The sequence below is a fragment of the Halichoerus grypus genome, chromosome 10, assembly GCF_964656455.1.
Source record: "Halichoerus grypus chromosome 10, mHalGry1.hap1.1, whole genome shotgun sequence".
NCBI lineage: Eukaryota > Metazoa > Chordata > Mammalia > Carnivora > Phocidae > Halichoerus > Halichoerus grypus.
Window position 1 is genome coordinate 22,683,297 of NC_135721.1, and position 115,819 is coordinate 22,799,115.

General features: G+C 37.8%; 3 protein-coding genes and 3 non-coding genes across 8 annotated transcripts; 5 read left to right on the top strand and 1 right to left on the bottom strand.

The window, feature by feature from the left end:
- Window positions 1-5,708: 5,708 nt before the first annotated feature.
- SPDYA (speedy/RINGO cell cycle regulator family member A) lies at window positions 5,709-39,760 on the top strand. The gene is made up of 7 exons (XM_078056128.1): window positions 5,709-6,314; window positions 11,559-11,811; window positions 14,143-14,201; window positions 16,369-16,454; window positions 21,508-21,679; window positions 31,586-31,880; window positions 39,609-39,760. Exons 2-7 carry the CDS (start codon window positions 11,577-11,579, stop codon window positions 39,695-39,697), a joined length of 936 nt encoding a protein of 311 aa, XP_077912254.1. The 5' UTR covers window positions 5,709-6,314; window positions 11,559-11,576; the 3' UTR covers window positions 39,698-39,760.
- TRMT61B (tRNA methyltransferase 61B) lies at window positions 39,577-55,000 on the bottom strand. Of its 3 annotated transcripts, none has more exons than XM_078056126.1 (7): window positions 54,173-54,998; window positions 49,387-49,489; window positions 46,020-46,210; window positions 41,555-41,646; window positions 40,892-41,091; window positions 40,086-40,163; window positions 39,577-40,004 (listed from the first exon to the last, which is right to left on the bottom strand). In XM_078056126.1, the coding sequence occupies exons 1-7, from the start codon at window positions 54,884-54,886 to the stop codon at window positions 39,961-39,963; spliced, it is 1,422 nt and encodes a 473-aa protein (XP_077912252.1). In that variant the 5' UTR covers window positions 54,887-54,998; the 3' UTR covers window positions 39,577-39,960. The 3 variants fall into 3 exon arrangements, with proteins under 3 accessions (XP_077912252.1, XP_035969135.2, XP_077912253.1); XM_036113242.2 differs by having other exon boundaries at window positions 40,865-41,091; window positions 54,173-54,990; XM_078056127.1 differs by lacking the exon at window positions 49,387-49,489 and having other exon boundaries at window positions 40,865-41,091; window positions 54,256-55,000.
- Window positions 55,001-66,365: 11,365 nt separating this feature from the next.
- Window positions 66,366-114,658, top strand: WDR43 (WD repeat domain 43). The gene is made up of 18 exons (XM_036113248.2): window positions 66,366-66,628; window positions 74,602-74,739; window positions 78,782-78,903; window positions 84,036-84,156; window positions 84,933-85,072; window positions 90,848-90,950; window positions 91,482-91,546; window positions 93,497-93,668; window positions 95,154-95,240; window positions 96,130-96,261; window positions 97,849-97,980; window positions 104,890-104,976; window positions 105,758-105,789; window positions 107,212-107,275; window positions 109,905-110,018; window positions 110,545-110,614; window positions 112,875-112,924; window positions 113,029-114,658. The coding sequence occupies exons 1-18, from the start codon at window positions 66,404-66,406 to the stop codon at window positions 113,218-113,220; spliced, it is 2,046 nt and encodes a 681-aa protein (XP_035969141.1). The 5' UTR covers window positions 66,366-66,403; the 3' UTR covers window positions 113,221-114,658.
- On the top strand, window positions 84,532-84,616 carry LOC118549101 (small nucleolar RNA SNORD53/SNORD92). The gene has a single exon (XR_004923897.1). It is a non-coding gene; the product is annotated as a small nucleolar RNA SNORD53/SNORD92 (small nucleolar RNA).
- LOC118549104 (small nucleolar RNA SNORD53/SNORD92) lies at window positions 95,716-95,795 on the top strand. The gene has a single exon (XR_004923901.1). It is a non-coding gene; the product is annotated as a small nucleolar RNA SNORD53/SNORD92 (small nucleolar RNA).
- On the top strand, window positions 96,553-96,628 carry LOC118549100 (small nucleolar RNA SNORD53/SNORD92). The gene has a single exon (XR_004923896.1). It is a non-coding gene; the product is annotated as a small nucleolar RNA SNORD53/SNORD92 (small nucleolar RNA).
- Window positions 114,659-115,819: the final 1,161 nt, after the last annotated feature.

Consider the following 115,819-nt stretch of genomic DNA (forward strand, 5'->3'; position numbering starts at 1 on the left):
GTGTTTTTATAATAATTCATCGAGCTCAGTATTGAATATGAAAAAATAGTCACTAAGCATATTAATATTGGTCACTAAATTTGAAGGATAGAAATTTATGTTTAAAAATTATTCAAGCAACGGGGCTCCTGGCTGGCTCAGTCGAGGAGCATTATGACTCTCGATCCTCAAGGTTGTGAGTTTGAGCCCCACATTGGGTATAGAGATTACTAAAAAATAATAATAGGGGCGCCTGGGTGGCTCAGATGGTTAACCTTCTGCCTTTGGCTCGGGTCCTGATCCCGGGGTCCTGGGATCGAGCCCCACATCGGGCTCCTGGCTCAGCGGGAAGCCTGCTTCTCCCTCTCCCTCTCCCTCTCCCCCGGCTCATGCTCTCTATCTCTGTGTCTCAAATGAATAAATAAAATCTTTAAAAATAATAATAATAAATAAAAATTACTCAGGCAGTCTTAAAACCACTTTAAAAGTTTCTATCATATAATGTGTTACAAATATTACTTAGTTGGTAACACTGCTACTTCAAATAAATAAAACTTCATTTCTTAGGAGAAAAATATCCTGTGATTCTAGTGTCACTAATTTATATCATTCTTCCTCTCTGATTTTTAATTTCTATATTCAAATTTATCTTTAATCCAAATGTCATGGCATTTAAAATTAAACATGCTAATGTGATGGATCACAGATTATTAGGTTACATTTTTGTTAGTTCCTAAATGGAAAAAAACAACTACAATGTGTGCTACCCCTTGTGTTTGAAACTTTAACATTCGTCATTTTAATTTTGCCTAGGGACAAATTTAATCATGATCGTCAAGACTGGTTTGTGCAAAATGTTGAGTCAGAATACCAGCAAGAAGAATTTAAAGCTTTAAAACATGGTCAGTTAATTGGAAGTGTTAAGAGTGTTCAAGGGATATATATGCCTTTCAAAAAAAATTCATCTGAGGGAAAGCCAGGAACATCTTGAGATGTGTCCCTTAAGAACATGAAAGTGTATTCATTGAGCCAAGGAACTGAAATAGTATCTTCATTTATAAGTTCAGGTATGTTCGTTCCTTTGTCTCCTTGGCAACCATAACTCTTGAACCAAAAGAACAATTATTTTCTTTCACATCTATATACTAAAAATGTGTTTAGAGAAGAAAAGTGGTCAGGTTTGCTCTGCTCTATGTACGTTGACCTAATCCACCTCCTCATTTCCTTATGATCCATCTCTGAATCAAAGCTGTGCCTGAGAATACACTAAATAGCCTGACTATACCAGTGGCATCCACTTAGAAATACTATGTCCTTTTTTGCTAATAGTTTTCAGTGTTTTATAATTTCCTTAAACAGCTAAGAAGTGGTTAAAGGGATTTTAAAGTGACAGCATACCTTGTGAAATGAACAGGAGTTAAATAAGGCATAAACTGATTCTGTGTAAGTACACACATAGAGCTTTATTATCTTTATTCTCTTTAAACTGTTCAACAAAAGTGAAATTTAGATTCAGTGTAATAATTTTGATCTGTTAAAATTGGATTTTACCTGTACATTTGAATTCCAGAATTCCTAAACAATTCCATAATTAGAAAATTATAAAAGTTAAAACTTACTTCCTCAGCTGCCACCTCCTACATTGGTTGACTTATAAACTTCTTTGTCACTGTAATTTACTTTCTCATTCAGGTCTCTCTAGCTCTCAGGCAGGTGTGAGGGGTGGAGTCACTTGAGAAATCATTTTTTGGTAGAACTCATGAAACTACTCAATTTGCCAAATTAAAATTAATAACCTACTTTATTATCTCAGAAAAAATGTGTGAAGCCCAGTACCCAACTTTCAACATGTAACTGTTGTATAGTATCTAACTAAAGAAAGGAGTTTTAAAAACAAGTCCCAGGGTACCTGGGTGGCTCAGTCAGTTAAGTGTCTGCCTTCCGCTCCAGTCATGATCCCAGGGTCCTGGGATCGAGTCCCACATCGGGCTTCCTGCTCAGCAGAGAGCCTGCTTCTCCCTCTCCCTCTGCCTGCCGCTCTGCCTACTTGTGCTCTCCTGTCTCTCTGTCAAATAAAGAGAGAAAATCTTAAAAAAAAAACAAGTCCCTATCTCCCAGAATAATTGCCTCAGGTTTTATAGCCTATGTCTGGTTGGGGCCTGATAACTCCATTGAGGTTAATTTGATAATATCACAGATCTAGGTTAAAAGCTTTCTGTTACTGTACTGTAACACCTGTTCTGAATGAGGTACCTAAATCTTTCATTCGCTGAGTTCCCTAAACTCTTTGGGTGTGCTCATTGACAGATTAACAGAAACTATGGTCTATTCCATTATTTAAAGAAAATCAATTATTCATTGTACAGATTGATTAGTATGTTGGGCATTCCTCCAAGACTTTGTATTTAGCCCTTAGAAGCCTTTGGGCTTCTCAGTTTATTTGTGACTAGAATGTAAGCTCGTATAGGCAAAGATTTTTGTCTTTTTTTTTTCCCACTGGTGTATCTCTAGCTTCTAGAGTGCTGCCTGGCATATAGTAGGCATGCAGATGTTTTTTTTTTTAATGAATGCAAGTGAGTTTCAAAACTTAACTGTTTTGACACCTTGACCTTTTGGAGAACATAGCCCAAAAAAATACAGTTCCAATTTTCATTTATCCTCAGTGTATTGTCAAAACTATAATCTTCATTTGGTAAAATACTGGTAAATATGAGAAGTTGTGGGACGCCTGGGTGGTTCAGTTAGTTGGGTGTCCAATTTGATTTCAGCTCAGGTCATGATCTCAGGGTCGTGAGATTGAGCCCCATGTCGGGCTCTGCACTGAACGTGGAGCCTGCTTAAGATTCTCTCTCTCCCTCACCTTCTTCCCCTCCTCACAACTCACTTTCTCTCTCAAAAATAATAATTAATTTTAAAAATATGAGTTGTGTCTAGTTACTTGAAGCAACATTTCCCAGCTAGCACCTGACAGGCATATTGGGGGAAATTGCTTCTTGTTCACAATCAAACTTGCCAAGATCTTTATGGTTCCTTTCTTGCCCCTCCCCCTTTCTGTAGTTTAGGTTCTCTGTTTAATTGACCTTAAAGTCACCTTTGTTGTGAACTACTTCAAATATTTTTTAAAAAGTGGTATAGTGTAACATTTTGTCTTTCAAAAGTCACCTAGTATTTATGAACACTTAAAATTAGGAATCTAAACTTGAAAGTGGAGAAGCTGTTGCCTCAATTTAACAAATAAGGATTATGTCATAGGCAGAAGCAAGTATGGGAAAAGATAGTTTCAGTAAGGAACAAAAAAACGAGGTACAGTGAAGAAAAGTATTCTAGAGAGAAATTTAATGCAATCCTTTTGTTTTATTGTTCCATCCTGATACTTCTCAGGAGTTTTTGTTGCTTCCAATATAAAAAAGTAGTCAGCCACACTGAAATCTGGGTCCTAGTGCAAAATTCCAGGAAGAGAATTTGGCCCAGCTTGGATGAAAGGCCTTTATGACTCCCAACAAGTGAAGAAGAGAAATGATATTGTATGAATATAGCTGCTATCCTTGCACCCAAGTGGTTTGGGAGGTTGAGTAGAATATTTCCAAAAAAAAGGGTGCTGAAAAAAAAAATCCAAAGGTGTTCTCTATGACATACTTTAATAAAAGATAATCTAGTCACAAAAAGTCTGAAAATACAAAGTTGGCAAGATGTAGACTAATGGGAGCTCTTAAAATTGGTACAACTAGGGGCTCCTGCTGGCTCAGTTGGTAGAGCATATGACTCTTGATCTCGGGGTCGGGAGTTTGAGCCTTATATTGGGCATATAGATTACTTATAAATAAAATAATAAAATGTGTACAGCTACCTGGGAAATGAGATTAGCATTTGTAATCTTGTAAATTGCATACCCTAAAACCCATCATTTTCCCTTTAAAGCATTTATAGGAAAACTACACGCATGCACCATGGGGCATATACAAGCAGTAGTAGTTGAATATTTAACATGGGCACCAACCAGTCAGACCACCCAACTGATCTGTGCCAGCTATAACTAACTAATATAGTCTTACAGAAGCACAGCCACTGATAACCAAGTCTGTGTAACAAGAAGGCTCATAGCTTTCAGAGTAGCAAAAAATGACCCAAATGGCCATTGACAGGAGCATGGTGATAATTACAGTATATATATAGAACAGAATTCTATACAACAATAAAAATGATTTACAATGTTCTGCGTTAGCATGTTAAAATCTCAAACTATGAAGAATACAAAGTATTAAATTTACAAACAAAATCTGTTGTTTATTTATTTTTAAAGATTTTATTTGACAGAGATAGGGAGAGCAGGAACACAAGCAGTGGGAGTAGGAGAGGGAGAAGCAGGCTTCCCCCCAAGGAGGGAGCCCGATGTGGGACTCAATCCCAGGACCCTGGGATCATGACCTGAGCCGAAGGAAGATGCTTAACGACTGAGCCACCCAGGCGCCCCAAAATCTGTGTTTAAAGGTACAGTAAATCTTAAGGGAATGGGAAAAACCAAAGTCACCTCTTCAGGGAAAGTAAGGGGAGGAGGAGAAACATACAGGATCTTATCAGTATTGTTTATGTTCTATTTCTTGGGTGTTAAGATTCATCCTTTTTTGGTGGGTAGTAGCTTCTCGAATTTTTGTTTTATTATGCTCTGCTGCCTGCATGTATGTTACTATATATATTCTTTTGTACCTATCAAACATTCCATTTTTTTTTTAAGATTTTATTTTTTTATTTATTTGTCAGAGAGAGCAAGCACAAGTAGGGGGAGTAGCAGGCAGAGGGAGAAGCAGGCTTTCTGCTGAGCAAGGAGCCCGACACGGGACTCGATCCCAGGATCCCGGGATCATAACCGGAGCCGAAGGCAGATGCTCAACCGACTTAGCCACCCAGGCGTCCCTCAAACATTCCATTTTTTAAAGTACGTATGCAACGCCATTTATGTAAAATTGTATCTGTATGTACACATAATAAAATAATTTTATCAAAAAGCTGGTTAATAAGATTGCAACAATCAAAACTTTTGAAAGTGCTGCAGGAATTCAAGAATGGCACAGTCTTGGGGCGCCTGGGTGGCTCAGTCGTTAAGCGTCTGCCTTCGGCTCAGGTCATGATCCCAGCATCCTGGGATCGAGCCCCGCATCGGGCTCTCTGCTCCGCGGGAAGCCTGCTTCTCCCTCTCCCTCTCCCCCTGCTTGTGTTCCCTCTCTCGCTGTGTCTCTCTCTGTCAAATAAATAAATAAAATCTTTAAAAAAAAAAAAAAAAAAGAATGGCACAGTCTTGCACTTACTAAGTACTCAGATGATGGGCTGATGACTTAAATTGGGTCTTAAAGGATGGATATCAGATAGAAAATTTAAATGAAGGTGAAAAAGAAAAAGCACATTATATGCCAGCTCAAAGAAGAAAGTTTAAGACCTTCTCTGTGAAAAGCAAGTATGTAAGCCTGGAGTAAAGAATCAATGGGTAATAGTGGGGAGATATATTTAGAAAGTAGAATGAGAACAAGCGTTTACTAAGCATCAATTACATCCCAGGCACCTGGCCAAGGGCTACGATGAGACCAAAATGAAAAGGTTCCTGTAGAAGAATTTACAGCTTAGAACAGTAGATTTAACGGAATAGTGTAACATAACCTCTGCCACGGTAGTCACACCTTTCTTTTTTAGTTTAAGTGGTCTCTTCCTCTGTCTATATAGTTATTTAACATAGCAGAAACTGTGGGCATTACAATTGCTGCTGCAAAGTTCACTTCTGATTCTCTGTCCTCCTACTATTGACGCCTGTCTTTATCAAGTATCTGCTAGTGCGTGTGTGCAAGGCGTCCTGCTTGGTGCTGTGAGGTAGAAGTGAGTTAGGGAAGACCTGAAGTCCCAGCCCCGCAGGGCCTCTCCATCTAACCGGAGGGAAGGTAAATGGCTCGAATACAAGCCTGGCTTTGATAAGCGTCCACGGGGAAGGGGCTAAATTAGGAGGCCAGAAGAGATCTGGGAGGGTGGTGGCGTTCTGCCAGGACCGGGCCCGGAGGGTCCGCAAGCCCAGGTAGGTTCAGGGGTTCCGCACGCAGCCGGCGCGCGGAAGCTGGAGCGCTCGAGCTGGAACTGGGGTCGCGGCGCGCGCAACCTCGGGCAGACCCCGCCCCCCGGCGGCGGCTCTGTGCGCTGATTGGCCCGCGCGAGCGTCGCTCCCGGTTGGCGGGAGGTCTCTTGAGTGGGTAGTGGCCCTGTGGAGCGAGTGGTGAGCAACCGCCTGAGGCCTCGGAGCGTTCGGGTGCGGCTGTCCGGCGGCCTGGCGCCCGCTCCCCATACCCAGGTTTTCGCAGGTATCTTCCTCTCGCGCCCCGGCTTCGGGCCTCGCCGGCCACCCTCCAGTTGCAGCTGCGCCTGGTCCTTCCATACCTCTCGCAGCGGGCCCCGCCGCCCACCGTGTGTGAGGATGGGGCGGCGTCACGGCCCCTTTCCTACACGCTTCCGCCCGTGAGTGGCTCCCTCGCCGCGACGGGAGCAAGCCCTCCCAGCGTCCGGGGCCTGGGCTCGGGAGAGGGGCGGGGGTTGTCGAGGTCGGAGTCGGCGGCGGGGGGAAGCGGCGAAGCGCGGTGGTGTTGGCGAGCCGGCGCAGCCCCCTCCGTCGCTCTGTGGGGGCTTCGCGGGCGCGGCGCCCTCGCGCCTTAGCCCGCGGGGCGGACTGTGGACCAGGGACCACGGAGGGACGACGCGCTCCCACGTGCCGGGCGGTGACCTCCGGCCGCGGGCCTGGACGGCTTGTCGCTGGCGGGCTCCCCTCGCGCGCCGGCCAGAGGAGAGGCCGGGGGGTTGGGGGGGCACGGCCCCGGCCCGCCGTTATCCTCCGGGCGGGCCAGTGGTATTTTGAGTGAGTCCGCCCCTTCTCCTTGGGTCCCCTTCATCACGTCTTCGTCCCCAGGCGCGACGGCACCAGAGTCGCGGATCTGAGCTGCTGCATGTCAGTGCTCTGCCCTGAGCCCTTCTCCCACAGTTTCCCGGTGCCCTTTCCTTACATGTCCAGCACGGCTGCAGGCCAGCTAGCTTCAATTTTTAGAAAAGAAACTTGTGAAGTAATTGAACACTTAAAGACCGAAAAACCCATGCTATGTTAAAATTGAGATCCTGCCTGTTAACAAATTTTATTCTCTAGCAAAAGCACATTTTAAAATACCTATGATCTCTGTTACCAATAAAATTTTAACATTTAAATTATATTTATTAGTGGAGATGAAATGTGGCTGTCTGTCATATCTGACTCTTCTTTCCTTGAAAGATACCCTTACCTGTAAAAAAGATACAATAATAGTGCTGCTGTATTTCGAGTTTTTGTGAAGGATTCAGCACTGTGCTAGGCATTATGCATATAGTTCCTTTGCTCGTTAACCCTACTAAATATGTATTATTAACAATATCTAATAATTAATTTTTATTGGATACTAATATGTACCAGGTTCTAAGAAAACCGGTGTTTCTATTATCTTAATATCATTAGTGAGGAAATGGGTGTTCCCAGGAGTTGAATAGCCTAAGGTCACATAGCTAGACAGAATCAGGTCTTAATAAGGGTCTGTTCTCCAGTATTTTAACATATACTCTCAACTGGCTCCTCCTTCCTTTCTGCCTTCAGGCAAACTTAAGAATCCTGTCTTTAAAAAGAAAAACAAATTCTCCGTTGACTGTTGTCCCTTCCAGCTGCTTTTCATTTTCTTCCTTCTCATGATTGCCACATTTAGAAAAAGGAGGGCGTGTGTTCACACCTCCTGCACTTCCTTTTGTAACACTCCTTTTGTAATCACTCCTATAATTCTATTCAATCTAGTTTCCATTTATTCCCACCACTTCATCGAAGGGTCTTGGTTTATTCACTAATGGGTTGGATTTCTTATCAGATATGAACTTCTTATTGAAACAGCCATGCTGTGTAATTTTACTAGTACTGTAGCACCTAGCACTCGGCCGAGTCTGAAAGTATTCTATAACCATTAGATGATAAATTAAATTAGAAAAAATATTTAAAACATCAAAATAATGGAGATTTGATAATAGCCCCAGCAAAGCTTCCAGCAATTTTGCCAGAATATTTTTCCTCAATTTGCTGTATTGTTTTTTAACAATTTAAATTTTGTGGTTATGATAAAGAAAAATGTTACAGTCATTTCAATAAGGATTATTTTTAAGAATTATTTTATTTTAGCAAAAAGGTGATAGGCCCATCTTTCTTCCCTAAAGCAATGGCTTATTTAACCACTAGGTCACAATGTAATGTGCACATTTACAATGCAAATGCTAGACTTAAATTTTTATAAAGCGAAAGCTCATAAGCTGGCTTTGTTTCCCTGGCAAGATGACAGTGAATAAAATATTACTTACCATGTGTCAAGTGTTTTACACATGACTTCATTTAATTTTTAGAACCGTGTTTTAGTGGTTAAAGTATATGGGACTTTGGTGTCAAACAGCCCCAGATTCAAGTCCTAGCTTTATCACTCACTAATTATGTGTCCGTGGGCAAATTTCTTCTTCCCTGAGCCTCAAATTTCTCATCTAGAAAATAAGGATAAAATAATGCCCATATAGAAATGTTCTGAGGATTAAGTGAGAAAATGCATGTAAAACTTTTAGCACATTGTCTGGCACATATTAAGTGCTTAGTGTGAGACTGTAATTATAGGGAAGTTAAGGTTTCCCTGCCTGCCCTGAATTGCCTTTGGATATTGCTATTAGATTTTTCATATAGGCACACCAGTCCCCAAATACTACTTCTGTTGTATGATTCTGTGAACTACCACCCCTAACACTCTTTATATTACCCCCAAATCCTACTTCTATTGTATGATTCTGTGAACCAGCACCCCTAACACTCTTATATTACCCCCAGAGAAAAGAAATTATTTCAGTTGCTTATAGATTAGCTGTGGTCTATTAAAAAAAAAAAAAAAATCCCAGACATCCTATTCAAGTGTGAATTCTGGTATGATTTTTTTTCATGTTGGTGGAGTCTGTGTAAAAACTCATTAAATGGTTTTGCCATATGAGCATAGTTTCTCCTAGCTCCCCCTTCTTCCTGTCTCTTACCTTTTTCTGAAATGGCTCATATTTTTAAAAAAGATTTTATTTATTTATTTGAGAGAGCACATGAGAGAGAGCACAAGTGAGGGGGTGGCAGAGGGAGAGGGAGAAGCAGGCTCCCCGCTGAGCAAGGAGCCTGACACAGCCTGATTCCAGGACCCTGGGATCATGACTTGAGCCAAAGGCAGACACTTAACTGACTGAGCCACCCAGATGCCCCCTGAAATGGCTCATATTTTTATTTGCCTTGCATTCTTTTCCTCTTGCTTGCCATGAGAACTCTATTCTCTCAGTATTTCTAAATAAAGAGCAAAATTTAAAACTATCTCAAGGTGGAATTTGACCAAGAATGTACCATTGATAGCTTCTCTCCTTAGGCTCCTCCATAACTTTCCTGCCAGTGTTTGCTGATTAACTTCAATGAATCTCTATTTGGGGAATTTCACAGTTCTTTATTTCCTCAAATTTTATTTGAAGTATCCCAACACAAACATAAGGGTTTAGTGGAATAGTGTAAAGCTATACTGTGAACATACTTATTCGGTTGACAGTATTTGCATTCTATTTCACAATATATCCATGGTTGTCCTAATATAATAACACTATTTTAAGTTATTTACTTAACATTGAGTAAAACTTACCTCCTGGGAGATATGCCATAGTTATTCTATATTCTGGTACATTACACCCCCAAGCCTGCCTAGCCCCTTCACCCCAGTTTGAAAAGCCTGACTAATTTTTTCCATCTAGTTGCAAGGCTGCTCTTACTTAAAAAAAAAAAAAAAAAAAATGCTGATGAGACCTCCAGCCGTCTCCCAGATGAGGTGGGTAGGAAAGAGCAGAAAGTTCTTAGGCAAGTCTCAAGGTTCAATTTATCACCCATTCCTTTTTCTTTGGAGTTTGTAGCACCCCCAACCCCAACTCCATAATTGCCTTCAATTTGGTTGGACCTTAGGATCTAAGAAGAAAGATGAGGTGAGGGGAGAAAAGTGAAACAGAGGGAGAAGAAGCAATTATAGAATCAATTGAATATAATTTCCTCTGCCTAGTTCTTCACTATCTAGCCCTCTGCTGTCTAATATGTAGCTACTAGCTATATGTGGCTGTTGAGCAGTTAAAATGTGGATGGTGCAACTGAAGAGTTTTTACTTTTATTTACTTTAAGTACTGAAGGAGTGTAAAATATTTTTTACTTACACACTATTGTTTTGGTAGGACTACATTTCACTCTGACTGTTGGAAATTTAGCAACTAAATTGAGATATACTGTAAGTGTAAATACACACACCAGATTTCAAAGACTTAGTCTGAAAAATAAAGTATGTAAAATATCTCATTTTTATATTGATTACATGTTAAAATGATATTTTAGATATACTAGATTACATAAAATATATTACTAAAATTCAGGTCATTTTTTATTTGTACTTCTGTAATGCAGCTTTAAAAATATAAAACTACATATGTGACTCACATTATATTGGACATTGCTGATCTAGCCCTACTATATCCAATCTTACTTTCCATTCCTTCCTTCAGCAGGGAAGTTTCTGTGGGTCAGGAAGGAGAATCTGTACCTAACTCCTTGAACACCAAGGGAGGCATGGCCGCCTGGGTCACTGTGAGTTATGGATTTAGAGGTTCTCATTAGGGTCTTAGAGTAGTTTCCTACTTTGCCTATGCTTACCTCCATTTCCTATCCTATAAATACTTTGACCACAAAAGTAATACTAACTGTAGTAATTATGTGAACTGATTACCACCAAACATAGTAGTGGTTATGCATATTGTTAAATATTGATGAATTAACTTTGTTTCTAATTTTATTGGATTATAACACTGTACATTCATGTACACTTATAATCAGTCACTCAAATAATTAAAAATTAGAGTGAAAAATTTATGAGACTCCCTCAATGTTTTTAACTTTTCAGTAAATACCAGTAAATGCTTGTTGAATAAGTGAATTGTGTAACATATCAAGGAATTAACCAGTAAGAAAATATTTTGTGTGTGGGGGGGGACTGTTTTCAATATAAGACTTGGTATGATAATAATTTAGTTCTGGAAATAGTTTGCCTTGTTCTATAAAAAATTTGAAGTGGCATATAATAACCATATGACAAAATTATGTCAATAGAAGCAGAATTTTAAAATACTAGGAAAAAATACCACAAATAGATTATAGACTCAGCATAGTTCCTATAATTAACTTCCAAATTTGGTTTTGGGATCCCTAGTCATCAAAGCAAAATGGTATACAGGATCTTATTATTGGGAAGAGGAGGTATATCAGTTACCCAAAGAAAGCATAGCATTTCTTAGCACTGAATTCTAAAAGCAATTTCTTCTGTGGGTCACTATCACAAATAACATTTTAGTAGCAAGTTCAGTAACATTTTATGTGAATGCATCTGGTAATGTCATCTGATTAGTTGTTTTTATATAGAAATGAACACGAGTGTGGTAAATAATTATATGTTTTATTTTTACAGGAATCTTGGGAAACCAAAATGAGACATAATCAGCTGTGTTGTGAGACACCACCTACTGTCACTGTTCATGTAAAATCAGGGTCAAATAGATCACATCAGCCTAAAAAACCCATTAATCTGAAGCGTCCTATTTTTAAAGATAATTGGCCAGCATCTGAAAAAAATGCACATAATAGCAACAAGTCTAAACGCCCCAAAGGACCCTGTCTAGTTATACAGCGTCAGGAAATGACTGCTTTCTTTAAATTATTTGGTAGGTTTAAAATATTTTAATAGCAGTAATTCTAAAGTACTTAAAAATGAGAGAATCTAAAGATCTACTTTATTGTTTTCATAATAATCAAAGAGGATGTTGTTATTTTCTATGTCAGATTTTCTGTCTCAGAAAATTTGTTTTTGTTTTACTTAGGTTGTTTTTGTTTTAATGTTGGGTTTTTTATTTTGGATTGCTTTTGGTTTAGAAATTCAGACTCATCTAGCTTCTGGACTACTTAAATCCAAGTGTCAAATGTGAATTCTGGGCAATTCAAGTTCATATCATGAGTTTTGGGTGACCTAAGTAAAATAACTACATAAAGTCTCAGATGAGCCAATTGACCCGGTTTGACTAGGCCTGAGGTGTTTCCCAGGATTTTCAGTGCTAAAACTGAGCAAAGTGGGAAGATTGGTCAACCTCGATAAGTTTCAGTATTACATATGGGGGATATATTTTTTTAATATTTTATTTTTATTTAAGTAATTTCTTCACCCAACGTGGGGCTCGAACTCATACCCTGAGATCAAGAGTTGCATGCTCTTCCAACTGAGCCAGCCAGGCACTTCACATAGGGGGGAATATTGTTAAAAATTATGTTTTATCATCATGCTCATATAATGAAATTGGGTTTAAATTTATTCAGATCACAAGACAATGCTACTTTGCTGACAAAGTTCTTAAAAAAGAAACTTCTTTATATTACTTCTATTAGCCAAGAAAGGGAAGATTCTTTTTTTTTTTTAAGGTAAGGTAGTAAGGTAGACAGATTAAAGAGTAGGATAGATGAATCTGGTAAATATCTGTAGGAATGAATCAAGTAGATACCATAGTCTGTTAGATCCAGGTGACAGGCAGAAGTGTCCCGTGTATAAGAGAGTTGGGGACAAGAGTGTTTGCCCTACTCAGAAGACAAAAATCTTAAGAAAGAGAGAGAGAGGGAGGGAGGGAGAAAAAAGGAGGGCAAGCTGGTTAAGATTTAAAGAAAAGCAAAAAAGAAGATGAGATGAATAAAAAATGTAAGTAATGTAAGTAGAAAAATGTTGAACTACCAGGATGTTCCCTGTCAGGATCTAGAATGCTGTTAATATAAGTTTCCCTTTCTCTTTAAGACTAGTGCAAAACTATTACGCACAAATGTTTTTATTATTCGTAACTGATCATGAGAAGTAAGAGAAAATACCTGGCTCTACCATAAGTAATTTAAGAAATAGTTGGGTGCCTGGCTGGCTCAGTCAGTAGAGCATGCGACTCACTCTTGATCTTGGGGTTGCGAGTTAGAGCCCCATATTGGGTGTAGAGTTGACTTTAACAAAAATGGAATTAAGGCAGAAATTAATTAGTCTAAGAAAATGAGTACTTACTGTCTACGGCCATACCACCCTGAACGCGCCCGATCTCGTCTGATCTCGGAAGCTAAGCAGGGTCGGGCCTGGTTAGTACTTGGATGGGAAAAAATGAGTACTTACTCTTGGAACTTTCCATATATTTGACTATATTGATATTTCTAGGATGTAAAAATTAGTATAAAGAAGTTATGTTTTGTTTGTTATTTAACTTAAAATGAAGGGGGGAATGGGAAAAAGCAGATTTTCTCAGAGTATATTCTGACAACTACTCATATATTTGGGGATTATATATTTTAGCCTTTTAAAATTGAGTAAGTGTTTTTGACCTACTTTTTGCATATTTTTAAAAGTATTTTTGTGGATCTTTTGTCATAATACTGTTTTTCCAAAATTAAATATTAATTATAAATAGCTAATAAATTATGAATCTTTATTTAGACATTTTCATTGGTATTTGGATAATAGATAATTGGACAGAGATAAATAGGAGATGAAAAGAAGAATTCAAAACTAAAAATACCCTGGGATCTAACAGGAGAAAGTAGTAGAAAGAGTAAAACATATTTAGAAAACAAGTAATATTCATTAAGTCATTATTTACTAAAGACTGAGTTATCCTTTATCAGATTCCATTTCCACCAGTAAAGATTGATTTTGGAAAGTAATAAAGAGCTGTTCTAGAGTTACCCAAGACATCTTTCTCAAAGAACTATTGGGATAGTCAAGAAACCAAACACTTCTAACACTTGCGCTCCAGTCTGAGCAAATCAGATGGGAAACCCAAAGTAAAGCAGTAGCTTTTTGTACAGTGCTTGCAATGGTAAATATACCAAAGAAATGCAGACTACATTTTAGATAACACTGGTCCAGCCATTTTTGTTTGCTTTCTAAGCATCATTTATAATCCTCTATCTAGAAGTTAATTCTTCAAAAGGAAACATTCTGTTTTTAAAAGACAAGTCATAGCTATCTTTTGTTGTAGATGACGATTTAATTCAAGATTTCTTGTGGATGGACTGCTGCTGTAAAATTGCAGACAAGGTAAATTTGGTAACAGTGTAATCAGTAACTGCATTATTATGTTACTAGACCATCAGAACTTTAAAAAACCTTATAAGAATTTTCAATCATATTAATTAAGGTTAGGAAAAGAACTAGCCTGCATTGCTTCTTCAAAGTGAAATCCTTACACATTAATTTTTGAAATTAGCATACGTCAGAGATTCACTTTATACTTGAGGAATTGTAGAATATTATTGATTAGATTTAAATGGCCTTAAGTCCATATTTGTTTGATTGAAAGCAAGAATCAGTATAGACTTAATGTTTTGATCAGAATTATTACCTTTTATCAGGCTGTGGAGAAAGAATATTCTGAATATTCTGACATTCATTCCACTAAGGAAGTCTGTTATACATTTTAATATTTTGTAGGTAACTTAGATAAACAAATCCCAATAATTTTGTAGAGTAAAATTAGTTTATTATGTTCTTTATTTAAGAATCAGTGTTTCATAAAAGATCATCATGGTGCTTACATACTAGGGACCATGATATTTCTATACTCTTTAGATTTAGCTGAACAGTTATGATTTTAGCTTTGTAAATGTCATCTTAGACCAGGTAGATATATCAGAAAATTCAGCAAGACTTCACATCACACTTAATTTTAATGTGCCAACCAATGGGAAAGGGATGAATGGAAGACTAGTTTATGATTAAATACTTGTTAATATTGATATGAACTTTTTTATTTCAAGCTTAAGGTAACAAAGATAAAGTTAGAGTTTGGTTTTTTTAATTTCTAATTTTGGAAATTTAATTCTGGAAAATTTCAAATATATATACCTTGAGGTAGAGAAAATAGAACAAAGACCCTCCATGTGCCTATCATGTAGCTACTATAATCATCAACTCATGGCTCTGCTTGTTTCTTCTAATCCTTCTTCCCCAAACTAGATTATTTTGAAGCAAATCTCAGACATCCTAATACTTTATCCATAAATTTTTCAAGATGATGTATTTCTAAAAGATGAAATCTTTTTAAACATATTCACAAAGTCACTAATATTTTAAAAAATTAACAGTAATGCCTTCATATAAAATATCTATGTAGATAGGTGCATGTGGAGTTATAGTTTTCAACTTGTAAGTGCATTACAGTAATTAAAATTGCTGGACAGCAGGGGGCAGTGTTTTTAAAGTAACTAACCAGCATACCATATCTTAACACTATTTCAAGAGTTCTCTACTGAAAGTTACCTTGAAAACTTGGAGTCACCTTTGTAGTCAGTCCTATGAAGAATAGGATAAATAGGCATTTTATGAGAGGGAATCTAATACATCAGTACTATAAGTTGTTTTTAATTTGGACAGATAGGACCTGGCATAGTGTCCTAATACCAGGCTAGATACTTCTTTCTAATAACACATTTAAAACACTGTTTTCCAATGAAAATAGTCATATAGTCTAATTTCTGGTTAGAAGTTATTTTTAAAAGGTTATTTTAAAAAGTAAGTATATGAAATTGCTAAGCGAGTAGATCCCAAGTGTTCTTAACAAAAAGGAAAGAAAAAGATAATATGTGAGATGATGGATGTGTTGATTAACTCTATTTTGGTATTCATTTCACAATGTACATCAAATCATCACATTGTAAACTTTAAATATATACAACTTTGTCAGTTATACCTCAATTTAAAAATTCGATCAGTAATGCCACCCTGACTGATTATTCAGTCAGTCAGTCAATAAATAAAAAGTGAGTATGGATGTCTGCAATTAAGGAGTCAGGAAAAAATTTTTGTATAGATACATGCATCAAGCCAATGTGGCAACATGCTAACAATTGGTGAATCTATGTGAAGGATGTATGGTTATTTGTTTTATTATTATTTCAACTTCTCTATGGATTTGAAATTTAAGGTAGAAAAAAATTGGATTTTGGTTCAAAATATATTGGCAATAATAAAATTTATTTTATTATTTATCTTAATCATGATAAATGGTTCAGAACTATTTCTCACCATTCACATGGATTACAGGAAGCCAAAAAGTAAGGACCCAAATAAATAGGTAATTCTGTAATAAAGATAAGTAATGCTTTATTGTTTTTAGCTTATTATTCATCTCAAAGATAACTATTTTAAAGCTGTTTTACTTATGAAAGCAAAACATTAATATTAACTTTTACTTTTTTCCCTATAGTATCTTTTGGCTATGACCTTTGTTTATTTCAAGAGAGCTAAATTTACTATAAATGAGCATACCAGGATAAATTTCTTTATTGCTCTGTAAGTATGCTTTCTACTAAGTGATTTTTGTGGTTCTTATTTGTAATATACATGATACCTTATTTAAAACAGGCTATTTCAGGGCACCTGGCTGGCTTGGTTGGTAGAGCATGCGACTCTTGATCTCTGGGTTGTCCTAAGTTTGGGTACCACATTGGGCATAGAGCCTACTTAAAGAAATAAGTAAATAAAGTTAACATTGTAACTCATAAAAAAATAAAACAGAGGCTTTTTAAAACCTGATATATATCTTTGAATAGGCCTTTATAGATAGAAGATATACTTTTTTACTTTAATAGGATATTTTTATGTTCTTTTCACTGATCTTATCCTGCTCTATGCCGAAGATTTGTTATTAAGTATCCCACTTAAGTTTGTATTATACATTTTACATTTTTCAGAGTGCTCCATATGAATTATCCCAAATTCTCCTCTTTTGGACTTAGATATGTTTTAAAAGCCAAAATATTCTCAATATTCTCATTGAAATTTCCAGTAAATTTATAGTTAAAATCATCATCATTGGGCGCCTGGGTGGCTCAGTTGGTTAAGCGACTGCCTTCGACTCAGGTCATGATCCTGGAGTCCTGGGATCGAGTCCCACATCGGGCTCCCTGCTCAGCAGGGAGTCTGCTTCTCCCTCTGACCTTACCCCCTCTCGTGTTCTCTCTCTCATTCTCTCTCTCATTCTCTCTCTCTCGCTCTCGCTCTCAAATAAATAAATAAAATCTTAAAAAAAAATCATCATCATTGCCCTTTTACATTAAACAGCTTGTGAAAACGCTGTAGACAAACTAATTGTAGATTTATGTCTATGACATAGAAGTTATTCATATCTGATACCTTTAGTAATGACTTAACTGTTTTACTTAACACACTGAACTTTAACCAAGGAATATAGTTTGTTTTCCAGTTCTTCCATTGACTTTGTATTAGACAGTTCATAACTGGCCTTGTGATCTATTAAATGGTTTTAATAACATGGCTTTCTGGATAGGTCAGAATTCTACTAGAAACAGTGTAGTTTAAGAAAATCTATCTCAATCTCAAAACGTTTTCTACCCACTACCTAGATATAATACTGCAGTTGGAAATGTGTGAATATAATTTTAAGGACTTAACTAGGGAACTACATATAAAAATACTTAAGGTGAATAGCACAACTGTTAGCACTGATGAGTAAGTTTTAACTCAAAGTCTTTAATTCAGACTCAAAGTGTGATTCAAGGAATAGGACTAGAAGAAACTGATCTCTTCTTGTGTTCAGAAGACATATTTCCCCATGCATGAGGAAAAATGAACTCTATAACATTTGGTGATGATTGCTAAATTGTGGGAATATAATAGTAACTAGCTAATACTGAATGTTATATGCAAGATACCACAAAAAATTTTTTATAAGCTCCTTGAATCTTCTCTATGAAATACATTATTTAATTATCTTCATTTTACAGATGGGGAAATTGAGACTTAGGAAGATAAGTACTTCCCAATCTCACAAAAGTTAGTAGTGGCAGAGCTGGGGTGCAAATTCAGATGTGACTTGCCAATGGCCAAATTCAGTGATTAGCAACTGTTTACATGTCTCTTTAGTATTATATTATATCTGTATGTTGATACAATATCTATTTTGTAGTTTTTCCCCACCTGAAAATTAAAAACAAACCAAGAAGCTTTAGTTTTAATTCTTACCAGATTCCTGAAATTGGATTTGTTTGACGTTGTAGTAATCTTACCAGTAAAGCACTGTGTCAGTGTACAATATGTAGAGTGTGTGCAGTTGCGTTGTATGTTGTATAATAAGTTCCATGTTAAAAATAACATGGATTATAATTTCCATTTTATATCTAATCGTACTTTTTATATAGCCTGACTCAACAGTTCTCAGTAAATATTTTCTCAGTTAGCCACAGTTCTAACTCAAGTTCTTTTCCCTTCTATATGCTCTTATAACACTCTGAACTTATATTGTCATGATTCCATATTCTCTTGTACAGTTATTTGTTTCATACTTAATTGCCTCTTCTACTTGACTATAGGCTTCTTAAAGGCAAGGAATGTGTATCTTAACTTTTATTTTGCATCCTTTAACATATGGATGTTCTTAATTCTTTATTTGGATAAACATAATTAACTGTTATACAAAAAAATGGACTCTGCTCCAAGAAAATCTATTTCAAATTAGAAAATCTATTTCAAATTAGAAAACAACTTACATGTGTACAATACAGATATTTTATCACATTGAGCCTGAAAAATTGTTAATCTAGAATAGAATCACAATGTAGTCCTGATTTCATAGTACCATAGTACATTATAGATTTTCTATGTTTTACTTAGTCAACAAGCATGAAAGGGGCCAACCTCTGGCTTCTATCTACCCTTTACTAAGAACTATCAGGGATACTAAAGTATGTAATTATGTAATTTCACAGAGGACATGATTTGACTCGTATAACTGAATGGGTTTAACCATGAGGTGCTTTATGTTAAGGTAATATTAAAATATGTACAGTTATTTTAAGGGAGGATAAAGTAATATGTAGGTGCTAATTCTATATTAATGTAATTAAATTGAATATGCATATAGTTTTTTTTAAAGGACATAAGTGCGTATACAATTAAAAGTAAGTCTTCCTCATAGCCCAAGATCTTAGCATTCTTTCTCAAGGACAACTAACATTTCATGTATATCTGTCTAGAAATAATTTTCTCTACATGAACCAGTGTATATATCACCTGAATAGAAGTGTACTATATACTTCTGTGCCTTTTGAAATCTCTAATGTGAAACATCTACAAAAGGAGTGTATGGAGTGTGTATATGTGTGTGCATTAAAGAAGAAGCGAAACAAATACTCATGTACCCATGACTCAAGAAGAGAACATTGCCAGAATCTTAGAAGCTCACAGTACACAATTTCCCAGATAGAGCCCCCTTCCTTCCACAGGTAGTAATTTTCTTGATTTTCTTTATTCTATGTATACACCTCTAAATAATACATTGTTTAGTTTTTCCTGTTTTTAAGCTATATGTAAAATAGTCATGTTCTCTGTTCTTCTGTAACTTCCTTCTTTTGCTTTATGATTTTAAGATCCATTAATATTGATATGAGTATCTCTGGTTCATTTTTGCTGCAGAATATTCTATTGTTGCTTATATATTTGATTTTTTTTTTACTATCTTGTCTTTATGTCCCACTTTTTCTGTTTCTTCTTTCCACTCCATTTTTATCTTCTTTCTGATCGAAATTTTTAAAATTTTTATTTTTTGATACTTTTTTTCCCTCTACTTGTTAGAAAATTATGCAGTCTATATCTGTTCCTTTAGCAGTTATCCCAGTTACTTATTTTTTTTAACTTACAAATTACCGGTTTATTATAAAAGGATGTAACTCAGGAAAAGCCAGATGGAAGAGATGCATAGGGCAGGATATGGAAAAAGGGCATGGAGCTTCCATACCCTCTCAGCACATCTGATCTCCACATGTTCATCCACCAGGAAGCTCTCTCCCAGTTATTTTTAATCAAGAACCTTAAGCATTTTAACTCCAGTCACCCCCTTCTCAACTTACATTCTCTTGTTTTACAATTCTGTAGTTCTACATGAAGCCCTCCAAAAACTTAGAGACATTATTATTGTCGTTTTATACACTGAATATTTGTTTAGATTAACCCACATACCTACATCTTTGCTTACTATTCCTTCTTGCATCTCAAACCTTCCACTTGGGATCATTTGCCTTACTTTCTTACTGCTTTTGAGACCTTTTTTCCTTTGGTGTTTGTTTATTTCAGCATCTTCACACTTCAGGATCGGTTTCTGTTTATGGTGCCTTGCTTTCTTACGTGTTTTGTAATTTTTTTTATTGTAAGTTGCCTATTTTTCTTGGAAAGTCGTCTGTGGGGTTTTCATTATTTCCATTGGGAAATCTCTGTCCTTATCTCTGTTTCTGTGTTATCTAACATGTCTTTTTTGTTTGTTTGCTTTGACTGCTTTTAAGATTTTCTCTTTATCACTGGTTCTGAACAATTTGATTATGATGTGCATTGGTGTAATTTTCTTTGAATTTTGTGCTTTGGGGTTCATTGAGCTTATTAGTATTTTTATAGTTTTCATCAAATTTCAAAATTTTTCAGCCATTATTTCTTCAAATATTTTTTGGGGGGCACCCAACACCCGTTAGGGACTCCAGTTTCACCTCTGTTATTTTTGTTTCTTTTTCTGTGTGTGTTTCATTTTGGATAGTTTATATTGCGGTCTTCAGTGCCCAAATCTTTTCTTCTGCAATATTTAATCTCTTAATCCCACTCTATGTATTTTTCATTGGATATGTAATTTTCATCTCTAGAAGTACAATTTGAATGTGTCTTCTTATCTTTTTGAACATCTGGAATTAATATATCTGTTTTAATGTCTGTTATTTCTAACATGTGTCAGTTTGATTGATGATTCTTTTTATTATGGGTCATGTTTTCCTGCTTCTGTGCATGCCTGATCCCCCTCAAGTATTTAAGAGGATACGGATTCCCATATGTATATAAGGAAACTACCTGGGTGTAGGGAAAAACTATAAGAAAGGATTAGAGGGAACCGTGCCTTACATTTACCCAGGGCTAGAAATAGTGCCTGTTCCCACCAGTCAGACTGAAAAAAACTCACAATTCACAGGATATTGAGTACTCAGGAATGTCTTGCCTCAGTAGTGGGGAATAATTAGCCCCAGTCTGAACATTGCTCCAGATCCACCTAACAAATCATAAAAGCAAGACCTGAAAGGATCAGACTGTTTCCAAGTAACTTAACTGCATCCCAGAACAAAGCTCAAGATTTATAGGAATACAAAACTATCCAGAACTCAACAAGGTAAAATTCATTGTATTTTTATTTTTGACCTACATTTCTTTAATTATGAGTAAGGTTGAATGTCTTTTATATGTTTATAAGTGATTGTGTGTGTGTGTGTGTGTGTGTGTGTGTGTGTGTGTGTATGAACTGCCTGTTCCTGTCCTTTTCCCATTTCTTTTTTGAGTTGTTGGTCTTTTTTGTTAGGTATCTGGCTAATACAGTTGAAGAAGATGAAGAAGAATCCAAATATGAAATTTTTCCATGGGCTTTAGGGAAAAACTGGAGAAAATTGTTCCCTAATTTCTTAAAGTTAAGGGACCAACTCTGGGATAGAATTGACTATAGGGCTATTGTAAGCAGGCGATGCTGTGAGGAGGTAAGATTTTTTAAGTACTTTATATACGTAGTCTCTGTTTTCTCTTTATGTAATTTCCCTTGTCTTGTTTTTTAATGTGCTTCTAATATTTAATTTTTTGTATATGTAAGGGTAGACTGTTAACCCTAATGGTTACCATGAGTACAACTTGTATATACAATGCTGATGTTTTAATTTTATACCACAATAATTAAAAATTGTCATTTCTGTTTTTCAGAGCAGCCTACTTCTGTAGTAAGTATTTTTGTTTGTGTTTATCTAGTCTAAAAGATCACAGATATATTGGGAAAGAATAGTATGCACATTCCAAAATATGTTAATAACATTTGGAGCTGAATAATAACTTCCATTAAATAAAGTTTGTGAAATTTCAAGTTCCCAAGATTGAAATGCAAACTGTATGGTCTAAAATTTAAATAAATTTAAATATGTTAAAAATCATACCTTTTTTCACATAGAATAATACATAAAGTAAGTTTCTATTAAGATAAAACAGACACTAAAAATTAAAAGATGGGTTATTTTGGGAAACAAAAGCAAAAATGAACTGTTGGGACTCCATCAAGATAAAAAGCTTTTGCACAACAAAGAAAATAGTCAACAAAACCAAAAGACAACCTACAGAATGGGAGAAGATATTTGCAAATGTCTTATCAGATAAAGGGCTAGTATCCAAAAATCTATAAAGAACTTATCAAACTCAACACCCAAAGAATAATCCAGTCAAGAAATGGGTAGAAGACATGAACAGACATTTCTCCAAAGAAGACATATAAATGGCCAACAGACACATGAAAAAATGCTCTCAACATCACCCGGCATCAGGGAAATACAAATCAAAACTATAATGAGATACCACCTCACACCAGTCAGAATGGCTAAAATTAACAAGTCAGGAAACAACAGATGTTGGCGAGGATGCAGGAAAAGGGGAGCCCTCTTATAGTGCTGGTGGGAATACAAGCTGGTGCAGCCACTCTGGCAAACAGTATAGAATGTCCTCAAAAAGTTAAAAATAGAGCTACCCTATGATCCAGCAATTGCACTACTAGGTATTTACCCAAAAGATACAAACATAGTGATCCGAGGGGGTACCTGCACCCCAATGTTTATAGCAGCAATGTCTACAATAGCCAAACTATGGAAAGAGCCCAGATATCCATCAATAGATGAATGGATAAAGAAGATGTGATATATATATACAATGGAATATTACTCAGCCATCAACAAGATGAAATCTTACCATTTACAACGACATGGATGAAACTAGAGGGTATTATGCTAAGTGAAATAGGTCAATCAGAGAAAGACAATTATCATGATTTCATTCATATGTGGAATTGAAGAAACAAAACAGAGGATCATAGGGGAAGGGAGGGAAAAATGAAACAAGATGAAACCAGAGAGGGAGACAAACCATAAGAGACTCTTAACTATAGGAACCAAACTGAGGGTTGCCAGAGGGGGGAGAGGAGGTAGACGTAACTGGGGGATGGGCATTAAGGAGGGCACATGATGTAATGAGCCCTGGGTGTTCTATATGACTGATGAATCACTGAACTCTACCTCTGAAACTAATAATACACTATATGTTAATTTAATTGAATTTAAATAAAATTTAAAGATAAATTAAAAAAACAAAAATGCGTTATTTTATCTAATGTTCTGGTTTTCAATAAAGAAAAGAGTTAATGTTTCAAACTAAAGAAATATTCTAGAGTAGAAAATTAATGGAAAGCAGTGATCATTGTAAGCCAGTACTGGTTCAGTAAAGTTTGGTAAATGTGAATTAGATAATGCTATAATTAAATGAAGTCATATCCAGTTAAATGATGATAGGCCAAAAGAGCCAATTAATGGATTAGTGTCAAACTTCAGGGAATACTTTGAAGATGTGTCATAGAACTCTGCCCAGAATTAACCTTCTTAATTATATTTATTAATGAGATGAAGATATTGGAAAGCATGCATAATTGTGGATTAAATTAAGAGGATTGTTGAATGTTGGAGGAAATGAAAGGATTCAAAAATAACTTAGAAGACTGAATAGGCCAAGTTTTTTCAGGATTGAATTCAATAGAAAAATATGAAAAATTGGGTGTGTATACATTCCCCAAATTAATGGAACAACTCATTCCAATTACAGAGCACTGAAAGAGTCCTGTATTGCTATTTCTTATCACTACCTCCCCAGTGGATAATTTGTGCACCTGTGCCATTCTTGGACATGATAGTAGGCCTTATTTGAACACTCTGATTTTTTCAAAGTAAACACTTCAAGCCCCATGACACTCACCTAAAAGCATGGAGCGGGTACCAGAGGCAAGAGGCCGGGATAGGTAATGTTCACCTCACGGCAGATTGCCCACCCACTCCTAAGAACAACTTGCATTATAACCGCAGCAACTTAATTTATACGATTGGAGCTGGGATTACTTCAGTGCTGGCATCAGACTATTAAACAGCCAGGGAATGGTATGGCTTAATGGTGTATGTGTAAAAGACTAAAAAGTTTTAGATAGCTGTAAACTCAGTTGTGTAATGGGATTGAAAGAAAAGTTTAGTCTCTCAAGCCTTCAACACTGACAACAGATCTCTCCCCTAAATCTAGATGTGCATATCAAATTTCCTATCCATATTTCATTATCTAGTAGATACCTTAGACTTAACATGCTGAAAATCCAGTTTCTGATTCCTCCACATAGACCTCCAAACTTACTCCTCCTATAATCTTCTACGTGTTAATAAATCGTAACTTGATCATTCTAGTTCAGGCCAAAAAAACTGTTCCCCTTCACTTCTCACATCCATACCTTAAGAAAATATCTAGCATCCTACCATTTCTCACCTCCTCTACCACTAAGCCCTACTTTGATTGTCCCCTCTTGCCTCAATTATTGCCATAACCTTCCAAGTAGTCGCTCTTATAATCTCTCTCCTGTAGTCTATTTTCACACACCAGCCAGACAAAATCTTTTAGAATAAGTCAAATCATGACTCCTCTACTCAAAAGCCTCCAGAGGCTTCCCATCTCACATAGAGGAAAAGGCAAAACCCTTATCATGGTTCTACCTGGTCCGCCAACTCTTACCTCTTTTACTTCATCTCACTTCCCTCCAACTACACTGGCCTCCTCGCCATTCTTCAAACACAACAAGGACATTCTCACCTCAGGATTTTTTTTAACTGGAATGCTTTTCCCCCAGATATCAGTGTGCTTCACTTCCTCCTTCATTCAGGACTCTACTTAAATATCAACTCAGAGAAACCTTTCCTTACCACCCTGTATCTAGTAGTATCTCCCAGAATTGAATAAAATTGAAGAGTCCAGAAATAAACCTTCATTTTTATGTTCAATTGAATTTTGACAAGGGTACCAAGAAAATTCAATGGGGAAAGAATAGTCTTCAACAAATGGTGCTGGGACAACTGGATATCCACATGCAAATGAATGCAGTTGGACCCCTATTTCATATCATATATAAAAGCTAACTCAAAATGGATCAAAGACCCAAATGTAAGAGCTAAAAATTATAAAGCTTTTAAAAGAAAGCATAGGGATAAATCTTCATTATCTTGAATTAGGTTTCTTAGAGATGATACCAAAAGCACAAGTAACAAAAGAAAATGAGATCATCATCAAAATTGAAAACTTTTGTCCTTCAAAGGACACCATAAAGAAAGTGAAGAGACAAACCACAAAGTGGGAGAAAATTTTTGCCGATTATCTGTCCAATAAGGGAATTGTATCTAGAATATATAAAGAGCTCTTACAACTCAACAATAGAAAGACAACTCAACTTTTAAAAGGGCAAGGATCCGAAAAGGCTTCTTGAAAGAAGGTAAACAAATGGGCAGAAAAGTACATGGAAAGATGCTCAACATCATTAACCATCAGGGAAATGCAAAATCAAAACCACAAGGAGATATCACTTCACAACCACTAGGATGGCTATCATGAAAAAGACAAATATAACAAGTGTTGGTAAGGATGTGGAGAAAAGGGAACCTTGATACACTTCTGGTGGGAATTTAAAATAGTGTGGTTGTTTTGGAAAACAGTGTGGTAGTTCCTCAAAAGGCTAAACAAAGGGTTATCATACAACCCAGCATTTCCAGTCCTCGTTATATACACAAAAGAAATGAAAGTTATGTCCACACAAAAACTTGTACGTGAATATTCATAGCAGCATTATTTGTAATAGTCAAAAAGTGAAAACCCAAATGTCCATCAACAAATGAATGGATAAACAATATTGTATAGCTATACAATGATACATTATTTGGCAATTAAAAGGAATGAAGTACTGATACCTGCTACAACATGGATGAACCCTGGAAATATTATGCTAAGTGAAAGAAGCCAGTCACGAAGGACCACATATTGTATGATTCCATTTAAATGAATGGTCTAAAATAGACAAATCCAAAGAGAAAGTAGATTAGAGGTTGCCAGAGGCTGAGGGGAGGGAGAAATGGGGTGTGATTTCCTTTTTTATGGAGTGATGAAAATATTCTAAAATTGACTGTGGTAATGGTTGTACAACTCTGAATATACTAAAAGCCATTGTATTCTTTAAGTGGGTGAATTGTATGGTATTTGAGTTATAGCTCAATAAAGCTGCTAAAATAACAAGTAGTACCTCCCACTATTCCTCTGTATTCCTTTTCCCAGTTTTCTTCATAGCACTTAACCATCATATAATATACTCTGTTTCACCTATCTTGCTAATGTCTATTTCCCCCTGCTAAAATATAAATTCCAAGAGGGCATGATCTTTATTTTCTCATTGTACCCCCCAATCCCTAGAACTATATGCCACACACATAGTAGGTAGTCAGTAAATACTGCTGACTGACAGAGTGAATGGAATTTAAAGTTTGCAATTCTTTTTCATACCTTTTTATCCGTGTAGTAAAAAAACAATAAACTATAAAATTTCTTCACCAGACTGAGCACTGCCTCTTACAACAGGGGCACATAGGTAGATAGGCTTTCTTATGGCTGTTCCAACCAGGTACGGTTGAATCATGGTGGTATATAGGAAAGGAAATTACCTAGACTTTATCCTGTTCTCTTAACTATTCATTTAACAGCTAACTTAGGAGTAAGACACTTAAGTTCAGTGTTGTGGGGGGTTGTTATAAAGAAGTACTATATCATCTTTGCCCTGAAGTTTGATGCATTTAAGTGGCAAGACATATTGTTAGAAATTTAGTTTAGTATTCTATGCATTTGTTATTGAGAGCCAGGTATTGACATTCTGCCAACCCATTTCTTTAGTCTCATCCTCAAGTAAGCCCAAGTTATGATAGTATTTACAAACTGGCTTACAATACTACTACTTTACATTTGCATTATGCTCTACAAATTCATAAATATTTTCATGTAAATTATCTTATCCTCACAAAAATACCTGTGAGGGTTGTAGCATTCTCATTTTACATCTGATGAGACTGAGGACTGAGGAGATTGAGGTTTACTCAAGATCAGACATCAACTAAGTGGTAAACGCAGAACTTCACATTTAATGACTTCCCAGTGTTCTGTTTTCTCTGACAGCTAGCTTCCCACTGTTTATATTGGTTAATTGGAAAACACATTTGTGTCTATTGTGTTATTTTCTCTCAGGAATTAAATAGCATTTAAAAAAAGGACTTAAATAGCGTAAGTATTCTCTCCATTTTTCTGACGAATAAACTGGGGCTTAGAAGGGTTGTAACTTGTCCATTGTCATTCATTTAAAAAGTGGCAGGGCCAGCTAGTACTTAAAGTTGGGAATCTTTCCATTATATACCACTATCAAAAAACTTATTCTCTCCTTTCAGATAGTATGAATTTTTAAATTTGTCTCTTTTTTTTAACGTTGGTTGCTGCAAAGAAGCTAAGAGCCAAGTTTTATCCCTAACTACATTAATTCTATCACCCTTTACTACCGGCATGTCTGCTTTTTCCCTTTAGCCAAAGTTTCCCTTTTGGGTCCTAGTTTAATGAATTTTTTTTTTTTTTTTTTTACTTTTTGTCAGCTGCCTCAAATCCTTTTTTGGAAAGAGATGAGGTATGATTATATTGAAAAATATATGTAGGGCTTCTCCAGAAAAGAGTAAAGACAATTTCCCTATTTATTCTGACCTTATTACCTTCTTACAATCAGTTTACCTTTTTGGATATCAGCTCCTCTGAGGTGGAATTTATTTAGATTGATGATAGCTTAATTTCTAGATTGGTTCACAGATTATGGAATATGCCAATCTGATGAGAAAGAGTTAGACTCCACTTCCAGTCCTTTTATGCTTGATGGAGGGTAGCAATTTTCTCAAGAGGAAGCTTTTCTCTGTTCTTATTATGTACTCTGGCCTAGACGGCACAGTATCATCCAAGCTGATTTGTCTGTCAGCTACTATTCGATTCCACATTAGAATTTAGAAAGCAGAGATGTGATATAAACAAGAGTGTTGAACAAAATAATCCAATGACCGTATGCAGCAGAGACCCAATATGGGGAAGGTACTGGAAACTGTTAAACTTGCTGTAGTTCAGGAAGGAAGGTATAAACCTAGTGCTGAAGATAGCGATGCCAAAGAAAAATCAATGTTATGAAATTATACTTGTCATTACTTGGTGACCAGTTGGATATAGGGCCCATGGGAGAGTGAGCTTTCAGAGTTTCAAATCTGTAGAACAGAAAGGGTGATGGATTCCATAATGGAAACAGGAATCACTAAAAAAACAAACTGGTTTATTGGGAAAATAAGGAATTTGGTATCAGACATATGAATTTAAGGTGATATTTGGATAAGTGAATAGTCAACATGTATGAGTTAAGTATGAGTCATCACATATAAGTGATGTTTAAAGCTTGGTAGAGTAATAAGAGATCAAGGTGAACATAATGTTAATACTTTGGGAGCATTTGTCAGGTACTGTTCTAGGTACTGCATATGTGTTAACTTTCACAACAATTCTTACAGCTAGCTAGCTAATCTCAGAAGAGGAAACTGAGGCACAGAGAGGCTAAATGACTTCTCTAAGGTCACACAATTAGTCAAGCAGCACACTAGTATTCACACCTAGGCAGTCTGATTCCAGAGTCAGTTTTGTGGGGTTTTTTAAAAGATTTTATTTATTTATTTGACAGAGAGAGAGAGCGGCAGGCAGAGGGAGAGTGAGAAGCAGGCTCCCCACGGAGCAGGGAGCCCAATGCGGGGACTCGATCCCAGGACCCTGGGATCATGACCTGAGCCGAAGGCAGATGCTTAACCGACTGAGCCACTTAGGCGCCCCAAGAGTCAGTGTTTTTTAACACACTATACTATCTCTTGAGATCAAAGAGAAGTAGGATATATAGAGAAATACAGGGCCAAGTATTAAGTTTTGGAACACCCATCAAGACACCAAAATAAACCACTAAAAATGAGAGAAGAGTAAAATAAAAACTAGGCTAACATTTGTAGTAGATCAAGTGCTATTAATGCTTCAAAGAAGTTACTTTCGGTGGCCCCTGGGTGGCTCAGTCGTTAAGCGTCTGCCTTCAGCTCAGGTCATGATCCCAGGGTCCTGGGATTGAGCCCACATCGGGCTCCCTGCTCCGCGGGAAGCCTGCTTCTCCCTCTCCCACTCCCCCCTGCTTGTGTTCCCTCTCTCAAAGTATCTCTCTTTGTCAAATAAATAAATAAAATCTTTAAAAAACAAAACAAAGAAGTTACTTTCATAAATCACAGAATTTGAGGACTGTAAGTGACCTGTTTTCTCATTATACAAAAGATACCTATAGCCCAGAAGATTATGTAATTTGCCCAAGGTCATAGAACTAATAGAATTAAGACCAAAATCCCACTTTCTTGACCCTCTTACAGTTTTCTTTGCAATTTGCTGTTATCACAATAATATTCTAATATTTGTATGTATAAAATATATGCAAACATATATTTAAAAGTATACAAGTATGTGTACATGCATTTTTCTAGCTGGGTTAGCATTTAGAGAGACTGATACCTAGTTTGTTATACAAAGAACGGTTTGCTAAACCTATTTTGTCCCCTTTGCTTCCTATTTTTCTCTGCTCTTCTCACTAGACTTTGCTACAGGATTCTTAAAAAAATCATGTTGTTGGAAGTTTATGTCAGTGGCCCCTAATTCTTAATTATTTTCATCTATCAATAAGAAATATACAATGACTACATAATATTGTGTGGAAGGCATTTGATAGAGAGGTGTTTAAGACTATTCCTGCCCAGAGGACTTTCAGTAGATTGGTTACATTCATAAAAAGATATATCTGAGTACTAGACACATGCTTAAGTCCTAATGTAGCATTAACAATAAAACAGTACAATCTAAAAACTGGAGTTTTTAGAAAGGTGGGACTTATGCTTGGCATTGAAGGAAAAGCAATACTAAGACAAAAGGGAGAGGACATTCCAGAAATGGGAAATAAAGATGTACAAGTGTTGAGGAAGAAATAGATAAATATGGAAGGAATAAGAAATTCTGACACTCTACTTCCTCACTTCAGGTAGCTCTGAACCTAGTTTTATATTATGGAAATATTTATTGTTAGAATTAATATCTTTACATCTACTTTCAAAAAATTATGTTACTTTTTTACATGTTTGTTGAAAATTTTTGTGAAGGATTTAAGAAGTGGATTATAAAATAAATTCAATCCTAAAATATACTTTAAAAAATTAGCATAGCTAGCATTCTTTATGCCATTTGGGGGGAGGCCACAGGTACCCTGTTTTCTAAGTGGGCTGGTCTCAATCTGGGGGTTTAAGGTTTTCATTTTTAACAACAAAAGCCTTCTTTCTTTCCAAGCGAAATTTTATACACAATCCCCTAAACTGAGGTTCTCTGCTTGATTGGTCTTCCCATAGTCCATCCTGGGACACCTGATATAGTCTATGAAAACTCAGAGCTCTTGAAACAAGTTGAAAATCACTGGTTTAGGCATTAATAAGGCACTGCCAATCTACAATTCTCATTTACTTTGATCATTGATAACGGCAACTAAACATTTTTGCTTAGAATAACATTCTAACACTCTGCTTAGAAATTTTAGACATCATGGGGTCAACATATGTAGGTGTATTTACCTACTTTGACTTCTTAAATGACTATCATTTGCCAGCTGCTTACTATGTGATAAGGATTTTACACATACATAACCCTCCTATGAGGCAGATAGTATCCCCATTTTAAATATGAAGAAATTGAGCCTCAGAAAAGCTAAGTAACTTGCCCAATATCCTACAGCTTAGCAAGTGGCAGAGCCACGTTAAGGAACTAAGGCTATCCTGACTCAAAAGGCAGTATTTTATCTAGCCCAACATGTAGCAATGAATCTTAAGTGTTTTATAATTAATTCCTCATCTAATTCTTGCAAAAACCCTCTAAAGGAGACTCTGTTATTCTCTCCATATTACAGATAAGGTAACTGAGGAACAGAGAAGTTAAGTAACTTACCCATGTTCTTATTCACCATTTCCCTTGACATAAGTGCAAACATGTTAAGATTAGCCTAACATACATAGTTAGAAACCTTAATGTTATTTTCAACCAAATATATTCCAAAGTTAAGAATTATGTGTTGTTTTGGACTAACTGTATTATCTATCCCAAACTTAAGAATATTCAGAACTGAAAAACCTGGAAGGTTGAAATATTTGAAATAACTTAAGTACTTTGTATTGTCTTAAGGATTCAAGCAGTGAATCACTTTACACACACACACACACACACACACACCTATACTGTCTTAACTGGAGATGTCTTTTTTTTTTTTTAACATCAGTAACTTAGGTTTTTAGATCTAGTTTTAGAGATAGCTGTGAATCATTTTTGTACTTAATTTTACCGAATTTTAAAATCTTATTAAAATTCTAAAAGAAAGCTTTCCCCCATAGGTTATGGCTATTGCTCCAACCCATTATATATGGCAACGGGAACGCTCTGTGCATCACAGTGGAGCCATTAGAAACTACAACAGAGATGAAGTTCAACTGCCCAGGGGACCTAGTGCCACACCAGTAGATTGTTCACTCTGTGGTAAAAAAGGAAGATATGTTAGACTGGGATTGTCTTCATCATCTTCATCCAGTGATACAGTAGAGGTGATGGAGAAACATTCTCAGGAATCACACAACTCCTTCTCAATGGACATGGTAGTCGATCCTTCTCAAGCTTATAGCTATTCTCAAGGTATGATTTAGTAATATGTCAGAATTAGATTTATGCAAGTTATTAACAAATCCAAATTATTTATTGACCTGTGGTCAGTCCTTACAGGCAGGGGTACATAATAATTTTATATACTAGAACAATATGAGTTAAATTAGTATTGAAAGTTTTCTCCTTTTCAGTTTTTGTCTTGTGTCAGTATCTGTTTTTGTGGTAGCTTATCTAAACTAAAAGATTTTTAGTGTGACTTATGTTAAATTGAAAACCTAATACACCATGGGTCTCAAGTATTTTAAAGTATTAAGTATTTGAAGACCCTGAATCATTTTCTTTGAAATGTTTCATTCAATAGAAGTTTCAAAAAGAAAATAAATTTGTAATCTTTATCAGTGATTAACTACTGGTTTTCTTCTATACACTTTTTAAAATTGAGATATAATTGATATATAATATTGTATTAGTTTTAGGTGTACAACATAATGATTTGATGTATTATGAAATGATTACCACAGTAAGTCCATCACCACACATAGTTTATTTTTTTGTGATGGGAAGTTACAACATATACTCTTAGTAACCTTCAAATATGCAATACAGTATTGTGGACTATAGTCACCATGTTGCTCTTTGCATCCAAGATTGATTTATAACTGGAAGTTTGTATCTTTTGACCACCTTCACCCATTTTGCCCAATGTGCATCCCCACCTCTGGCAAACAACAATTTGTTCTCTGTATCTGTGAGTTCATTTTCTTGTTTTTTTTTTTTTTTAATTTTTTAAAGATTTTATTTATTTATTTGAGAGAGAGAGAGAGCACAAGAGGGGGGAGTGGGAGAGGGAGAAGCAGACTCCCTGCTGAGCAGGTAGCCCGATGCAGGACTTGATCCCGGGACTCCAGGATCATGACCTGAGCCGAAGGCAGTCGCTTAACCAACTGAGCCACCCAGGCGCCCTCATTTTCTTGTTTTGTTTTTAGATTCCACATATGAAATCACACAGTATTTTTCTTTTTCTGTCCAAAGTATTTCACTTAGCATAATGCCCTCAAGGTCATCCATGTTGTCACAGCTGGCAGGACTTCCTTATTTTTTGCGGCTGAATGATATTCCATTCCAATATTATATGGCTGAGTGTTAGTCTACACACACACACACACACACACACGCACGCACGCACCCTACATTTTCTTTATCCATTCATCAGCGGATGAACACTTAGGTTGTTCCATGTTTTGACTATTGCTAAGTGCTACAGCGAACAAGGGGGTGCAGATAACTTTTTGAGATAGTGATTTTTTTCCCTTAGGATAGATACCCAGATATGGAATTGCTGGATCATATAGTTCTATTTTTAATTTTTTGAGGAACCTCTATACTGTTTTTCCATATTGGCTGTAGCAATTTACATTACCACCAAGAGTGTACATGGGTTCCCTTTTCTCCAAATCCTCACCAACACTTGTTATTTCTTATCTTTTTGATAATAGCCATTCTAATAAGTATGAAATATCTCATTGTGGTTTTGATTTGCATTTCCCTGATAATTGGTGCTGTTGAACCTTTTTGTGGAACTGTTGGCTATTTATATGTCTTCTTTGAAAAAATGTCAATTCATTTCCTCTGCCCATTTTTTAATTGGATTTTTTTTTCTCTTGAGTTGTAGGAGTTCTTTATATATTTTGGATATGAACCCCTTATCAGATACATGATTTGTAAATATTTTCTCCCATTCCATAGGTTGCCTTTTCATTTTGCTGATGGTTTTCTTTGCTGTACAGAAGCTTTTTAATTTGATGTAATCCTACTGTTTATTTTTGCTTTGTTACCTTTGCTTTTGGTGTCAAATCCAAAAAACCATTGGCAAGATGAATGTCCTCCCATTTTGTTCTAGTTTTATGGTTTAGGTCTTACATTCAACTCTTTAACCCATCGTGAGTTGACTTTTTGTGCATAGTATAACATAGTGGTCTTCATTTCTTTTGCATGTGACTGTCCAGTTTTTACAATACCATTTATTGAAGAGACTATCTGTTCCCACTTCTTGGTTCTTTTGTCATAAATTAATTAACCATATATGAGTTTATTTCTGGGCTCTCTATACTGTTCCATTTCTCTATGGGTCAGTTTTATGCAAATACCATCCTGTTTTGATCATTATAGTTCTGTAACACTATACACTTTTCTATCTTCTATTTTAAAAAAATTAGAAGTATACTATATCTAAGCCTACTTTTTTTCACTTTATCATAAAGCATTTCCCCATGTCATTAGTCTTAGGAAACCTGATTTTTAATCATGACATGGTGTAAGTATCATAATTTATTTGCACATTTCATTTTTGTTGGGATTTAAATGACTTCGAACAATGGTACCTTAATTAGAAAATAATCATATGAACTGGAAATACTTTGTCAATCACACCATAATTTTCATTCAAATTATATTTATAAAGGTATCACTCTACTAGCAGTGATCCTTTTTACTTCTTATAAAGCCCTTCTTCCAGATTTTCACCCATGTAAGATATAGGACTGACAGATTTCTTATGGTTCTTCTTAAATTCTATAATGAGACCTGTATTATTTCAGAAATCACATATTTATTTTTGCTCTATCCTTATGAGATTAACAGTGGCTACTGAAGTTTTATTAAAAGAGAAACTAAACTCTTAAGACTCTTCAAGGTAGGAATCACATCTCAGTCATTGTTCCATTCCCTGGCCTTAGTAATCACTAAACAAATTTGACTGACAGTTTAGTCTCTTCCCTTGCAACACCTCCAAGCATAATTTTTATTGGTTCACTTTTATCTGAAGGTAAGTAGGATCTACCATAGGCTAAATTATAAAATAAAAATTGCCTTTTAGCATCCTTCTCCTCTATCCCAGCAATTTTTACCTGCACTCTTTGATTCTTGTAAGATTTACTAGATGTTTAAAATGTTCCAGGCAGTATGTTAAACATTTTACATTGATAATCTCACTTAATGTTCACAGCCAACCCTATGATAAATACTATTATCTCTACTTTGCAGATAAGGAGACTGAGGCTTAGAGAGGTTAAATCATTTGCCCAAAGTGGCGGAGCGACATTTGAACCCAGGTCTGTCTGACTCTAGACTACAGCCTGAATTCCTAACTATTATGTTCTACTGCCTCCTTTGATGAAATCCTACCTTTGGTGGTGAAAATAAGCTGCCACATTAGTCTTTTGGTAGACTACTAAGGACTGAGGAGGTGGTGAAAGTATTAAGAACCAAGTTCCTGATGAAAAATTGTATGGAGTGAACTGGGAGACAATTCTAGCCACAATTTGAACAGATATTTATAGAAAGCAGAACACAAGTAGTTATGGTTTACTCTCAGACTGGCGCCTGTAGATATCAAGAGTAGTAACACTGTATTTTAGGCTTTGATATCTCAACAGGAAAGCACAGTGCACCCGGGGAGGAAGGGGCTCTGCCAGTCAGTTTGCTTTGAAAAAACGAGCATGACTTTGAGGGATTGTGGATAAGTGGAGCCCTTGACTTAAGGGAGTTGTAAATGGAACTGTGCTTTCATCCCATCCCTGGTTTAGGATATACACAGATCCTCTACAGGAAGGAACAAGTATTTATTCAGTCCTCTTGTATTCAGAGTATTAAAGTTAAATGTAAAACCTTTTGTTTCAGGATGACAGAGGGTAGACAAAATAGAGAAAAACAACTGATCATACATACACTTGACCAGTAAACATACACATCCATTTTCCCTCAGTAGGCTTAATTGGAAGTGAGCTTATTAGGGGTGTGGGGACATTTAAGGGTAACACAATGTTATTCAGGAGCAGTGGTCCGTCTCTTACTGCCTCAGCAGCTGCTGATTGCCAGTAGTGACCTCTGCTAGCAAAATTTTCTTCCTTCAGTCCACATAAGGTGGTTGGAATCACCTAATGGCTTATGGTTGCAGAAAACTCAATTCATCATTCTACAAGAGACACAAAGAGCTGATACTGTACTCCAGGCTTCTGTGCTAAAATATAGCAGTAGACGCTTATCAATGCTTCTATCTTCAGACACAAGCAAGCAACTTCTTGCTTTTCAGGTAAAAACCTGTTTTTCTACCTTTAAAAATTTCTTCTCAAAACATGTTCAGAAAACAAGTTTTACATAAACACGCTTATGACATTTATTAGGAACAAAATAGTTGTTATTTTGACAAGGTTGGGAGATAAATGAGGCATTCTTTTTTTTTTTTTTTAAGATTTTATTTATTTATTTGACAGAGAGAGAGTGAGAGAGCACAAGCAGGGGGAGCTGCAGAGAGAGGAGAAGCAGGCTCCCCGCTGAGTTGGGAGCCCTATGCGGGGCTCGATCCCAGGACCCTGGGGTCATGACCCAAGCCAAAGGCAGATGCTTAACTGACTAAGCCACCCAGGCGCCCCTAAATAAGGCATTCTTTACAAATTTATGTACCTCACAATCACCAATCTTGTACCAGGCATATTACAAAGGTAGTCTCATTTAACGCTGACCACCCCCCTCAAGAAATCTTTAAGTGGCATCATGACACACATTTTAGTGACAAACTCAGAAAAGTCACAGTTTCAAGGTAAAACAACAGCAACAACAAAAACAGGAAGATAGGACCCAGTTCTATCTGAATATATAGCCTATTTTTATACTAAATGACACTTTCTCTTTACCTTATGCTGTTTTAAGCCTTATGACACCTAAATTAATCTGAAACGTGAATATGCAGAGGACGCCTCAGATTTTAGAGTGAAGCCAAAGGAAAAAAGCAATATACCAAACCTTATTCCTGGATCACATAGGCAGGCATGGAACACTGCAACTGTTATATAATCTAAAACCAAATAATTTTTCCTCAAAAAAAAAAAAAAAATCCCTTTCTGAACTTATTTCAGTCACTACAACTGTTCTAGTCATGCAGATTTAAAATCCTAATACTTAAGGCATAATGAGGCTTATAAATTAATGATGTAAGAGGGCAATGCTAATTATATGATCAACATTTAGGAACACAAAGATCCAGAATTAATTTTGTAGGGTGAGAGACCTGTTGAAGACTTTTTAGAGGAAGTAATATATGAGCTGAGCATTGACTAAGTCCTGCTTTGCCTAGCAAAAGAAGGGAAAGGGCTCCTGATAAACAGATAAAACTTTGAAAATACATAGCTTCATTCTCTCTATATCCAATGAATCACCAGCTCATCTGGTTATTCCTTCACAATATTTTTTACATCTGCCCCTTTTCCTCACCTCATGGTTGTAGATTACTACCAATCAACTCATAAGGTATACTATGTGTCCTAATTTCTAATTCACTTGTTTTTTCCTTCCTTTAAATACTCATAGACTATAGACTTCTAGACTAACTTTTAAAAAATACCTCCTTTTACATGACCATAGAATCTTCAGGCGTCCCCACTGCCTCTGAAGTACGGAGTTCAAACTCCAATTCTCCCACAGTCCATGAGCTATATTCCTAAATTTCTCCCTAGAACCAAGTCAACAGATAAAACAATACATGATCAAGTATAGGCTTATAGCCATCAGCACACTTTTACTGACCATTTACTGGGTGGAAAAGGTAGGACCTCTGGAAGGTACTAGGAAGACAGTTGAGTCAGTCACAAATCTGGAGGAGTTTACAGTATGGTAGATGAAAGCCAGATGTGCATTTAGGAAGCTAATTTTAGAAGATCGCATCTGTCCCATAAGCAAGACTGTAAACATGCTTAATGTTCTAGTGGAGACATGGAGAAAGGGCTTAAGCTGAACTTTAACCATGTAAATAAATGCTTATTTGCTTATGTAGTTTGGTTTTCAATTTAGCTTAATATTAGAATGGACACTGTTAAAGAAGTCTTGTTCAATTCAACATCTATTGAGCACAGTGTACTGAACAGAAACTAATTATTCTACATGAAATAGGAGTAGAATGGGGCATCTGGGTGGCTCAGTTGGTTAAGTGTCTGACTTGATCTCAGCTCAGGTCTTGATCTCAGGGTCATGAGTTCAGGCTTCACGTTGGGTCCCATGCCCAGCATGGAGCCTACTTAAAAAAAAAAAAAAAGAAAGAAATAGAGGAGTAGAAGGTACAACTTCTCTTTGCTCTTAAGCCAGCCCCTTCTCCAAGTAGTACAATTAGAGCTTGCATTCAAAACAATACATGAAGGACAGAATTTTATTACTGGTTAAATAGAAGGGCAGAAGAAAGGGAAGTTTTTTTTTTTTTTTATTAGAGAGAGAGAGCACAAGCAGGGGGAGCATGAAAGGGAGAAGCAAGCTCCCCACTGAGCAAGGAGCCCAATGCGGGGCTCGATCCCAGGACCCTGGGATCACAACCTGAGCCAAAGGCAGACACTTAACCTACGAAGCCACTCAGGCACCCCAAAAGGGAAGTATTTCTTGACAGAACTTAAAATGTACTTCAGAGCTTCTAGATATCTGGTAATGTTATGAAAACTATAAAGCCATTATTACTGTATGAGTGTTCGGATAGTTACCATTTAGAAATATGACACCAGAAGACTACTCTGCTTATGATTCAATCAGTTCCTGAAATGCAGAGTGATTTTTTTTCAAAACACAGATCTAAACATGTTACCCGTCACTTCACTAAGTCTCACTCACCTTCAGTGAGACCCCATTTTTCTTAGCATGGACAAACTCCTTAAGAGATATACAAGATCCTGCATGGCCTGACCCCTACCTATTTTTCCAGTCTCTTTCACTCAACCCCAGCATCGCTGGCCTTTTTGTTCTCATTTTCCCTGCTATAATTAACTTGTACTTACCATTCGGGTCTCAGCTCAATTGTCACTTGCACAGGTAATTACTTAACCAGAGCAAAATCCCTATTATAGTACTCTGTACTTCTTTGGAGCATTTATAACAATTTTAATTTTATATTTGTGTGATTATTTAATGTCTAGACTTTTTTTAGACTATAGTCTAAAAAAGCAGAGATTTTATGTTAAAATTTTCCACATAATGAAAAATACGTAAAATGTTATTTAGAATATATATATTATTTTAAATAGCTCTAGCCTAAGGGATAAACCCAGGAATAGCAGCATTTATCTTCCCAGGCACTACCCTTTAAAACCTATAAAACATCTATATTTAAACAATAACCTAACCACTCTAAGTTTTTGTTTATCTGTAAAATATGGATAACCTTAAAGATGAGCTACACATAATAAATGAAAAAACTTTATAAAGTTCTTAAAACAATGTAGGGCACCTGGTAAATGCTAAATAACTGATGCCTATGAATAATAAACCCCTAATTAATTCTGATGTTCTTTCAAATGAGTTAAAATGATTCTGAGAAGGATAAAAGAGATTCAAGAATTGTTACATCTTTTGTTATAATTTTTTTTTTTTAAAGATTTTATTTATTTGAGAGAGAGAATGAGAGAGAGAGAGAGCACATGAGAGGGGGGAGGGTCAGAGGGGGGAGAAGCAGACTCCCTGCTGAGCAGGGAGCCCGATGTGGGACTCGATCCTGGGACTCCAGGATCATGACCTGAGCTGAAGGCAGTCGCTTAGCCAACTGAGCCACCCAGGCGCCCCCTTTTGTTATAATTTTTAAGATGGTTATATCATTATCAGTTTTCTTCCTATTATTTACTATAACCCAGATTTCTTTACTTTTTAAGATAGATACAAGCCATTAAAATATGTACTTAAAATACACAGATACATAAAATTTATCTTAAAATGCATATTTTATTTTGGTAGCCAATGACCATCAATCAAAGAAAGAAAAGAAAACTAATTTTATGAAGAAAGACCAATCTATGGAGTGGTTTACAGGAAGTGAAGAATGAGATGGCTCAACTAAACCAACTTGGAATCATTAACTACAAAATGTCAAACTAACTACAAGACAAGTGTCAAATGGGACATTTAAACAGTTTTGAAATGTTACACATCTTCCTTTAGCTTTTGTTATTTTTCAAAATTGTATGTAAAAGTTATACGATTCATAGTAATAGCTAACAATTCCAACCTATGAAAGTAGTGATTCACAATATAAAGTTCTATTTTGATACTTTTCCATCTTCTAATCAGTTGCTGTCATCTGAGGTACTCAGTTATGTGGTGGTTTAAACTTCCTCAGCTTGACAAGAAAAGCTAATTTAAGGAGACAAAAAAGTAAGGTCATTACAAAATTAGAAGAAAACAACATTTAATATGGCTGAAAACATCACTCACCTGTATGACCAGTTTGCCAGTGTACAGGTCTAGCAATATAGGGAAATGATCCATATGGAAAATCAGAATGTGACTCTTCTGTTGTAGAACAAAATATATATTATAAGCTATATAAAATATTTTATAATTTGTTCATAAAACTGTTAAAATACAAACTACTGCCCCTTTAAGTTTTTTCTCTCAAACATTTTTTTTTCAGCATTTGTTTTGGAGCTACTCTGCTAGTTATCTTACAGAAACAATTTGTCAAGGATTAAATGATAAACTTATATATGGTTTTATAACCAAATGGATAAGCCTATATATCATCAATCAATGGATATTTGAAAACTTGTTCATGGCCTAAATAATGACCATAATGGTCATACAACAAGGACCTAAATTTAGCTCTTTGAGGAATTCCAGTAGCATCTTGGAATTTGCTTTTTGGAATATTAGCTATTTGCATATCAGGTCCTATTAAATTCTTTCCCTTCAGTAATAATCACTGACCTAAATTAAAAACATCCTTTAATATATTTAAAGTATTTCATAAGCCAACCTCCTTGATACAAAAATATCAATTCTTCAGAGGTATCAGAATTTTACATAAAAGGCAAGAAAAGTCATTTTTCTGCCCCTTAGAGATTTTAATTTAACAGAATAAATACCACATTTCAATTTCTCTAGGGAAAAAGAACAAATCCCTCAGAAATAGTTTTATAATCATTGGTCAGTACACTCAGGAACCTATCCTCCATTTATTATTACAAACATGATGAAATAAAATCGAACCTCACCATGGTCATCCTCTTGAAACATCTCACCTTCAATTCTAATTTTCTTTTGAGAATGTAATTGTAAATCTGTGTTGATTTTAGGTTCTATTTTTTGAGCTAAAGTTCCATTTTTCTGTTTTGCAAGGCAAACCAACCAATCTCTGACAATGACTTCACTTATCTTTTCACATGAGAGAGCAAGTTCACAGATGCGAATTCCATCTAAAAGTTCAATAACCTGTGTGATACTTTTAGAAAAGTGAAAAAAAGTACTTTAAATTTCTATTACAATAATAACTTGATACTTATTTTAAGTTCACTATACCTCTTAACCCAAATTTAAATGCTATAGTTAAACCAAGGGGGAAATATAAACATGCAAGTTAGATCACATAACATGCAATTTCATAGACTACTAAGTAAAAAAATATATATATACAGAGACTGTGATTTAACATTATTGTTCACATTACACTTTTAAAAACTTTTCTTCTAAATTGTAAGAAATATGCATCTTATTTTACCATTCAGGTAAAGGGTGATTTAAACAGCAATATAAATTAATTGGGACATACCTCGTTTCATAACAGTTTTACAAGATGACATATATACCTAATTCGGTTACAAAATGAACATTGTAATCAACTACTTGAGACAAAACAAAAGTGTGTTTAAAATCACATTACAAAGAAGAAAAGCCACATTACTCACTTCGCTAGATATACAGCACACACACCACCCTGTTTAAGATTTGGATATAAAACAGGCAAAGCAACTTGAGGATTCAACATGTCCAAAGCTACCTGTCAGGGGGAAAGCAAATCAGACTGAGTTTTGTTTAAACAAAGCACAGAGGTCTTCTTTCTTACTGCGGTAAAATGATACACTTTTGGAAAGCAATTACCCAGTTAAAGTCTTCATTTTTTTAAACTCTAGTACTATTAGCTGTCATTTTGCTGTTCTCAAAAAGGCATATTTATTATTATACAATGTGTCACAATACTTGACTACATGAAAATCATAATGGCATGTCTTGCAATTGACAATATCAATAATACAGGAATCTTTCTTCAGCTATATCTCATATACACATATATACATATAAATGCATACATATATATAAAAGTTTTAATGCTTTATTTCAGATTTTGGCAGCAAATTCACATGATCTCAAATACGTATTTCTATGTGCAAAAGGTAAGTTATGAGTATTAATTTTAGAGATTCTAAAATGCAAGAATCCTGACTTAGTTCTTTATTCCTCATCCATTTGCAGAATACAGAACTGTACTCATAAAAGATGTCAAATGAATACAATGAGTAAATGAAATTTAAAAAACGAAGTCATTTACAACAAAACAAATATGGTCAAAATAGAAAACAAAGTGGCTTTTATTGATGAAGAACTCTGGAAAGCTAAGAGTAGTTGGCACATCAACATATTTACTAAATTAGAGATTATTCCATTATTTGTTTTTTTAAATAGTATTAATGGGTCATCATTCATTATTAATTCATTCACCAAATATTTATTGAGCACCTTCCATGTGCCAAGCATTTTGCTAAGTAGTAAGGATATATAACAGGAGCTTATATTCTATTTTGTTTCAAGGGACCATATATTCTAATAAAGGGACAGACATTAAACAAAAATCCAATAAATATGTAAGTCAGAGGAGGATAAGTGACATGATGAACTTCAGAATTATAAAGCAGAATATAAGGGGCAGAGAGTAATGGAAAGGAAGTGCTATTTTATACGCAGGCTGGTCGGTGGAGAGACCTGAAGAAAATGATTAAGCTTACCCTGTGGAAATTTAGGGTGGAAGTGTGCTCCAGATGGACAGACAGCAAGTACAAATGCTCTGAGACTGTAAGACACTTGGTGAGTGTGAGAAGGCCACTGTTGCAGTGGAGACAAAAGGGGGAAAACGCTAAGAGACGAACTGTGAGTGTACAATTCAGGGGCATAAGTACATTCTGACTTATTCGTTCAATCTACACATAGAAAAGACTGGGAGAAGGCAAGGAAGGATGACGATGACTTGCAATAGTAAATAGCACTAGATATGATAACAAGTGGTATATATTTTGAAAAGATAGAGTCAATTAGAATTAGGATTGGTTGTAGGATAGGAGAGTAAGAGGAGTCAGGATGAATCCAGTGTTTTTAGCCTATGCCACTGAAAGGACGGAGACATCATTTTCTAGTAAGGAAAATGGTGAAGACTATGAGAAGGGCAGGCTTGGCAGAAATAATCAAGAATTCAAGTTTGGACAGGAGTTTAAAATGCCTATTTGATTTCAAGGAAAGATCTCAATGACTGAATCAAAGGGTCAACATGATAAATATAAATGGGCTTCTTTGGCTATAGTTTGTCTGTTACTGACAAGGACCAAAAATCAGATAACCAAGAAACTTGCCAATCCTCTTGAATACTCTATTTTCAATTAACATTTCCATTCATCCAGTCACTCAAACCAGAAACTTGTTGAGAGTCATCATTTTCTTTACCTTGAATTCTCTTTTGAGAATCTGTGGGGTTTAGTTGTTTCCGTTTGGATTAAAATTATCCAGCCCCACAAACCTACCTATTAAGTATTTCTCAAATTCATCCTGCTGCTAATGCCTTAGATCAGGACCTTATTGTATCTTATTGTAACATTACAATAGCTCTCTACATAGACTCACAGCCTTATTCTTCCACCAGAATTACTCTAAAATGGAAGAGTATACTTATCTTGATGAGTACTGAGTAATACATGGAATTGCTGAATCACTATATTGTACACTTGAAATGAATCGCTGTACGTTAACTATACTGGAATTTTAAAAAAAATGAATTACTTTAAAATAGGAATCTGGACATTCCGCTCCCCACTTAGGAACTCATCAGTAGTTCCCATTATCTGTATGAAAATGTCTCTATGCCCTAGCTTAATATACATACAAGTGTTCTTCATTATCTAGCCCCTTAAGACTGCATTTGCAGCTTCACCTCATGATACCCAATTTCTACAGCCATGGTGTTCAATGCTTCTGAGTCTTTCCAGTAATTGTTTATTTGTCTATCTTCTGGACTGAAAGCTCCTTTAAATGTGTAATTCACTTTTGTCTTAGCATAGTACATGGCACATAGCAGGTCTTTAATAAATGCTTATTGAATCAAGAAACAGTGGTTCAATAATTCAGAAGATGATGATAATCCCCCAGTTAATGAGTAAGGTACATTCCATGAAAGAGGTGACCTTTGATCTAAACTTTGAGGGGAAAATAGAATTTAAACAAGTAGAGAAAAGGAAAGAAATAATAATGATGAAAGTCATAGCTAATAATTCTTTAATGCTTACTATACACCAGGTACTGTTCTATGCACTTTATATGAAGTATCTTATTTAATCCTCAACAACTCTATGAAATATGAACTATTATTATCATTCCTGTTTAATATGTGAGAGAACTGAGGCACAGAAAGATTAAGTAACTTATCCAAGATCATCTTGGCTATTACGGGAGCCCAAGAGTGAACCAGGCTGAATGGACGCCAAAACTTAGTTCCCTCTTCCCCTCTCCCTTTCTCTCCTCAGGTAATCACTGTCCTGAAGTTGGTAATGTTCCCAAATAATTTATACTTTTACAACATATGTATATAGCTATAAACAGTACATGGTACTGTTTTGTGTAGTTTTAAATTTTACCTATGTGTGGCCATTCCATACATATTCTTTTATAATGATTTTTTTCACTAAGCACCATGTCTTTGAGATTTACTGATGTAGATATAGTACATTTATTTCACTATGTTAAATAATACTATTTTTAGTATTCCATTGTGTCCATTCATCTTCTGATGGTTAGGCTTTTTAAAATTTGTTAAAAATATTTTACTAGACATTTTTTTCTCCTTTTGTTCTCTGTCTTTGTAGTTTAACACCTTATTTGTTCAATTTACCATCATTTTGGATGGCAGGAGTATGGCTCCTCCTCCTACATTTTCTCATACTGGCAATCATCTGACACTATTACTCAAGAGAGTCCATCGAATAAATCTAGTAAGGAATATTCTTTCATTTAGATCAGGGATGGTTCAACAGGTTTCTACAAAGCTTCAATGATATCATTAAAGTCCTTTGTTGTTTCATGATCATCAAGCAAACTTCTGATGACCAATTAACCTTCCAGGTATCTGTAACATTCTTATGGATGGCCTATGTAGAGAAACTCCTTTTTTCTGGCCCTTACTGAGGTGTAATATGCAAGCCAAACAAGGATGAGGAAAAAGAACTGTGGTCTTTGTGTCCAGGAATCTGAGTCACCAAAACCACAGACTTTATTAACATTAGAGATAGGAACCAGTCCTGATAAAAAAATCTTTTTGAACTTCATCTTTCAACTAGTTTTCCTCAGAAAATGATAAAATAATCCAACTTTCCAACAGCCAATTAAAAAAAGCAAAGATGACCTAGACCTCAGTCTGTAGTGCCAAGCTATGAAATGATAATGGAATCATCAAGGATAAGCAACTTACACTAGAATTCTGAAACTCTGAAGCCGACTAATACCTCCATGTCCCACATTTCTACCATCACTGGTCACAGCCTAAAATATCCCCTCATCATCTATCCTTTTATCTTCATACTACTCTGTTTCTTCTCCCTAACTCAACCTCTCACTGTTCCTCCTCCTCACAAATCCATCCACTCCACTTTCTGGAGGTATGCTCATAATAAATGCCCCCAAACTCAGTATCTTTAATGAACACTCATCTACATCCTCATGTTAACTGTCTAAAGATGCCTCTTGCCTGTTCCCCGACAGATGAGGGCTATTCCCCCAAATCTCACAACATGAGGTCAGGCACTGGGATCAATATGCTCCCAAAGCTGCTCCTAAATTATTATTCCTCTATCCTAGAAATGCTGAGGTTCATGATGCTCAACTACTCCTCTTACTATCTGGTCATTACCCCACATTCATTAACAGCTTTGGCACCTGATTCAGTATGTCTCTCTGCTCTAAATCCTACATGATATTAAAGGAAAATATTCCTCCTACTCCTACAGACAGAAATGGGGCAAATAATGAAGAGTCTTTTCCATACAAAAGAAGTGTGATCCTTGTTTTCTATGTAGTCAGTATTAGATAATATCATAGGACCTGCTTTAGAAAACTTACCGCATCAAATGTTAAAGTTTTTATGTCTTCAGTTGCTCCTAAAATATCCTTATGAATAAAATTCACATTGTCTGGCCACTCTTCTACATGACTCATTTTCCATGAATCACACCACTTTTTATAATTCTTCTTAGCCAATTCATGGTGGTCTTTTCGTATTTCAAAACTTATGACTCGTCCTTGTGATCCAACTTAATTAAAAAAAAAGAACTTATGATATTTCATTGTATTGTATCATTTCATAAAAGAATATAAAGAATTATTCTGCAAAGGTATTACACTGATGTGAAAAAATAATTCAAATAGTTCAGGGTTAGAAAACTCTCTATCCCATCCCAGATCCTTAATCAATTTTCCTCTCCAGAGGCAACCATATTACCAGTTATTTACCCTTCACAAGATAGCTGGTGCCAACTGTCTTTCCCTGTTTTTAACACACACTAAAACATACAGGTATTATATATACTGTTCTATACTTTCCTTCTACTTACCAATGTTATTTCAGTGATTAATAATCTACTATATTCCTTTTAAGAGCTATTATGTTCCATTGTATGGCTATGCCATAGTTTATTTAAATCGTCATCTACTGATGAACATTTAGCTTATTTCTAGTCTTATGCTATAACAATATTGCAATGAAAATTGTTGCCTAAACCTTTGCATCCATGAAAAGACAAAGTCCTCAAAATGAAATTACTAGCTCAAGAGGTATGTGAATTTTTTATTTTGAAAATTATTACCAAATTATCCTCCAAAAAAATACCAATTTACACTCTACCAACAATGTAGTAGAGTGCCTATTTCTCCATACTTTCTCCAACAAAGAGTTTTCAAATTTTTATCTGTGTCAATCTAAAAACTGAATAGAGGGGCAGCTGGGTGGCTCAGTTGGTTGAGTGTCTGTCTTTGGCTCGGGTCATGATCCCGGGGTCCTGGGATCGCGTCCCGCATGGGGCTCCCTGCTCAGCAGGGAGCCTGCTTCTCCCTCTCTCTCTCCCTCTGTGCTCTCTCTCTCTCTAATAAATAAATAAAATCTTTAAAAAAAATAAAAAAATAAAAACTGAACATAGTTTATCATTGTAGTTGTAATTTACATTTCTTTTGTAATGGATGAAGTTAGGCATTTCATATATTTAAAAGATATTTGTATTTTTATGTGTGTCTGAAGAACTTTTAAACTGTCTAGCATAGTAATAGTGCAGCTTCTGCAGAAGACTATTTGCATTTTAATTAAAGGCAATTAATTTCCCACCCACCTCTATTTGAAGTGATTTGGTATCATTTGGGAGTTGTCCTAGATCAGTAAGTCTATAGTTTACTAATGAAAAGTTTAAATTCTAGAATGTCTTTTGAAATATAACTCCAGCTGCAGTTCATCATGTTCTCAAGGGACAGAATTTAATGTTAACATTAGCATAAGCTAAACAATTGGAAAGTAAAATTATGGAGAAAAAATCCATCACAAAGGTAAATAGCAATAATTTCTTGATCACTCATAGTTTGGGATTATTCATACATTCATACATTCATACATTCATACATGCCTCTGATACTACAGATATTAGAAATATGGGCACTCCTCCTCTCTCACAAATTTTTATAAATTCACTCTGTCAAATGCACTTAGGATTTAGTTACTAATTGCGAAGAAATGACTGCCTTTAACTACGTACAGAAAAGAATCAAAAAAAGATTTGAGGAGGCCAGCATGAATTTCCTGACCTAGCATAAACTGGATTATGTTTGTATGTGATGGCATTAGGTGAAAGAACAAAGGGTTTAAGTTTAATTCAGTATATTTTTATCTGTTTCTTTATAAAATCTACCCACATATACCTATGACAGCTCTAACAAAGTTTATTATTGAAAAAAGAATACACTAATAAAGAACATGAAAAGGCTGCAGTTGCTGTTCAGCAGTCTATCATTAACTGAGGAAGGACAACTGCACAAGCAGCCAGAAGAGCCAAAGCAACCCTGACACTCTGAGGAATTAAACAGTCAACAGGAGCAATAATCAATTAAAATAACAGTAACCAGAAATCAAGTGATGGGAACATGAACAGATATTTATGTTTACTGTATACCTCTTGATTTTTGATCAGGTGCTACCCTCATCAAGCAGTACTTTTACCAACTGACAATTTTTAGAGACTTTGCAGCTGACCGCCCTCTACATTCTATATTCTCTCATACTGATTATTCATCTGGAATTGTTATTAACAAAAAACATGTACACATATGAACCAAAAGACAAATACAAGAATGTTCAGAGCAGCACTATTCATAATATTCACCTCAAATGCCCACTGACAGAATGGATAAGCTGTAATTTGTTTATAAAATGGAGTAACTATACAGCCACTAAAATGGAAGAACTACTGCTACATGCAATGGCTGACTCTCACAAACAATGTTGAAAAGGAGCCACATTCAAGAGTACATTCTGTATGATTCCTTTTATACAAGGTTCAAAACAGGCAAAACTAATCAATGATGATAAAAGGCAGAACAGTGGTTACCTTTAGGGAGAATCGATTATGACTAAGAGGAAACATGAGGAAGTTTCTGTGATGCAGCAACATTCCGTCTTGATCTGAGTGATAACTACTTGAGTATTAAAAATTCTTTGAGGGGGGCACCTGGGTGGCTCAGTCATTAAGCATCTGCCTTCGGCTCAGGTCATGATGCCGGGGTCCTGGGATCGAGCCCGCATCGGGCTCCCTGCTCCGCGGGGAGCCTGCTTCTCCCTCTCCCACTCCCCCGCTTGTGTTCCCTCTCTCGCTGTGTCTCTCTGTCAAATAAATAAATAAATCTTTAATAAATAAATAAATAAATAAAAATTCTTTGAGGGTCTACACACTTATGATCTGTGCACTATAGCTATGTTATGTCCCAATAAAAAGTTTAGTTTAAAAAAAAGGAAGAAGCCTTAAAACACATGGAGGGTGCAAGAGAAAGCACAGAAAATGGAGAGAGGGCTGGAGGGAGAATGACTAGAATAAATGTACAAGGTGGAAAGAAAAATAGTTGCTTGCATTTGGTTTCATCACAAAGTTATGTGAATATTTTCTTTTTTTTTTTTAAGATTTTATTTATTTATTCATGAGACACAGAGAGACAGAGACAGAGAGAGAGAGAGAGAGAGAGGCTCCCCACAGAGCAGGGAGCCCAATGCGGGACTTGATCCCAGAACCCCAGGATCACAACCTGAGCCGAAGGCAGCCGCTTAACCGACTGAGCCACCCAGCCACCCTGTGAATATTTTCTAAGACATCTTTATCCACTTAACTTTCTGTTATTATGAAAGATTGAATATTTTCTTTGCCCATCTAAATTCAGCTCATTTCTCCCAATCTCTTACCTGCTTTGGATAAAAATAAGCTCATTCCACCAGAGCCTGAGCCAGCTTCCAAAACAGTATCACCTGGGTGGATATCCATCATCAACAGTATCATACTCATATCCTATGATTGAAGCATAGTATGGGTGACTCAGTGACCAATAAATATGTACTAAGCACAGACTCTTATCAAACACTATGTTGGACTTGGAAAGAAAGGAGTGAAAAAAGAGTATTAAAATCTGGCCCGGCCTACCAAGAGTTGATATTTTACTTGATGAAATAAGAGATTCAAGAATCAACTAGCAAATAAAGCAGCACTTCAGCATAATACCAAAATTATAGACAATAAGTAGCAATAGGAGCTCAGAGAACGGAGATATCAGAAGAAGGTCCTAGCTTAAAGACACAGAGAGTTTAAGGAAACAATCACAAAGTAGAAACAGTATTAAAGAAAACAGAGGTAGAATAAACACAGTTTGCTCATCTCAGAAGAAGAGAAAAAGAGAGAACTGAATGCCAGGCTAAAGCACTTGAACTTGACCTGGTCAGTAACTGGGGCATGTCACCAAGGTAATATAAATGGCATTTTATGAAGATTAATCTGACAGGGAAATGCAGAATATACTAGAGAAGAGAGAAATTAGAAGCAGTAAGACCAGTTAGGAAGTATTACATAATCTCTGCATGCAACGAAACGAACTTCTCATTTAGCATTAGGATACCAGTAATAGATAGGACCTATTTCACAAACGCTATAATTGAAGAATCGTTAACAGGAATATCATGGATGATAGTAATAAGGGCTATTTATTGAAACTTTACCATGTGCCAGGCTTCTTTAAGTATGCAAATTGCTTTCATAATCTTATTAATCAAGATAATAATATGAGAAAAGTATCATCATCCCCATTACAAAGACAAATCAATGACGTTAAGTAATTTCCCCAAAGTCACACAGCCAGGAATTAAGTGCGGAAGTCAGGAGTAGAATGGATGTTGAACTCACAAAGACCACGCCGTTGATCATTACACTACACCACATGTTATATAGAAAATTTTAAACATTAGCATTTATTTCAACACTCCCCCATCTGAACCTTCAAAGTTGCTAATAAATAAGCAGCACATCTGGTAAGTTTTTACTAGCTTTTCCTTCTCTGGAAAAAGCTGCTGTGAAAATTCTTAAAGAGGAGGTTTCTAGGATCCTGTTGAGTAAAAAAAAAATTGTATATTAAATATATGTTTGGTTGCATAAGAAAATGTTTAACAGGTACAGTTGTCTAATTAAAAGCCAAAATGTATTTTCTAAAATGCAGGGCTAAGGCTTGGACCAAATGATATACAGACACGTAATTTTTAAGATGTATTAGTCCAAAAGTTTCATTCACAAATGCTGAGTCTTTCAGACATACGTATCTCCTCCCACATGCCAGGCACCCACAGAAGTGGGAGCAGTTTAGGTAGTCGTATCAATGGAATGTCCTGCAGAAGGCAGTTCAATTTTTTTGGATCATTTATATAAGATAAAGAACCCTACTATTATGAAATAAAAAACGAGCACACTTTAGCTTTTGCTTCCTGCTATTCAGGTTACATGGTATCAATGGGATGAGTTTTCTTTTTTTTTTTTTTTTTTAAAGATTTTATTTATTTATTCATGAGAGACAGAGAGAGAGAGGCAGAGGGAGAAGCAGGCTCCCAAGGAGCAGGGAGCCCGATGCAGGACTCAATCCCAGGACCCTGGGATCATGACCCAAGCCGAAGGCAGACGCTTAAGCATCTGAGCCACCCAGGCACCCTGTGATGAGTTTTCTAGACTTTATTTCACTATATACATCCTAGCAATTTCAATTCAAAACTTGGGTGGGACATTTGCATTTATTAATTTCCCTGCCTCTTCCCAAAAGGGATTTAAAGCTATTGGGAGAGTCCTTCAAAGTTACAAACGATCATTCTTCTATTGAGTTTTCTGCACATTTTAGAACTTCAGGTAACAACAACCCTTTCAAACTTCCATTTTTTTTCTCAACATGAATTCCAATCTCCTGATTAATTCAGTAATATAAATCTAATCCTCAGCCTAAAGTTTTATTTATTTATTTTTTTTAAAGATTTTATTTATTTATTTAATTGACAGAGACAGAGAGACAGCGAGAGAGGGAACACAAGCAGGGGGAGTGGGAGAGGGAGAAGTAGGCTTCCCGCGGAGCAGGGAGCCCGATGCGGGGCTCGATCCCAGGACCCTGGGATCATGACCTGAGCCGAAGGCAGTCGCTTAACTGACTGAGCCACCCAGGCGCCCCAGCCTAAAGTTTTAATAAGTAGGCTGCACTTTAGGGTTCATTAAGTTGCAAAAATTTCTACTCCCCAGTTGTTCTTCTGTAAGTGCTACAATCATGCACATCAGCAGAAAAGTTTAATTTAAAAATTTGGGGAGTGGGGGCACCTGGGTGGCTCTGTCGGTTAAGCGTCTGACTCTTGATCTCAGGTTCATGAGATCAAGCCCGTGTCAGGCTCCACACTCAGCACAGAGTCTGCTTGAGAGTCTCTCCCTCTCCCTCCGCCTTCCCCACACACACGCGTGCTCTCTCTCAAATAAAATAAACATCTTTTAAAATATAAAAAAATAAAAAATAAAATTTGGGGAGTGTTTCCATTTATATTTCTACTCCAAACCTAAAAGTGCTTAATACTGACCAATGTGAAATTTTGACATTTCCGAAGTATCTGTTAGGAAGTTTATTTAAAATTACTCCCACAAAAAGAATGAAATTACTCCCACAGACCTACTTTTACTATTAAGGCAAAACTATGTAATTCTAACACGGAGACCAGCTTTCAAGACAACTGAGATACTCTCTTAAAAAGCATTTCAAAGTTATAAAGGTTGAAGTCAAATTTCCTGCAGCCACCTCTTGGGAAATAAAAAGAGAAGTCAACACCTAGCATATCCAGTATTTAAATTCCTCCTTAGGATAGAGGGGCACCTGGGGTGGCTGTCGGTTAGCATCTGCCTTCAGCTCAGGTCGAGCCCCGCATCAGGCTCCCTGCTTCTCCCTCTCCTCCCCACTTGTGCTCTCTCAAATAAATAAATAAAATCTTTTAAATAAATAAATAAATAAATAAATAAGTAAGTAAATACCTCCTTAGGGTGGAGGACCGTGACTTTTATCTGTTACAAATGGAAACGCAGAAAGTGCACTAAAGATTCTTATAACTGTGTAAAATACAACTATTCTCTCAGTTTTGTCTAATGGGGAGGAAAAAAGATGTGGGGAAGCAACATGAAATTACAAAAGTCTTTTTTTGGTAGCTAGATTGGAACAGTCAAAAGAGGAAAGACAAAGTAATGGGGCACCTGGGTGGCTCAGGTGTTAAGCGTCTGCCTTCGGCTCAGGTCATGATCCCAGGGTCCTGGGATCCAGCCCCCGATCGAGCCCCACATCGGGCTTGCTGCTAGGCGGGAAGCCTGCTTCTCCCTCTCCCACTCCCCCTGTTTGTGTTCCCTCTCTTGCTGTGTCTCTCTCTGTCAAATAAATAAATAAAATCTTTTAAAAAAAAAAAAAAAGGAAAGACAAAAAGACAAAGTTTCCGTCAAGAGTTTATGATACCCCACTTGCCTAAAGCCTCCTAAAAGGTTTTCTTTGTCCCTTGGTAGACCCTTTAAAACATAAATTGGATTCCTACTTAGAACATTCCAGTGGTACCCAATGTACATGGAATAACCACATCTCATACCACTTTCTCCCTCACCTAACTCACTCAAGCCATAATAGCATCTCTGCACTACTCTTCCCTTTGCAAGAACACTGGGCTCCTAGATCTCTGCACGGCTGGCTTTTCCTTATATTAGGTTTCTTATCAAACGTACCTCTTTTGAGACCTTCCTTAACCATCTGACATAAAGCATTCTCCTCCCCCAGGTCACCCCAGCATGTCACTGTTAATCTATTTGTCTTCGTGGCACTTAGCACTACCTGAAATTATCCTATCCTTTCATTTACTTGTGTGTTCTCTGTCACTTCCTCTAGGATGTAACGTCTAGGTTGAGAGCAAGGACTGGGGCTCATCACCTATAATAGTGCCTATAATAGTGCCCTGAATATAGAAGATAGGCAATTATTTGCTGAATAATGACGAAGGACTCCTCATCTGGGGATAGGAGGAGTTGTTACAAAGGAACATTCTACTCAAGGACTGTGACTATGATTAAGAACTGAAATAAACCACTAGCAGTGGGTGATTAGTATAAAGTTGTAACAAGAAACTAAGCAGTTAATTTATTATAAAGAATATTTTTCGTATGTTTGGTGTTAGCTGTTTTAATACAAAACACTATTTTTTCCCTAAAGAGAAAAGCACAGTAACATATCTATCATTGATAAAACATACCCCTAGTAACATGCTTTATTTAATTAAATGATGATTAAAATATCTCCATAATGGTACCAAGAGAGTTCAACATTCTCGAGTCCTGAACTTGCAAACTTAAGGGTTATGGGGAACAAATATAAGTACTTATTATGTGCCTGATTAGTTCACATAACTCTACATAGTAGGTCAATATTCTTTTCACTTTACAGATGAATGAACACTCCCAAATTAAAATGAAAAGGTGGCTGTTTCCTCCTAAAATTCGCAATCATAAAATATGTAAAAGTCACATCCATTATTTTTTGTTTTGTTTTTTAAGTCCGAGAACATAAAAACTTTACACGTTCTGAGATGTGCTTTAAGTACATGAATCAGGACTGTAGTTCTGCTCTTTCTGGAACCAATACGCACCCAACTCCCACCGCATTACCTTAGGATACGTTATGGCAGGCCCTCTTTTCATCAGTAATACATAGTCTTCCAATGCCGGCCTCCTCAGCATGAGGTGCTTACCAGAAGAACTCCTCAGTATCTGGCCGGGAAACTTTCCCACGATCTCGCTGAACGGGACAGTCCCCCAGCTACTATTCAAGTGTCCGGCGTTACTCAACCTAAATAATTTTTTAAATTGTGTTTCTCTCTTCCCAGTCTCAGCTAAGATCAGCTCCCCAACGCGAAAGGGCCCCTCCCTGGAAGCTGGCCAGGAAGAGGAGCCAGGAAGCTCTTCTACCTCGGTCACAGACTGGGCCAAGGAGGGAGGCAAGGGACCCCTGGATCCCTGGTGGGCGGGACCGGGCTGGTCCTGGTCTCCGCTCGAGTCCTCGCGCTCTCGAGAGGGTGACTCCTCTTCTGGCGTCGGCAGTCTGAGGACTTCCAGTGACGAAAGACATCCGATCCCAGTGCCTCGGACGCGCAGAGGGAGAGATGGAGGCGACTCTGTGCTGGGGGCTTTGCTCCGTGACGCTTCGCGCCATCCCTCTCCGTCTCGTGCGTCCCTAGGCGAGGATTCGCAACACAGTGACCGGGCTGTCTCCAAGGGCTCTCGCCCAAGGCCCCGCAGGAACGAAGAAGTTCCGAGCCCTAGCCACCTCCTGAGGCGCCGCAGCCGTAGGAACACCAGACCTCGCCGCTGGGCTGATAGCATGGTGTCCGGCGCAGGCGCCGTCGCACACTAGTGACGTAGAGCCGGGCGAGACCCTCTCGCTGCCGGACTGACGAGTCTGCCTAGGGTATCCGCAGCTCTTTCGCCGGAAGAGCTCCGCAACTGCGCATGCGTCCAGAGGGCGGGGTAGTCTAAATTGGGGGCGCAAGGGCTACGGGGTGTCGCTGAGTAACTGTCCCAGGAGCGAGTCACACTCCCGGACAGGGGCACATTTTGCTCTTTGGAATGTTGGCAGAGTAAACAATTGGCCGCTGACAAATCTCCACCAGCCTCACCCCCCGGGGACAGGAGGCTTAAGAGAGACAAAGCCTGTCAAAGTGCTGTGTAAACTGAAGTCCCGTAGCAGGGTCGGCTCGCTGGTCATCAGGAACACGAACGTCACGTGGTCACCCCCAAGATGTATGAGTTAAAAAGCCCAGAGATGCTTTTGACTGTCGCCGTTTGTATGGGTCACCCGCTGACCCGCGTTTCTTTCCAACTGACTGCGAAGTTCTTCCCCCGCCAGCCCTATCAAGTCCCTTCGACTGGGCTCTGACTGCCTGTGTTCTTATTTAGCAGAATTGTTTCTAATAATTAAAATATAGCAGCTAGTTATTTTACTACCCCTAAAACTAAATAGAATCATCTTTAAGGGGGAAAGGCCACTGCTAACACAGGGTTGTAGGGCAGAGGGGTATTGCAGGCTGCATTTAATCCCGTCAAAATTCATGCACTGAAGTCCCAAACTCCAGTATCTCAGAATATGACTGTTATGGGGAATAGGGTTAAAGAGGTAATTAAGTTAAAATGAAGTCATTAATGTGGGACCTAATTGACTATGAGTGGTGTCCTTATAAGAAAAGGAGATAGAACACAGGCACACAGGGAAGACCGGCTAAAGACAGGCAGCAGGTGTCCATCTACAAGCCAAGGAGAGAGGCCTCAGAAGAAACCAAACCCGCGGACAACTTGATGTTGGACTTATATGCTCCAGAACTGTGAGAAAATAAATTTGTTGTGTAAGAAAGAAAAAAAAAAAGCATTATCTGTATTTTCTGATTCTTTTTTTTTATTGGATCTCTTTAAAAATCATTTATTCCAGGGGTGCGTGGGTGGCTCAGTGGGTGAAGCATCTGACTCTTGGTTTTGACTTAGGTTGTGATCTCAGGGTCTTGGGATTGAGCCCCTTGTCAATCTCCCTCTGCTCCCCTTCCCTCTCCCTCTGCTCCATTCCAGGACCCTGAGATCATGACCTGAGCCGAAGGCAGAGAGAGAGTGAGCACACACAAGCAAGGTGGAGGGGCAGAGGAAAGAGCTATCTCTCTCTCTTTATAAAATAAATAAATACAATATTTTTTTTAAAAGTCATTTATTCCGGGATTTCGAACCACACCCCAAAAGAATTAAAAATAAATTTATTTAATCCTAAAAACAAAACAAAACTAGAAAAAGGTTATCTTTGGAGTCCAAAGTCTAATTGGACATTAAATATCACTAACCTGTTTAATATTAATTCACTTGGCAAAAGTGTATTGAGGGTTTGACAATACCAAGCACGGGAGATATTTATTTAATTTAAGTTTACAACAACCCTGTGTTAGAAATAAGTATTCCTGCTTTATGCATAAGAAAACTGACCCAGGGAGATTAAATGATTCTGGCAACATCCCACAGCTGACAAGCGGCATGACAGGGTTTCTGATCTAGGTAGTCTGGTTCAGCAGGCCATGCTCTTTGTACTGTAACACCCTTTCTCAAAGGCCAGTCAACAGTACAATTGAATGTAGAGTTAAATTTAAAATATGCTCAAAGGGCTATGGATTCAGTTTAAATTGTACAAAATAAGTCTTGTTATTACTTTTGAAGACATAAATTAGTACTCTCTAAACTGTGCTTTCTAAAACGTCAGCCACCACAAACTCCATTATCAGGATTTCTCTCTTTCAGGCCTAAAAATGAATAAAGAAACTGCTCTCCCTCCACCCCAACTGTAAGTCTCACTTCTGGTTTTGATTTGTTTTTTTTTAAGAAAGTTTTTATGACCAATCTTTTTATTATTACTGCCAAATAAGGGCCTGAGTTGAACTTTCTGAATCCTAAGCCTTACTAATGGTTTTAAAATGTATCATTCCTACTTCATTATCTCTTAAAGATGATTAAATGATATTTGGCTGTTATTTCAGAAGGAGTAGGACTTGGAAAGAAGAAGATCTATTGACGGAATATGGGAAATAAATTTACATCTCTTTGATTTCTAAGATAAACTATAAAAAGTAAATGGCATCCCATTTTATTGTTTGAATAAGACATAATATTTTATCCTATACACATCTAATGAAATACATTAACATATGTTGAAAAATATAATTATTCCTTATTTATTCATGATCTTTCAGAGCATTTAAGCTCTAAAAAAAGATCACTATGTGTGCTTTTCTATTTTTTTTCTATTTTCTATTTTTGGCTATACTTTTCCCTTTTCCTTCTGTCTTCCCTATGAAACTGTCAGCCTGCACTCTGAAACTATTATCTGACAATATAAGGCATCATCAACTCATCATGTTTATGGTATAAGGTCAGAAAGACACTGTCTTCTAGTGGCATTTAGTCAAGCAATTACTTTAAAGTCCAAATAGCTGTCAAGAAGTACTATGGCTAATGGCTGACATTTTAAAATCTCCAGTCAAATTAGATCACTAGTTCTAATTCCACAGATGTTCTCCTCTACCTCTTTGTGTGTGCTTCTTTCCTCTGTTTTGTATAATTTTCCCTCATCCTTCAGGTATCAGCCTCACCAGAATGGTGGCTTATAATGAGTCCAAAACACTGGGAGAAGTGCCTCTCCTTTGTGTTCCTCTATCTCCTGTCTTCAGACCAACCCTCCACGGTGCATGTCAGGTTAAATGAAATCACAGTTTATTTACCATTTCCCAGTTTGGAGGATAAGATTGTGCAGAGGGCTGTGTCTAATTCATCATTATAATTCCATTGCCTGTCATAGTGCCTGGAACAAAATGTGCCCTCAATAAATATTTGCTTAATAAATGAATGAATAAAGTAGGAAATGAGAAAACCAGTAGTCCTGATACCTAGGTGACTACTAAATGATACAGCATGCAAATATGGTCCAAATACATTTAATACTTGTGTATTTTATTGTGTATCTTTACATGTATCTAGATTTTATTTTATTTTTTCACTTTTTTAAAGATTTTATTTATTTATTTGACAGACAGAGAGAGACAGTGAGAGAGGGAACACAAACAGGGGGAGTGGGAGAGGGAGAAGCAGGATCCCCGCCAAGCAGGGAGCCCGATGCAGGGCTCTATCCCAGGACCCTGGGACCATGACCTGAGCCGAAGGCAGATGCTTAATGACTGAGCCACCCAGGCGCCCTTTATTTTATTTTTTTAAAGATTTTATTTATTTGAAAGAGAGAGAGAGTGAGCACACACAAGCAGGGTGGAGGGGCAGAGGAAAGAGGAAGAAGCAGACTCCCTGATGAGCAGGGAGCCCAATGAGATGCGGGGCTCCGTTCCAGGACCCTGAGATCATGACCTGAGCCGAAGGCAGATGCTTAACCAACTGAGCTACCCAGGTGCCCCATGTATTTAGATTTTAATAGAACTGTTGAAGTTCATAATTTTTTTAAACTTTTAGTGAAAGAAAAAGTATTTAAATCTGAGAATGTAATTGCTTTTCTCTTGCTTTGTCATTTGTTTCCCCAGTTGCTGCTGAGCTTGAATCTGGATTCTGTAGAATTCCTCCAGGATTTACTGTTATGTATTAGAAATTGAAGGAGTCTATTGAAGGTGGTCAAAAGGTACAAATTTCTGGTGACACTAGTTAATAGTATTTTTTTAAAGATTATTTATTTGAGAGAGAGAGAGAATGAGAGGGGTGGGGGGGGCAGAGGGAGAGGAAGAAGCAGACTCCCTGCTGAGCAGGGAGCCTGACAAGGGGCTCATTCCCAGGACTCGGGGATCATGACCTGAGCTGAAGGCAGATGCTTAACCAACTAAATCACCCAAGCACCTCAATAGTTATTAATATTGTGTTGCATATTTGAAAGTTGCTAGGAGAGTGCATCTTAAAAGTTCTTACACTGCCTTGATACTGTAGCTTTATTGTTAGTTTTGAAATCAGGTAATATGATGACACCAACTTTGTTCTTCTTTTAGATGATTGTTTCACTTCACATAAGGATTAATTTACCAATTTCTACAAAAAGTCCTGCTAAGATTCTGATAGGGATTGTATAAATTTATAGAACAAATTGAGTAGAATTGCTGTCTTGACAATATTGAGTTTATCAATTCATGAACATGCAATGTCATTTCATTTATTTAGGTCTCCTTTAAGTTCTCTCAGCAGTGTTTTATACTTTTTAGAATACAAGTCTTGAACATTTGTTAATTTTTTTTCCCAAGTATTTTATTCTTTCTGGTGCTGTTGTAAATGGAGTCATTCTCAATTTAATTTTGATTGTCCACCAATAGAATGAAGAAATACCGTTGGTTTTATATATTAATCTTGTATCTTGAGACCTTGGTACATTAATTTATTAGTTTTAGAATTTTTTGTGAATTTCTTGAAATTTTCTATAAGTCATCTGTGAATAAAAATACTTTTATTCCTTTCTCTCCAATTTGGATGCTATTATTATAATTATTATTATCATTATTTACTTTATTGCACTAGCTGGAACCTTCAGTAAAATATTGAATAGAATTGATGAGAGTGGACAGCATTAATTTATTTTCAATCTTAGGAGGAAGGCATCAATCTTTCACCATGAAGTATGAAGTGAGCTCTGGGTTTTTGTAGATTCCCTTTATCAGGTTGAGGATATTCCCTTCTGTCCCTACTTTGTTAAAAGTTTGTTTGTTTGTTTGTTTTATTTATCTGAGAGAGAGAGAGAGTGGGAGTGGGGGAGGAGCAGAAGGAGAGGAGGAGTGGGGGGAAAGAATCTCAAGTATACTCTGTGCTGAGCCTGGAACCTGGCATGGGGCTTGAGCTCAGACACTGAGATCATGACCTGAGGCACCCGGGTGCCCCAAAAGTTTGTTTGTTTGTTTGTTTTTAATTATGAATGGGTGTTGGATTTTGTTAAAATCTTTTTCTTTATCTTTCAAGATTATCATGCATTTTTAGTCCTTTATTCCATTAACATGGTATGTTACAATTTTTGAATTTTGAATGTTAAACCAAACTTGCATTCCTGGGATAAATCCCATTTGATCATGGTATTGAATCTTTTTTTATATATTGCTGATTTGATTTGCAAATGTTTTGTTAAGGATTAAAGATTGTAGGATCTATCACTTTTTAGGATAAAAAGAATTAGTTAAAAGTTGAATTGTTACCCAACTTTTACATCAACATGAATGGGACTGGAGGAGATTATGCTAAGTGAAATGAGTCAAGCAGAGAAAGTCAATTATCATATGGTTTCACTTATTTGTGGAACATAAGGAATAGCATGGAGGACATTAGGAGAAGGAAGGGAAAAATGGGGGGCGGAATTGGAGGGAGAGATGAACCATGAGAGACTATGGACTCTGAGAAACAAACAGGGTTTTAGAGGGGAGGGAGTAGGGGGGATTGGTTAGCCCGGTGATGGGTATTAAGGAGGGCACATACTGCATGGAGCACTGGGTGTTATATGAAAACAATGGATCGTGGATCACCACATCAAAAACCAATGATGTATTGTATGGTGACTAACATAACATAATAAAATTTAAAAAAAAAGTTGAATTGTTAGTAAGGTTTTTTTTTTTTAAAGATTTTATTTATTTATTTGACAGAGAGATAGAGAGCACAAGTAGGTAGAGCGGCAGGCAAAGGGAGAGGAAGAAGCAGGCTCTCCACTGAGCAGGGAGCCCGATGCAGAGCTTGATCCCTGGACCCTGGGATCATGACCTGAGCCGAAGTCAGCCGCTTAACCGACTGAGCCACCCAGGTGCCCCGAATTGTTGGTAAGTTTGATGAAGAGCTGGAATTGGGGCAGAGAGAGGACTGGATGAGCCTAAATTATAGGCAGAGCAAAAGAGCAGGACCCATAACAAGGATGATAAGGGCAGGAAACCAGAAGCAGATGAGGGTCTAATGAGTGATGTTGCTGGGGAGGCTGACAGGGACCAGATTACAGATTGTTTTGTAATATATTAAACAGCATAGCATTTCTTCTATAGGTGCTAGCAGGCTTTGTGAAGGTGTTTTTTTTATTTTATTTTATTTTATTTTTTTAAAGATTTTATTTATTTGACAGCAAGAGACATAGTGAGAGAGGGAACACAAGCAGGGGGAGTGGGAGAGGGAGAAGCAGGCTTCCTGCCGAGCAGGGAGCCCGATGCGGGGCTCGATCCCAGGACCCTGGGATCATGACCTGAGCCGAAGGCAGACGCTTAATGACTGAGCCACCCAGGCGCCCCTGTTTTTTTTTTTTTTTTAAAGATTTCTTTATTTATTTTAGAGAGAGACTGAGAGCATGGTGGGGAGGGGCAGAGGGAGAGAGAGTCTTAAGCAGACTCCTCGCTGAGTGTGGAGTCCAATGTGGGACATGATCTCAGGACCCTGAAATCAGGACCTGAGCTAAAGCCAAGAGTCATACACTTAACCGACTGTGCCACCCAGGCGCCCCTGTGAAGGATTTTAAGTAGAGAAGTGGCGTGGTCAGATTAATAATTTACAAAGATCATACCACCAGACCAGCATGGAGAAAGGGAATCCAATACAAGTATTGGTGGCAGTTCCAGTGAGAGAGATAAGGCTCAAATAAGAAGAGAGGTGGTAGACAGAATGAAGAGACAGAGGAATATGTCCCAAATGAAAGAACAAAATCAGAGCAGGAGACCTAAGCGAAATGGAGATAAGTAATATGTCTGATAGCGAATTTAAAGTAATGCTCATAAAGAGACTTGCTAGAATTGAGAAAGGAGTGCAGGCCCTCCATGAGACCCTCTACCAAGAGATAGGAGACATAAAAAAGAACCAACTAGAGCTATTGGACTCACTAAATGGAAATAAAAATAGACCACCTGGAATAAATAGCAAACAAGAGGAAGTTGAATGGATCTGCTGTCTGGAGGACAGAGTCATGGAAAGTAATCAAGCTGAGCAGATGAGAAGGGGAAAAAATACGCAAAATGAGAATAGACCCAGGGAACTCAGCAACATTGTCAAGCATAACAGTCGCACGACAGGGATCCCAGAAGGAGAAGAGCGAGAAAAGAGGGCTGAAGATTTGTCTGAAGAAATAATAGCTAAAAACTTCCTGAATCTGGGGAAGGAAAGAGAAATCTAGATCCAGGAGGCACAGAGAGCCCCCAACAAAACCAACCCAAAGAGTTCTGCACCAAGACACAAAGTAAATAAGATGGCCAAAAGTAGTGATAAAGAGAGACTTTTAAAAGCAGTAAGAGAAAGGAAAGCAGTGACATACAAGGGAAACCCCATACAGCTATCAGTGGGTTTTTCAGTAGAAACTCTGCAGGCCAGAAGGAACTGGCATGATCAATTCCAACTGCTAAAAGGAAAAAAAATCTACAGCCAAGAATATCCAGCAAGGCTTTCATTTAGAATAGAAGGAGAGATCGAGTTTCCCAGAAAAACAAAATTTAAAAGCAAAACCAGCCACGTCCCCATCACACACAATGCCATCAGCCTGTGGGTCCCAAATTCACAGTCCAGCCACCCTTCTGCCCGAGTCAGCATGCATGGCCTGCCACCTGCTCAATGCCAAGTCAACATGCCTTCACCTCAGATTGCCAAGGGCTCAAACTGGCACTCTTCCCCTCAAATTCCAGCCCCTGTGCTCAAGTTTGTGCACAAAAGTGGGCATAATTATAACAGCAGAACGAAGCAACCCAAACAGTGACACTATTTCTGTGGAATTTAGAATGGATAAAAGGAGTGTGCTAGTCTGAGAACATCTCCAACAAGCACATCAAAGAACAATACATACAGCATGATTCTGGTTAGTAAAAAAAAAACAAACCTGGGAAGAATAAAACAAGATGAAATCAGAGAGGGAGAAAAACAATAAGAGACTCTTAAGCATAGGAAAGAAACTGAGGGTTGTTGGAGGGGAGTTGTGGGGGCTGGGATAACTGGGTGATGGGCACGAAGGAGGGCACGTGATGGAATGAGCACTGGGTGTTGTATGCAACTGATGAATCACTGAACTCTACCTCTGAAACTAATAATACACTATATGTTAATTAATTGAATTTAAATAAAAAAGGACCCCCCCCAAAGAAAAAAGAACAGAGGTGGTAAAATTGGATGGAGGTGAGGAAATTGAATAGAGAATTATTTAAGAGATAAAACAGAATCTGATGATTGATCAGGTGTGCCTATATGTTTGGGCAGAAGTGAGATGTGGGATTGGTTAATAAACAGGCCTGATTTCTGGCTTTCTCCAGGGGCTAACTGGATGGCTGGTGGTATCACCAACTGAGGCAAAGGATATAAAAAAATGAGCACAGTTTGGTTTAGCTGCATGTAACATAACCCAAAATACTGTAGTTTAAACAAGAGGGAAGTTTATTTTCTCTTGTATAAAAGAGGTCCAAGGCGTTGGTCCAGGACGTATATGATGCTTCAGAGTCTCTAGTTCCTTCTATCTTGCTGCTCTGCTATTCTCAGCATGTTTTCTCCTCAAGGTCCGTCATGGATGTTCTAGCTTTTGGCCATCACATTTGAGTTCCAGGAATTAAGAAGAAAAAAGCAATGACGAATAGCATACCCTGTCACTTTAAGGACATTTTTGTACTGGCTCGTAGTCATATGGCCTCACAGTTTGCAAAGAAAGCTGGAAAATGTAATCTTTATTCTGGAAAGTCACATGCCCAGGTAAAGAAGTGCCCTAAGGCACCCTGATGTTAGAGAGTGAGAGATAAGATCCAAGAGAGAAGACTGAGAAGAGGAGGCAGAGAAGTAAGAGGGAAGCCAGGAGGGTGTGATGGCATGGAAGACAAGCATGCTAATGACAGGTCACATGAGATGCAGACTTAGAATGGACACATATTTAGCAATATGGAGGTAACTGGTGGCCTTACTGAGAATTTTGGTGTAGTGGTGGATTGGGATGAAAGTCCCATTGGAGGAGAGAAATTAGAGGAGAGAGATTAAGAAAATTAGACTACCTTTTTTTTTTAAGGAAAGAAAAGATTGGGACAGTGACCGTAGGGGGAAGTAAGGTAAGGGAAATTTTATTTTTTAGGAAGAAAGAAATAACAGTATGTTTATGTGTTGATGAGAAGGATTAAGCTGAGAAGTAAAATTGATGCTAGTAGAGAGAGGAAAGACTTTTTTGAATAATGGGATCTAGAACTTATGTGGAGGGGTGGCCTCTTCTAGGAGCATGGGCAATCCATCCGTAGTGCCAGGAGTGATGGAGCACAGGTTGGTTAGAGTTCATGGTACTGGAAGCTTGTGGAAGTTCTCTTATGATTCCTTCTATTTTCTCAAGAAATAGGAAGCAAAGTCATTCACTGAGAGCAAGTAGGGAGGGATAGGTTTGAAGTGGTAGGAAAAGAAAGAGATGAATCAGTATCTAGGAGAAGAATGGAAGTATGAATGGACCAGGGAACAACCGATAACTTGGCAGCATTGACTTCCCACGTGAAGTTTGCGACCATGAATTTAAAGTGGATAAGAGTCATAATAGGTAGCTGTGACTTTTCACAGGACTAAATGGATTAATGTACATAAAACACTGAGAACAGTACCAGACATACAGTGAGTGCACAATAAGCTTGTATTATTTGTATATTTATGACTAATTTATAACTCTAGCTCAGACTTTTCTTCAGACTCATATATGCTCCTTTATAACAAAAATCCTTGAAAACTTTTCTGAAAATCCCTTTTCTGTACTTTCTCACATCCCTTTTTCTCTTTTGCTCTCTATAGTAGGTCCCCCACCCCAAATGCTTTTGTTTTGCTTTTTGTGTGCGTGTGTGTTTTTAAGATTTTATTTTTAAATAATCTCCATACCCAGCGTGGGACTTGAACTCATAACCCTGGGATCAAGAGTTGCATGCTCTATCTTCTGAGCCAGTCAGGTGCCCCTGAAATGCTTTTCAAGAGTCACCTATGACCTTGATCTTGCCAAATCCTGGTTCATGCTCAGTCTTCATCTTCCAGCATTTGACATGGCTTTGATCAAGTCTTGCTTCCTAAATCCTTATAAAGATTTGGTTTCAAGGACATCTCAGTCTCCTGGGCTTTCATCTTACCCATTCTTAATCTTCTTTGCTGGATCTTCCTCCTCCTCCTGACCTCTAAAGATTGCACAGTTTGGGGCTAAGTTTTCTTTTCTATCCATACTTGCACCCAACATGATCTGACTAGTCCCGCAGTTTCAAATAGCATCTGTATGCTAGTGCATCCAAACTTATATCTGTGTGATCTTCTCCTGTAGCCAACTCCCAGTGAACAACTCTATTTGGAAGTACAGTAGACATATCATACTTAACTGTCCAAAACAGAATTCTTGATTTCCACTCCAACCAAACCCATTTACCCAATCTAGTTGATGGAATTACCATTCACTAGTTTGCTCAGACCCTGGAGGTCCTTCACTTGTTTTTTTCTCACCCTTTGCAATCATTTAGCAAGCCCTGTTGACTCTAACTTCAGATTCTATCCGAAATCTGGGCACTTCTCCCCACCTTTACTGTTTTCATCTGAGTCTGACCCAGCACTGTCCTATATTGTGTCGGTTTTCCTTCTTGCCCCTTTACCACCATCTCCATGGAGTCCAGGAGGCCTTTAAAAAATGTAGATGGTTGTCATTACAAATAATTTAAAACGCAAATGTTACCGTGGCACCCCCTTGCTGTAAAAGCTTCAGTCTCCCCATATCCCCGAGGGTGTTTTTTGTCTTTCCTGCTGGGCAATAAACTGTGGGCTGAATAATATTAATCTGGCATTTCTTGAATCACAATGCATAGATTTGGTGAAATACTATGCCGTCATTACGAATTGTCTATTTGATGTAGTAACATGGGATTAATCCTGACGAAATAAGGGAGCGGATAGCAGATCCCACCGTTACTTTCACACTATGACTGAATAAATTGTTATATGTATACGTGATTATAGCCTGCAAGTGGATAAGAAAAAATGAAAACAGTTACTACAGTCATGGAGTTATAAGTGATTATGTCTTTTAAACATTCAGTTCAATCATGTTATTAAAAAAAAACAAAAAAACAAACCCAAACCTTTTTCTTCCTTTTTTTTTTTTTTTTTAAAGGAACGGGCCTCCTCTCCAGTAGGCAGTCACATCACTCCACATGTCCCCTCCCCCAACCAGTACAAATTAGCATTGGGCCCTCCGGGCCACCGTCCACAGGCTGGGCCCGCCCAACGCTTGCTAGAGACGCGACGAGCCACTCCCTCGGCTCTCTGCTCTCCCTCCGCCCCACTTCCTCCCTCCAGGCCCCGCCCCACGCCGGTGCGCATGCGCACAGGCGAACACGTGGCTGCCGCGGAGCCAGGGCAGCAATGGCGGCGGGTGGCGGTGGTGTTGCGGACCCCCTGTCCCCGGCAGGGGTTCCTTGCGCCTTCTCTCCGCTGAACCAGGCATACTTCGCTTTGGCGTCTGCCGACGGTCAGTTGCGAGTGTGGGAGACAGCCAACAATAGGCTGCACCAAGAGTACGTGCCTTCCGCGCACCTCAGCGGTACCTGCACCTGCCTGGCCTGGGCGCCAGCGCGGCTGCAGGCCAAGGTAAAGCAGGCGGGACGGCGGGGGGCGGGCGTCCGCCCGGGCTCGGCCTTAGCGCACCCGCCGTCCGACGGCGCGTGGCCGGGCATCTCGCGCGGCCCTCCGAGGCCCGGGGTGAGGAGGCACGGAGTGCGGCGGCGGCGCGGACTCGGTCCACTTCGCCAGTCCCGCGTGCGGCCTGCCCGCAGAGTAGCGAAAGAGGGCGCGGCCCGATTGGACGGGCCGTAGACTGGAGCGCTACCGACTGGCTCCATGCGGTCTGCGCCCCGCGCCCGGCTGTCGCCGGGGCCGCCATGTTCGCGTAGGCCCCCAGTTCCCCGGGGCGGCTTCCTTCTGCCAAGCCTCGCGCAGCAACATGTGCTCTTCAACGTCCTGGATTTTGACAGAGCCCCTCCTTGGGGCTGTAGTACTCTTTTCCGATTTCTCTAGCTCATCGGCTTTGCCTTAGGAGATTGGAATGAGTAAGTCTATTTCCTTGCTTCCGGACAACCCCCCCCACCCCCGAACCCTTGGGTGCAGCAGGCTCACCACGTGTTCTCTTCCACGTCCAGTGTGTGGTACTCTCACTCTTCAAACTCTTAACTTTCCCAGGCTCGTTTCCATTCTCAGTCATTTGAAACTTCATGCCTTTTTTTTTTTTTCTTTTTTAAAACATCTGCTCAGTTCCCGTTTATACACCCTCTTTTAACCAAGTCTGAAGTCTGCATTAGGTTGTGGAGGTAAAGTGAAGTAGCCGGCTTAATGTAATGAATGTGAATCCAGGTGAAGTATTTCTTAGAGGGGACATTGCCGAGTTAGGGAAGGCTTTTCTGTTAGGGCCTCATCTCAGGTAAGATGTCATTCACTGTTGAGTCTTCCCACCACGTCTGTCCCAACTCACGTGCATGTGGGTACTGCAGGTATACCGTAGTCAAATCGAATCAGTCTAATGTGGTTTGGAAGCGTCAGGTATCGTGAGTGTTTAGATGACACTGTGTGTAAAACTTCAAAAGCTAGTATTTAAGACAGATTTTTAACTCCATCATGACTACCGTGGGGGGACTCTCTGCTAAATTTTTAAGTTGAAAGTAGGGGTACATCTAACTATGCTTTGGGGGAGTATGTTTAGGTATTTTTCAGATCTTAAAATAGAGTCTCTTAGTTTCTAGATGAAGTGACTTTAGTTGATAAATAAAAGAAACCTTTATCCGGGCTCTTAAGTCAAGGCGAACTTGGACTTTAAAAAAAATCATAGTTGTCATTGTTAAAGTTACAGCAGTCTGCATATTTTCCCTTTTTAAAGTTGTTCTCTGTTTCTATTTAACAGTTGTGTAAAGAGATGATAATAGTGATGCTGAGGGAAAACGTGGAGCAATGATTAGATGCATGGATCCAAGCTCTCCTGCTTACGTTTGAATCTAGGTTTGGCTTCATAGTGGTGATTGTGCTTCTCGTTCCTCGTTTGTAAAACAGGGGTAATAGTACCCACCTCAGAGTGGTTGTGAAGGTGAACATGTTTAGTAATGCAGAAACATTTAGATTAGTGTATGTAAGTGCTGCAAGTATTGTTATTAATATCTTGGATTTGTATGGTTAGTCCTGGAAGGTAGATAAAGACTAACTTTTTGCCTTGTTTGTGAAAAAGAAACTAAGACTCTGGAAAATTAGGCAGCTTGCATAAAAACCAAAAATAGAACCAGGACTAGAACTCAGGTATTTAGAGCTTTGTTGTCCATTATCTACAACAAATAATAGTTAATAATAGGCTAGCAAAAATTTGTTGCCCCCCTCCCCTTTGCTTTTCTGTTGACTTAAGTCACATTATATGCCTCAAGAATAAAACTTTGGCCTGATCTTAAATTTCCTGTTGAAAATCATAGTTTTGGATTATGTATACCAGTCTGAAATAGTAGAAAAATATCTAGATTTGGTTTCATATCCAGGACTCAACTCAAATTGCTTTTGTCACATTGAGCAAGTCACTAATTTGGAGGGCCTCATTGAAAAGTGAGAGTTTGGCTACTTAAAAAAAGTTTGTATAGGTTTCAGTATCTTTTTATCTGTGTGTTTTCATTTTAGCCACACAGCTCTATGAAGTGTCCTGAAATAAAATTTTTTTAAAAACTGAGAATCAGAACTAAGGAAGTTCCAAGTGACTTCACCAAAGCTTTAGTAACCAATAAAGAGACTGTGACCATTAGAATCGAGGTCCTCTGACTCCTGGTCCGCTGTTCTTACACTGTAACCCTAGATCTTGAGTCACAGAATTGAGAGCCGGGAGGAATGTAAGGAGGACATTCGGTCCTCATACTGGCGATGTGTCCACCTAGAGCATCAATTTTACTTGAAGATTAGAGGGAGAAGTGGTTCTCTTAAATGTGCACATATATTACGGGATAAAATTATAAAGTCATGTTATTTTTTTAAAGCTAGAAGATGAAGAGTGATATGTAGTAGCTGCTCAGTCTCTGCTCCCAGGTCCCTGGGTTAGGATCCTTGCCACTGAAGTTTTAAGATGCTCTGATTTTATTAAACCTTTTTATTTTACATCTTTGAGGATTAGAGTATGAGTCTTAGAAAGGATATTATTATGAAGCGTGTGTTCCCAACACCTTAAGATTTTTGTTACTCAAACATGAAGTAGAGCTTATGCTACCCACCTTTCAGGGTCCTCAGAGAATTAAATGAGGCAGTGTATATGACTGGTGTAGTAAGTGCTCAGTAAATATTAGTTGTTATTATTGAGTGATTCAGTGAGCATTCTCTGTGGGCTCATTTTATCATTTACTGCTACATTGCTCAGTGTAAATCATTTTGTAAGAGTATCCTGTATCTGGTTCAGTAATTGGCAATTTGCCACCCAAGGACAAAGTTTGGTGATATTACTCCTGTGAGTGGAGAAAAATGAGTTGGTGCTGGGTTACTTGGGTAATAAGCGTTAAAATAGTAGTTCCTAAATGTTTAGAAAAATCATATTGCTGTTTGTTGTTCTTGGTCAAGAACGATTATAATACTTCACATTTATGCCACAGTAGTTTTTGGAAGGTTTTTGAATATATTATATAGCGAGCATTTCAGTTGGTTAATGGAACCTGGGGCAAGAGGACCTGTAATGATAAGAAAAGTGCAAGGAGACACATTGATGGACTATAGGTGGATGCTGTTTTTAAAGCTCATCATGTTTGTGTGTGTAAACTGAGGCTGAGCTGTTAAATGATATGCCAAAACTGCAAAGTAAGTACCTGAGCCCCACCTTGTAACTGACCCTGCTATTTCATTGCCCCCTAAAATCTCTCTCAACTTTTCTATTTTTCCTTCCCTAGCTGGTGTACAGCCCTGAAGAAACAGACCTTGTCTACCATCAGCTACCACAGTTCATGTATTTATGCTGCTTTGCTGTTACTGCAGTTAAACTGACCTCACACAGCTTAGTTCTTGTTAAACGAAGCACATGGTGCTTCAGCCATAAGACAGGGCAAGCACAGTAGCATTAAGAATGTTTCTAGGAAGGGGCGACCCTGTCGGGACCCCTCTCATTCTTGAGAGCTTTTTCTGTGTCTTCACTTAATAAACTGCTATCACTTTACTCAAAAAAAAAAAAAAAATGTTTCTAGGAAGAAACTGAGTTGAGTTCCCCATTCCCATCCCTTGGAGATGTGGTACGGTCTGGTTGTGTTCCTGAATGTATGATGCTGTATCTTAGGGTCTCTCCAGTATTTAAACTTCAAAACAAGGAAAAGTTTGCAGATTAGATCCTGCTGGCAGGAATAGAAGTTCCTGGTTATTAAAATTTGATTGTTTTTGATATAAATATGTAAATGACATGTAAAATGCACACATTTTGTTCATTGTTATCCGTGAAACTTAAACGTTTGCCAAAGAGGTGACAGTAAGGTAGGCGAAGAAAAGGCATATGAGACTAATTGCAGAATGAAACTTGAAACTTTGGCATAATTTTCAGTGTCTAGAGGTCAGGATTTTTCAAAAGTAGGTTTTGATCCATTAGTGGATTATGAAACCGCTTTAGTGGGTTGTGATAGAGTTAAAAAAATGAGTGTATTTTGCATGGGAAAGGATAAGTTTTTTGTGGAGCTTGTTTCAATTATATATACATATATTTTTATGATTGTGTGTACTAGCTCTCCACGTAAACTTTCCTTACTCTGGGATCTCAGTCTAAAAAGTCATTGCTTAATTGATCAAATTCAGACTTCTCATCACTTGGATGCCCTTTTTTTCCTCTCTCTCTTCACCACATCTGCCCTGTGTCTTGCTTTTGTAAATCATGCACTTAGCCCCTTGAGACTGTCAATCAGCCTTCTGATTGCCTTCTGGATCAAATGCTGATAAACTTTTTCAGACTGGTGCTACTCTTTATTGCTTAGCCTAGTCAGACTTTCACACTGAAAAAGACTCTTCAAGAAATCACATTTTTTTGTGTCTTCACTCCTGGTACCTCTAGAAACTCCAGTTTTTCAGTCACAGATATGAACTCAAGTTTTAGCCTACCCTTTTCATTATTTTATGTACTTATGTGTATAGTGAGTATGCACTTGATCTTGTGCTAGGTACTTCAGAGGAAGTAAAACTGAGTATGACTGAGACACATCAAGGAAGAAGTGGATAATTCAGGGGGCGCCTGGGTGGCTCAGATGGTTAAACGTCTGCCTTCAGCTCAGGTCATGATCCCAGGGCCCTGGGATCGAGTCCCGCATCGGGCTCCCTGCTAGGCGGGGAGCCTGCTTCTCCCTCTGCCTCTGCCTCTCCCTCTCTCTCTCTGACTCTCATGAATAAATAAAAAAAAAAAAAAAAAAAAAGAAGTGGATAATTCAGATATACCGTGTCTGTAATGCAGAGTGCAGTATGATGTGTGCCTTAAGAGAAAGAAGAGGGGGCGCCTGGGTGGCTCAGTCGGTTGAGCGTCTGCCTTCAGCTCAGGTCATGATCCCAGGGTCCTGGGATAGAGCCCTGCACTGGGCTCCCTGCTAAGTGGGGGTCTGCTTCTCCCTGTGCCAACACGGCCCCCCCGCCCAATGCGCTGTCTCTCAAATAAATAAATAAAGTCTTTAAATAAAAAGAGAAGAGGTTTTTGTTGGGAGATGAGAGTTGGGGTGGACCCTGAAGCATGGATAGATTTTTAACCAAAAGAAAATTGAGGTGAGCAGGAAAAGACCCCTCCAAGTTGAGGGAAAAGCAGAAGCAAAATGGGAAAGTGTTAGTGATTAGAGTGTAATATAAAGATGGAATTGGAAATAAGGTTGGAAAAGGGTGGTCTGGACGCAAATTGCAGATGCTTTTGAATACCAGAGAGTTGCTTGTATTGATTTAGTCTTCTCTGGGGAGTCATTGAAGTTTCTGATCACAGGAGCAACAGGTTCAGAAAGAAAATGCTGACAAAGGTCTGTCAAAATCTATAATCATCAGCACTAAATTCTTGGTTTCAGAACTATTTGGTGACGGGGTAATATTTAAAATAGATTTTACTAAAATGCACATTGCTTATATAAACTTATCTGGTTGACCTGTTCAGACATGCTCATCCTGCTAACTGGGAAGTGATTTTTAAAAAAGGTCGTCCAGCTCTGAGAAAATATGCATGAGTCAGTAGTTCTTTGAGATGCATTAATTGTGTTATTATTTAGGCTTAGACCACTGATCCTCAAAATTGGGCATAAGTTCTGTGGATGCTCCTCCACTTGCCTCTGCTTGCTTCTCCCGAAATACACAGATTTTGTTGATAGGGAAATTAGGGTTTGAATATGTTAAGGATTAATATCTAAAATTTCTTGGTGCTTTTTATTTTTTAATTTTTTTAAATTTTGTTAAGAAATTTCTACACCCAGTGTGGGTCTTGGACTCATAACCCAAGATCAAGAGTTGCATGCTTTCCTGACTCAGCCAGCCAAGCACCCCTTTTTGTGCTTTTTAATGCAAATTCATATCTGCAGAAAAACATACACATATTTGGACCAGCCTGTGTTTCACACATTAGAAACCTCAGTGTGAGATGATTTTAACTTGATTTGGGAAAACCAAGAGTTGGAGAAATAATTTCTAGGATCTTTGAGAGAAGAGTTTTCTGATGAGGTGTAGTAGGGGGTTGGTATACTTTCCCCAACTGCTCTTGCCTGAAATAGGTGTTTGTGTTCATAACCTTGTGCTGAAGCCACATCTGCCTTGTGGGATCATTTAGAGGTGGCTTTAGATAGTCACTGAACTGAAGGTGGGATCTAGGACATTGCTTGTGCTAAGGTTTCAGTGTTTCAAGCAAATTAAATGTTACTGATAAGACCATCATATTTTCTTATACTTTGGCTTTTAATTGTAACTTCTCTTTGGGGTTTATTTTATTTATTTTTTTTTTTAAAGATTTTATTTATTTATTTGAGAGAGAGAGAATGAGAGACAGAGAGCATGAGAGGGAGGAGGGTCAGAGGGAGAAGCAGACTCCCTGCTGAGCAGGGAGCCCGATGCAGGACTCGATCCCAGGACTCCAGGATCATGACCTGAGCCGAAGGCAGTCGCTTAACCAACTGAGCCACCCAGGCGCCCCTCTTTGGGGTTTATTAATGTAGATATATTTCTTAGAACTTACAAAATGTGTATTTTTTTCTCTATATAAAAAGATACTATTTTTTGTTAAATCTTTTTAGTTTTTGTTGAACTAAGTGTGTCAAGTGAATAAAATTCTTCAAATGTAACATCTCCATAAGATTAACTAAACGAAAACAAAACGGAAAATGCTTTATAAATCTACTCCTTGATACTCTTTTTTTTAATAGGTTTTATTTTTTTTTTAAGATTTTATTTGTCAGAGAGAGACAGCACAAGCAGGGGGAGCGGCCGGCAGAGGGAGAAGCAGGCTCCCCACTGAGCAGGGAGCCCAGCCAGTGGGGGGCTTAATCCCAGGACCCTGGGATCACGAACGGAGCCGAAGGCAGACGCTTAACCGACTGAGCCACCCAGGCGCCCCTACTCCTTGATATTCTTTATACACTTGTAACATCATAGTTTTCATTGGTGGTTTTCGGGTTGGGCACATTTTTATGTATCTTGGCCTGCTGCTTTGTGCTGTAGAGCAAAGGTCTTGCACTATTGGGAAGCTGTTCTTTTTCCTGTGGTAGTGAGTGGTCTGTTTTATGTTAAAAGAATGGGTATCTCAGCTTTCTGCTAAAGCACAGGCTGGCACACTTTAATTAAAAAAAAAAAACATCATATGGAAGAGAAGTTCTGAAATTACACATTTTCAGCATTGTAAACTTTGATGAAATACTCTGAAGTCGTCATCATTGATTGTCTTTGGACTAACAGCTGTTAGTTCTGTTTTTGAAGTAAATCAAAGCAGTCTTGTGGCATTTGACACTGGGTTGGAACTTGTGCCTCTTGTCATGAGGATCACCAAGACTGCATGGAACTTTCAGACTAACCCTTAATTCTCACACACTAGAGCAGCTTCTAGTATGCTCTACTAGTTACAACTATGTTTTGACTGAGACTGAAATAAATGTGTGTTTATAAAAACATGTGAGTCCCCTTTCCTGAGAATGAAGCTAGAGCACAAGGGAAGATGAAGAGGGAAAAAGGGGAAGTGTTGGTTGCTTGGCTGTGGATCTGTAGTCTCTGCTTGGGAGTGGAGGCTTCACTTGGACCTTTCACGAGTGGTTCATTTCTGAGAAGTGGAAGCAGCAGTGAGGCTGCTTGGACCTTTTAAGAGAATACTGGGAGCATGTCCTATTTGTCGCCTTCCTTCCAGAGAGGTAGGGGACAGGGACGGAGAATTATAAGCTCTTCTTTCCATTGGAGTGATTTTTTTTTTTCCCCAAATAGCGAGAAAGAAAGCATTTGAGAGTGAGTCATCTGCCCTCCTTCCCCCAATCTTTAAGTGTCTTTTGGTAGCGGTCACATTTCATTTGTGGGTTAGTGGGCATTTGCATTTATGCATTAATGATGTCTTGTGTTTGAAATACAAAATGAACCTTTTTTTTTTCCCCCCCCAGGAAAGTCCCCAGAGGAAAAAAAGGAAATCAGAAGCTATAGGAACGAGTAACCAGATTGACTTGTTGGCTCTTGGTACAGCAGTTGGTAGTATTTTATTATACAGTACAGTAAAAGGAGAATTACACAGTAAATTGATAGTAAGTACAGATAAGTGTGTGTGTGTGTGTGTGTGTGTGTGTATGGATGTATATTGTATATAAAAGAAATGGGAAACTGATTATTAGAGATTTATTAAAAACAAAACCGAATAATGCTATAGGATCTGTATTATAGGGGCATTTTTCTGCCCCCACATTTAAAATTGTGAACAGTAATATTGTTAATAGCTATAATAGGTAATGTAATCTTTGTTGTAGGTTAGAATATGAAGAACTGTTGACTAGATTTAAAATAAAAGGTAGAAAGAGTTCTAGGTACCTCAAATTGTGACTGCAGGAAAGAGCTCACCACCTTTAGGGCTAGGGAACAAAGGAGGCAGTTGGGATAACTGCTGAAACTCAAACCTTTGAGGAGCTGGTGTTGCTCTCTTTGCTGCTGTCTCTGGTGGAAGAGTGGCCCCATGGGCTTGCGGTCCAGACCTCTGAGGACAGAGCTCGTAACTGACTGCTGGTGTCCTTGAAGGGAGGGGAGGAGCCTAGTTCCTCAGGTGTTGGAACAATTGCGTATTGGGTTCAGCTGCTACCAAAAGGAGCACAGTAGGAGCCAGGCTAGAACAAATTCCTCTTCCAGCCTTGTCTCTCTCTAGCAGCCCTTTTTGGTGGAGCCTACTGGCCATCTGGCTGGCAAAGCAGGGATGTGGTCTGTGGAGTCCCAGCCCTGGCATCACAGAGCAAAGTGAGAGTTTGGCACTACAGGGCAGTGATTTAACTTAGCATAGTTTGTTTAGGACACTGTCTATTACATTATGTGTTTGGTGTTCACTGAACGTCTGTCTTTATATAGGAATGCTTTCTGTATATATGAATCAAACAGTGTTTTCTATTTTAAGTAACATTCTCCATAGATAATTTGGAACTACATAATGTTGAAAAGGGAAAAAAATTATTCTTACATCTATCACCAAGAGATGTTTAATAAGATTGTGTATTTCTTTATGTACATGTTTAAGAAATACAGTTGAGTTCTGTCCATCTATTTTGTATCCTGATATTTTCCATTACGTTACAACATGAGTAATTTTCATGTTTGTCAGGAACTAGTTACAAACATTTTCAATGACTCCCTAAAATCCCACTAAATTGGGTAGTCCCTTGGTGATTTAACTATTACTGACCATTAAGGTGCTTTCTAATTTTTTGTTGTTACACATTTTGTTTGCTGTTTACATGGATTCCCAAAATTACTGACCTGTAATTAATGAGTGAAAGGGTTTTAATGTTAAGGCTTTTTATGTATAGTATACAAATAGTTTCTGGAAGAGTTTTCTTGATTTTCTGTATCAGCAATGGAAAGAGTACCTGTATTCCAATAGCATTATTTCCACCATTGGATATGCCCATTAAAACAGCAAAAACATTAACAAAAGCTCAGCTGATTTGATAGATGAAAAATTCTGATTTTAAATCTGCATTTCAAAGTATGTTACTTATTTTCCTGTTAAAGAGTATAAAAATACAACTGTAAAACAAATTAAAGCATTTAGATGTATAGATAGTAAGAAGGGAATTTCTCTTACTTCCTCCCTCCCCTCCAAGTCGAGTATTGTCCTCATGTAGGCTTTTACCCTACTGTGGTTGGGAGCCCATCCTTTGATTTGATCAGTCTTTTGTGATGAGCAAGTACCTACAATCCAAGCAGTGTGATAGCTGCTTTATTCAGCTACTGTGGCAGTGGACATAATGCTAATGAAACCTAGAACTCCTTTTTAGATAATTTTGGTACTTCATGGGATTATACATTAATCTTTAACAGGGAATGAATGTATTAAAAGAATAACTAAGAAGGTCAGAGTAAGGAGTGTTGGGATGATTGGTGAAGTGGAAAGGGATCAGGCTTTGGAACTATTCTGTCCTGAGGTTGAGTCCTTTTAGTTATGTGGTCATGGGTAAGTAGTTGAACTTCTCATTTCTTAAATGGGTATTCTGTAACCTACCTTGCATGCTTTTTTGGGATTTAGATGTAATAGTATATTGTAAGTGCCTAGTGCAGTGCCTGACATGTAATTGGTATTGTGCAGATGTTTGTTGAGTAAGTGAATGAGTGAATGGACAGTTGGTAGATTGTTTTTCAAATGGGTATAATAGCTCCTAGCAATGTATGATAGTGCCATTTTTTTCTGTAACCTTCCCAGTGTGGGTATTATAATGCTGATAAGCAAAATGCTAGATGGACAGACTGAAAATGTTACTTTGTTTTGCTTTAATCTCTTGGATTACTAACTTTGAAAATTTTATTTTCTTACTGAATTTTTTCTATGGAATTTATGTTTATATCCTTTATTCAGTTCTTGTGTATGTGTCAATGATATAGGACTTAGTTCTTTGAATGGATAGCTCATACTAGTGAAAGGAAGTAGCTGAACTTAATATTTAGAAGTATTTTTCTTGGGATGCCTCGGGGGCTCAGTTGGTTAAGCGTCTTCCTTCAGCTCAGGTCATGATCCCAGTGTCCTGGGATCGAGTCCTGCATTGGGCTCCTTGCTCATTGGGAAGCCTGCTTCTCCCTTTGCCACTCCCCCTGCTTGTGCGCTCTCTGTCTCTCTGACAAATAAAATCTTAAAGAAAAAGTGAGCAATCTATATAATAGAGTAGTGATTTTGAGTTTTATCCTTAGTTTACATATATACATGATGGTGATTCATGTATTCATTTAATTGTACTGTGAATTCAAGTAGAGAGAGTGAAAATCACAATTGCTCACAGTGTAAATTATTTTAGGACCTTATTCTGCTGAATGAGTTTGTCCCGGAATGTGTGTGTGGTGGGTGGGAGAGTTGAACTTGCCCTTTCCCAGTTGATGTCTCCATTCCTGTTTGCTGCTGAGTGAGCAAGCATCTTGCTATGTTGAATATGTTTAAAGTATTGTTCATATGGTATCTTCCATAACACAAGGAAATACTTAGTGTTTACCTGAAGAAATAGTGGTTTCTTTCTTTTTTTTTCTTTTTAAGATTTTATTTATTTATTTGACAGAGAGCACAAGCAGGCAAAGCAGCAGGCAGAGGGAGAGGGAGAAGCAGGCTCTCTGCTGAGCAGGGAGCCAGACGCGGGGCTTGATCCCAGGACCCTGGGATCATGACCTGAGCCGAAGGCAGACGCTTAACGACTGAGCCACCCAGGCACCCCGAAACAGTGGTTTCTTTATTGAGAGATAGTTTTGGTAGTTTGTTTTTTAAAGGTTTTATTTATTTATTTGAGAGAGACAGAGAGAGAGTATGCACGGGGGGAGGGGCAGAGGCAGAGGGCAAAGCAGACTCCCTGCTGAGCAGGGAGCCTGATTCAGGGCTCCATCCCAGGACCCTGAGATCATGGCCTGAGCCGAAGGCAGATGCTTAACCGACTGAGCCACCCAGGTGCCCCAGTTTTGGTAGTTTTTTTTAAAAGTGACTGTGATTTTCAAAGATAGTTTTGACTAGACATGATTTTTATCTTAATACTTTAAACTCCAAGATTTGACTTTATTAGTTCACTCAAGTGTCATAAGCTTTTGCCACTGTACATGAAGTATTCTGTCTTGTCTTAGTGCTGGCATTCCTTATTTATTTATTTATTTATTTGACAGAGAGAGAGAGACACAGTGAGAGAGGGAACACAAGCAGGGGGAGTGGGAGAGGGAGAAGCAGGCTTCCCGTGGAGCAGGGAGCCCGATGCAGGGGCTCCATCCCAGGACCCTGGGACCATGACCTGAGCGGAAGGCAGACGCTTAACGACTGAGCCACCCAGGCGCCCCAGTGCTGGCATTCCTGTCAAAAGCAAGTGGTATTTAGAACTAGCATCCTTTGACTTACGATGTGGAAGTATATTTTTTCAACAGAGAAGGGAAAGTTAACATTTGATGAATTTATAGATGATTTATCTCATTTTTGATGTTGGAAATAGATAGCTATAGGTTAGGGTGTTTTAAGTTAGGTTAAAGCCTATCTTTTTTGTTAACTGTTAGTAATGATTCTAGGATGCGTAATTATGTTATATCAGGCGTGGTTTTTTTTCTTTTAATCTTTTTTTTTTTTTTAATCTGTAGAGTGGTGGACATGACAACAAGGTTAATTGCATACAGTGGCATCAAGACAATGGCTGTTTGTATAGTTGTTCAGATGATAAACATATTGTGGAATGGAATACACAGACATGCAAAGTAAAGTGGTGAGTAATGTTGATGGTTCCATAGTACTGGAGGGGTAACTTGTTATTGTTGGAAACGCATTAGAGTTGGACAAATCAAGACTGTGTTCTTGGCTGTAGGTCAAGTTTGATACTGGACACAGAGAGGAATGTAGATACTAAACTAGACTTTTCAAGGAATTTTAATCAAATCAGGCATGCAAGATTTTAATACATAAACGTTAAATAATGATACAAGAGTAAAATAATTGCACAAGAGATACCATAAGATACCATGCAATTACTGGTCAAATGAGTTGGATAGTGTTGGCAAGGCCTGGCGGAAGAGAAGAGATTTCAGTTGGGCCTTCTAGGAGAGGTTAGATTTGGATAGAAGAGGGTGGGGGAAGGGAGGTGGGCAGATGACAAGACCAAAGGCTAGGAGAAGGGGCAGTGAAAGATTTAGAGGATTTACATACTAGGGAATAATGGCTGATAGAGGATATGGGCCAAAGTATCTTAAGAGTCTGGCCTTAACTGTCATACATAAAAATCTCAGACAACTCTACTAGTTCAAGTGCCTAATCCTATGATAAGCTTTGTAGTAGATGTTCAGTAAATGTTGAATTGATTCAACTTAGGCAGATGAGGACCCTAGGAAGGATGATGATGCTCATGGTCTTACAGCTAATGAGTGGCAGGGAAGTTCTTACACTGTCGTGAATTCTGGTACAGTGGTTTTTTTTTTTTTTTTTTTTTAAGATTTATTTATTTGAGAGAGAATGAGAGAGAGAGCACATGAGAGGGGGGAGGGTCAGAGGGAGAAGCAGACTCCCTGCTGAACAGGGAGCCCGATGCGGGACTCGATCCTGGGACTCCAGGATCATGACCTGAGCTGAAGGCAATCGCTTAACCAAATGAGCCATCCAGGCGCCCTCTGGTACAGTGTTTTTCTACGGTATTAAAACTATTTTCTTGGAGTTTTAGATTCTATGTCGTAAGCAGGAGAGCGCCACTAAAGGTAATGTCTTGGGAATAAAGTCACCAAGATAATGCTTTAGGAAAAGGTCATCTGCCAGCATTGTGTAGAGTAAATGGAAAGGAGCTGGTTCAAAGGCAGAGAAGCCATTAAAAAACAAAACAAAACAGAACAAGGCAGAGAAGCTAGATTCCAGGTGGTTGTAGTAGATCAAGTGTGGGATGGTAAGAGTGGGAAGTGAGAATGGAAAAGATACCAACTAAGAACATTTGGGTAGCATGGAAGGGGGTATTAAGTAACAGCAATAAGTTAAATGTTAACTCTTCAGTTTTCAGCTTTGTGAACTTACTGGTGAGTAGAGGTGAGGTACAGTTCGTAGGAATTATGGTCAGAAGAGGGAAATGGTTTTGCGTTTTCAGACAAGTTGAATTTGAAATAATACATGAAAGGCAAGACTCAGCAGATGAGGTGGTGATAGAGGCTTAGAATTTGAAGGAGGGTTTGGGGCACCAAGTATAGATGAATAGGTCATCTGGCTAGAGGTTCGGTAGGTGTCTTCATTTACATGTGGCAGTAGTTTTCTCCACTGATGACTGTCAGAAACACCTGTGGAGATTCTCACCCACTAGGTCTGGGGTGGGGACCATGCCAGTCTATTTTTAAAATACTGTCTGGATGAGAGTTCATAATGTCAAGTACTTCATGTAGGGGCTACTAATGTTTAAGGCTCTGTTCACATTCTACACAGTGTTGGATTTTTTTTTTTTTTAACAATGTGAGGTAGGCTCTACAGTTGAGAAATAGGTTGGATCCGAGCCTGAGCTCATCCACACTATAGTCCCATAGGATATTGTTCCCAACTTCATTCTTGGCATCCTTATGCTGCTGTTAAGATACTTTGGCCCATATCCTCTATCAGCCATTATTCCCTTGTATGTTAAATCCTCTAAATCTTTCACTGCCCTTTCTCCTAGCCTTTGGTCTTGTCATCTGCCCACCTCCCTTCCCCCACCCTCTTCTGTCCAAATCTAACCTTTCCTAGAAGGCCCAACTGAAATCTCTTCTCTTCCGCCAGGCCTTGCCAACACTATCCAACTCATTTGACCAGTAATTGCATGGTATCTTATGGTATCTCTTGTGCAATTATTTTACTCTTGTATCATTATTTAACGTTTATGTATTAAAATCTTGCATGCCTGATTTGATTAAAAATTCCTTGAAAAGTCTAGTATCTACATTCCTCTCCATTTTAGGTACTATGTGTTGACTTCCTACTATGGAAGATGAGGATTTAGCTCTCGGCCTCTAGCCTCTCCCCTCTCCATTCTCCCAGTATTGGTACATCACAGTTTTTGATGAAGGACTATTCATTGTTTGCATTAAATATTATTACAGATGAGCCTTGTACTCTACCAGGTTTTTATTATTTCTTGGCATAAAACTGATTTTCTTGGGGTGTGTAATTGCCTTTTTGTTCATTTGCTTAGTTTTGTATATACCTATCATTAGCTCATTTTCACCCTCATGGTAGCATGTTATTTTGGGGCACATCAGTTAATCAGTTGTATTTATTTCTTGAAGGCTTTCCTCCAATTTCGTCTATTTATTGGAGGATTTCTGAGCTTTCTTCCAGGATCTGCTGAACAGCAATGATCCTGGGATTTTCTTTCATTATCATTTTGAAAATTCTCTTGTCAGATGGAGCCTCTGTGTCTTGGATCCCATTTGTCTCTTTGTTGGGTTACTCTCTTCTTTTTTGTGAAACACACCAATCGGTAGCTTCCTAAGAAAAGTATGAGGATGGTAAATTTAGTGAGATTTTGCTTGTCTATTAGCACCTTTATTGTATCCTCACAGTTGATTTATAGTTTGAAGATAATTTTAGGTTGGAAATAATTCTCCCTCAGATTTTGAAGCATTGGTTTATTAGTTTATTTATTTATTTGTTTTTGTTTCATTGGTTCTTAGCTTTCAGTACTAATTAACCTTATGTTCTAAAATATCCAGTGCATTTTTTATTGAGTCAGTGAATTACATTGGCGCACAGGGGACCGTTTAGCCCGGGAGTTCTGTGTTCTTCATTTTTCTTTTAGTGTGTATTTGACAATTTCATCCCTCTGTTGTCTTTGACCTTTCTCTAAGGACAACCTATTATTACTTAGATGTTGTATCTCGTGGACTAATCCCTTAAATTTATTCTCTCTTATTTTCCCTTTTGTCCTTTTCTTTTGTTACTGGGGAGATTGTCTCAGTTTCATCTTCCACATCGTCTAGTGAATTTTTAAATTTCTCTAACCATTTTTTTAACTTCTGGGAGCTTTGTTTTTGTTCTCTTAATTTTCTTTTTGTTGCACCATGTTTCTTTCATGGATATAATATTTTCTAACTCTCTGAAGATAATTAAAGGATTTAAAGTATTTTTCTTTTATTTCTTACATCATCTCCCTCTTGAGGATGTGTTTTGATTTTTGTTTGATTTTAGCCTCTTTTATGTTAAAGGCATTCTTCGAATGACTGAGGATTCTTGGGTGCCTGTCACTATTTGAAAATGAAACATTAAAAAGCTGATTGGAAGGCCGGTGTGGGTGGGTGGCTCAGTTGCTGGGTTTCATTTGTAGAGTGATGGGGAAGCCTTCAAATGTCAGTATGTGTGGGTTACTACTTTGGCACCAGTTACATTTCCTAGAGAGGAATCTTTTAATCTAGTGCTTTTCAAGCTCTGATGTGCATGTGAATTACTTGTGCAGACAGAGCTGTTTTAATAGGTCCAGCTGGGGTTTGGGAATCAAAGTCTAATCAGTCTCCAGGTGATGCCGGTGTAGGAGGTTACAGTGTGAGTTGCACAGCTCTTACTGGGGGGTGGGAGGGAGCTGTGGTAGTGGTGTTAGTTCTCTGCTGGCGTGTTATTGCTGAGTGGCGAGGTGGACGCAGGGAAGCTTGTCAGGTGGTGATGCTGTCTTTTTTATATATGTTAAGTGAATAGGTGTGGAATAAGGAATATAAAATGTCAAAGCTCTTGGACAATTTGAAAAATTGTCAGAAGTATTAGGAGCTGAAAAGGGTAAAGGAAAAGGTCGTCTCCTACATTATTGTTGCATCTCCTTGATTACTTGAATCAAGTAATCGTTTTCATGTTTATTGACAATTTGAATTTCTTGTATGAATTGCCTGTTTATATCTTTTGTGTATTTTTATTTAGAGTTCATTTTTTTTTTGAACTTGAGCTATTTCTTGAATATAGAGTGTTTATGTATTCTGAATATTAATCCTTTTCTTACATATTTTTGGTATTTTCTAGCCTTTTGCGTTTATTTTTTGTTTTTATTTATTTATTTTTAAAGATTTTATTTATTTATTTGAGATAGAGAGCTCGAAGGGGTGGAGGAGGAGGGGGAGAGGGAGAGAGAGAAGCATATTCCCCGCTGAGCAGGGAACCTGATGTGGGGCTTGATCCTAGGACCCTGAGATCGTGACCTGAGCCGAAGGCAGATGCTTAACTGACTGAGCCACCCAGGTGCCTTAGCCTTTTGCCTTTAAGTTTGTGACTTATTTTGTGGTACAGAAGTTTTATTTATTTAAATCAGGTTATTTTGCTGTTATGATTTCTGGTTTGTAACTGCTTTGGAAGGCCTTTCCAAAGGGATAGAATGGACTTGTGGTGGTCTTGGTATCCAGTCTGGTAGTTTCCTGGGCATTAACAAAATCTACTTCGTAGATCACAAGATACACAACTACCCATTTTACATTCTTTTTTTTTTTTTTTTAAAGATTTTATTTATTTACCTGAGAGAGAGAATGGGAGACAGAGAGCATGAGAGGGGAAGGGTCAGAGGGAGAAGCAGACCCCCTGCTGAGCAGGGAGCCCGATGTGGGACTCGATCCCGGGACTCCAGAATCATGACCTGAGCCGAAGGCAGTTGCTTAACCAACTGAGCCACCCAGGCGCCCCCATTTTACATTTTTAAAACTCTTACTCTTCCATTTTCTGGAACCTCTTGAGAATGTTTTATTGGGCAGGCAGGTTTTACCTTAGTGTCCAAGGTTAGTCACCTGATACAGGCTTTTAAGGAATGTAATGTGGCATAGAACCTTAAGTGATATTTTTAATGCCTGATTTGCTTTTTGCTATCTTTTTGCTCTGAGTAAAGTTTTCTCCCTATTCACTGAGGCATTTTTGTTTCTCTTCACAATACAGCAAATGGAAAGGCGACAATAGCAGTGTCAGCTCCCTGTGTATCAGCCCAGATGGAAAGATGTTGCTTTCAGCTGGTCGAACAATCAAACTGTGGGTTTTGGAGACCAAAGAAATCTACAGAGTGAGTGAATCAAATTAGTTGTAAGCCTAACAGTCATCTAGAGTAAGTATGGAGAAGGGCAGAAAGTCTGAGCCGTAGCATATTATTTTAAGAATACAGATTTGTTATTTTCAGGCATATCAAATAGTGGAATCAGTAGACAAAAGTTAGCCTCCAAACCTGGTTTGTTGATATTAAATAGGTTAGATGTGTTCATTTCACATGCATTTGAAAAACGAATAGAACAAATAAGTAGAATTTGAATTAAAAATCTTTTCTGCTGTGGAATGATAGTAGTTTTGATTTCTAGCTTATATCCAGCATTTAGTACATTTACAGTATTTGACTATGGAGACGTAGTATTACGTTTTGAGTGTGCTCAGGGGTGTACTTTTGGTGCTGTGATGATGCCCTAAAATTGTGGTTTCGACTCACTGAGAGTAAAATGAGGACCTACAATTCCTTGGCTGTGTCTGAGCACCCAGGCACCCCTTTAAACACGGATAGAATTAAGTGGATCTTTAATGCAAAAAATGGAAGAAAGAAAGATTGTGGGTAGGGCCCTGGGAGTTAGAAGGACGTCCTGATTTTTCAGTATTTTCAGATGGGAGTTTTAGTGAGAGGAATATATATAGCACAAATAGCCTCAGTTGCTTAGAATTAAATTTAGCTGTTACCTTTAGTCTGGAGTTCTGATTTCAGATGTGGCTCATATGTATTGCTTATGGTCCAGATGGACTCTTTAATTTTTGTTACTGCTCTGTTCCCTCTCCTAAATGAGATTTAACTTTCTCTAGCACTTCACAGGCCATGCAACGCCAGTTTCGTCACTCATCTTCACTACTATCAGACCTCCTAATGAGAGCCAACCCTTTGATGGAATCACTGGTCTTTATTTCTTGTCTGGAGCAGTACATGACCGGTTACTCAATGTCTGGTATGTAGTCTTTTGGATCTGGAGGTAGCATTGCCTTGAAAGAATGTGTCACAACTTGTATGGTTAATATAGATGGTGAATGTGAGACTTAACTATTGTATTTAGTATTAGATTTACTTTGACTTGTAATGAAGAATTGAGCCTGCCTAAAAAACAGATCTTTATGAGAAAAATTTAAGAGCATTATATAATAGAACCTCCTTTTTGCTTGTTCAGAGGTAGAGCAGTCTGAGTATTTTTGTGATTGGGCAAATGATAAATAACCTTCTTAAAAATATTGGGATAATCTCTGATTTTATTGAAATAGATAGGACTTCTGGGTTAGTGCAGTAATGTCTATTTACCGATCTTTTACTGAAGACATTTAATTCCTTGGCTTTGTATGAAAATTCCCAATTAGGCACCCCCACTCCCCCCATTTTTTTGTTTTGTTTTGTTTTGTTTTTCTTCTGCTTTTTGCAATAGTTGCTGTTACTAATTTTCCTTGGAACTCCCTTTTTTTTCCCCCCAAGATTTTAAGTAGTTGACAACCAGTGTGGGGCTTGAACTTAACCCCAAAATCAAGAGTCACGTGCTCTGTTGACTGAGTCAGCCAGGCGCCCCGGCTTGCTAGCTTTATTCATTCATTTATTTATTTATTTATTTAAATTCAGTTAGCCAACTATAGTACGTCATTAGTTTTGATGTAATGTTCAGTGATTCATTAGTTGCATATTAACACCCAGTGCTCATCACATCACCCAGTCGGCCCCCCCCCCCCACAACGTTTGTTTCCCGGTGTCAAGAGTCTCTTATGTTTTTTCTCCCTCTCTGATTTCTTCCCATTCAGTTTTCCCTCCCTTCCCCTATGTCCTCTGCACTATTCCTTATATTCCACATATGAGTGAAACCTGGCACTACATTTATTTATTTATTTATTTATTTATTTATTAATTAATCATTTTTAAAGATTTTATTTATTTGATAAAGAGACAGTGAGAGAGGGAACACAAGCAGGGGGAGTGGGAGAGGGAGAAGCATGCTCCCCTTGGAGCAGGGAGCCCCGAGACACGGGGCTCTATCCCAGGACCCTGGGATCATGACCTGAGCCAAAGGCAGACGCTTAACAGCTGAGCCACCCAGGCGCCCCCGGCCCTACTTTTAAAAGTAAAAATTAATTTGGTATTAAATGGCTGTTGGAAAGTTTTTAATTTTTAGAAAACAAGAGTTTTCTTAGATTTTATGAGATCTGATGGTGAAGCTTTTTTTTTTTTTAAACGTGCTATTAATGGACAGAATAAATGGAGATTTAAAAAACAAGTAGTGGGGCGCCTGGGTGGCTCAGATGGTTAAGTGTCTGCCTTCGGCTCAGGTCATGATCCCGGGGTCCTGGGATCGAGTTCCACATATGGCTCCTTGCTCAGCAGGAAGCCGGCTTCTCCCTCTCCCACTCTCCCTGCTTGTGTTCCCTCTCTCGCTGTCTCTCTCTCTGTCAAATAAATAAATAAAATCTTTTAAAAAAAAAATAAATAAATAAAAAACAAGTAGTTTCCCATCCTAGTAATCAATTAGTTGAGCTTGTTCTTGACCATATAAGGTTACTATGAATTTACACCAAATAATACTCATAAGAAGTAGGCCTCATCAAATACGTAATCTTGACATAGTTGGGTGGGGACAGGTTCATGAGGCCTAGTGTGGACCTCTGTTCACCTTCAAACTAGCAGCTGAGTCATAGTTCCTAATTATGCCTCTGTTAATCACATCGTGTTGGTTTTCTGTCCTGTGTTTGGTTTTTGAGGTGTGCCTATTGGGATAATTCCTCTTAGTTCTATGTATTAGTAAAGCTAGAAAGTTAAAATATACCACCAGAGCCTCCTGATATTACTCAGATGTTTCAATCTTTTCTGTTTTTCTTTTAAATTTTATTTTTCATTTATTAGAGTGCGTGTGTGCATGTGCACAAGTGGGGGGGGGGCAAAGGGAGAGGGAGAAGCAAACTCCCCGGTGAGCAGCATTGTGGGGCTCGATCCCTGGACCTTGAGATCATGACCTGAGCCGAAGGCAGACACTTAACAGACTGAGCCACCCAGGCACCCACAGGTGTCGGTCTTAAAAATGCTTCAACTCTTTGGCTCCCTAGACCTAGGGGTCTCCAACTACAAAATTTTTTCTATAAAAGAAACGTTGATTTCTGTTGTCTTAACATCCCTCAAATAGTATGTGTATGCCTGAGGGCTTCCTAGTTACAGAGGAGTAAACTTGAAAAATTACAAAACCGTATTAAAAGGCTGCCCCAGAGGGCCATTTATGGAAAACTTTGTGTTTTGGTAGGTAGAACAAGCCTAAGGTTGCCTGATAATTACCTTTGAAAGACATATTTCTTTTAGGAAATAACATTTAAGGTTTCTTGCTGCTGAATGAAAAAATTCAACAAAAAAAGACTTTGATATTACTGTAAGGACAGTACTATCTCCTACTGAGGAACTAAGATAACAGTTTCTTCTGTATAAAGTAGTCTGTTGGCAGTGATTTTGAACATGTATAAAAGGCTTCGAGTTAGAATTAGTGTTTTATGAAGAATTTATAAATGGAAATACTTAGAATTGATCAGATAAGCTCTTAATTTTCTTCTAGACACAAAAATATTGAAAGATTGTTTACTGGTGAATGCATAAAGTCTCACTAGTTGATAAAACTGATTTTGAATTGGGTTTGCAAATCATTTTTGTTACTGCTACTCAGTCATTTTTTAGTTACTGTGCCTTAAATTTTTAAAATGCCTTTATTGAGGTATAATTGATGTATAATTGCATGTTTTCTTCCTCTTTTTTAACAGTATTATCCTAATTTTTTTCCAGCTTTATTGAGATATAATTGACATAAAACATTGTGTAAGTTTCAGGTGTACAGTGTGATGATTTGATACACATGTATATTGCAAAGTGATTACCAGGGTTAGTTACTATCTCCATCACCTCACTAATTACCATTTCTTTTTTGTGGCAAGAATGTTTTAAGATCTATTTTCTTAGTAAGTTTGAAGTATATAATACAGTATTGTTAACTATAACCACCATGTTGTACATTAGATCTCCAGACCTTATTCATCTTATAGTTGAAAGTTTGTACCGTTTCACCAACATCCTCTCTCCATTTCTCCTGCTCTCCAGGACCTGGGGACCACCATTCTCCTGTTTTTATATATTATGAATAAATTGCACATATTCGAAGTATACAATTTGATAAAGTTTTAACATATGTATACATCCATGAAATCAATTACCACAATTGACAGTGACCATGTGCATTGCTCCTAAGAGTTTCTTCATATCCCTTTATAATCCGCATCCCCACTCTATAGTCACCAGGCTTGTTGACATATTTGGGACATTACAAATAAAGCTATTATGGACATTTGGGTATAATCTTTCTACGGACATATGATTCATTTCTCTTGGGTAAATAAATACCTAGGAGTGTAGTGGGGGGATCATAATGATAGGTGTATATTTAACTTTTTAAGAAATTGCCAAATTTGGGCGCCTGGCTGGCTCAGTCAGAACATGTGACTCTTGATTTCAGGGTTGTGACTTCAAGTCCCACTTTGGGCTTAGAGCCTATGAGGAAAAGAGAAAAAAAAAGAAATTGTCAAGTTTTTTCAAAGTGGTTGTACCATTTTACGTTCTAACTAGCTGTGTATAAAGAGTGTGAATTCATATTTTCACCAGTGCTTGATATATCATTTAATTTTAGCCATTTTAATAGGTATGTAGTGGTACCCCACTGTGGTTTTAATTTGCATTTCCCTAATCGCCACTGATGTTGAGAATCTTTTATGTGCCTGTTTGCTATCTGGATATGTTTCTTGATGAGTGTCAAATATTTTGGCCTATTTTTTATTGGGTTTGTTTTGTTACTGAGTTTTGAGAATTCTGTGTATATTCTGAATATAAACCCATTAATCAGGTATATGCTTTGCAAATATTTTCTCCTACTATGTGCCTTGTCTTTTTGAAGAGATGTTTTTAATTTTGATGAAGTCCAGATCATGTTTAGAGATCTTTGCTTAATCCAAGGTCACAAAGATTTTCTCCTGAAAGTTTTAGTTTTAAGTCTTACATTTGATTCTGTGGTCTGTTTGAGTTAATTTCTGTATATGGTGCAAAGATATATGGCATTTTTTTTTTTTTAAGTTTTTATTTAAATTCCAGTTAATATAAAGTGTAATACTAGTTTCTGGTGTACAATATACTGACTCACACTTCCATATAGCACCTGGTGCTCATCACAAGTGTACTCTTTTTTTTTTTTTCCTGAGAGAGAGCAGGGTGTGGTGGGGGCGGGAGGGGGGGCACGGGGCAGAGAGAATCTTAAGCAGGCTCCACCCATGTCATTGCAAATGGCAAGATTTCATTCTTTTTTATGGCTTGAGTAATACTCCATAGTGTGTGTGTGTGTGTGTGTGTTTGTGTGTGTATGTGTGTGTCACATCTTTATCCATTCATCAATCAGTGGACACTTGGGCTGTTTCTGTAATTTGGCTACTGGAGATATTATTGTAGAAACATCAGGGTGCATGTATCCCTTTGAATTAGTATTTTTGTATTCTTTGGGTAAATACCTAGTATGCGATTCCTGGATCACTTTTTGAGGAACCTGCATGCTTTTTTCCAGGATGGCCGCACAAAAGTTTGCATTCCCAAAGAATGGATGGAAATGTATATTTTGGTATTGGGAATATCCACTGGTCCCAGTACCGTTTGTTGAAAAGACTATTTACAATGAACTGGTTTTGCATATATACATGGGTATATACATACAGTCAGTTCTCGATATTTGCAGTTGTATAGTTGTATAAAGTCCTCATGAGCACTGAGTTGGTGATACTGAGCTATTATCCCTCTGGGAAATACAGGGTTAGATTTCTGTAAGCCTCGTTGGTCACATCTTTGTCATCTAATCAATACATAACCTTGTTTTATGTGTTTCTGTTTTTTTTTTTTTTTTAAGATTTTATTCATTTATTTGACAGTGAGAGAGAGAGCACAGCAGGGGGAGCAGGAGAGGGAGAAGCAGGCTTCCCGCGGAGCTAGGGAGCCTGATGCGGGGCTCGATCCCAGGACCCCGGGATCATGACCTGAGCCGAAGGCAGACGCTTAACGACTGAGCCACCCAGGCGCCCCTATGTGTTTCTGTTTAAAAATACTTTGTTTTATATATATACACACACACACACACACACACACGTATATATAACAAGTTGTGTGTAACTATATACACACTCTGACATTAATTAATCAGCTGTATAATATAGTTGATTAATTCATGTCAGAACAGAGTTTACTTAGCACAAATACTTGTTTTCCATAAGGAATATCAGCTTTTTCCTCTTAGGTACACTAGACAGCACTTCAGCACTATACTTAGGGGACATTTTAAACAGTGAAATCAACAAAAAGCATAAAAGCAAAAAAAGTGGCACTACAAAGAATCTTTTTAGTATTCTAAATAATACTAATAATACTTACTAGTATATAGTATGAGAGCTGAAATAAGTCCGAGCATATAGCCTTGTTTAACATTGTTGGCAACTCTTAAATTTCACTGCTCTGAGCATAGCTGTTAAAGACCATGGAAGTTCCACAAATACTGAGATTGATCTGTAGTCCCCTTATTTAGCTTTCAGGATGCAAAAGCTATGGCGAATCTAATGCCGTGACTCCCCATAGGTGCTCATCTTTTTTTTTCTTTTTTTTAATTTCTTTTTATCTAATCATTGGTTTTGTTATCTAGGCAGGTCCGGTCAGAAAACAAAGAAAAGAATGCAGTGATGTCTTTTACAGTCACAGATGAACCTGTCTATATTGATTTGACTTTGTCAGAAAATAAGGAAGAGGTAAATGGCTTGATTTTTGAGAATTTGTTTTTGGATTTCACAAATTGTATTTTTAAAATTAGTGTTTTGATGATTTAATGATTTGGGAAAGAAGGGGACACCAGGGAGGGAGAACAAAATATAACAAAAATCTTAGGCTCTCCGGGATGAGCGTTCAGTCACTGTGATGCACTTTCGAGGGGAGGGGTCAGCGTGCAGAGGCATTTGCAGCGATCCCAACCAACTGCTCTGCCGTGCAGGGCCTGCCAGGTCCCTTTTGTCAGTCTCTGCACTTGGTAGTAGTGACTTTGCTTCTCTAACTTGCAGGCTGCATTTTCCTTACTATTCTCTTCTTCCCCTACGCTTTTATTTCTAAGCTTCACAACAACCACTCCAGTTGTCATTTTGATGACAGTAAGGATTTTTAAATGCAGGAGTTTTGCAACCTTGGTGTTCTAACTTTTTCTCTGGTTATTTCAAGGGCAGGGGAGGGGGGAGAATAGTTGGTTTGGTATTGACTCATTAGAGTAATCAGTTAAATTTTTCTCTTAGCCTGTCAAGTTAGCTGTTGTTTGCAGAGATGGTCAAGTTCATCTTTTTGAACACATATTAAATGGGTAAGAAATTTCTCGTTTATTTTCTTTCCCTGATTTGTTACTCTTTTTTATTCCCACCTCAATATTCTTTGCATTATATTCCTTTTCAGTTAGATTATTTTGAAAGCATTATTCTTTATCCACATGACTACATACATTCCCAGTAAGAACTCAAGTTTTTGGAGTCATGGACCATTTTTTCATATTTGTGCTTATTAGTAAAGTAGTTTTACAATATGTGCTTAGTAAATGTTGGCAGTTCTAATAATACATTTTAAAAGAAAGTGGTTCAGTTGGAAAACTTTGCTTGTGAGCTTGGTAAAACCTTAATTTCTAACTTTGACAATACATATGTGGTGGATCAGTGCAGCATGGCAATGCTAGTGTTTTGGTGAATAGAGGGGAGTATTGCTGTTGTGATGTGTAGTAGTCCTAGACTAAGGGTCACTAAATTATGATCTGTTGGTCAAATCAATATGTGGTCCCCCAAAACTAAAATACTGTCTGCTCTTTATAGAAAAGTTTGCCAATCTCTGCCATACTCTATAAACATGGTCTAAGACTAAGTCATGTAAACTTTAAAATGGTTTCAACTTTTTGTCAGTTGGTATCCTTCCTTTTACAATCGTAGTGTAGCAACTTATTTAAATATAAAATAGTTATGAAAGTATAAAACATTATTTTAAAACATTTAGGAAGCATAGACAGTTGATTATAAAGCCTAATTCTCCCTCCATTGAGTTCTACTCCCTAGAGGTTACTGTTAACATTTTGTGTGTTAACACTTGAGGCTTTTATTTACATAGTCATATGTGTACGTGGAATATATAACTTGAGGGCCCAGAAGTAGTGGGCTGGAGTGAGGACTTGGTCCCCTCTCCTTGGTCAGTAGTAAGCCTTTGCTTTTTTGCAGAAGACTGATGAGGTTTGACCTAAGTGTTAAGGCATTAAGCTTTAAGTCGTTTTGTCTGATGTGTTGACAATAGATTACAGAGGGGTCAGAGGCCAAAGCAGAGGCCAGAAGTCCTGGATAGAGATGGTTGTGGAGTCCAGATAACTAAGGGGAGTGAGCTGGAAAGATAGGGATAGTGGGGTGCACTTTTTGGTGATAAGATGTCTGTGGTGTGAGTGGCTGAGACACGGTAAAGGCCAGGGTTGTTGGAGGTGGGAAGGGTTCGGACCTGGGAGGACAGTGTGTCAGAAAGATCATCAGCCTGTGTGGCGAATACAGAGACCACTTGAGACAGTGTTGGCCAGAATGACAGTGGAGCCACTAGAATCTTGAAGAAATAAGGGGGAGTGACCCAGAAATCATTGGATGGCAGCAGGAGAGGGAGGTAGCTGGTATTGGGTGACAGCATTTCCCAAGGTTACAGAGATGAAAGAGGGAGAGACACTTGTCTTGAAATGTTTGTGAAGAACAAAGAGCACACTTAAATGATGTCCAAGGCTTCTGACACAAAGAGTGTGGAGAGAAAACAGCTACAACTTGGGAGATCTGCCCTGATGAGCCAGTGTAGAGCAAGAAGGTGAAGAAAACCCTTAGAGGAGAAATTGAGGATGGGATTCTGTTGATTACATTTTGCTAATAATTTTGCTCCTGGAACTGTGTTGCAGAGATCATAGTGAGGCTTTTGGGGGTTGGAAACAATTGGGGATAGTGCTGATTGGAACAGATGTAGAGAGTCATCTGGGGTTGAAGCTCAAGGCAGCAAGAGAGCACTTGGAGCGTGGGCCTCTTGTGGGGCTTGACAGTGGGTTAGAAGGGCACATGGTCTCCAGGCAGATTTTGATGGTGAGGTCTTGCTAGATGAGGTCTTGACAGCAGCACTGGTGCTGTGGGGACCCTGGTCACTGTGGACGTAGTGGGGAGGCCACAGGGGGGTTGCATTTCCTGACTTGAGGCCAACTTTCAAGCATTCCTATGAGATGTTACTTTGAATTTTCTAATTAATTTTTTTTCACTTCTAGATACTGCAAAAAGCCTTTGACTTCAAACTGCACAATTCAGATAGCGACACCTGGGAAAGGCAAGAAATCAACACCAAAACCCATCCCTATTCTAGCAGCTGGTTTTTGCTCAGACAAAATGTCATTATTGCTTGTATATGGCAATTGGTTTCAGCCCATCATTGAGCGAGTGGTACGTAGATGCTACTCTGGAGTAGAACAATACATCATCAACAAGGCCATGGAAAAAAATGATTTCGAAATGACTCATTGGTCTGCTTATTGGAATACTTAGAAAGAAGTCATGTATTTTCCCTTAACTGAAGGACCTTTCACTCGGTGGTTTATTTTAGTTTGTGAGAGCTATGTATTTAATTTTACTTAACCCAGCATATCCAGAATATTTTAATCCTTGGTATGAAAAATTATTTGAGATATTTTATTCCCCTCCTTTATTTGGTATTATGTCTTTGATATTTGATTATATTTTCACTTACAAGCACATCTCAGTTTGGAATAGCCACATTTCAAGTGCTCAGTAGCCCCACATCCCTAGTGGCTAATGTTCTGGTCAGCACATGTATGAGTGAATTTTACCCAATTACTCAAAAGCTGAATCTTAATAAAAGAGCCCTTAGTAACATTATCCATTGAATTTTCTCAGTGGAAATGTAATGGGTGGTTCAGTCACTTAACTTTTTTGATGGCAGAAGTTTCTTTGGAGACTTTTGGAGAGTTATAAGCATGTCCAATAGGTGATTTCTTCAGCTTGTATTTATACTGCTTTTATTCAGTAAGGCCCTCTGGGAGATGATGAGTGGAATATTACATGCCCAAGCAAACTCCTGTTGAGTTTATTTTAATTTAAACTCACATTTAATTAAAACTTAAGTTTAAGCTCTTGAGTTTATTAAACTCTTTGCTTTTTCTAAAAATTTAACACATGGATATGGTTTAATAAAAAAAGGAGAAAGGCGTTAAGCTGTAAACCTAAGTCTTCTTGCCATAAGTGGACGACCCCCCACCCCCAACCCTCCTCTGCCCATAAAGCCATTGTTTCCTGCTTGTTTTATGTCCTTCCGGGTATTGATTCATTATATGGTTATAGAGAATTACATATAACCTTAAAGCCTTATGGTTATGGGTAACATGTACTTTGCTACATCTGATTGTCCCCCCTATTTAGTACCACATCAGGGTGTAGAGGTCCACCCAAGAGCATTATTGTTCATCAGCAGTGCTGTCTTTGACCTGCTTGTGGAAAGTAGAGCAGTAGGAAGTTTTAGGGTAGGACCATTCTTTTTTAGCCTAGACTATTCTATTTACAAGGGTGACAGACTAGAATGTTTTCTTTAAAATGTGTTACATTTAAAAAGACTGTTGATTTCTTAAAGCTATACATGTGAAAAATTTGAGCAGTTCATAACTGAAGAAAGTACACATTATGCTTAATATCTTCAGAGTTGACCCACTTTTCTCTGCTTCCATCAGTCTGAATGGTGATCAGTCTGAGTGGCTCAGTTTTGTGGGGAAGCTTTCTGTACTTTTTTGTATTTTTATAAAAATGCACAAGTAGGAATTTGCTTTTCATGTTATTCTTATTCCCAATTGCTTTGTTTGACACTCTTTTTTTCCCCCCCCCCGTCACACTCCCTCCCCTTTAAAATTATATTCCCAGGCTTTAAATTCCAAAGAACCTCATGTGTGTTTAGTAAGAGATATTTCAAACTGCTGGGCCCCCAAAGTAGAAACGGCTATAACAAAGGTGAGTGCATTTCATATTAGAAGTTGAGAAAAAAGAGATTTGGGTAAATCTAATTGTAATATATTATTATGTTTAGACTCTTTAATATCCTCTTTATGATCTTGTCTAACAAATTTGTGGGATTAGGTTTCAGGTAACGAGATTATAAAACCACTTTTGTTTCTGTGCTCTTCGTTTGTTGAATGCATGAGTGAACAGACAACTAGAAGTTGAAGACTTGGGAGTTAGCCCCTCCCCCCATGTATGATCATTAAATATCACATTTATCAATAAATTATTTTACTGATGTCAGTATTTGAAGGAGCATAACTTTGAGGAATCCTATATTTAAGGGTGGAATAAAGCTTAAAATTATGGGTCTGGAATTGAACATTGTATAAGATGATCATCTTGATGCTTTATTTTGAATTTAACATGGCATCTACATGTAGATCTCATATGTTTGGCAGTTTAATGAGTAAAGGAAAGCCAAGACATGCTATGATGACATCCATATATGGTTTCGCTTCTGGCTGAGTTCCAGAGATGACACCTTTCTCTTGGCTGTCTGAGCGTTTCTGGCAAAGCTGGATTCCTGGAGGTGGTCATAAAGCGTACCAACTTCACTCTAACATTTTTAAGTAATTGATAATCTGTAAATGTTCCTGGTTTTTACTCTTATGTGGTATTGAAAGCTTTAAAACTATGAACTTTCAGATTATAATTTAAAAACTTACTTGCCAACATTCACTTAAAATTTATCTTTAATTCATGTCATATTAAGTTAGTTATATTAGATTTTCTAGTAGAAAAACCTTTTAGATGTTGTTAGTTTCCTCACTGGGGCTCAGTTTTGCCAGGACTAAGGCATCATTTCCTGTGTCACGTTCCCGCTATTCCCGTTCAACAGGTGAGAACACCGGTGATGAATTCTGAAGCAAAAGTTCTGGTGCCAGGGGTACCTGGTCATCATGCAGCTATCAAGCCTGCTCCTCCACAAACTGAGGAAGTAGAGAGCAAGAGGAAATTGGGGGAAAATGAGGTAATACACTCACAATTTTTGAGTTTGAAATTTAAGATTACTTGTGAGACTCTAACGAATACATTGGGATAGAGCCAAACTTGGAACTTCAGGAACTTACTGAAATTGCTGCTGTTAACCTCTCCCTCGTCCCCAGCAGCATAGGATCCGAAATTCCAGACTGTAGTCTGTGAGACATTTACTTGGCCACTGTTAATGGAGAAGACAGACTTGCACTAACCATAGAGGGTGCTGTTTTGGCCATTGTTAGTGGTCAGCTGGATCACGTAATTGAATACATGAAGCCAGGACTTGCTGTGATGATTTCCACTGGGTTTCGCTTGTTGCTGACTATCAGTGATGCCTCTTCTCTTGGCTGTCTGAGCAATCCTGGCTAGTTTAGTGATAGTTGGTTTTTAGAAGTGGTCATTATAACCTCTTAAAGTACTTAGAAATTTGATTTTTTTCTCAACTCCGTAGACCTTCCTTCCTGTGGTTACTGTACTACTGTCTGCAGCCCTTCTTCATGTGTGTCACCGTAAATGATCTAGAACTCGAACTTTTATCTTTAGAGAAAAGATGTCATGTTTCTTTATCTGATTTTAAATGTCTTTATTGGGTGGGGGGGTTGGGGCTAAAAAGCTATTCATAAAAATTATTTCTCAAAAACATGGTATCTGTATTTAAAAATAATGTGCCAACTTTCTTTATCTTGGCCTACATCCATTTCTTTAATTTCCTCCTGCCGTTTTTGTTTTTGATAAGATAACCCAAATAGGAGGTTTTGCCAAAGCCTATCTGCTTTGGTAGTTGTAGAACATTTGTATTTTGATTTAGTTACTAAAAGGCTGGCAGAACATGGTTGTCTTGTTTTAATAAGAGATCAGTTCTCTACAATTGAGGGTTTGTTTTTTTTTTAAATATTTATTAGAGAGTGCGCGCTTGCATGAGCGCATGGGGAGGCGGGAGGGGGCGGTGCAGAGAGAGAGGGAGAGTCTTAAGCAGACTGCGCTGAGTGCAGAGTCTGATGCCGGGCTCAGTCTCAATACCCTGAGATCACAACCTGAGCTGAAACCAAATGTCTGATGCTTAACGGACTGTGCCACCCTGGCGCCCCTAGAATTGAGTTTTTGTGTAGCAAATTGAATCATGTTTATTTACGCTTAAATTTTAGATATTTATGAAGGAGACTTAGTTGTAGTAGAGCATCTTCTAGAAAATAAATCACCATTTGGAACTGACTAATAAAGACAAAAATAGGCATTTTATAAATTGTTTTGACAAAATAGCTGTCTTTATTTTTAATTTTTTTTGATAATACTTGTTTCCTTTTTGCAGATCTGAGGCTGATGACAAAGCTTCTTCCATAATAGGTCTTTTCTTCTGTTTTAGTAATAGATGCCAGGTGCTTGCCTTTTTTGAAACTTATATAGATGTGTTTATGAATTACATTTTTAAATCATGATTTGTTGGGCAGTTGTTTTTTTTTCACTGGGATCTGGAAACTTTGATTGGGAATCATCAATCTGGGAACCACCCAGTCACCCCTTGACCAAACTACTTTAAGCCTTGTCTGGTTTAACGTTAATGATCGTTTCTGTTCTGCAGATTAGCATTGAAGAGCGCCTGGGAGCACTGGATATAGATACAAAGAAAGAAAAGGATGACCTTCCACAGACAAATAGCTTTCCAGTTCTTCTCACACAGGGTTTAGAAAGTAATGATTTTGAAATGCTAAATGTAAGTATTCTGGCAGTTTTTAAAATGAATTAACACAGTTAATTTTTCTTAGAAAGTGATTGACATAGCACACTCAGTGATAGTCATGTGATGTAGCTGTTTTGAATTTAATATTTTGTGAGTCTAGTCAAACATTTATCACTTGGTGGCACTATACAGACAGTCACCAACCTACAAAGGCATTGTATTAAATTATTTTGAACCTGGAATGCATTTTCTCATAGAAATACTGTTTTGAATTGTTATTAGGTCTTAGGCTTTAGTTCACAAAAGCCTTTATAAACATAGTGTAGCTGAACTATAATACTCAGCATTCTAGATCACAATTTATATTTTTTTCTGTAGGAAAATGCGTTCCTGAGTTTTTACTCTGGATTCCAGAAACTTATGTCCCCCTGGCCGTGAGAGGGGGCGGTGAGGTGGAACCTTGGCAATGGGTAGGAGGTTTGGGGGAAAAATTCAGGAGGGTTGGGGGTTATGTTGTGAAGTATTTAGAGGTAAAAATACTAGAAATTTGTATAAGGGAGGCATTTATTATTTCTGTGTTTGTAAGTTGGTGACTGCTTGTATGAAGTTACTTAATTAGGTCTTCTTAGATTTCAGAATTTAATACTGGTCTGTGGAAAAAAATTAAGTGTAAAAATTGGTTTTAAGTACTGTCTGATTAGATTAAAGCAGTTTACATTTTCTTAAGTCCATTTATTCTTAGTGATTCAATGATATATGGTGCCACTTAGTATTGATGTGACTTTATTCATATGTTAACTTTATTTGGGTAACCTATGAATAGTGTCTTTCTGATTTATATTTTGATCTAAATGGAAATATCATTTTTGTCTAAGGTGATTTTGCAAAATGAGAGGAGAAACCAGCACATCCTAAAATTACTTTTAACATTAGTTGTAAAATAGTTTGTGAATGTATGTAATTTGGGAGGTGGTTTTTAGTTAACATGGCATAGAAACCTAGGTGAAAAATAAGCTATAGAAAACAATAGACAATGTTTTTAAAATGTAATATAACTTATTTGCCATTATTATCTCCTTAACTGTCCATTTTAACCTTTCTCAGTACAACTAAATCAGCTACCATTTTTTTTTTAAAGAAACATTTCAAAACCTTTAAAATTATTACAGTGGCCCCCCCATGAACTCATCACTCAGTTTCAGAAATTACCTACACTAGCCAGATCTATCTGTCCTTGTGTCATCTGTCTGCCCACATGCCTCCCCGGGTTATAGTGAAGCATAGAGACATCATTTTATTCTTAAATACATCCCTCTTCAACCCTGACAATAACAACTCCTTTTGAAAACAACCACAATCCATTATCACACCTAAAAAAAGTAAAGAGTAATTCCTCAAAATCATCAAATATCTATTACCATGTTTACATTTCCCTGATTGTTTCATAAACTTAAGTTTTTATGTTTGCTTTCTTCAAAACAGAATCCCCATAAAGTCCACACAGTACTGGGGAGAGATGTATCTTCTGTCTCTTGCAGTTAATGTTTTGGAGAAGCTAAGTTATTTGCCCTATAAAGATTCTCACATTCTGGATTTTGCCTCCCGCAAAACTCCCATTTTGTTGGGTCATTTAATCTAAAAATGGTATCATTTAACATGGTCCTCTAACATATTTCCTGTACACTGGTAATTGGATCTAGAAGCTTCAGGTTAAAATCTTTTCGCACTTCAAAGGTGACAGTGTGTTCTTTTATCAGGTGTCACAGAGTTGTTGGAAAAACAAATGAAATGATCCTTATGGAAGCACTTCTTAAATTGTAAAGGATTGTACACATAAGACTTTTTTGTTATTAAGGTTCTTTAGGTGATACATTTATTTCAGTAGAAGTAATTGGAATCTAGAATCCTGGAAAATTGTATGCTGGAAAAGACCTGTAAAAGTTATAGTGAAGGGCTTAAAATAACCTAAAAAAGAGAAAAAGAATGGAGATTTCCCCATAGTATATTACTTGGGAGATGATGCACTCATATTCTGTACTCTCTTACAAAAAAAAAAAAGAGACAAAAAAAATTTTTTTTTCTCCTAAAAATAGTCTTCCCCATTCCCAAAAATTACCTTATGAGGATATATGAAATATAGTAGGAGGACAATAAGAAAGAAGGAAGGAAGGAAGCAGTGTCAGAGATACATCATACAACTAGAAGTGAGGATAAGAATCCCTACCATAGAAAACTTGACATTAAATTTGTGGCTTTAGGAAGGTGGAAATTTGACTCTAGAGAAAACAGCTTACGAGAGAAGAGAAGAGAAGCCTAGTCATGTATGTAATTCATGGCACCCACAGAAGATGGATATTTTTAAGATTTTTAAATATTTATTTAAATAATTTTTGTATGTGCCGTTGACAGTAGTACCCGAAAGTTAGGATAAATTTATAAAAGATGTCTCTCCCTCTATATCGAAAATTACCAAAATTGAGAGAAATTAACAAAGATCTTAGTATAAAGTGATGTAAACCACCTTTATGGGTTGAAAGATTCAATACTGTTAAAATGAGGAATTCCCCCCGTATTTATCTGTGTATTCAGCGCATTCCCAATTAAATTTCAGTAGTATCTCCAGGTAAAATTGGAGGACTTAGCCTACTCAATTTCAAGGTAAAGTTACAGTAATCAAAGTAGTTTGATATTAGTGAAAAATAAATATAGATTAAGGAATCAAAATAGAGAGTCCACTAATAGATCACACACAATTGGTTTTTAGTAAAGGTACTTAGTTGAGTTAATGGAGAAAGTAAAATCTTTCCAGCAGTTGGTCGTGAACCAACCACATATCCATATGGAAAAAAATGCATCTCAACTCTTACTTCACAAAAGTTGACCCAAAATAGAAAAATGTAAAACCCAAACCTACAAAACTTCTAGAAGAAAACAGGATAAAGTCTATGCAAACGTTAGCGGATGAAATCTTCTTAGATGGCATCACAAAAAGCATTACACACTACAGGAAAAAAGTGGTCATTTGGACTTAATGAAAGTTGAAATCTTTTCTTTCTGAAATGACAGGGTTTGTGACTTCTGAGTGATTATTACAGTGTTGGTTCCTCTTCCAGGTTGGGAGGTGATAACCACCGTCCCAGGAATTCTCAATACATTTTTATTACTTAAAAAAAAAAGAGAAAGAAATGACACTGTTAAGAGAGTGGAAAGGCAAGCTGCAGGGGGGAGAATATTTGCAATTCCTACATCAGACAAAGGATTCGTATCCAGAAAATATAAAAAACTCTTAAGAATGAAACTCAGAAAGCAATTGGTAAAGGTGGGAACAGATACATCACAAAAGAATTCAAAGGCCAGTAAGTGCATGTAAGGGATTATACATCATTGATCATCACAAATGCAAATTAAAATGACAGTGAGCTAACACTACATACCCATTATGGATTGATTAAAATTTAAAAGACAGTTCCATCTGTTGGTGAGAATGGGGTGCAGTTAGAATCTTGTATCTTGCTGGTGGGAATATAAAATGGTACAAGGGAAAACAACTTGGCAATTTCTTAAAAGTTAAGGATTCATCTACTTGAAGACCCAGCCATTCTACTGCTAGGTATTTACCTGGAGAGTCAAAAACATGTTCATAAAAAGACCAGTACATGAATGGTCATAGCAACTTTATTTTTTTAATAGCCGGACCCTGGAGAGAACCCATATGTTCCTCATCATGTGAATGGATAAACAAATTCTTTATCCATCAGTATAAGGAGTATATTATTGATACATCAACAACATGGCTGAATCTCAAACTTAACGCTGTGAGAAAGAAGCCAAAGAGTACATGCTCTATATGATTCTACTTACATAAAAATTCTAGGAAATGCAGACCAATATGTAGTTCAATGGTTGCCTGAGGATGGGGGTGGAGGGATAGAATGTTAAGGGACCCAAGGAGACTTGAGGGTGATGGAGTGTTTATCACAGTGTTTGTTTCATGGATAAATGTTTATGTCAGACTGATTAAATAGTATATTTTAAGTGTGCACTGTTTATTATGCTTCATTTATAGTGTAGTAGACTTGTAAAAGAAAAACCTTCAGTATCTTCTTGCTAATTACAACTGTGGTTTATAGGGTTGTTTCTTTAAATATATTTTCAGTGGAAGTTAATGCTAACTTCTGTATCCATTAACACTTCACTTTGTTTTGGGATAACTTACTTTTACTTATTTTAAATTTGAAAATTACCATAGAGCCTGTTGTTAGTTGGCATAAGAATTACTTGAGAGCTTGTTAAAAAACTCTTCTGCCCTACAGTTTGATTTAACTTCTAAATAGCTAGGCCATAGGTTCTCTCTCTCTTTTTTTTTTAAGAGAGAGGGAGGGAAGATGGGGAGGGGCAGAGGGAAAGGGAGAGAGAGAGAACTTTCTTAAGGAGGCTCCCCATCAAGTGCGGAGCCAACGCTGGCCGGGCTCGATCTCACAACCCTGTGAGACCATGACCTGAGCCAAAATCCAGAGTTGGACCCTTAACCAACTCCACCCAAGTGCCCTAGGCCACAGATACTCTTGTTTGCCTTTGACAGTTCTGGTTTATACCTCTTATCTCTGTATAATAAATAATAGTGACTTCTGTCGTTGTTACAAGTGTCCCAGTTTAGACAAATTATATGATCACTTTACATTTAGAGCACCGGGGCATTTCAAACCCTCATTCCTAAGCTTGGTATAAATAATGTGCAACAGCAGGTTCAAGTTAGTATTCCTTGACCTGAGGGGCTACTACCGTACTTGGCCAGTTAAGACAGTGAAACCTGATGGTTTGGTGGACATCCTTTGAAAATTGAGGACCTTAACAAGAGCATGTCTTAACTCAAACAGTAATTTATAGACTAGTTCAGGCAGATTGTTCCCTCTAACCTGTACATTGTTGGAACTTTGTGATAACTGATAGTTATAATAAATGTGATTTGAGGAATGTTCAGTATCATCACACACCTTCTGAATTACTGTGGAAGTTCTAATCAACATATTTTGCTTTGAATCTTATATTCTGATTATTTGAAAATATAAATTTAGGTTAATTTGGACTATTAAATAAGGACAGTCCACCCCTCACTTTTTCAGTGATAGTGTATAAAAAGTTTTCTTTTGTATGAGAAACTATGCAGTTATGCCCGTGGTAGTTTTTATACAGTTCTTGATGGATTTTTTTAGAAGGGCTTGGTGTAAAGATACTTTTATAAGCAAATAAAATTCATAGGGCATTCTGAAAGGATACTGTTAAAATAGGTTGTAAACCAATTTTCTATATTTTCCCCTTTGGTACTTCTGCTCTTTATATCTTAAGCATGACCTTTATAGTACCAACCACCACCAAAACAGCATGCACCCGTCATCAGGGAAGTTCCTCTGGGAGTTAAGCCCTTTGGAAAGAATAAATATATAGAAGTATTCAAGAGGAAGGGGGGAAAAGCCTTGTATTTCCCATCCTTTCCTATGGATGAAGCCTCTGGGATTTGGAGACATTGAAAGGCCTGCCAGATTAGGACTAATCTCTCTCTCCTTTTCTGTACCCTGCGGTGGAGACTGGGTTTCTCCAGTTGATGTACCCTCCCAGGATTTTGACTCAGGCACTCATTATATATGATCTTTTGATTGGTTTAAAATTTTATCAAAAGGTTGACAACTTTAAAAGGTTTGTTGCTTAGTGTGGTTTTAGTGTGTATTGCTCCTTATGTGTATATATATCTCTGATTTCATAAAATGATGGTTTGACAGCTTCTCTAAAGTGGCATATGTCCATTTAAGTGAGTAAGAGGTGTTCTGCTTTATATAAAAATTTGTTCATAAATTTTAGAATCTGTAGGTAAGAAACCCATATATCAAAGTAAATGTCCTAATTCCTGTGAAGATTATACTTTCCTGATAGCCAAAGACATTAACATTCTCCAGTCAGTCCCTCCAACCTTCATTCACTAAAATTCAGTTGGTAGTTTATTGTTTGGTTTTTAAAACGGACACATGAAAAAATGCTCACCATCACTCAGCCTCAGGGAAATACAAATCAAAACCACAATGAGATACCACCTCACACCTGTCAGAATGGCTAAAATTAAGTCAGGAGACAACAGATGTTGGCGAGGATGCAGAGAAAGGGGAACCCTCTTACATTGTTGGTGGGAATGCAAGCTGGTGCAGCCACTCTGGAAAACAGTATGGAGGTTCCTCAAAAGGTTAAAAATAGAACCATCCTATGACCCAGCAATTGCACTACTAGGTATTTGTCCAGAGGATACAAACTAGTGATTTGAAGGGGCGCCCCAATGTTTTTAGCAGCAATATCCACAATAGCCAAAATATAAAAGAGTCCAAATGTCCATTGATACATGAATGGATAAAGAAGATGTGATGCGCACACACACACACACACACACACACACACACGCACACGGGACTATTACTCAACTGTTAAAAAGAATGAAATCTTGCCATTTGCAGTGACGTGGATGGAGCTAGAGGGTATTATGCTAAGTGAAATAAATCAGAGAAAGACAAATACCAAATGATTTTACTAATACCTATGTGGAATTTAAGAAACAAAACTTAAGGGGGAGGGAAAGATAATAAAATAAGATAAAAACAGAGGAAGGCAAACCATAAGAGACTCTTAACTATAGGAAACAAATTGGGGTTTCTGGAGGGGAGGTGGGTGGGGGGATGAGGTAATCGGGTGATGGGCATTAAGGAGGGCACTTGATGGAATGAGCACTGGGTGTTATATGCAGCTGCTGAATCGCTGAATTCTCCCCCTGAAACTAATACAGTATTATGTTGACTGAATTGATTTTAAAGAAAAAAGAAAAAAATCATTTTTACTGTTTTTCCTGTAGTGTCCTTAGCTTCTGCATATGCTTATCTTCATGTTTCTTTTATTTTCTCACAGAAAGTACTTCAAACTAGGAATTTAAACCTAATTAAGAGGACTGTGTTAAGGATGCCCCTGCATGCTGTTATTCCATTGTTGCAAGAGGTAACTGAGTATTTTTTTCATTTTAAGGTCCTAACACTGTGAGTTAAAGAGAAAATCTAGTGTTTAGAGAAATGGAATTACAGTATGTAAGCAAGCAGGGTATTTAGAGTAGATAATAGATCTACTCAAAATTTACCTAGTCCACATTTTTTAATGTATTTTTTTATTGAGATAATTCACGTACCATAAAATACACTCTTATTTAATACGTATAATTAAGTATTTTTTCGTATATTCACAGGCTGTGCAGTTGTCACGCCAAAAAAATAAATAAGTAAATAAATCATGTACCACTGAGCCATTCCCCATTCTCCCTTACCCCCAGATTCTGGCAACCACAGATTATATTCTGTCCCTGGATTTGTCTCTTCTGAATTTTCATTCATGTAAATTGTGGCCTAGATTTTTATCAGGTAATTACTCTTACTGTGGGAATGTGTTCCTAGATTATGTTATACTGGTTGAACATTCAGGAATTAGGAAATTTAGGAATCCTTTAGGAGTAGTGATTTCCTAAGTCTTTTTTGGGGATAGGGGCAGAGGGACAGAGAGAGAATCTTAAGCAGGTTTCCCTACCCAGCGCAGAGCCCTAATTTGGGGCTTGATTTGACGACCCTGAGATTATGACCTGCGCTGAAATCAAGAGTTGGGTGCTTAACCACCTGAGCCCCCCCAGGTGCCCCCTTAATAGTCTTTTCTATATTTTCTTTGTATCGTGGGAATTGGTGCACATGGGCTGCCTCTGAAGTGTGGTTGCTAATACTGTTTTTCTCTCCCTCAGCTTACAAAGAGATTGCAGGGACATCCTAATAGGTAAGATATTTAGGCGACTTAAATTGCTTTGATTTTATCAATATTTTAGAGGTGATTCTTAAAAACAGCAGTTTCTGACAGCATGAAATTACATAGTCGGCAGCTCCACGCTCTAAGTGGTAAGACTGTGCCTGTAAGGGTCAGATACTGCTCTTCCCACTTACTGTAAGTTGAGTGACTCTTATTCCTAAGATTTTAGTACAGTTTTTTCCTTTCTTTTAGGAAACTCCTGTGTAGTTTTTCCAGCTTCATTATCAGGTCATGTAATGAATTAGTAACGATTTAGTCCTAATCAGATGTAAAATTGCCTTTTGTAGAACTCCCCCAACCTCTGATAGTCGCTAAGACACTGTAAGGAAGTATTTTGTAGGACTGAATTTTGTGGGTCTTTTTTGTTAGTAATTTGATGATTAAAGTATTCAGATAGGGAGTTGGTATTGCAAAGATCCTAAGCTGACAGTATAGTATTACCAGCGCTACAGTATATAGTTTTGGTTTTTTTTGAAAGATGTTATTTATTTGAGAGGATAGCGAGAGAGCATGAGCAGGGCAGGGTGGTGTCAGGGAGAGGGAGAAGCAGACCCCCTGCTGAGCAGGGAGCCCAGCGTGGGGGCGATCCCAGGACGCTGGGATCATGACCTGAGCCAAAGGCAGATGCTTAACCAACTGAGCCACCCAGGCGCCCCTGCAATTTTTCTTTTCTTAAAAAAAAGAAAAAAAAAATTAAAAGATTTTATTTATGCATTTGAGAGAGAGAGAGCACAAGTGGTGGGGAGGGGAAGAGGGAGAAGCAGGCTCCCCGTTGATCAAGGAGCCCGATGTGGGACTCGAACCCAGGACCCTGAGATCATGACCTGAGCCGAAGGCAGACGCTTAACCAACTGTGAGCCACCCAGGCGCCCTTTTTCTTTTAAGTTTTTTCCCCTGATAGACTCCATTTGTGTTTGGAGCTCACAAAGAAAAAATAATTCATTGATTAGGCCCAGCTTTTACACATTTTTGGTCTATATTTGCCTTTTAATGTGGCATAGAAATCTTATGCTGTTTGTACCTGATGATGAGTAGATGGTGGGTGTAAAAATGTGAAGTCAGTTGAGCCCAGTTTACTGCCTTGGGATCAGTTAATTACGAAGTAAAGCATGGGTTTTATTCTTGAATTGTTTTAGAGGAAGAGAGTTTTGTCCTGTTCAGTCCATGTTATTCTCCTCTCCTTCCCAAGAGATAAGTCTGTTTCACAGATCTCAGACTCGTGAAGGGATGAGAACATCATCAAAGTCAGTGGTTTATTTAGTAGTGTTGTTTTTCACAGGGCACAATTTATAGATCTTTACTTGGCCTGAGTTTTCCTAATATTATAACTCCATTGTATTTAATTTTGAATTCGTGAATATTCGTTTACTTGGATTTTTCTTTTTTTTTCAGTGCTGTTTTAATGGTTCAGTGGCTAAAATGTGTGTTAACGGTCCATGCATCTTACCTATCCACAGTAAGTCTTCAGCTATAGTTGCTGCATAGTTTGGCTTTGATAAGGATATAAACTGATAATGTTAATGAAACATCCTCCCTCCACCTGCCCTTCAACCATCAGCTGCTGCTTTTAAAGATTTTATTTTACCCCAGGTGAATTGTAATAATGTCATCGTTGTTGGCTTTTGTAAATTGGCCTTTTCTTTGCCCTGGATTTTTAAAAGTAATATATATTCTATAGAGAACTTTGAGAAATACAGAAAGGAGAAAAGTAACATACTGATAAATTAGCCTTTAGATGTTTTTTTTATGTATATATATAACCTGTTTAGCAAAATTATTTTTACAATATATGTATCTCTCCGTTGTTCTACCTTGTCCCAGGACAATAGAAGATAGCTTGTGGTAAAAATGAAGTTGAATATTTAATAGCTGTCATTTTGTGGGGCTGCTGTCAGGTCTTGGTTATCTATCACAAATGGAAGGGAGGAAACAAGTTTTAATCAATACCAGAAAACACAGTTTTATAATACACATATTTACATACATTTCATAATATAAATTGGGTTCTTTGCTTATTAAATCAGTTATATATATGTGTGTGTGTATATATATTTTTCAAGATTTTATTTATTTATTTGACAGATTGCTAGCACAAGTAGGCAGTGCGGCAGGCAGAGGGAGAGGGAGAAGCAGGCTCTCCGCTGAGCAATGTGGGGCTAGATCCCAGGACCCTGGGATCATGGCCTGAGCTGAAGGCAGCTGCTTAACCGACCGAGCCATCTAGGCGCCCCAAATCAGTTATATTTTAAGTTTCTGGAAATAAAATTATACAATTCACTTTTTGCTTTTTCTTTAATTTTAATATCTAGCACCTTATAATAGATTTTCTTAATAGGTTATAGTGGATAGTTGAAGAAAGTTCTTAATTGCTCTTCTTTCTTTTTTTTTTAATCTTTTTATTGTTATGTTAATCCCCATACATTACATCATTAGTTTTAGATATAGTGTTCCATGATTCATTGTTTGTGCATAACACCCAGTGCTCCATGCAGAACGTGCCCTCCTCAATACCCATCACCAGGCTAACCCATCCTCCCACCCCCTGCTCTTCTTTCTTAACACAGTTTCACCCAACTCCGCCTGGTCACTGTCCTTGTTCTGTCTCAGGCTCTTTTGCCTTCAGTAGTTTGAAATAGGGAAAACAAGTGGATAACCTGCTTTGAAGCCAGGAGTTTGTTCTTTATGTGTCTGGGGAGAATTCTGCCAGGATGTTAGAATGGGGGGAGGTATAAGAACAGTGAGAATGGCTTTGGGGTTTCCCAGCTTGCGGAATCTTGGGATGAGTTGAGGGCAGTGGTGAGTGGAGTGGTGGAGTGGCGGGTGATGGGCACGGGAAGATTCCCACAAGCATCCGGACTTGGGGTGAACAGGACAGCACTTATTTTATAACCTCATTCATTTGCTTAGAAGTGAGAAGAGCCCTAGGAGGCCTTGTAGAGAAATCCCTTCTGGAGTCAAGGGTGAACTGCTGGAGTAGTAGTCTTGTGACGGTCACAGTCGTGGCAAAACAGACCAGAGAAGCACGGTGTGGAGAGGGCTCCCCTGCCTATGGGAATTCTGTTCTCACAGAACAGTGCTTTTCCTTCCACCTTTCCTTCGCTTCCTCCTCCTTACCAGATGTCCTTATCTTCTCTAAGCTGAGGGACTGTGCTAGGCATGCAGCTTAAGGAATGGACAAGATACCCTGATCTCCCTGTTCTGGAGCTTGTTGTGGGCATAGGGACAGATAAAAAAGAGATGATGGCCACTGGAATGTGATCACGTTAAACTTTGTTTTATTCATTTTTGTGTCTGTTTGCTGTTTAAAGTTTAACATTTGAATGAAACTCTTAATGCTAAATCGTCAGTGAGAGGAGGGCAAGTAAAGGCTAATTAAATGGCAAAGAGTGGGGTTCTTTTTTTTTTGTTCCCCTGGAGGGACAGATTTCATGCTTTAATTCCTTAAGCATGGTTCAGAGGATTCTTTAACGGGGAGTATGTTTGAAATACTGTAAGGTCAGCTTTGTACTCTATCGCTCTGTTGTGCTGTCTCTGGAAGCTGTGAAAAGCTTCCTTTAGCTTGCTTATGGTATAGGTAGATAATGTGATATAATCAGAGAGTAAGTTTCAGAGGAAAGCCCTCTTTAGCGTGGAGATACGTGGTGGGGGTATTTTTTATTTAATGTTTCAGTTATATTGACCTCTCTATTTTATTTTTAAATTTTTTAAATTACTTTTTAATTTATTTTTTTAGTAGGCTCCACACTCAGCGTGGAGCCCATCTTGGGCCTTGAACTCACCACCCTGAGATCAAGACATGACCTGAGATCAAGAGTCAGACACTTAACTGACTGAGCCACCCAGGCATCCCTCTGTATTATTATTTTAAAAAACACACTATTTTTTTGCCATTAGGACATTAAAGGCCGGCCTGTGAAAATTTGCGACGTTGCCAGGCTGTGTCCCAAGCAGCCACTGCCGCAGGAGGTGTAAGCAGATGCTTCTGGTGCAGTGGCTGAATACTGGGTGTTTCCGAGCATGATCTGTATGTTTGTTATCTATACTTTGTCATGATAGTATGAATATGATCATCTTTTTCCCCCTAGTTGCCTGATCTGGTACCCCAGCTGGGAACACTATACCAGTTAATGGAAAGCAGAGTAAAAACTTTTCAGAAACTCTCCCACCTTCATGGAAAGCTTATTCTTCTAATCACTCAAGTGAGTAAATCAGATTGTTTTGTGCTAAACTTTAGATGCGATAGGAATAGAGAGGAAAAGGATCGTTTACCTGAACATCGAAAGCCCCATGTTTCAGCAAGAAATTGATAAATCAGGATCCAGTCTTTAACTTTGGAAATGTTACGTATTTGACAGTTGGTAAACTTACTTGTGCTGGATTCAGCTTTTCCTCAAAGGTTCTCACTGTCCTATGTCAGTTGTTAATATAGTTAGGATGGTTATGCTACTATGAACAGCAAGTTACAGGGTATTTATATACAGTTACAGTTTTGGCACAGAAGTAAGTTCTGATCACCCTAAAAGGTATTCAACTTTTACAGAGTAATTCTTTATTCTTGTATTTAACAAGTTTGTTTTTTGCCCTGTATTGATCTGCATTTATTAAGGTCATCGTCATACTGGTTGAGGGCAAGTTTACTGTTGGGGAAGGTGGGGTGTGGTGGTGACTGCTATGCTTGTGATAACCTTGTACTCTACTTCATAATAGTACTTGATTATCTTTCAGGTTACAGCGTCAGAAAAAACAAAGGGAATGACTTGTCCTGCACAAAAGGCAAAATTGGTGTATGAGGAAGGTAAGGCTTGAGGGTACTGTAGATCTAGAATCGGAACATTCGTTTTTTAACATTGAGTTCTGTTACCTTATTTTGTAGAACATGACTGTGAGTAAGATCATACTATGGCACACCAGATTTTCTAATAAAATGGGCAAGCCTGTGGCAAAAATACCATCCAATAAGAAAAGAAAAGGTGCAAATACTGTATAGTAAAACGAGAAAGGGCACTGGGTATGGAAGATAAATTTAAGTGTAGGAGAACACTATGAATAAACTTATGCCAGCACATTAAAACCCTAGATGATAAGAGGTAATTTCTTAGGAAACATTAATGACAAAAGTGACTTAAAAATAGAAATAGAGACCTTGACTAAGCCAGTGGCCTTGAATTGATTTAATCAAAACTTTTGCTCAAAGATGCCAGGCACAGAGTTTTTATAGGTGAATTTTATCAATCTTTCCAAGGAACAAGTCATTTTTGTCATATATAACAATTTAGGCATTTTGTGAGTCAAAACCAGGTAAGGAGAGTTAAAACATTTTAGAATGTCTTTAAATATCTTGAGTAGCAAATTGATTACAGAAGTACTTAAGATAGTATGTCATTACCAAGTAGAATTTATTTAAAGATTGTAAGGCCATTTAGCATCGAGATCTATTTAACGTAGTTACCACATTAACAGAATAACAGGGAACAACATGTATTAATGATGGAGAAAAAGAATTCAGTAAAATTCAGTCTTCATCTCAGTGATAATCTGAGCAATCTACGAATTTAAAGGAATTTCCCTAATCTCTATCAGACAAAGTTGAGAAGCATTCCCATAAAGTCAGGAACTAGACAATAATGTACCTTTTATTTCTTCTGGATATCTTGCCTAGTATTGTATGAAAGAAGTGAATTCTAGAGCATTGGACTTGGCTGGCAGTTGTTATCCTTCTCAACTTAGAAAATGCAGCAGAATTTAAAATATACCATCATTAATGAGATAGGGAAGTAAGCAAGTTTATTGGACACCCAAGATCAGCAGAAAGGAATCAATTGCATGATGGTCTCAGCAATGTATTGTATGTCTATTAATGTATTTCCCAGTCAGAAAATGTATTAGGAAAAAAGATTGCATTCACAGCAGCAGTCAAAATTATGAAGTACCTAGATAATAAAACCTTTATAGAGAAAATAATAAAACATAGCTGAAGGACATAAAAGCATACCTGAATTAATTACTTAGACTTTTTTTTTTTTTTCCAGTTTTACTGAGATACAGTTACATATAACATTTTTTTTAGGTGTACAACATAATGATTTGATAATCTATGTATATATTGTGAAATGATCACCATTATATGTTTAATTTACATCTATCACCACACATAGTTGGAGTTTTTATTTTCTTATGCTGAGAACTTTTTACTCTCTTAACAGCTTTCAGATACACAGTACGATATTGTTAAGTGTGGTCACCATGCTGTACGTTATATCCCCAGGACTGACTTCTCTTATAATTGGAAGTTTGTACCTTTTGATTTTCACTCATTCCCCCCATCCTCCACACCTCTGGCAGCCACCAGTCTTTCTCTGTGTCTATTGGTTTGGTGTTTTAGATTGCACATCTAAGTAAGATCATACAGTATTTACCGTTCTCTGTCAGCCTTACTGCACCTGGTACAGTGCCCTCCCGGCCCATCCATTTGTCACAAATGGGAGGGTTTCCTTTTTTTAAATAGCTAAATGGAATTTAATGGCTGAATGTATATCACATTTTCTTTAACCATCCATCCAGTCCATCGATGGACTCTCAGGTTGTTCCCATGTCTTGGCTGTTGTAAATAATGCTGCAGTGAACATGGGGGTGCAGGTATCTCTTAGATCCTGATTTCGTTTCCTTTGACATACACCCAGCAGTGGAATTGGTGGATCATCTGGTAGCTTTATTTTTAGTTTTTAATTTCTTAGGGAGCCTCCATACTGTTTTGAATAATGACGGCACCAATTTACATTTCTACCAACAGTACCATGAGGGTTTCCTTTTCTCCACATCCACGGCTTAGTTTTTTAAGATGGATTTTGTTAGGGTTTTGGTACTTGTCCTACTCAGTGAGATCTTGATAAATGGACTTTTATGCAGATAAGAATATTAATGTTACTGCTTAGATGGATGGTAGCTGAATGTAGTATTTCTAAAAGTAAATTCAGGAATCGGACTCTGTTTAGTTGATAGGGCTCTGCCCTCTGCTTGTTGATCACCAACTTAAGGCTGCGTTTTTCCCCTTGCAGAATCTTCTGAAGAGGAATCAGATGACGAAATTGCAGAGAAGGACTCTGATGTGAGTACCTTGTTTCCTGGTGCATAAATCTGCCTTTACACCCTTGCGCTCTGTACGAACAAGGCCTTCATGAATGCTTTCTGTGCTTCATCTATTTCCACCAGGATAACTGGGATGAAGATGAGGAAGAGAAAGAAAGTGAAAAAGATGAGGATGTTGATGAGAACGATGAGGAGGAGGAAGATGCTGAAGAAAAAGATGAAGAGAATGGGGAGGAGGACAGGGATGTAGCCAGTGAGAAAGAATTAAATGGAGATTCTGACTTAGATCCTGAAAATGAAAGTGAAGAAGAATGAGGATGGAGAACAAGCCGATGGAGCTGTCACCTCCGGTGCACCTTCCCCAATGCTGCCGAGTTCTCCTGGGAAGGGTTGTCTCTGGGACAGGCGCCAAGGACCGTTGCACATTTCCAGATTCCTCATGGTGGTTCCCATGCCGTCTCGCTGTCCTGAGCACCCCAGACTTCACTGTGTATATAAGAGTGTTTCCTTCAAATGTTAATAAACTTTACACAGCAAATAGACACCTTTTCTGCAATGTACTGACATGAGTGTCCAATATATGGTATATTTTTATAATATAATATCCCAGTATGGTTGGTTATAGCAAGAATTGACATAAGTGAAGACACAGACATTTCCCATGTAGGGTTTTAAAAACTGGACTTTTGTGAAGGAGTCAGCTCTTATCTCAGGTTGGTATCTTTCATCAGATCCAGATACAAAGCGGCACTAGTGAAAACAATTTTTAATTTGGTACATTTTCATAAAATATGAAGGGATAACTAAAGATTCGGAGCAAAAACAGTTGGGATTTAAAAACTTTTAAGTATCAGTATCCCTAGCTTGTCTATTAATGGTGGTGATCTGATTTGAGTCAGGTTGAGTATTTGGAGTGCTTCCCCCAAACAGCCACTTATTTTTTAAGCTGTCATGTGGAATATTTTTTTAAAACACAAAAAATTATGGTAATTAAAAAACTAAAGAATTAGCCATATTAAGGATTTTTCTTGACTGCAAGTTGCCTGTAAAGAATCATCAGTGTATAGATTTAGAAGTACTCATTATCTGCAACTTTTTAAAAAATTCAGTTATAGCTGCTTTTGAAGAGGTTTTCATTTTTATTTAAATTACTAATGGATCAAAGAACAACTGTTTATTTTTTCTCTTTGGTTTTAGATATTAATGATAACCTTGTTGGAATTTTTTTCCAAAGAAAATATTTTTATAATTCAGTAATTTAATGTTTTCCTTCCTTTTCATTACCCACTCTTGGCAGTGTTAGGGTATCTGTTTACCTTTAAAATAATAAATCTGACTCAAGATTTTTTATGTATGTATAAATAAGTATTTTGGTGTGCTACAAAAGCCTTTTCAAATTACCAGTAATTTTTTTTTTTTAAATTAAAAGAATGAGCCAGTATTTGTGTAGTGCTCTCTAGGGAACAATGCAGATGGAAGCTCAACTCTAAGGGAGGGCTGGGGAGATGGGTTTATTTTTACCACCTGTGAATATGTAGAACACAAAACCATTATCTCTGAGGGACTTTTTAACTTTAATGGCAGAACAGAGATTTCTGTGCTCAACTCATAGAGCTGGAGCCACACAAGCATCTTGGGAAAACAAGTTTGAGCCGCTACTGGTGTAATGTACAGTTATATTTGTCTATAAATGGAACTGTTTATGGCAATTTAATACCATTCTCTTTGTAAAGTGAATAAATATTCATCTTTACCCGGTGCTTGTCTTGTGGTATATGTAGAGGAATACAGCCACGTTTGGCTTGTGTGCAGGTTTCAAGAAAGTGATCTTACTCCACTAGCATTAAAAGGTAAGCACGCTCTCTGGGTTTGTTGGAAAACCTAGAATTTGTAATGAAATGAAAGAACCAAGAACTTTGAATTTAGATGCAGCCCCGCTTGGCTGGGTGATGCTTCCATAGCCTGAGGCTGCAGCGGCATCGCCAGGATGGAGGTGCTCATCCACTGGGTCCTGCTTTGTGGTCTGTGAGTCTCCTTTCCCTGCACGTGACTCTCCCTGAAGGAGTCGAGTACGGTGTGTAGTGATTGCTTACTCATTATTTTGGGGGTTAGACAAATCCAGGGCTTAATTAGGCTTGTCCCAAAGACATTTCTGGTTTCAGGGTATTTTTCACTATGTTGTTCCATTCCTAATCCAGGCAACATTTTCTGTGGGTAGGGTCATCTTTTCTGAGATAATTTTCTTCCCAACCTTTGATTTTGAAAAGTTAACCTTCCATCATCACCAAGGATTACACATTGTATTTGGTTGTTATTGCTCTATTTGTGTGTGTGTGTGTGTGTGTGTGTGTGATTGCTCTATTAATCCAGAATTCTCCCTTGTGTGTTTGTGTTTAATGATTTTGATGCTCAAATGATTCCACATAAATTAAGCTGTGTTAGAGAATGTTTTATAACCTGGATTTGTCTGTTTCCTTATGCTTAGATTCTGGCTTAAATGTTTTTTGGCAAGAATACTAAATAGGTAACTGATATTTGAGATTAATTTGTAAAAAGTAGTTCTTTGGGTATAGATGAATATAGAGTATAAGTATGTTTTGACATAAGTAGATGTCCAGCTTTTAGGTTTGGGACTTCTGAAGTTTTAGTGCAGAGGGATGTTTGAGGGTCAGAAACAGGATCTTGGTAGTGAGAACACTGGGTATATTGATGCTATATAAGGCTGTTTCCTGTGGAAGTTAACTCTTAGCATTGTACCTTCGTTCATTTAACAAATATTTATTGATTGCCAACTCTGTGCCAGGGATTATGTGGTTGCTTGGTATGCATCACTGATTCTGTCCTGAGGAGCTGACATTCTACCAGAGAGATCTAGGCAAAAAATACTGTATCAAGAGTAAGTAAATTCAATGTA

What these genes read in the sequence shown, in the direction of transcription:
- TRMT61B (XM_036113242.2), bottom strand. Translation starts at nt 54,886, where the DNA reads ATGCTATCAGCCCAGCGGCGAGGTCTGGTGTTCCTACGGCTGCGGCGC. An exon ending in CTGCCATAACGTATCCTAAG is followed by an intron (nt 49,490 to 54,172) that starts GTAATGCGGTGG and finishes CTTCAATCATAG; the next exon opens with GATATGAGTATGATACTGTT. An exon ending in AAACTTTAACATTTGATGCG is followed by an intron (nt 41,647 to 46,019) that starts GTAAGTTTTCTA and finishes TCCCCCTGACAG; the next exon opens with GTAGCTTTGGACATGTTGAA.
- WDR43 (XM_036113248.2), top strand. Translation starts at nt 66,404, where the DNA reads ATGGCGGCGGGTGGCGGTGGTGTTGCGGACCCCCTGTCCCCGGCAGGG. An exon ending in CAGACATGCAAAGTAAAGTG is followed by an intron (nt 78,904 to 84,035) that starts GTGAGTAATGTT and finishes TTCACAATACAG; the next exon opens with CAAATGGAAAGGCGACAATA. An exon ending in TTATTCCATTGTTGCAAGAG is followed by an intron (nt 104,977 to 105,757) that starts GTAACTGAGTAT and finishes TCTCTCCCTCAG; the next exon opens with CTTACAAAGAGATTGCAGGG.
- SPDYA (XM_078056128.1), top strand. Translation starts at nt 11,577, where the DNA reads ATGAGACATAATCAGCTGTGTTGTGAGACACCACCTACTGTCACTGTT. An exon ending in TGCTTTCTTTAAATTATTTG is followed by an intron (nt 11,812 to 14,142) that starts GTAGGTTTAAAA and finishes CTTTTGTTGTAG; the next exon opens with ATGACGATTTAATTCAAGAT. An exon ending in GCTGTAAAATTGCAGACAAG is followed by an intron (nt 14,202 to 16,368) that starts GTAAATTTGGTA and finishes TTTTCCCTATAG; the next exon opens with TATCTTTTGGCTATGACCTT.